This window comes from Hevea brasiliensis, chromosome 12, assembly GCF_030052815.1.
Source record: "Hevea brasiliensis isolate MT/VB/25A 57/8 chromosome 12, ASM3005281v1, whole genome shotgun sequence".
NCBI classification, from domain to species: Eukaryota; Viridiplantae; Streptophyta; class Magnoliopsida; order Malpighiales; family Euphorbiaceae; genus Hevea; species Hevea brasiliensis.
The window spans coordinates 11,790,499-11,895,121 of NC_079504.1; the positions used below are offsets into that span (position 1 = coordinate 11,790,499).

A 104,623-nucleotide genomic window follows, 5' to 3' on the forward strand; every position below is an offset into this window, starting at 1 on the left:
AAATGCGTGTGTAGGGGCAGTGATTTCCAGGCACAATTGTGGCTTCATCCGACATTCGATGAAGGCAATTCAGGTGGCGTTGGAAAGCTTATTCCGAGAGCTTTCTTTTGATACCAATTTTGCAACATTTGGTGGTCAGATAAGTGAGATATGGAAGAGAGAAATTTTGAATTTTTCAAGTTTTTCGATCAGATCTAGGATGATCCGAGGCCACCAATAGACTCAGTGCATCGAGACCTTCGAGATGGGATCGACCCCACTTCAATCGGACACTGTTTGAAAAAGGCGATCATCGGACAGTCCAGATCGCTTGGTGAGATTTTTGACTTTTTGACCCCCAAAAATTAAATATAATTTTATGATAATTATTAATAATTTTTGGGCTTCATTTAGGTGTAATTAGATCGATGATAGCTCACCAGTGCTCGAGACCGAGTTTTCAACCAAATCTGGCTGCCTGGTGGCTCGTCCCTGAACATAGTTAATATTACAGTCGATCCTAACATTTTCAGACGTCCATGACGCTTCTAGATAGCAGAATTTGCAAAGGTAGTCTCGAACTTAAGTTGTGTAATTTTTACTTTAGTTAAGCTAGCTGATAAATCTGTAAAATATTCCTGACTCGATAAAATTAAGTAAAATAATTTTAATTAATATAAGGACGATGAAAAGGACCTCCAGGAATATTTTTATAATTTTTGAATTACTAAAAATAATTAATTTGACTGCAGAGTAGTTAGAGACTCGAGCTGGAGTTTGGAGGATTTGACTTAGATTATGATTCTTGTAGGCCCCGTATGGGCATTATAATTATTGTTGTGGGCCTGAAGCCATGTGTTGTTGTTGTTGGTTGAATTTTCTTGCAGGGTATTAGGTCCAGTTATAGGAAAAAGTCTGCCAAAATTTTGGCAAGATCTTAGAATTTATTTTGATTATATGGTTTAAATTAATTACTTAAGTTTGTCAGCCTTGTGATAGAGCTCAGTGTGTATGTTTAGGTGATCAGTGCTGGCCATTTTCTCCTTTCAGCCAGACCAGCTGCAGTTCAGTTGATCAGTCTATGAGTTGGACATTGATTATTTTTGCAATTTCAATATTAACTATATATCTGGCATGCTTAAGCATTTTATAAATATTTAATTATACACATATATAGTTAATTTATTAGGAGCATTTTGGTTGTTGTATATTTAATTATTGCTATTTATTTGTGATTGTTACCGTGAGGATAATTTAGAGCCGTGTGCATGTGTCGGCGTACATGTGGTATGATATTGGTTATAGATAGGACTCGCTAGGACTCGATCTTTTTTGTGGATAAGTTGGGGTGAGTACGACTTTGAGTTGATCTCGCTGACCTCCGCATTTGGATTATTAAGTGAAAGTCCGGCTTGAGTTGACTTCACTGGCAGGTATTAGATTAAGAGAGCAATACAGGGATTCAACTCCCATATATTTATGTTGATGTGATACACTGGGTATGTGAGTAGCTCAAAATTAACTTCTTGTGCAAATATTGGGTGAATTACTTATTTTACTTGTTGGATGTGCATTTCATGGTAGGATTACATTAGTCTTAGATAGTTATAGAAATTGCATTTATAATCAATATCTATACTCTCTGAGTTAAACGCTCATTCCTATTCAAATATTTTTCTCAAGTTGCATGAGGAGTGTGTTTATTTCTTCGAGTCTAACCTGTATTTTTCCTTCGCAGGTTGTGTTTCTTAGTTTAATAATTTCTTGTGTCTACTTATTTATTTATTTAATTATCTATTTAACAACTGGAACTCTACATGATAGTATCAGGGTTGAGCTGGGCTCCCCTAACTTTAGTTTCTGATAGTTATCGCGTTAGGTTAGCTAGAATAAAAATATAATATTTTGTTTTATTTTATTTGCACGTTGGGCCTTAATTTTGGCCCTTGTTATAGATTTGGGAACAGTAAGGCTCACTACAGGCCTCGGGGGCTTTATGCCAGCTCAGGTCCTAGTGCTAGTTCGACTCAGAAAATGGGTTGTGATAGTTTTGGGCATGGGAAGTGAAGTGAGATGAGAGATAGAATTCACATCCAAAGGAGAGTAGAGAAAATAGTGGAGTGTGAGAGTGTTGTAATCAAGGCATTAGTATAATTCAAAGTATGCTTTGTACTTGCCACATCGATAGATTTTGTACATAAGAAATTATTATACTTTTGCTATTATCTTGTTAAAATTAACAAAAGTTTATTTAGAGTGTGTTTTTTTTTAAAAAAAAAAATCTGCCCAAATTTCCTAACAAGTGGTATCAGAGCAGGAGGTCAGGGACCAGTATATGCCAGAAGAAAGTGCGCAGTCCAGGATTGTGAAGTTGGTGTCAGGGACAAAACTTAATTGGCTTGTTGGGTATAGTTTATATGATATATTGTGCTATTAATTGCATGTCTAGGAAAATTCTGTCTAAGGAGATTGGAATTTAAGTGGGTCACCTCCAATCTTTCCTGGGAATTTTTCTGGTGTAATTTTTTGGTACAATTGTTCATATACTATTTTCGACACTGCCAAGTCACTATGTTAGATCTAGCTAGTTCATCTATTTTGATTGAGATGCTCAACCACAACAACTATAGTACATGGAGTATTCGTATGCAGTACTATTTGTTGGGGCAAGATTTATGGAGTATCGTTAAAGGAAGTGATACTACACCACCAATTGATGATGAGGAGGCTAAAAAGTGGAGAATTAAAGCTAGGAAAGCTATGTACACATTTTCAATCACAGTGGAGAACGAGTTATTGCATCACATTAAAGATGCCAAAGTACCAAAGGAAGCATGGGATACTCCAGCAGAATTGTTCACATGAACAAAAAAACCAAAATTGCAGCGACTTGAGAATGAAATCAGTTCATTCTCACAAGCGAACTTGACAATTAGCCAGTACTTTACTAAGGTAAAGTCCATCTGCATCGATATTTCAAAGCTTGATCCTAAGAATAAGATCGGTGACTTAAGATTAAGAAGAATTATCATTCATGGTCTAAGACCAGAATATGTTACTCTAGTTACTGCCACTCGAGGATGGGCTAAAAAACCAACTTTGACAAAGTTGGACAATTTGTTAGCTAATCAAGAGGCTTTAAACAAACAGATGTCAGGAGTTACAATCAAAGATAAGGAGAAAGCCCTTTTTAGCAACAATAAGAAGAATTTTAAAGAAAAGTTCAAGAATGGAGAAGGTAAGAATTTTAAAGAAAAGTTCAAGAATGGAGAAGGTAAGCAAAGGAAAAAGCAAGGAGATTGGCAAAAAGGTCACAAAAACTGAAGCTCTCAACAAGGGGGAGCAAAATGGGGCGCTCACAATAACAATGAATGGGAAGACAAAAGGAGCTACATAAATAATGATGAATACTACAATTGTGGCAAGAAAGGTCATTTTGCTCAGGATTGTTGGCATAAGTAGGAAGAAGGCAATGTTGCTGCATCAACTTCAAATGGCAGTGAAGTAGAATGGGACCTGCAGACCTCTATTACAGTTGAAAAAGAAGTAGACTTGTGTCAACTATCAGAATCTAAAGAGGAAGTGACTCTTGCAACTCCTTGTAATGAAGTTGTAAACTACAAAGAAGATTGGATTGTTGATTCCGGGTGCTCTAATCATATGACTGGAGACACTGGCAAGCTTTCAAATATGATAGAGTATAAGGGATGTAGAGTTGTGGTGACTACTAACAATTCAAAGTTACCAATTACCCACATCGGTGATATCGTAGTTGTACTTCAGTTTAACTCACACCAAGTAAAACTACAAAATGTTTATCATTAGCCTGGAATGAGGAAGAATCTATTTTCAGTATCACAGTTGACAGCCTCTGGTAGTTTTGTGGTGTTTGGACCAGATAAAGTCAAGGTATACAAAAGTTTGAAAACTACAAGTAAGTCAATCATTGAAGGCAAACGGCTTGAGTCAGTCTGTGTGATGACTGCTTCAACTACATATGTTGATAAGACAAGAAAGAATGAGACAGTTGATTTGTCGCATGCTTGGCTAGGACATGTCAGTTATCAAAAATTGAAAATGATGATGAAGAAGTAATTATTGAAAGGACTTCCCCAACTAAAAGTTCGAGAGGACATTGTGTGTGTTGGATGTCAGTACAGTAAGGCACACCAACTACCATATGAATAGTCCAAATTCAGAGCCAAGGTACCGTTAGAGCTAGTTCACTTAGACGTGTTTGGTCCAATTAAACAATCATCAATAAGTGGTTTTCGGCACATGATAACCTTTATTGATGATTTCTCAAGATATATCTGGGTAGATTTTCTCAAAGAAAAGTCAGAATCTTTGAGCAAATTCAAAGAGTTTAAAGAGAAAGTTGAAAAATAACTAGATCCAAATAGATGATGTTTGCATACAGATAATGGAGGAGAATACACATCAACAAAGTTCGTACAATTCTGGCAACAATACAAAATGAAGAGGTAACTGACTTATCCAAGCACACCACAGCAGAATGGAGTTGCTAAAAGAAAGAATAGGCATTTAGGAGAGATATGCAGGAGCATGTTGCATGCCAAAAATGTGCCACCTCACTTTTGGGTAGAATGTATGAAAATAACAGCCCATGTCATGAATAAACTGCCTCAGGCTACATTAGGGTTTGAATCTCCATTTGAGAAGTTAAGGAAAAAGAAGCTAGTTGTTAGCCACTTTCACTTATTTAGTTACATATGTTACGTTTTCATACTAGACCATCTATGTGGACAGTTTGATAAAAAGGCAATCCAATGCATATTTGTTGGGTATGATGATCAATGTAGAGGTTGGAGATGTTGTGATCCAACAACAAGACGGTGCTATGTGTCAAGAAACAAAGTGTTTGATGAATCATCATCTTGGTGGTCATCACAAGCAGTCTTATTGCCAGACTCTAAGGAGATTGAAGAAAAACTGCAAGAAAGACTGGGAGAGTGGACAACAGATGAAAATGCTCAACCAGATGAAGATATTATTGAATTAGAAAATGATAGCAATGAAGAAAGTCCTTTGTCAAAGATGAAGAGTCCATGGCAAATAGAAGTGTATCAAAAAGAAGAAGAAAGGCCAAGTCAGATGGAAGACTATCACATGGAGGAAATCTCTCAAAGGCCTTTGTGAAGGTCAATTAGACAAAGGAAGCTGACTCCTAGATATGCCAATGCAGCTTTAATAGAAGATGTTGGAATAGTGGAACCATTTACTTATGAAGAGGCATCCAAGAAAAAGGAGTGGAGATTAGCCATGGAAGAAGAAATTCAAGCTCTAGAGAAATATGAAACTTGGGAACTTATGCCAAAACCCAAGAATGTGCAACCTATATCTTGTAAATAAGTGTACAAAGTGAAAACTCAATCAGATGAGTCAATTGAAAGGTACAAAGCAAGGCTTGTAGCTCATGGTGTCACGACCCAAATTATGGGTCGGATCGGTACTAAGACTTGGGTCAGCATAAGGCCCCCAAAAGCCCATAGTAAGAATAACTATTCTAGCTCAACCATGAAGCGCATACTCTAAGTCCTAATTCAAGAAACTAACCAGACAGAGTCTAATCATAACTTAGACTATCAAACGGGGAGTTCTTGACTCACCCGACCTGTAATAACAAAATATATCCATTTGGAGAGCTCAGCTCATCCTCATAATACTCAATATAACAATTTAATTAAATGGGAGCTCAGCTCCCTCATCCAAGACAAATACCTATTCCATATATCCATGCACGCATAAATATTAGGTTTATAATTTCAAAAATAAATAAACTATTATAGTTCCAAACCAATTAAAATACTTCTAATACATGCGGAGTTCTAAATTTGCAATCAATTTTATATAATACTGATATTTGCTGCTAATAGACTTACGAGAAAAGAAGTAGGCTAATCACAAAATGAATTCTCCTGTATCCTGAAAAAAAATGGGGTAAACAGGAGTGAGTGTTCGACTCATAGAATAAGATATTGATTATAAATACAATTTCTATAACTATCTAGGGCAAATGCATCCTTAAGAATGAAATATAGCATATATTAATGCATTTAACTAAGTTCAAACAATATTCGCACAAAGAATAATTTGGAGCACTCACACACCCGTGTCACATCAATCAAATATATATATATATATATATATATATATATGGGAGTTGATCCCCTACACAGCTCTCTTAATTTCAACCTCTGCCAGCGAAATCAACTCGAGCCGAACTTTCTCTTAATAATCCAAATTCGGGGGTCAGCAAGATCAACTCAAAGCCGTACTCACCCTGACTTATCATAAAAAGGACCAGGCCCCAAGCGAGACTAGCTTAAACCGATATGCTCATCCTACCCATATCCAGTACCACACCTCACGTACACCGACACACGCACACAACTCCAAATTACCCTAAGGCGACACTCACATCAATTTTATCAAATAATAATGCAACACAAAGCGTGCCTATAATAGCTATATACATATAATTATAAGTGAATACATGAGCATGTCTTGTATGTATAATAATATTTAAATTATAAATAAAATCAATATCTACTCACAGATCTACCAGATATCACTGTAGTGGCTGGACGGAAGAAGAAGGCTAATTCTGATCACCTAAACAATTATATTAATAAATTTATCAGTATCAACACAAAATAATTATTTAAAAATTTGGGGTGTTACATTCTTCCCCCCTTATAAAAAATTCATTCTCGAATTTTACATAAGGCAGAATAAAAATACATAATTACATATTAAACAAGTACGGATACTTGTTACGCATATCTCGCTCTGACTCCCAGGTGCATTTCTCCACAGATTGGCTCCTCTATAAGACTTTAACCATAGGAATCTGCTTTGACCGAGGCTGTCTCATCTTATAGTCCACTATGGCTACTGGTTGCTCTTCGAAAGTAAAATGCTCATTTAACTCCACTACATCTGATTGCAGCACATGAGAAGAATCGGGAACATGCTTCCTGAGCATGGAAATATGAAATACTGAGTGGACATGAGAAAGATTTGGTGGTAACTCCAACTGATAAGCAACCGCTCTCACTCTGTCTGTATTCTCAAAAGGTCCTATGTAACAGGGTGCCAACTTGCCTTTCTTTCCAAATCTCATAACCCCTTTCATAGGAGAGACTTTTAAGAACACATAGTCACCCATTGTAAATTCTACACCTTTCCTCCTCGGATCTGCATAACTCTTCTACCTGCTGAAAGCTGTCTTTAAACGTTTCCTGATCAAAGGAACCATCTCTGAAGTGTACTGCACTAGATCTAAATCATGTACTTTCGCCTCTCTAACTTCTGTCCAACATAGAGAGGACCTACACTTCCTACCATATAATACCTCATAGGGTGTCATTTCAATACTGGAATGATAGTTGTTATTATAAGCAAACTCCACTAATGGTAGCTGATCATCCCATTGATCTCCAAAATCTATGACACACATGCAAAGTATATCCTCCAATGTCTGAATTGTTCTTTCAGACTGTCCTTCTGTCTGTGGATGAAAAGCCATACTAAAATTCATCTGTGTGCCAAGTGCTTCCTGAAGTTTTCTCTAGAACCAAGAAGTGAACTGGGGCCCTCTATTAGATATTATGGAAATAGGAATCCCATACAATCTAACTATCTCACAGATGTACAACCTTGCATACTAAGCAACAAAATAGGTGGTTCGATAGGCAAAAAGTGAGCTAACTTAGTCAGACGATCCACAATCACCCACATAGAGTCATACCCACGTGTAGTATGAGGCAACTCAGTCACGAAATCCATAGTAATCATTTCCCACTTTCACTCTGAAATGGGAATCTTCTACAATTTCTCTGATGGCCTCTGATGTTCAAACTTTACCTTCTAGCATGTTAAGCACTTGGACACAAAGTCTGCTACATCTCTCTCTATGCCATTCCTCTAGTACCTTACTTTCACATTATGGTACATCTTTGTAGAGCCTGGGTGAACATTATAAGGTGTATGGTGCGCCTCTTGCATGATTTCAGTCCTGAGAATGTCCACATCTGGCACACATACCCTGGAGCCTCACATAAGGGTACCATCTACACCAAACCCAAACTCACGATCTTCTCCCTGCTGTACCCTTTCCACAATTCTCATTAATTGGGAGTCCCTGTGCTAGGAAACCCTTATCCTGTCCCACAGATCTAACCTTACTATGAAATGTGCCAAAAGTGCACCCGAATCATTTATGTCCAAGATCAAACTCTGATCCATCAACTCATGCAACTCCCGAATTAACAGTCTTCTCTCTGCTGACATATGTGCCAAGCTGCCAGAAGATTCCATGCTCAAAGCATCCACTACTACATTTGCTTTACTTGGATGGTATTGGATGGTGTAGTCATAGTCCTTCAGAAGCTCCATCCATTTTCTCTGCCTCAAATTTAAATCCTTGTATTGAAAGATATATTTCAAGCTTTTATGGTCAGTGTATATCTCACACACCTCACCATACAGGTAGTGCCTCCAGATTTTTAGTGCAAAGACAACAGTCACCATTTCTAAATCATGAGTAGGGTAGTTCTGCTCGTGCTTCTTTAACTGTCTTGAAGCATAAACCACCACTTTATCATGTTGCATCAAATCACACCCCAATTCAACTCTAGAAGCACCACAGTATATCGTATACCCTTCTCCACTCATAGCAAAAGTTAACACAAGCTGAAATTAAACGGTCCTTAAGCTTCTGAAAGCTTTTCTCACACTCTTCTAACCAAAAAATAGGACGTTCTTTCTAGTCAACTGTGTCAAAGGAGCTACTACCTGGAGAAGATCTGTACAAAGCGCCTGTAATAACCTACTAGGCTTAGACAACTTCACACTTTGGAAACTGTAGTAGGCCTAAGCCAATTAGTTATTGTTTCAATTTTCTTGAGATCCACTTGAATGCCTTCACTAGAGACCACATGTCATAAGAATGAAATACTTTCCAATCAAAACTCATACTTCGAAAACTTAACATATAGCTGATGCTTTCTCAAGGCCTGTAACACCATCCTTAAATGCCAAGCATGTTCTTCCTCAGTCCAAGAATATACTAAAATGTTATTTATGAAAATAATGACAAAGTAATCCAGGAATGGCCTAAACATCCTGCTCCTTAAATCCATAAACACTGCTGGTGCATTAGTGAGTCCAACGATATCATCAAAAACTCATAATGACCATACTTAGTCCTGAATGCTATTTTTAGCACATTCTCACTCCTTATTCTTGATAGCCCGATGTTATCCCGTCATCCAGTCAGTTATCCAGTCAGTTTCGGGATATAGCAACCATTGTTATGCAGAAACCATCAATGCTGAAATTCAACGCCCTTACACTATTAGTATGGTTGAGCGACTCATGCACGAAATTCACTTTGCTGTTGATCCACATAGCAGCTCCAAGAAGCAGGTCATCATCTAACCCTTTTAATTTTTTTTAATTAACATAACTAATATATGTTAATTGATTATCTTCTAATGAAATTTCATGTTGTTGGCACCCTCCGTAATTCCATGTGAAACTGCTATCAAAAATTTTCACTGTTGTTTTGTAGTTTTGGAATGCACCTATTTTTCTTATGTATTTATTAATGTATGATTTCACTTTTATTAGAGTTATTTGATGCCATGTTATTGAACTATTGTTGCTGGAGTTCAACGTTGTTGTAAACGCTGAACCTGTTCTTTTATTTGATGAGGATAATCCAAAACTCAGATGTGTATCTTGATCAGGCACTAGAAGTCATTCGTCAGCTTCAGAAGTACTTCCCAATAAAGCTATCTCCAATGAGACTGCGATTGACTGTTACTGAACCAAAATTTTCTACTCTTCTGGAAAAGCTAAATACCTGGATTCTACCATTGTTTCAAAGGATGAATCTGGAAGTCAGCTCTCTGTTGTAAGTTTCTGTCTGCCTTGTATAACTCTTATAAGTTTTAATTTTACTTTATAATGTGACCTGTCTTTGTTTATCTGTTTCATTGCCTTTAGCATATCAAGCTTAACCCCAATATTCTCATTCAAATGCTGAAGTAGGATTCTTTTTCTGGCAATATCTTAAACAAGTTGTGTTTGCAACAAATGTATAGACAATGTAAAGGATTATTCTGAATAATTTATTATTTTTCCTTTTCTCCTATTAAAACATATTTATCATATTATTACTCCCGGGCAGAACATATGATTAAGCTAGCTGTTAGCTTTCAACAGACTTTGTTATTTATACTTCTTAGGTTATTTTTCTCTTGATTTTAGTGGACTTAAGTGGATTATGTTTGCATTATGAGTAATTACCCATTCCATTATGTGGGTTGGTTGAGATTCCTTCTTTGACTTGGGATTAATGCCCATCCTTGTAAGAAAGGAGGGAATTATATTTTAAACTCTCACTTATAAGAACACCTACACGTTTAGTTGTTCTATTTTCAATTCCTAGCTTAATTAGATGTAGACATGATAGAAGTATGAAGATACATAAGCTTGTTTACGGTGCAACACCTGCCACAATTTGTAACTTTTATGCACTGTTACCTTTTAACTTGATGTATCTAAAGCCATAGTTGCTAACTAATTTGAGTGCAATCCGTATTGTACTCCATTCTATTCTTCTAGATTAAATAGGTTTTTTTTTTTATTTCTTTTGGAACTTCTCTCAAAGTTTTCACAATCTACTTCAAGTTTCTTCCCTTTTCCCCCTATCTCTCAAGTGATAGTGGAATAGTCTTATAGTGGTTGATATCATCTCAGATGTATCATGAATCTGCTCTTCTTCTGTGCTTCACTTGCATTTTAAATGTTGTGCAGAATTGTGGATTAGACCCAGGTTTCTTTCAGGAGTGTGATGTCCTGGTGAGGAATCTGCAGGGCAGGCTGGAAATTCTTGCAGTGTCTGTGCATTATGAAGGGGACACCAGTGGAGATGATTATGATGATCATGAAGATGTGCGATCAAGCCTACCAAAGGAATCTACTGATTCTGTGGTCCAACTAAGTAAGAAATTGCAAAAGCAGACTGTCTTTGTAGAAAAGAATACTGAGGGGAGGTGAAGCAACACATGCAATGCATTTGTTGGGGATGCCAAGCAGTGCAGGGATCACTTTAAGAGTGAGTGGCACAAACATAATTTGAAGCGCAAGACCAAGCAACTCCCGCCTCTCACAGCAGAAGAGTGCTTAGCAGATGTGGACCTGGATGACTCAAAAGCGTATTTGAAAGATTACACATTTTGAGGTGGCTGGGCTCAGTTTTATCATTATGTGTAGATATGCATCGCCTTATACAATTTTGAGCCATTTTGTATGCCCATACTTCAATCGGCTTGCATCCCAAGTCCCAACTTTGATATATGGAGTAGTCAGGTCAGAACACTCTGCGTTCTAGTTCATTAGCTAGTTTCACACGTTAGTTTTATTCTGTGGTCTTCACAGAATCGTCTGGTTGTTGACTGTGAGTCTGGGATTAACTCCATGTTTTTTTTCCTGGACATTTGAGAGGGGTAACTGGAAGAGAGAAGGCAGCTGTCACAGGATTTTGATACTTCTGTTGGAAATTGGAGAATGAGAAAGATGATGGATTTGAATGAAGAAAACTTTTATTAGGAAGGATTAAATTATAATTTCCAAAAGAACACTCACTGCACACGCACTTATTTTCTCACGCACGCTAATACTCTTACATACACCATTACTCACTTGATTGCACTTTTATACTAACTTAGAGAACCACAACCTAAAAACTAGCCGTTAAGAATAGAGACGTCAAGCTCATATATACCCTATATTAAAATCCCATATTTTTAATGTTTGACACAAGTTTCCTCTTGCAACGGGATCTTAACATTTCACCATACTTCACAATATCGGTGCCCATGCCGATTGGTTTTGCACTAATTTAATTTAGCCCTGAGGAATTCTGATATTCCGGCGTCACCATTCATGCTATACAATTGCAACTAGAAGGGATGGTAGATGGCTCAGATACCATCATATGAATTTAGAAAAATCACACCTCAAAAGTTAGATGTTGAGGTTTGAGAGTTTAAATTCAGATTTTTCATATTGAAATCCCATACTTTTTAATTGTACATGTTCCTTTGCAATGGGATTGACACACATGTGATGGCACCCACACACGCTAGTGTCTCTCAACTCACTGGTGCGTACCAACTGCAGAAATGATAATATTTGAATTACGTATGGAAGATTTTTATTTTTTGTTTTAAAATAGAGGATTTATAGGTCAATGTTGCCGGTGAGATCTTCAATATTCTTGAGGCTTAAGTAATTGGCTTTGTCCTGTGATCTGTTTTTGTGTGGAAAAACTTGATTTAGGGGAAGATGCCTGCTCGGAAAAGAACAAGGTAACAGATACATACAAGAGCACAAAGAAGATTCACAGTTGACAAGTGAAAACTGAATATATCCTGTCAGATCAGTTTCTTTGTTATACTTGGAATTAACAAGATCACATGCCCATTTTGACATAAGGTGATGAACTCAAGTGGAAAAAGAACTTTATAAGAGATCTAATCATCTCTAACAGTACCATACCTAGGATGCCTGCCTTCCATTTGCAGAGAAGGCTTCATCAATAAAATTAGCAATTGCAACTTCTCATACATTTTGGTTTTGAATGAAGGGATGATATAAAAATATATTTTATATTGTAATTTTAAGTTACATAAATATGAAAATTGTTATTTTACTTTCTTAACTAAAATCTAATAATATTTTATAATAATATACACAAAAAAAAATTAATTATTATAAAAATTAAAATAATTAAAATGAAAAGCTCATCTTAGACAAATGAAAAGCTTTCTCCACGTGCATCGATCTGCACCCTTGGATTTTGTTGAATTGGATTTTTTGTGAGTTGAGAGGTTCCTTGATGAAATGTCATCCACATGAAATACAAGGAGACAATCACCGCATAAAATTTGTGAGAATGTCTATCCACTTGCAGGAATATAGAGATCAGAATTAATTCCAAAGGATTAAATGTGGAGAAAATTAAAGAGAAGGGAAAAATAAATAGATAAAAAGAAAATAAAAATCTTGCAAACTCCTCTTATCCAAGAGGGCAAGGCCACATCTTCTTTCTCATCAAATATTATCCTTTCCTAGTACTCCATCAAGAGTAAGAAGAAGATATGGCTATGAAGAATTGTTTTCAAGTGAGTACTACTGTGTGCACTAGTGCTAGAGCTGGAGTAGTTTTTGCTCCTGTAGAGAAGCTTCATTTGCCAACTTCTTGTAAAGGACTGAATCTATCCAATTTATCATTGTCTTCATCATCTTCTTTCTTTGCCCATTCACTCACTCTGAGAGGCAGAAGCCAAAAGTCTCGCATCTTCTGCAAAGCTCGTGAAGCTTTAGATGAAGGTTTGCCAATTAGTTCCTCATTTACAACTCCATTTTTGTTTCTTTATTTAATCCTCTTAACAAGTCTGCTCTTTGTACGCATCATTTTGTAGTTGCTGCTATAGGGCTGGTAGTTATTGAAGTTTTAGCCTCATTTAGATTTTTTTTTTTTATTTCAAAAATTGAATTTGCTGGAAAATAAATGTTAAGAATTACAGAGAAAATATTGGAAAGCATACTTTTACCATTATTTTCATCGAGTATTTATATACAGTATGCTGCATCTAACTTGTGCAAAGAAATCTGCAGTCCAAGTAGTGACAGATTCAAGCTGGGACAATCTTGTGATTGCCAGAGAAACCCCCGTTCTGGTGGAGTTTTGGGCACCCTGGTGTGGACCCTGTCGGATGATAGCGCCGGTTATCGATGAATTGGCAAAAGAATATGCCGGAAAGATTGCGTGTTTCAAGGTAAATACCGACGAGTCTCCAAATATTGCCAACAGGTATGGAATAAGGAGCATTCCAACTGTGCTGTTTTTCAAGAAAGGTGAGAAGAAAGAAAGTGTCATCGGAGCAGTGCCCAAGACTACCTTGACTAGTACCTTGGAGAAATATTTAGATGCTTGAGAAGACAATTTGGACAACTTCAAATTGTACCTGGTTATGGTATATGTTCATTTCATTGACCATATTCAAATGACTTGTACTTAATGTAGATGTCTCTATGAATATAGTTCTCCAAATGATCTGAATTATGAAAGTTTCATACAGCAGATCCATCATTTACCCGCACCCATCAAATATGCCCCAGCTCATTTGGGTTAGACCGCGTTTATTTGATTTGCATCTATTCGTAAGCATGGCTTCAGAAACAGGTCTCCATAACAATAATCAATTTGCTTGAATAATATGGCATTAATTAAAAGTTTTTAGTTGCAAGTAAGCCAGATCTGGCATAGAGATTCAAAAGTCATTTTAGCTTTCCCCAGTTTCTTCCACCAGCCAGATTCAAGACTGCTTATTTTGTTACTTCGAAATGCTACATGGATTTCTTAACAAGTTGACCAAGGCCAGGGGGCAGAGATCACGTTTCCAGTAAAAGGCAAGAAACCATAGTCCAACAATGGAACGGGATATCATTCTAAAATAAAACCGAACATAATTCTACCTTCTTTTCAATGCGAATGTTCTACAAATATACTACTTTCAATCAAGCCATGAATTTACACTCTCAAGGGGGGAAGGATTGGAGAGAGAGAGAGAGAGAGAGAGAGAGAGAGAGAGTATAGCAAATACAAACCCTATATTCACAACTCTGGTAAGTGGAAGGAACTACAGAGGAAAAGAGCCTTCAACCACACATATTTCCTACCTGAATCCATTTCCTAGACTGTTAGGGGGAAAAGAGGCTGTATTGAATCATAAATCGGGAAAACAACTAGAAGAAAATGAAGCAACTCGAAGAGAATTTAACATTTCATTGATAAAACACTATGCTATATGTTTTACTTTTTCCTGAAATTAGTACAAAGTGGGAAATTAGCCCTGAAACTATTCCACCGTGAAATGCCATCTTCACAGGGCTGTAGGAAATTATGCCCACGCTCATGCTGCACAAGCAGCTAAAATCACGAACTGAAACACCAGTATCATTGATAGCGCCTTCAAGGGGAAGGTTTCCAATCATACGGAAGATTATTAAAACCATTAACTGCTCCTAGGCCATTAAGCAGTTGGTTCCCCAAATCTTGTTGATGATTCAGGCTTTGGTCTCGAACCATAGATGGCACACTAACCCGTCCATTTATCAGAGAGTTACTGCCCATTGCAGCTCTAATTCCATTAACCACGGCAGACTGCCCAAGTCCACTGCCCATGGTGCCAAATCCACCACCCCCCATTCCAGAATTATTGACTGTCCCATTCCCTACTAGGCCATTTCCCCCATTGAGAACCGCATTGTTATTTGTTGGCAAAATCCCATTAACATTTTTCATATCATTCCCCAAAGAACCAACCCCAACCATACCACCTGTGCCATTCATTTGGGATGACATCATTATTTCATGTATGATTTTCTGAACAGAGCTTTGAGCATCACCATGGTCAGCCTCACCAGAAAGAGCTGGTTGTTGCAAGGGAATATTTGCTGGTGAGTTTGTAGGACCAATGTGGTTGGGAGCTGTTAAGGCACTATGAGATGCTTGTGTGGGATTATTAGATGAAGAGGGTGTTGGTGATTGGAAAGCAGAAGGATTAGATTGTGCCTGCGGAACCGTGCTAGAGGAACCCGGAGATGGAATCTGAACAGAATTTCCTCCATAGGGACTGCTTGCGTTATTCATTGAATTTTGTTGTCTTGAATTCATAGAATTTTGGTGGAGAAGCCCAGCAATAGCACCGGCAGAAGTAGACACAGATACCGTACTGAGGGAGTTATTTACAGTAGACACGCCATTGCTAGCAGCAATTTGCATTCCAACAGCTTGTACAGAGCTTTGATCACTGTTTGAGTTCTGGGGCATTGTTTGCTGCTGCTGCTGTTGTAGTTGTTCCTCAGGCTGTTGAGCTTGACTATGAAACCCAGATGATACACTTGTCCTCCGAGGGAACTTGGCCAAACTCTCTGACAACAAAGAAATAAGTCAGATGGCGTTTTTCACTTGCAACACCATATCCTGATGCTGACATGGAAACAAAGGATCTGAAGACAAAACTTGTCCAATAGGGTAATGTGATAACTACATTCATGTAAATGCACTAATAATTATGAGAATAAATGTTTCACATGCAACCACACAGAAGAACAAATCATACAAAGATGGCAAAAGAATACAAGGCAAAACAGAGGAGATGGAAGGAAAATAAAGGACAGCCAGAAACAGAAATTTCACCTCTGTGCAAATGCCTTGCTTTGCAATAATACATACGCAACTTTTCCAAGACTGAAATATAGTAAAAGTCACAATCCATTCATTGAAATATTATTTACTTCTTAAGGGTCAAAAAAAAATCCATGGGATATAGGCAAAACTACATTGTGGTCAGTGCACACCAAAAACACACATCCCCCCCCCCCAAAAAAAAAAAAAAGGGCGAGAGAAAAACAAAACAAAAGCAAGCCAAAAAATATATATCTTATACAATACTTGAAATCTTAACATTTCTCCATTATCCTCTCCTTTAGCCCCTTGAAATGTAAACACCCTGACTTGGCTCTCCAAATTTTTCAATTTCCATTGCTACACTTACCTTTGACCCCCTTAAAACCTGAAAATTTTCCATTCCCCCTTTACACAAAGTTTTCCATAGTCACCTTTACTCTCAACCCCTCCAATCTTGAAGTTCTAATTCTGCACCTACATGGGACTCCAGCATACACAACTGCACATTTTTTGCTTTCCCATTATCAAACTACTGATCATCTCAGCTCAATAGTCCTTGAGCAAAAAAGAAAAGGAAATTTATTATAATTCCATATAGTAGACTTTTGTATACCATATGCTACTAAACAATCAAAGGAAACTCCAAAATCCATTTCACTAATCTCAAAATTTCAGGACCTAGATTCAAGTCAAAACTAAATATGTTTTTTCAAGCTCCAGGCAAAAGACACACAGACAAAAAGAGTGAAAAATCCATAAATTAGTCTAACCACTAAATCTGAAACTATGTAAAACCAAACAGGCAAGCACCCAATCTAATCTCTCAAAAGGTTTTCTCCACTGAAACTTTCAAAAAAGTGCACCATTTCTCTGGCACAAACCAAAGTTAGCCATTTGAATAAGCATCATTCTTCCTCATGCTTGCATTTTGATGAGCCCATTTAATTACAGGATAAGGCAATAAACTTCCAAAAACAGTTATCAAGGTGATCCTTTATCCTGCTCCTCCTTACCTTGCCTGAGTGAAGGAAACCTCCGTATGTTTGGACATTTCTGCCTCCATCCAAAATCATGAAGATGGAGAAGGCTTTAAATTAAAAGTAACACTGGATCACTTAGAGAGTAGTTGTGCCAAAGGAAACAGGGTGATATTCCAGCAAACTATTAGATGTTATCTTTTCCATTATCAGATCCCAAAGGAAAGCTAAAAAAATACAAACCCAACATTCAAGCATATAATTCACCTAAATCCGTGCCCAATGACACTCATATACAGTTAGTTTCCAAGCTAGAAATAAACTTATGTACAAATCTTTAATTCAACCAGTTTATTCAAAAAGGAAATAGAACTCGGTATTACCTATGAAACATGTAAGAGTCACCCTACTAAACACCTACAGCATCCCCTCCCCCCCCTTAAAAAAAAAAAAAAACTCTATATTTATTTTTTTTAGCTCTTCTGAGATCAATTTCATTTTCTCCTGTGTTTTTCAATATTTTCCACATCAGTGTGCACTCAAAAGATAAAGACACTGTTCCCCCACAAAGACACTATAATGATATACAACAAAAAGAAATATCACAAGATAGGCAGCCATGCAACATGAGAAGCACCATTATACAATCACATGATTATGCACATGAACAGATTAATCACCCCCCATACAATCAACATCAGCACAGAAATCTGGTCAAGGCACATGGAAAAGTTGTGAGAATTCTCTCACTACCAAGTTGAGTATAAACTTTATTTAGGCAGTTGAAGGCTCTATCTTTATTCAGCCATCAATCTTATTTTGGTCCAAAAATAACAGTAGTTAGAACAACAATATGGTTAGACAATACGACACTGTATATTGAATGTATAGCAATACAACATAGAGAATGCTAATTTTAACAGTCCAAAAAGAAGTTCAAGAACTATATTATCTAAGCAAAAGGAAGATCAAATACTTGAATACTTACCAGCAATACACTCCCATTATATTTGTATGGTGTACTAATGAACTAAAGCAGTGATACAGCAAAAAGTGTAACAGACGTTTTCCCGAATCACTGTGCTAATTACACCTCGAGATTTGCCAAATTTAAAGAATGAAAGGTCAAATCACAAGAAAAACTCATCAAGCTTACCCATAGGCCCAGTCCCTGTTTCACGGCTGTAATCAATCAAGTCTTTCATGCTATTTACCACTTCAGATATCTGCAACAACAATATCGAACCAATTGTCAAAGAAAAAAAAAAAGGGTAGCAATTAACTATAAAAATGCAGCAGTTCATTAATCTAATCAAATGTCATTTCTATAATATTAAAAGAATATGTTATAGTTATTATAAATGTAAAACGAAAAAACTAAAATCATTTGAAAATGTTTGTAATAGCTGGTAATTGCACCCATTAAAACATCAAAAGACTACAGTGAAACAGTGTTCAAAAATGGTTTCAACAATGCAATGAAAATACATAGCCACAACTCATAAGTCAGTGCTTGAGACCTAAAGCAAATTCTCAAGGATTTCAGAACTACTGAGAAAATAGTTTCTTGATTACAAGGGGAAGAACATTTCCAAATAAGATGCAAGAGACTATTAAAAACCTGATTTGGAAGGAACCAAGTGTTGGGCATTAGAATATGCACATGAGAATAAAAGGAATATCTATTTCCCCAAAAGGAATTTCCATTTTCCCAAATGAAAAATCATGAAATCTATCACAATATCATGAATTTGGAGATTTGGACAGCATGATTATCTAATGGAGATTTGAGATTTGCCTTGCTTTTTTTAAGCAATGTTCATATACATTTTGATTTTCATTAAATCCTGCAATAAATTTCATTATGAATGTGGAAAGAGAAAATAATGGTAATAAGTCGTGCAGAGATAACTCCACAAGCAAACAAATATCAGAAATCACAGTTTTTTTTTCTAGGCTGATTTAAAAGGAAAGTAGTGTTTCAGTGAAAGAAAGGCAGTCTAGGAGAAAACATACACATTAAATACCAATAGAACATTTAAAACCTAATCACAAAAGATATATGTTGAAAAAAGACATTGAAGCTTTCTTCATTAAACAGACAGAAAATGGAAGTTTATTGCTTAAAATTTAAAACCATCAAATATGATAGTATCTCAAAGTAAAGGGTATCATTTCTTATCCAAAATTTACATTAATCCCAATAGCAAGGTCAACGAGATACATGCAAAAAATACCCACTATCTTTAACCTTTAACAATTGATGATCAACATGAGATTCATGGAACTACATTGACCACAAAAGGATTTATGACATCACCTGCAGGCACCTCACATATCTCTTTGTATATCCTAAATCATTCACCAATGGCACTTCCAAAGCTTTTGCAAGTTGCCGAGCTGATGCAACAAACCTAAAGAAAGATAGCTCATCAACGACAATAGAAGAGCCCAGGCATTGTACATTATTGTCCAAAAATATCAAATTGTGCACTGGACTTGTGTTTTCCAACAATATAAAAATAAATATACCCAGGTTTAGTAAAAGCATGAAGTTCTGCGAACAGATGGGAAGGGATGGAATACAATTCTTGTCAACTTGTTCCAAACATAACATAAATCCCTTACCTTGCAAGAATCTATGTAATCTCAGAAAAACCCTAGAAACAACTATAAAATTCCCACACACTGTCTTTAAATAACACAAATCAACAGCAGAAACAGTTCTTTAAATGAAAAATCATTAACAGTACAATCTCACACATCTCTTGTACATGCTCAGCAAAATTCAGAAATGCAATATTATCATTCAACTTCACAAAAATAAACCATGCTTGCACATATACCAAGGCCTAATTTCAGCATGCATGCTAACTGCTAAGTCCTATTTAGTGTACAGGAACCATGTTTGCTATGCACTTTTAGTTTGTGTGTGCACACTTTTGGTTTGTGAGTGTGTGTATATATATATATATGCACTGAACCCTCCATTCTACAGGTTCAAAAGCGCAATATGACTATTCTTCAATTTCACAAACACACAACAAGTGCACTATGCACATGGAGCGCGCGCGCTCGCGCGCGTGTGTCAGTGCACCAAGTATACACATGCAAGGGACGTGCAACAGTTTCATCACTATCATTATTGAAAACTTGAAAAAATGACCAACAGAACACAAATAAACACAGCACACTGTAAAGAGATTAACAATTCAGGGCAACAAGGAATAGATCAAGCTTTCAACTTTCAATTTAAGGGATAAAGAAAAAAAAAATACAACAATCAAAACACCACCTAAAGGCTCATATTGCTTGATAACAAAATGTACTTATAAGTGACAAATAACTTACATGTTACAATTATTTTGCAAATCTGGAACGGATAAATTAGATGATGCATTTTGACAAGCAGCCTGGTATTTTTGAGCTGCAGCACCAAGCTGACTGACCTGCAAAATATAAAAAAATATATATATATATTCAAGTATAATATTTGCCAGTAAGAAATATTTAAAAATTCCGGTTGCAATGCCACAGCAGAATTGCAGAAAACTTCCACCTAAACACTACTCAATGTTTGTTTGGTGAAGAACAGAACATTAAAGGGTGCTTTGCATTTTCTGTTAAAAAGAGGTATAAACTAGTCATCATCAATACTGCATCCAATCTAAATAAAATGCACAAAACATAGTCCAGGTTCAACTGAAAGATCATATGGTTTTATTTTATATTGCTTGTACTAGTATTATTATTGGATATCATAAAGTATAACCCTTTTCATATGTAAGAAGAAAAGGAGGAAAACAATGTCAAAGCAACTGAGAATGACATAAAGAAGAATAATATAACTTTTTCATCAAAATAATAAAATTTTACTTGGCAGATAATTGCTTTCCTATTCCTCACTTAGTTTGTGCATGTGTAGGTAACACACAGAGTAATTTAATAGTTATAGATAAAAATCTTTCATTGCCAAGTAAGCATATTTTGATGTCTGGTTTATTTATATGATCCCAATCCAGTAACATGAGCCAACAGATATTTTTTGGCATTGCAATTATGCTACAAAAATAAAACTCCATGTACGTGTTGAGAGACACAAGTACACAACTACCAGTGCATTATGGTGATCAGGTGATGTCAACTGAGCCCACATATAACACATAATCAAACTAACATCAAATGCCATAGAAAATTCAATTAATTTCACTTGCAATTAGCCATTATTTCACATTCATCAAATACTTGAGAGAATTTTCAGAACATTAAAACATGAAAAACCCTAGGCTCATTTAATTAATGATTATTTAGAATTATGAACAAAGAGAATCTAGATTGAGGAAAAGAAATGACAAGAAAAACTGGGTAGATAGAGAATCTCATTCATGTTATAGCAATTAAGATCAAAATATCATTAACTAATATATTCACTAAAAAATTATGCCAAACTTCCTCTAGATAATTGCATCTTATCATAGACACAAAGATACCAATACAGGGATAATGAGTTACTCTTGTTCTATAATTTCTATTGGAGAAATTCCTGCAGTGCAATAACAGTAGTGAGCATGGATTTCAGGACAATTCTAAAACTATTAAATCCATCATCAATTTGAATAAAAACTAACGCCAAAACAAATACAAAATGTCAAATAAGCCAACTGAGTTTTATATGACAGAGGTTCCTCATTCTTAAAACTTTTACTCAGGAACTAATAGTAACAAAGAACTTTTTTGTAGCATTAAGCAAAATGGTTCACTGCTAACCTGTGGTATTAACAATCTTCGAGGGATAAGCTCTTCATGGCGCCGTGCACAAAATTCCCAAGAGCATATCTGGCCAAAACAGTGGGGAAAAAGGGAGAATTTTAGTTCATAATACCTTAAGAATTTAGAAATTATCAACAGCAAGTATCTTATCGTGTACCTTCAAGTCTGGAGAGAAGACTATCCGTAGCTGACCATCCCGAACAACACGAAGTTGCTCAAAAACACTTTCCTGTATTGCTTTTGCATAGTCCAAGACAATTTGACCAGATGAGTTTTGATATTCACGTGGCATATCAACATAAAGAAGTTCTTCCAAGGTACCACTTTCATATTTGATTTTAAAAAGCCTGGGAAGAACCTCAACAGTTGCCTCTAAAAACACAGTAGACCAGAATAAGATACAGTAAAATGTGGGGGTAAAGTATCTAAAACAATGGAGACAACAATTCACAATACCACGAGTTAGTATCATTCATAAACTACAACAAGAACAAATAAAGATCAAACAACATACCAAAGCCACGGCCTGGCTTGCGATTGCAAATTTCACAGTGCCATATGTCCTGTAAAAGGAGAAAGTAAGATGCTAATAATGATTTACATCAATAATTGGCACTACAATAAAGTAAAACAAGTGGTTTATGAAAATAACTGTTAACTTATTAAGGGCATTCTTTTGTCTCGAGGATTCCAAAGAAAGCATTCAAACAAAGAAGTAGTAACACGGTATAAATAAACATGCAGTGATCCTCAAAACAATTGACCAGATTTGTCTAGTCATACCTGACAAACCCACTTAGAAAAGCACTATAGTAAGATTTAGAGGTGAGTCAGCAATTGTTAATGTTGCTAAGTTTTCTCAAGCAACTGACCTGAGGAAAAACTCCAGTTGTTTGCCTGCCACTTCCATACATAGAAACACACCACTTCTTTTTTGCATGTGGAGCAAAAAACTCTGCCACAAATTTTCTCCAGAACTCAATATTGTTGTCCTGCAAGACAATTTGGCACGATTATGAATCAGAAAAGTCAAAACCAAACACTCGACATAGATTCTTAGCCATCAGGAAATCTTACTTCAGGTCTGTGCTGTTGCTGATACATGTAATGTGTGAGTCGACGAGCACACATCCCCGGTTCATACCCTGCTTTCACAGGAGATCTCAGAGGCAAATTCTGCTGTTGAAATTGCTGTGCTAATTGAGGTCGTTGCTGTGGCATTGCTTTCAAGAGTTGCTGTTGATGATGTTGTTGTTGCATCTGCAACAGTCTTTGTTGATGTAAAAGATTAATTGTTGCAGCAGCAGCGGCCTGAGAAGTCTGCCTTGACATCGGAAGGAACTGCTGTTGTTGTTGCTGCTGCTGTTGATGCAGAAACAATGACTGATCTGAATGTTGAGGTTCCAATTTTACTGTTGCTAAACTTCTCATAGACTGAATTTGTTGAGGTTCCAATTTTACTGGACCAAGATTTCTAAATGGCTGCAGTTGCTGTGGCTGTTGCTGCTGTGCTCCATGTTGGTCATTTGTCACCTGAGGTTCCAACTTGACAGGCCCAACACTCCCTATTCCTCCACGAATTGGCTGAAATTGGTGTTGCTGCTGCACCTGGGTATTATGTGGGGCAGGGAACTGTTGCATAGGTTGCTGACTGTGCTGGACACTTTGAGCTTCAAGTTGTTGGGGTTGCTGTTGATCCAGTAACAACTGATTGCCAGAAGGATTTGAAAATTGCTGTCCCTGAACTTGACCAGATGGACCAGGACTTACCATACTTGACGGTACAAATGATGATGAAGGAGCATTGAAACCCATTCCACTACCAACTCCGGAAAGTGGATCTATTTCAGCCCCACCATCAATAGCTCCACGCTGGCTGCTCCCAGGACCAGAAAGCCCTGGATTTGGACCTCCATTTCCAAACGACTGATTAAGGAAGGACATATTGGGGACATTTCCAAGCATATTCATATTATTAAACTGAGTGCGTGGAGACACTAACGAAGGGAATGCAGTCTGAGAAGGCAGAGGACCTCCTTGAGCTCCTAGCATTCCCGAATTTGATCTCAAAAGCGAAGGAGAAACAGACTGGGCACCACCAATTGGCGTCGGTGGCCCCGAGGGTACCATTTTATCAAGAATGACAATCTACAAGCACTTCTCTAAGTATTACAACTATCTAAAACAACATGAATTGAATAAGCCTAACAAATCAGAATGAAGGACACATACAGCTGCACCTACTTAGCATTTCAACTCCTTATCTAAAGCTGCTGACTTCAAGGTCCTTATTGTGAAGTCCTTATTGTGCACCAATTGAAATGAGTAGGTTCCGTGTCCGAGCAGCTGGTGTTGGGTTTTACGACACACAAGCCAAAGACCAAAGCAATCAAAATCAAAAGAACATGTCTTGATTCTGAACATTCTATAGTCCCGCTATCTTCACACGACCAGCAATCTTCCAATGGTCCTCGCATGAATATCTGTACCATAAAAACAGCAGTTTTAGATCCATTTCAACAAAAAAAGTAACTCCATATAAAAGCTAAATGATTCTTCTACCACCAAACACAGCTTAAAAAATTTTCACTATATTTGCACTGTCAACTAAAATCCACAAGAAAATCACCATAAATTAGACTTAATCAAATACTAAAACAAACCCATATCACCAGAACTCAAGAGATGTTGCAGCAAAATTACAGAAAGCCCATGAAAAAATTTCACCATAGCCATAAACTCAAATTCAAATCACAAAACCTGAAAAAATAGAGCTTCAAAATGGCTGCAAAATTAAAACTTGGAATGGAACAAACTAATTGCAACAAAAAATAAATAAATGCTAGGAATGAACATAATAAAAAACCTCGATCGAGCACTAAAAACTGAATAGATCCAAAACAATAAGCAAAACAAAAATAATGGGTTTTGAAAGAAAAGCCAAGTCTGAGCTAAAAAAAATTCTTTGCAAAAATACAGAACTTACCCGCAGTAGAAATTAACGGTAGTGAGAGGGACAACAGTGAACAAGACAGATTTCTCTAATCAAAAGCATATACCACAATCCCAAAAATTCTCTATAATCAACCAAAGAACAAAAAAGAAAAACTCTCTTTGTTGCATAAAGACGAAGAAGGAGCTTATTCAAGTCGGAAGGGTCTCTGAACTCTAGGGTTTTTGTACGCTGAGTTCGCCAAAAATCTACCTTCTTTTTTAAGTTCGCCTTTTTTTTGTTGTTGTTTTCTCTCTCTATCAGTATATGAGTTGTGTGCCCTGCTATCGTCTGCTGTAGAGAAAGAGAGAGACCGTTTAGAGAGAGAAAGGGAAGAGAGAGTGTGGGTGTCCTTGCGGACGTCAAAATTGTATTCGATCGGATTGAATTTTCTCCATCTTCATTCTGTTTTCTTTTTATTTTCTTCTTTTCTCTCTCTAAGAAAATGAAGTCAAATGTTATTCTTTCTCTTCTCATCTCTTCCTCCTCCACCTCTCCTTCTATGGTATGTTATGTCTATGCATAGGCTACATCCATATATACATACATACATCCATCCATCTCACAAGCTGTTATCGGATTTTAGAGCAGACACAAGCGAAATTAGCCGCACAATAATAAAAATATTTTACAAAATTTAATTGATTAATAATAAAAATAAAATAATTAATAAATAAAAATTTTGTATTTATCTATTTTATAAAAATATACTTTTTTATTCTTCTTCAAATATAATTCACTTTCATTTTAAAAATAATTAATTTATTAATTTTAGTATATTACATATTTAATATATATATTATTAATAAACATATTATTAATCAATTATAAGTAAAATAATTAATATCAGTCATTAAATATTAATAGAATATATATTTAAAAAGATAAAATTTATTACTTTCATATATTAAAATTTTATTTGTCATTGTGGTTACAGTTAAAAATTTACTTTTTAAAAAATATATTTAAATTCTATTTAACTTACAACTTAAAAAATTTTAAAAAAATTGCTAATGATTAAGGAAAAAAAAAACAAAAATGTTGTAGTTATTATTAAATTAAAAAAATAAGAAAAAAAAAACTTGAATAATAAAAGATATTTGGGAGGAGTGGACAGCTTGAGAGAGTGGCACTCTTATAAAAAAGAGAACAAATTTAAAATTTTATAAAAAAAAAAAAGTCAAATCCATATTTTCCAAATTTTTGAATTTTTTATTAAATACATATTGTTTTACAATTTTTTAAATTTAAAATTATTAGAATTTCAACCATTTTTTTTTAACAGATAAATATTCTTAAGGAGCCGATATGCTACATGGCATACTTCATAGTCTTGCCACATAAATTCTCATAAAAATTTACATTGTTTGGTAATTATTATATTTTTATATTAAATTAAATTTTTTTATTTTTCTTTAAAATATAACTATTATTATCATTGCATCTTAATTTTTATAATAAATTTATTTTTTTATTTTTTTAAGTAATATTTATTTTAATTTAAATGACTATTTTCTTTAATAATTAATTGCCAAAACTCAAAGTTTTTTATTTAATTTATCATTTATAAATTAATATATTATTTTTTGTAATCAAAGATAATACATATGATTATGAAACTATGTTAAATAGCAATTTATTTATAAAATATAATTTATTTTTTTATTAATTAGTTATTTAATTACTTTAAATTATAATTAAGTTATTAAATCTCTAATTTTATATATATACAAGTTACTAATTATTTTATAGGCACTCTCTTAAAATCATAATAAATAGTCATTATTATAAGATAAGCTATAATACATTAACATATATCTATTACACCTACATATAATTATATATAGTACATATATAATTTTATTTTCTTTTTTTTTCTTCCTTTTGCTATATATATTTATTATTCTTCATATCATTAATATTACTTTTAAGAATAACATTAATATTAATAAATAAAGATAATATTTAAATATATTACATTTATTCAATATATTAATGGATATATAAAATTTTAACATTTAAAATGGTGGAAATAATCATGTGATTGAATCAACTTCAAATAATTTCATATATTTAATAAATATTCCTATTATCTTATTATTTTTTATTATTTTTATTATAAAACCTTCATTAAATTTTATTTTATAATAAAAGATAATATAAAATTATTTAAATCAAAATAATTATTATATTTTATATAAATGATTTATTTTAAATTTTTTTTTATGTAAAATTTTAGTAGTGTAAAATTTTGTGCATCAATACATCTACTTAACGAAAGCTCTTCTTTTTTTTTTTAAGTGAACTTTTAATAATAATTAAATAAATTTAATTAACTAATTGTACATCAAATATACAACACAAGAAAAATTAAAATTTTATGAGTTAAACTCAATTTTATATTCATGTAGGGAATAAAATTTATAAAATGTCATATATATTAACATTATTTTTTAAAAAAATTATAAAATCATTTTTTGTGAGAGTTATCATTAAACTTAATAAAATTAATTTTTAAAATTTTAATGGATTTTTTTAAAAGGAAAAATTTTAATGGATTAAGTAACATATTATCAAAAAATAATAAATAATTTTTTTAAGCGATCTTAAAAAGTTAATAAAATGACATCCACCAGGTGGCTTGAATATGCAGCTTCTTGTGCTAATAAAATGCCATTAGATTGGCTGTTATTTACTGGATTGTCCGATTGGGTTTGATGCTGGAAACTTTTGTGTGTTCTCACTTAGAATATATTTTGCAACTTTATGGTTCTTTTATTTGCCATGTGTCCTTGTGCTTCATCTTCCCATTCATGGGAATAATATACATGGGCATTTTTTTAATAAAACCATTAAATGAATTTTACCACCATAAATAGTTTTTTTATATATATTATATCTCTAATTTAATAAATTAAAATTAATTATGTTCATGCTAAGTCAGCACATTAAAATATAAAGCGTTCTCAATAAATATTTTCTTCATATACGAGAATCAAATACTCGAATTAAATACTAAAATTTGTTTAGAAGATAAGTGTGTCAAACTATTCATATCAAATTTTCGTTAGTTAATTTTTTTATTCCCATTAATCTCTCATAAGTTTTAATAAAAAATATATTTTTTAATTTGATTAATTGTTTATCAATTGTAAAGATATAATTTAAATATTGATAATTTATATAAAAATATAATTTGTATATTGTTAATAAAAATCACAATTCAAAGCTAAGTTGAACTCATTCAAAGCAAAGTTAAATTAAATTAAATTTATTTTTTAGAATAATTAATTTTAATTAAATTTATATAAAATACCTTAAAATTGTTAGATTAATTGATATAGAGTCATTAAATAATAATTTAATAATTGGAAGTTTAATAAATTATATAAAATATTTAATATCTAAAATTTTGATAATTTCTTTATTAAAAAATTGAACCTAAAAAAGCCATGTTGTGTAACACTATTGGCTAATGAGATATGGCAGAAATATTTTAAAAAATATATATAGAGAAAGGATTTATTTGACTTATTATTAAAATTATATTTTTAAATATATTAATTATAAAATATTAAAATTTATTTAAAATTAAAGTTGATAAATTTTATTTATAAAATTAATAGTTGCATAACGGAGCTACTAACGGAAAGCACTTCAATTAATATTGCATTGGATCAATAAAACGCACACTTTTTATTCGTTTGAGGGTCTCAATCATGGCCGTTGAAGCGTCATATGCCCACTTCACTATTTTTAGCCCTCTTCAGTTTGGAAAATTGTAGCATTCGCCCGAGCATTGAAACACAGCGCTTTCCATAAATTTATAATTATAGTTATTTTTTTAAATTAAGTAGTGGTTCTGTGGTGGCTGTTTTTGTTCTTGATTTGCAACTGTGAGCATCACTTAACTGGGAAAATTACAGTTACAGGGATGCCAATGGGCATGGATGCAAGCTCACTTCTCTCATTTCACCTTGTAGAGAAATTTTCTTTTTTTTTAATTTTTTATTTTAGACTTTATTTATTTTATAGAAAATATTTTTTTGAAAAATATTTTTTAAACTTTTTAACATTTAAGACACTAAAAATACATTTTATTAATTAATAATATATATCATATGGTTTTATGATACATACATTGCACATGGTTTTAATATTTTTAAAGTTTTTCTATTTTATTTTAAAAACAAGATAATTTTATTTTGATTTTCTGATAAATTAAGATAAATTCTAATGTGAAGGTTAAATATTAATAAATAATATTTTTTCATAAATAATTAAATTTTTAAAATTTTTTTTTCTATAAATTTATTACATTAAAAGAAGCAATGAAATTGCCCATTCCATAATATATTAACTTCTAATTAATTAATGAGCTAATTGCCAAGCCATTTTTGTATTTTATTTATCTTCTTTTTGGTCTATTTATTTAATTTTCTTGAGTTTAACTCTATAAACACAATGTAAACGAGAAACATAAATGATGAATGAAAAGTGAAAAGGAGTTGTGAATTTTAAATTTAGGTTTTCGTAATCAGATAAGATTCTATTTATTAAGTATTCATGTTTTGCTTTGATAAAAAGAAAATAAGTGGTCACGTGTTTTGTCTGTATAAATAAATTATTATATAGATAAGTTAAAATATATGAAAATTACAATAAAATTATAGATAAAATAAAATGTTTTGGTGATGGCCAAGTATATGTCTATAAAACCAACGGAAATTATGCTAAAAAATACAAAATTCTTTAATTTGTGAGATTTTTTTATAATTATTTTATAATATATATTTTTGTAAATATAATTTAAAGTCAGAAATATATTAAATATTTTCAAATGTGCTGGTTTTAGTGTACTCGTACTTCCATATTTTTAAGAGTGTGAGTTTCATCTCATTGTGAGAAAGAGAGCTTGCATGTGCTGTAAGAGTACTTAATAAAGTCTTCCTTTAAAATCATGTCCTTTATAATCAGTTTACAAGTTCGCTAATTGGCTTGTAAAAGCAAGAGATTCTTCTTCCTAAAGGACCTTCCCTCAGCTACCATTTCCATAAGCTTCGTTGTAGTTCCTTTTCTACTTTCCCTATTCACTTCTTTCCTTCCTGCCTCTCCAACAGCTCAAAGTCTTTTTTTTTTTTCCCCCACTCATTGATTCCTACAATCACATGTAATTGGTGATGATGCTTAAACATTGATGGGGCACGGTGATGATGAAGACGATGGGTGTCCTGCGAGGGTGAGAGTGACTGTGTTGCTTTTCATATGGTAATGGGAATGAGTGGTGATGAGGTTTGGTGCTAGAGATCTAATGGGCATGTGATGGGCATTGAAGCTCAATAGGCTTATGTGAGAGGCATTGGAGATTTGGTGACGCTTGGAGGAAAAAGAACTCAAAAGTGGAGCGTCGCGCAAATGTGTTATTGCAGGTGGACGTAGGGACAAGAAATAGGTCTTTGTGCAAGCGTGCAGAGCTCGGTAGTTACTCTGGGTATCGTGAGAAACTCGGGAATGCAAGAATGGAGTAGGGGAGAGTTCATCTCCCTCACGCTGTCAACCCAGAACTTGATAATTCTATATTCAACAACTATATGGTTAAAGGCGAAAATAGATTCCATGATTGATTCTGGTTATGGAAAGGAGTGTATCAAAGCTCTCTATCATCCTGGAATTGAGAATTGCAATTCTCACAAATTCAAAAGATGGATTTGGAGGTACTGGAATTGACAATCAGAAGTTGGTTAAATGCAATGAAGAGGCCAATTATTTATTCTCTTTTGATTAAATAAGGTTAATTAGGTTCAGCGATTATTAGGATCATAATTTAATATTGGGACAAGAGGTGATTAAATGTTATAAAATGTGATTTTGGATGTTAATGTGGCATAAATTATTAACTTTAACAGCTCTCACTAATAGTAGTGTAATTAATTCAATTTTTAAAAGACAGAGTGTAATTATTAAAAAAAAATAAAGTGTGAGATAAAATTATAAAAAAATGTGAAATGTTGGAATTTTTTTTTTTTGGTGATTTTCACTTAGTTAGATGGTTTAATATTAATTGTAATTTAAAATCAGGGACTTTTAAAGAGAAGTGGCCTAATTAAGTGGGGTAAGTTATAAAATCATAAAAATAAGGAGTAAGCAAAAGCCACGTGTGAGTATATAGACACAATAAAACCCCACCGTAGTAGATGACAGAAACATGCAAACGCGAACTAGGGATTTGCTAATCCCACCGGCCCTTCACCCTTCAGCATACCCACTATTTACACCGTGAAAATAATAATAATAATAATAATAATAATAATAATAATAATAATAAGAATTGTCCCCTTTGAAATTACCATTTTGCCAAGTACTCAGCCATTATTATTATTTATTTATTTTTTCTATAATAATAATCGAGTGATGTATCAATTGAAATCATTTCCAATGATGGTGAATGTAGCCCACATTGCACATATTCCCTTGTCTTTTTGCTCCTTCTATTCCTCATTACAAAACTTTCTTCAATTAATTAAAAATTATCAAAAATTGACTCTCTGCTGCTAATATTTAATTTTTAATTACAATTAACTCAAATAGTTAAATAAAATTATTATTTTTAAAATTTTAATTTTTTAAATAAAAAAATTTTCACTTTCTAAAATTTAACTAAATTTTAAGTTTTTTTTCATTATTTTTATTTATAACACAAGTTATGATTTTCAATTGTTTTTTTAAATAAAAAATAAAAATTTATCTAAAAGTCTCATACTGTATATTTGTATACTTGTATTCATATTCAGTGTCGCTTTTCACTATTTGATATTATATATTATATATTTTAAAATTAAGAAAAAATATAATTTAATATCCTGCATTTTGAAATTTTTAACATCGAGATGTGTACTTTAACAATATTTGTATCTACCTTTTTCTTTATTTTTTTATCTACTTTTAAAATTAAAATATTTAAATATAGTTATTAATTTTTAAAAATAATTAATATTTTTGTTTAATATTTAAAAATAAGTAAAAAAATTATTTTTTATTATTAATAAGTAAATGCATTTTCATATTTTTTATAAAAATAAATTAAATTTAAAAAATATATATATTTTTTCACTAGTAAATATGTCCGAAATTGCTCAATATTCGAAAAAGGAGCTCTAAATGGCCACCGTGCATTGCGCAGGGCAATCGCAGACTGCGAAGTGTGAACAGCTCATCTTTTTTTAACTATAAGGTCGGCCCTTCATTTCATTGGGTCAATAAAATAAAATAAATAGCACGTGTCAAAGGGAAAGGCGAATTGGCCTTGAGTAAAAATTAATTAAAGGAGGATTAGAGAATAATCAAGTCTTTTAGGGTTTGCTTAATTTGATTAATTCTTTGCTTCTTTATGAGTTTGGTTGTTGGCTGTGTGTTCCGAATTTTGACTGCAACTGATTTGTATATTGCAGTATTTGTGATTTTTTTTTGGCAATCCCATTATAAAATTGGAATATGACTTCAAATTTTCTAAGCGTGGAATTGTCATTTCACATATTGAAATGTTCTTAATTACCGTTCAATTTCTGGAATCAACAACTAAAAGAAAATTATTAAATAAACTTGATTTATTAAGAAAAAATCAATTGATGTTGGAATTGGCCATCTACATGAATAACCTTAAAATCTCATGTTGAATGGCTTCTTTTTGTAGAAAAAGTTGAAGAATGGAAAGTGAATGAAATTTTAAAGAAAGTTAACTATATATTAAGTGAGTATTATGCTTTCAGTTAATAAACTAAACTAGACTAATTTATATGAAAATATTATGAAAACAAGTTTTTGAGAAGGTGGGTTAGTCCGCTAATGTAATCTTAAGAAAAAAGTTAATTTATGAAAAAATTATTGAAATGCTAATCTAAATCTAAATTGCCAAATGGTATTGTCCCTCTTCCTTGTCATGATTACAATTAAGGCCATATTTTTTAGAACTAAAAAAGCATTATTCTCTGCCCCATATTTGTGAAAGTGAACCATCACAGCTCCAATGGAGAATGTCTCTCTCGAAATCAAATACTCCACATTATCCCCACACTTCTACTTTTTATGTGCAGCAAAAATTAGATTGATCTAAAGAATTTTGAACCATCTGATTTACTGAACTTTTTGGCACTCCATTTCCGTCACAAAAGATCTCACCAACCCACTATAAGACAATCAGTCTAAGTGAATACGGTGTGTAAGTTGTGTCTGTGTAGGTTTTATGAGCTAGTACTTTAACATTTTATATCGTCTATGAAATATGCTTGTGTGAGATTTATATAGAAATAAAAATTTTATTAAAATTATTATAATTTTAATAATGATTAATATTTATTACTAAATTTTATGGATATTTTCTTATTTAAGATAAAAAAAATTTATATTAAATTTATTTATATTAATATTTAATTAGAAAATTGATTATTGTGTAAAAATTAAGAAATTTTGTATTTTATTTTTGAGTTGAGAGAGAATTTATTTCGGGCTCGCGTGCCGTACCAGATCATAGTTATTTCTACTTATAGAAAGTTTTCTACTCGCAGTAAGATAAAAAAAAAAAATCCCCTCCAATCACTGTTTGCCATGTGAGATAACGGAGTCCTAATTTACAAAAATACGGTCACAGTATGAAAGCGTAGGTCTTGATTTGTTGGTCAAAAAGAAGATTTTGTCATCAAGAGAAGAAGAGTTCGCATCGCATGCCATGGCCTTTTCGTCTACATACGGAAAGGGCAAAACTGGAATGCAAAAGGGTAGAATTGTAATAAAAAAAAAGAGTTTCCTAAATTCGACGCAAGTGATGACAGCTGGACAAGACTCTAAGAAATCCCAACCCTGTGGGATAATTAAGAAAGGAAGTTTTATAAATTCGCTCTTAAATTTTATTGAAAAAATTTTATGTACTCTAAATTAAATAACATGATATAATTTAATTTTTGTAAAAATTTTATAATATATTTTAATTTTTATAAAAATAAAAATAAAATATTTTTTAAATTATAATTAATAAATTATTAAATCAGAGAGATTTAAATTCTCATAAAATTTTAAAAATATCTTAATTTTATTTTAAAATAATTAAAATATAGGTTTTAAAAATTTGAGTGCTATGGAATTTAGTATGAAATAGTGTTCGTCTAAAAACACTGATTAAACCTCCTGTCACTTTATCATCACCTCCATGCACGCGTGCATGTATGTGTTACATAACATGCATACGCATGACATGGCATGTATGATGTTAGATGTATGGTGGTGATGATCTGGTGTGACGAATTGCGTGGAATTTGACGGAAAGACGGAGCGCCGTTAGAGCGTTATTACGGGGAGGAAAAGGCGAGTTCTCTTGTGATAAGGTGTTGATAAATCTATTTATTATATTTATAATTTATTGTTAAGAAAAATATTTTCCTAACATATATTAATTAAAAAAGAAAGAATAAATTTAACGTATTATAATTATAATAATATTTTTAATATCAATTAAATAATACTTTTTTAAAAAATAATTTTTATCCAGAATTTAAAATAAACATATTTTATAATTTTTATAATTATAATTTATTAAATTTAATTATAAATTATTTTAATATCTAGTATTTATTATAATTAAATATGAAATCTTTTATCAACCAGAAAAAAAATGAATTTATATTTATATGAATTAAAAACACTTTCTTAAGTTTATAACGTCAACGGGCGTTTAAAGATAATTATATGAGAGAAGCATGACAGTTGGAGCCTGACCCTTAAGTTGTTTAAAGGGAGATTCTCTCTCTTCTTCTCTTTTCTTTTTTTTTTTTTTTAAATGTAAAATAAATATTATATATAAATATATATAATTTTTGAGGTCCGATTCTGTGTGTTCGAATTTACCAACTTAAATTGCATTGCTTAAATATCTAAGCCACTTTCATTAACAACTTGTTGCATTCTTTATGTTATTATTTTTCATTATTTTAATTTAAGATCGAGTTATAAAAGATAAATCTTTCTGTTACTGGCTGTGGATTTTTTTAATTTTTTAATCAAATTAAAAATATTAAAATAGAAAATAGACATTAAAATTAAAATAATTTTTAATTATTTTGTATAATTCTAATTTTTTATAATAATATAATTAAATTTTGTATCAAATTAAAAATTAAAATCAAAATATTAATGTTAGAGTCCTACATTGAATAATATATATATATATATATATAAAATAAGAGAGACAAATTAAATTAGTTGAAGCCATACAATTTCAAACTTAACAAGCAAACCACACTGACAATTTTAAATACTCTTTCGGTCAAACAAAATTTTACGATTAATAATAAATAAATATGATAGGGAAGGATGGATTGTATAAATATTATTATTGTTCTATTTTTTTTACAGTAATATAAATTTAAATATTAAAAAAATATAGTTAAATCATATAAAATTAAGGATTCAAATTTTAAAATATTAATTATTAAATAAATTTTATCTAAATATTATTTTTGATTTAAATATATAAAAACTACATACTTAAAATTAAAAAAGAAAATAAAAAGAAAAGATTCATGGGTAGGTGGAACAAGTACATTATTGGCAAGGCAATGTATATTTGCATATCTATTGTTTCATAAATATGCCTAAAAAGAAAACAAGAAATTTAGGAAGGGACAAATTTTGGACACTATTAATTAAAATTCAACAGATTGTAAAGTTGGTCAAAGTCACTAAAACTGAAATAAATTTAAATTATTTATTTTGTATACAAATAAACATATTGTATTTATTCAACTTAAATAAATAATATAATTTAAAAATCTTATCCGAATATTATATTTAATATATTGTAATTAAAAAAAGTTATTTTTAGCAAAATTATATTTTTTAATACAGCTTTTCACTATAATTATCATAGTGTTTTCATATATTAATTAAGTTTATTTGACAAAATCGATCAATGATAATGGTCCGTTTGTTTGATCAATGCATTTGTTTCATAAAAAATATTTATCTTAAAAAGTATTTTTTATATTTTTTAATATTTAAGATATTTAAAAAATTTAGTCAATAAAAATATTTTTTACTCAATAAAAAATTAAGTTTTTTTTTAAATATTTTTTTTAAAGAGAAAGTTATTTTTTATTTTTGAAACTTTAATAATATTATTAAAATATAAATACTTATATATACATAAAATAAACACATATTATTAATTTAATATTACAATCGAATAATAAAAAATATTTTTTTATAAAAAATATTTTTTATATATAAATTATTTTTCATAAAACAAACAAAATCAAAACTCAAAATCAGCAAATACTTAAAAAAAAAATATTAATAATAAGAATAATATATACATATCATTTGATATTTACATATTTCTAAAATTTTTCTGGCTGAAAAAAGTTTTTATGCTTGGTGGATTTTTCATATAACTAATATTAATTACTTGACATTAGATATGATAATGAGTGAATAATAATGATGATTAATTTTATTAATCCAATAATAATAATAATAATAATAATAATAATAATTTAGGAAACCAATTTACCATTTTATGTTTTGATGAAAGTCATTGTAAGCTTGAGTCACACGAGCCAAACCGTAAGTGAAGTACAACATAAAAGATAAAACCTTCGAGTGGCTTGCATCCTTACTAATTATTTAAAATACAATTTTATTTTACTACATTTTATTTTGTCCTTTTGTTTCAAAAAAATTCTCTCATAGCCAAAAGAGATTACGACATCTAATTAACTTTTTTCTTTAATAAGGACGTCTAATTAAATCAATATAGATTCATAAGTAAAATTCATATAAAACATTTTTTTTAAGAAATTGTATAAAACTTACAGTGATTTAGAATAAAGTGTTTTTATTATATATTATATTTGAAAAATATTTTCTTTTTGAATTAATTTTTAAGACAGAATTAGATCTAATTTATTTTCTCTATATGCTCTTAGAATTTACTCTGTTTATTTAAAATAAAAAAAAAAATATTAATTTCATTCTAAACCTAAGGTTAATATTCATTCAATCTTCCCCTCAAATAGAGGGAATTTAGTATGGGCCTAATTAAATTCTAACAAAGCTGGCCCATATGTTCTACAAAGAAAATGGCAATTTGCAGGTTCAACTCCACTCCCATGACTTATTTTTTTTAATATAGAATTAAGTCAGATAATAAAATTAATTAAAATATTACTGTTTTCTATTATGACTAAAAAGTAAAAAGTTTTCGGATCACCATTTAAGACTAATTTTTTTTTAAATACATTTTTCTTTTTAAAATTAATATTCTTATGATAGTTGTGTTAGTATTTGGAAATATAAATTTCTGCTTTTATTTTTTTATAAATATAAAAGTTATACATACAAATTTTATTTGAAAGAGATAAAAATTAATAACTTATAAAGAGATTATACTTGAATTATCATTAATGACACACGTGGAATCTAAAAAAATTATTTATGAGAGAATAAAAATTAAAAATAAGAAATATAGTTGCTTAGCTATTGAGCAAATGAAATAAAAAATATTAATAAGAAATTGAAGAAAATTGAATTTTTATCCTCTCACTTTCTCAATTTCAATAAATTTATACCCTTTTTTTTTTAATATTTTCAAGGCTGATGCCAGCTTCTGTTTGAGTGTAATGCTTTTTTCTTTTGAAAAAATTTATTTATTTCTTATTTTAAATTTAGAGAATATATATTTTTTTAATTTATAAACATATAAATTCTAAAAATAAATTTATTTATTTATAAAATAAAAGAAATAAGCAGATGAAATTAATTTTTCTTATAAGTTATAAAAGAAATAAGTCGATGAGATTAATTTTTCTTTTTATTTTGATTTTATAAATACTATACTTAGTAATAATTAAGTTATCATGTCACTTTATTTAATTTTTTAAATTTCATTATATATTTTATTTAATATTTTTTAATTATTTTAATAATAAATATAATCATAAGTTATTTTTTTACTAAACACATCAATTATTTATCCATTATTTATATGCACTATGCTTATCAATGTAATCAAAATAAATAAAAATAAATAAAAAAGAGTAAATTTAAGAAAAAATATTATTAAAAAAATAAAATAAAATTGGAATGATGCATGTGCTTAAGAAAAAAAAAAATATTAAGGACATGAAACTTGAAAGGCCAATGGTGATTTTCTATAGAAGATGAGAGCTAGCTAGGGTTTTCTTTAAAACGAAGGAAAAAAAAAAAAAAAGGTGAGAGGAACCGCAACAGAAGCCACCAACTCAGGTTGCACATAGTCTAAATCAGGTCCAAGGGAGAGAATTATGGAATTAAAAATCCTCTATGGCTTTTACTGCATCGTCGTTTCGAGGGAGGGACGAACGATAAGACTTTTCGAACAGTATAAATTCTCTTTATACTGTTTGTTTGGTTCAATATACATCTTGCTAGCTTATTTATTTGTTTACCAAGTATTATTTTCTTCTTGTTATATATGTTTGCTCATAATTCAGAATCATGTATAGGTAATTTTCAGAAAACCAAAAAGAACAAGTTAAAAGAGGGGATTTTTTTTTTAATCTTCCACTACTCCAAACAACCCCCCCTCGCCCCGTCTGAATAGATGAATATTGATCTCCTCAATGGCGGTGTGGATTCAGATGAAATTGGGAGAATATGATTGCTCATCAATTATCCCACTTGAACGAAAAATCTTATCTACACCAAGTCATCTAAACTTCAGTTGAAAATTTTGAATTTATGTTGCAAAATCTTTTTTTGTTTCCCTTGTTCTATTAAGAATAGGATATATATGAGTCTGGGTGTGTCTAATTTTCGCACTTCATTCAATATCAACAATGCTTCAGGATCTTGATGCCAGTAATATTTCTTAGGTGATCTCTGCCCTTACTGCATCTCTGAGGTTTGATGGTACCCCAAATGTGGACGTAACTGAATTCCAGACTAACTTGGTGCCATACCCCAGCATTCACTTCATGCTTCATCTTGTGCTCCTGTAATTTCTGCTGAGAAGGCCACCACGGACGGCTTTCGGTTGCAGAGATCATCAACAGTGCTTTTGAGCCTTCTTCCATGATGGCCAAGTGTGATCCTCGCCATGGCAAATACATGGCCTGCTGCTTGATGTACAGAGGTGATGTGTTGCCTAAGGATGTCAATGCAGCGGTGGCAACCATCAAGACTAAGCGCACCATCCAATTTGTTGACTGGTGCCCAACTGGCTTTAAGTGTGTTTTCAACTTCCAGCCACCAACTGTTGTTCCTGGTGGTGATCTTGCCAAACTGCAGAGGGCTGTGTGCATGATCTCAAATTCCACCAGTGTTGCTGAGGTCTTCCTTAGAATTGACCACAAGTTTGACCTCCTGTATGCAAAGAGGGCATTTGTGCATTGGTATGTCGGTGAGGGTATGAAGGAAGGTGAGTTCTCTGAAGCTCATGAAGATCTCGCTGCCCTTGAGAAGGATTATGAGGAGTTTGGAGCTGAATCTGCTGAGGGTGAAGATGGTGAGGACGAGGAGTACTGAGGGAGTGAGGGGAGATCAACTGTTAGTTTGCTTGATAGTTCTCTCTTTCTCTATTATTGTTGTTATAATTTTTAATACTGCTTTTACCTGTTATTTTCCTAAAGCTCTTCACCTATATTTGATGGTTGCATCTTGCAATAGCCATGGACCATGGGTTATGTTTTGAATTTAGTGAAGAAGGGGCAAAACTTTTTATCACACACACACACACATATATATAAATACATCAATTATGCCACATGCATATGATATACATTGTAATGTCTCTTCCCCTTTTTTTGGTGCATTGTCCTTTCTTTTTCTCTTCCTAAATCTATTCATTGATTATCAATCTAATGCATTATAATTAATGGTTTCTAATTTTGTTATATTATGTTAGACTTAAATTTTTTAACGAACACTTTTATTATATTATGTCAAAATCAAACGATATCTATCATAATCGAAAGTTGTGATAATAATATTTTTTATTGTATTATGTTAGAATCAAAATTTTTATTAAATACTTTCATTATATTGCATCGAAATTAAATGATGTTTGTCATAATCGAAAGTTGTAATAATAATTTTTTTATTGTATTATATTAAAATCAAATTTTTAATAGATTAAAATTAAATGATTTTTATTATAATCGATTAACAAATGTACTTTTCTATAACAATAATAGCAGCTGCCAGTAAATACATGCCTTGCATATTTATTTAAATCATACATTTATATGTTAATTAACAAGCATGTACAAGCATTTTCTTTTTAGTAATACCCTTTATCATTGTAGTACTTGTGGTTGCTTATATTGCATTTCCTGAAATTCAAGTAAATTAGAACTATTTCAATGTTTACATTGCATCAGCGTTTCATGATCCAAACTAATCTCTGTCGTCACAGGGTATGAGGCCTGTTAAGATTGCTGTGAAGCCGGAATGGGACCTGCAGGCTTTGGATGTTGATGAATATTGCAAGGCTAGCTAATTTAATTAATTAACACAGTTCTCGGCAATAGATCATTTGCAGACTCCATTGTGGTGTTGATCTTCTAGTTTAGGCACTTCCTGTATGGCTAGCCTTTGGCCGGCGGTGCTGCCATATATATGTTACCTATGATCAGTCTTTGTATGCCTCCCTTGAACAATGATGGTTAATAATCCTAAGTAAAATTAAGACTTTGAACAGTAATCAGGATAATAACTTACATTTCCAAAATAATCGTTGCTGGTTTTGAAACGAAAGGGATAGAAGAACTAGAGCTGTTTTCACATATACCATGTATGTATGCCTTGGTTGACATGGAAGCTTAGCGAAGTAGCACCTTGGAGGAAGTTTTGATGGTTGACATTGTATCTGGGCCAAATCCTGAGCAAGATTTTCAAGTTAAAAAGCCTAATTTCGAACTCAATTTTAATAGACCGGATAGGATACTGCTACTATATAAATTCAAATTTATATGAAAATGAGTTTAAAAATCATATTATATTTAAATTCATACACTATTTTTACACATTTTAATTAATTCTGTATATATATATCTCATTATAAATATTTAATTTAAAGATTATAATTTCGTTATATTAGATGCACTAGATTGGATAAACATATAATTAAGAGGGTAATTAATTACAATTGTTAATATAATTACTTATAAAAGACCAAAACTGTTACAATGGAGACAAAGTGTGGTTGCCAAATGTGCAAATCTTGGTTTCCATGGCTTGCCACATTGATTCTTGCTTCATACTTTCTTCCTCTGGAATTCTCGCTCTCTCTCACAAGTCATAACCATCATATATAGACAAATAGGCATCCACCTAACGCATATGTGTTGCGAGCAGAGTACACACAGTCCCTTGCTTTCTTCTCTTTCTCTCTCGCTTTGTACCTCGCTGGCCAGCCCCTCTTTTTCTCAGACAAGGGAAAGGCGGCAGCAGCCTCAGCCTAAAACCCCTGATGAGAAGCTATCCCTGTACCTTGAAAAATTCGAGACCAAAACCCTCACAAGGAAGCAACTCGAACGTCTAAGGGTAATAATCAATATTGTTCATTTCTTCTATTAATTTTCTCTTTAATATTACTAAATTATATATTTTCATCTCTATGCGTTTGTGTGTGAGTATACCGGCTGTAGCTGCCATGCAAGCAGCATTCGTGAAAGAAATGAACACTGAGATGGCTGTAAGTTCTTCTTTGTGTTTGTCTATAAAATATTAGCATCAAGAAGAGGTTTTCGTGTCAAAGATTTAACAAGAAATTTATCATCTTTTTCTTTAAATTTTAGTTTCAACAATATCATTCTCTTGCAATTTGTCTTACCATTCACGGTGTGAAAATGCCCCATGGATACTCAGGCTCAAAAGGAGGTGAAGGTGGCAGTGATATGAAGTTCTCTGCTTGATCAAAAAGGGTCTCTAAACTCTAGAGCTAGGTGTCTTGCACAGTCTTCTCGATTGGTTATGTACATGCATGTCGTTTACTGGCATGCAAAATAAAAAGATAGGAGCTAGCTAGCTAGCTACTGTTATGCTTTGCAATGGTTATCTATGTTTATAAACTCCATTACTGGGTATTCGGTTTCGCTCTCTCTCTCTCTCTCTCTAAACTCCATAGTTAAATATGATCTTCTCGACTACGCTCCAAAAGCACTTTGATCCCTGTAATGGTTTTGCATGGTTAATTTCGTTAGAAATTCATGGGCACCTATTAGTATCAGATCAAATAACTTACATACTAGTGTCATCAATCATCAAAGCGTGTATAACCTTGGCACCTTTAGTTGGAAACGCGTACTCGATATTTATTGGTGACATTGATTAACTTCATCCTTGACATCCTCCTCTCCTTTCCTATTTATTGGATATGAATCAAATAAAGGAGGATTATACGTCAGAGATGAATGGGAGTCTAATAAGGGTCATAACCTAATTTGGCTCTCATTTTATTAAAAATAAAAATATTAATTATATAAATGATATTGGCGTAGTCCCATTCTAAATTAATTGCATCAAAAGATGGAATTAAAATGATAATTGGTTATAAATTCAGTCCAAAAAGAAAGGCAATAAATTTTCGTACCTGAAGGTAGCAAAGAATTGGAACTCACTTTGTAGCGCTAATAAAAAAATTCAAGTGTGTAGTGAAGTGAACACCTCCCAAGTTGAGCCCAGATATTATTTAGAACACTGGAGCAGTCATCATTTTGCTGGGCCAAAGCCATGGAAGCCTTCTTCAAACTATTCTTTCAAATCCCTAGCCTATTAATGATACTGAAAATTTTAAATGCATTTTTTTTTCTTCTGAATTTGAATGGTTTCATTTGAAAAAAAAAGCAATTTAAGAAAAAAATTCTTTTAAGAAAAAATTTTAATTTAATTTTTATATAATTATATTATTATTGATATGATTTTTATTTTTCTTTTAAAAATAATATTTTTAATTAAAAAATTAAATACTTTCCAAATATAAAAATTAACCAAAAAAAGAAATTAAACTCTTATAAATTTTGGTTTCTAAATAAAGAATATTCCTATCATCTCTAATTAACAAAATTTAGTGCAATATGATAAATAATTTATTTCAATTAAATTGAAAAATAAATTTAGCATAATATATAAAAATTTATAAATAATTGTTGGATGTCCTACATTAATAAAAAAATAAAAAGAGTTTAAAAGGAAAGGAGAGCCATTTAGGTTTTTAAAAAATAAAATTGGAATGATGTAAGATTCATGTGCTTCAGAAAAAAAAAAAATTAAGAACACGAAACTTGAAAGGCCAACTGTGGTTTCTGTAGAAGATGAGAGCTAGCTAGCTAGCTAGGGTTTTCTTTAAAGCGAAGGAAAAAAAAAAAAAACATAAGGTGAGAAGAACCGCCACAGAAACCACCAACTCACTGTCGCACAGAGTCTAAATCAGGTCCAGAGGAGAGAATCATGGAATTATAAATCCTCTTTGGCTTTTACTGCGTCGTCTTTTCGAGGCAGGGACGAACGGTTAGACTTTTCGAACCTTTTCTGCTGCCATGTGTACTCTACATTTTCTTCTACTCCTGTGCCATGGCTGCCACGTTGTTATGTGATCCCTTAGCTACAGCTGGGATCATTCTTTCTTTCTTTTTCTTATTTATTTTCCTTAAATGAAATAAACCCATCATTTCTTTTAGCCTTTTTGAGTATGTGTTTTCACAGATTGAACAATGAAATCGCCACCACCTTCTACGCTTCAGAGGCAACCATCGATAGAGACTGAACCAAAAACACTGTTTGATGTGGATATGAACTCTGCCAGGGTTTGTAAACGTGAAAATTATATGCGCTTTTTGGCTCACTTAAAGCTTTCTTTCTTTCTTTGGCTGGAATTGCTAACAGTAATTGCATGCAGGAGGCTGCCTTGGAAGTGATTCAGACGCATACCAAAGAGGAAGCTTTAAGGATCTTTCTGGAGGTATCTTTATACTGCTTGTTTGGTTCAATATATCTCTTGCTAGCTTATTCATTTGTTTACCAAGTATTATTTTCTTCTTGTTATATATGTTTGCTTCATAATTCAGAATCATGTATAGAAACTAATTTTCAGAAAGCCAAAAAGAACAAGATAAAAGAGGAATTTTTTCTTTTGAATCTTCCAATACTGCAAACAACGCCCGCCCCTACCCCGCCCTCCCCTCAATGGTGGTGTGGGTTCAGATGAAATTGTGAGAATATGATTGTTCATCAATTATAAAAATTTTATCTACACTAAGTCATCTAAACTTCAACTGAAAATTTTGAATTTATGTTATAGTTGTAAAATCTTTTTTTTTTTCTTCAATACAAACAAAATTTTTTTTCCCATGTTCTATTAAGAATAGAATATATATGTGAGTCTGGGTATGTCTAATTTTCCCACTTCATTCAATATCACAATGCTTCAGGATCTTGATGCCAATACAGCCCATACATCAATTATGTCACATGCATATAATATATATTGTAATGTCTCTTCCCCTCCTTCGGGTGATTTGTCCTTTTTAATATCTGTCCACAGATAAAACTTTATTTGTGATTTTGTGTCATCTTAATTGTAGTCTAAACTAGTTAGTTACAAGACATCATACAAAAAGTTTATTCTTTTCTCTTCCTAAATCTATTCATTGTTATCAATCTAATTTGTCATAATTAACGGTTTCTAATTTTGTCGTATTATATTAGAACCAAATTTTTTAATGAATATTTTTATCTTACTATGTCGAAATCAAATGATTTTTGTCATAATCAAAAGTTGTTATAAGGTATCTGATTAACATGTCATTTTCTATAATCCTTTCAATAATAACAGCAAATAATAAATACAAGCCATACATATTCATTTAAAACACATATTTCTGTTAATTAACAAGCATGTTCATTTTTAGCAATACCCATTATCATTGTAGTAGTTGTAGTTGCTTATATTGCACTTCCTGAAATTCAAGTAAATTAGAGTTATTTCAATGTTTATATTGCATCAGTGTTTCACGATTTGAACTAATTTTTGTCACAGGGTTTGAGGCCTGTTAAAATTGCTGTGAAACCAGACTGGGGCCTGCGGGCCTTGGATGTTGATGAATATTGCAAGGCTAGCTAATTTAACTAATTAACAATTCTCGGCCATTGATCATTTGCAGAATCCATTATGGCGTTGAACTTCTAGTTTTAGGCACTTCCCATATAGTCTTTGGCCGGGGGTGCTACTATATGTTATCTATGATCAGTCTTGTATTCCTCCCCTGAATAATGATGGTTAGTTAATAATCCAAAGTAAAGTTAAAGTTTTCTGACATTGAACAACAATCAGGATAATAACTTGTATTTCCAAAATAATCGATGCTGGTTTTGAAAAGAAAGGGATAGAAGAACTAGAGCTGTTTTCTAAAAATGTCAAATAAAGTCCAAGAAAATGATGAGAATTCTTTCACATATACCATGTATGGTATGCTTTAGTTAACATGAAAGTTTAGCAAGTAGCACCTGGGAGGAAGTTTCGATGGTTGACATGGGCCAAATTCTGAACAAGATTTTCGAGTTAAAAAAGCCCAATTCCCAACTCAATTTTAATAGAATGGATAAGCATAGGAAGTGATATAATCAAGTGGGTAATTAATTACAGTTGTTAATGTAATTACTTATAAAGGATCAAAACTGTTACAATAGAGACAAAGTGTGATTGCCAAATGTACAAATCTTGGTTTCCATCCCTTGCCACATTGATTCTTGCTTCACTCTTTTTTCCTCTGGAATTCTCGCTCTCTCTCACAAGTCATAACCATCATATATAGACAAATAGGCATTCACCTAACACATATGTGTAGCAAGCAGAGGACACCCCAGTCTCTTGCTTTCTTCTCTCTCTCTTGCTTTGTATTTCGCTAGCCAGCCCCTCTTTTTCTCAGACAATGGAAAGGCAGCAGCAGCAGCAGCCTCAGCCTAAAACCCCTGATGAGAAGCTATCCCTGTACCTTGAAAAATTCGAGACCAAAACCCTTACAAAGTAGCAACTGAACGTCTAAGGGAAATGATCAATATTGTTTATTTCTTCCATTAATTTTCTCTTTAATAATACTAAATCATATATTTTCATATTTATGCGTGTGTGTGAGTATACAGGCTGCAGCTGCCATGCAAGCAGCATTCATGAAAGCAACGAACGCTGAGATGGCTGAGAGTGCTTCGTTGTGTTTGTCTATGAAATAGCATCAAGAAGAGGTTTTCGTGTCAAAGATTTAACAAGAAATTTCCCATTCTTTAAAAAACTTTTAGTTTCAACAATTTCATTCTCTTACAATTTGTCTTACCATTCAGGGTGTGAAAAGGCATCATGGATATTCAGGCTCAAAAGAAGGTGAAGGTGGCAGTGATGTGAAGTTCTCGGCTTGATCAAAAAAGGTCTCCAGACTCTAGATCTAGGTGTCTTGCACAGTTCTCGACTGGTTATGTACTTGCATGTCTTTTACTGGCATGGGAAATAAAAAGACAAGAACTAGCTAGCTAGCTACTCTTATGCTTGGTAATGGTTATCTATGTTTATAAACTCCATTACTGGGTATGTCGTTTTTCTCTCTCTCTAAACTCCATAGTTAAATATGATCATCTCCACTACGCTCCAAAATCACTTTGATCACTGTAACGGTTTTGGATGGGTAATTTCTTTAGAAATTCATGCACATCCATTAGGATCAGATGAAATAACATAAATAGTAGTGTCATCAATTATCAAAGCGTGTGTAACCTTAGCACTTTTAGTTGGAAACGCGTACTCGATATCTATTGGAGACACTGAATCTGTTTTTAAATCTCTAGCGTACTCGATAATAACAATGAGTTGTAACTTCATAGGGAAAATTTTTGTTTTTTCAACTCAATTATATTGAAATTATTTTTATTGTTGTAAAGTTAATGAAAAAAAAATCATATATAGTTCTATTCACAAATTTGAGAATTTGAAATAGATGTAACATTTTAATTAAATAACAAAATTAATTCACCTTAAATATTAAATTTTCAGTGGAAAAAAAATACTAGGGGAGTGAAAATTAACAAAAATAAAAAATATCAAAAAATAAAAATTAAATTAACATATTCTACTATATATAGTATTGAAAATGACCCCAGTATTTCAAAAAAAAAAAAAAACTCCATTACTATTAAATTAAAAATAATTTGATTAACTTTATCCTTGACATCCTCCTCTCCTCTCCTATTTATTGGACATTAATCAAACCAAGAGGCCATAACCTAACTTAGCTCTCATTTTATTAAAATAAAAATATTAATTATATATAAATAGTATTGAACTGATCTTTAGAATCGTGAAATTTTGAGTTTGAATTTCATTTTAAAATATGAAAAAAAAAATTAAGTACATACATATGATAGATGGAATTAAAACGATAATTGGCGATAAATTCAGTCCAAAAAGAAAGGCAATAAATTCATGTATGTGGAAGTGAAAGCAGCAAAAGGATTGGAACTCACTTAACTTGTGGATCTAATAAAGAATTCTAGTGTGTGGTGAACATCTCCCAAGTGGAGCTCAAATATTATTTGGAGCACTGAGCAGTCATCATTTTGCTGGGCCAAGGCCATGCAAACCTTCTTCATAGTTTTCTTTCAAATCCATAGCCTATTAATGATATTGAAACTTTTAAATGTTTTTTTTCTTGTTTTTTTCTTTTTCTTTTTTTGAAAAAAATGTTATTTATAAAAAAAATTAATTAAATTCTCACACAATTATATTATATTATTTTTTACTTGATTTAATTTCAAATAGTATCTAAAAAAGAATTTCTAGGGCTATATAATAAATAATTTTATTTCAATTAAATTGAAAAATAAACTTAGTATAATATATAAAATTTTATCAATAATTGTGAATGAAAGAAAGAGTTTAAAAGAAAAGGAGAGTCTTTAGGTTTTAAGTGGGGTGTGCCATTTAGAGTTGAGTTGATCCAAGTAATCTAGGATTTGGGTTAAATTTTTTCGTGCTTGTCTTAAATTCGTGTCAACCCATTTATGAAGCGAGTATAATCATGTCATGTCACGGGTTAACCCGCTAATCCGATTTGACATCTTTATGATATGATTTAATATTCGTGTCATATGTTGACCCATAACTCATTAAACCATTTGGCTCATTATGATATATGAACTCATTTATATAATATGTTAAATGGGTTAAGTCATGTCAAATTATGTTAAATGAGTTATTTCGCATTAAATAAGTCATATCATATTGAATACACATAATAAATCATATAAAAAATTTCAATCTTAATTGTGTTCTTAATCGTATTCTTAATCATGGTGTTTATGTTCACACCACAAACACATCCACTAACTCTAATATAGACGGATGGACCTTGTTCATCCACCGCCCAAGAGTCAAGACACCAAAAGAATAAAGGTCTTTTCCCACCGACATCTCATTGAAATAGTGCACTCTCATTTATGCCAAATATTTGGACCATTCTGTAAGTTCCATCCGTGAAGATAGAAAGTGACAAAAAAGGTGGTCACAACGCAAACCCACATGAAAAATACTCCTTTACCATCTACTTTGTTTGTACACAATCATCACCTAACTTCGCGTTTTCATTGGTAGTAAATCCAAAATTAGAAAAATAAACAATAACACTTTGTATCAAACACTTCCACCCCCGATTCAAATTGATGCTATGGGGGCGATTGGTCTGCAGCCTTATGAGCACCTAGTACAAGCTGTTTGTGCTGTTTAAACTTGCTCGTCCAGTGACCCATTTGCCACCATTTGTTTCTCTTGCTGGGGCTTTCCAGAACCCATCTCCACAGATTGAGATGTGGGTTTCTTGGCAGGTTCTGCACCTTTGTTGTTGCGATAGATGAAGTATAGGATCAGTTGTATTGCCCCTAGACCACACCCAAATCCATTGGGGACCTGCAATAATAATAATAATAATAATAATTATTATTATTATTATTATTATTTTTCATCAGAATACAGCAAAAGTTTCTTCAAGAAATGGATATAGTTAATGGTGGAGAAACTTACAGCTATAAAAGGATCATGGCCAAGTAGGCCATAGATGAACCAGGAAGTGCCACACAGGAACACAAAAAGTGACAAGAAAAATGGCATGAACTCTACACTCTTAGTTTTAATCACCAACCTCTGCTTATATGAACCCAAAAAAGAAAAAAAAGATCTCATTAGTATCTAAATATTATTGGGTAAAAAAAAAGGGGAAGAAATTGGGAAAATGAGGGATTTGACTTACCATGATGGACAGAGGTGAGCCATACATGATAATAGAGAAAATGGTGGCAGCGAGGCCACAGAAGAGCTTCCTGGTGTTGCCGTGCAGGGCAAACAGGGACACAAAGGCCACAATGGCAAAAATACTGAGCACCAGCGTAAGGAGGCCTAGGATTTTGCCCTTCTCCTTCCTTGGTGCATAGATAATGAAGATCAACACATATACGGCTTCAATTGCTGCCCCTGTCCCATTAATTGTTGACACCAGAAGATTGTTCTTTGACACAAATGGCAGACCATACCTGTCAAAATAAATAAATAAACCGGTGATTGTTTAGGAAAAAAAACTTGTGGGTCAAATGAAAAGTAACAAAATATTTAGAGAATAAACATTTTTTTTCATGGACAACTGAAAATGGGCAAAAGAACAGAAACAGGATAAACCAAGAACACTATCCCAACCCTGAACACTAATTTTATCTTCTCGGATGTTCTTGAAAAGTTGTTCTATGTGGATGGATAGCGAAATTAGGCAAGGGATGATTATGCTTTTTGGGCCATTGGTGATTGAAAAAAAAAAACTCATAATATTAGCAGTGAATTTCAAAGAACAATATCATTACAAGAATACCCTCTTCAAGATGGCCAAAAGACGGTAAAGAGAAGCTTAAAGTGGCAAACATTGGAGGACAGAAAGATAAAATAAAGTGAAAAAGCAGTAGTCATACTCAATCTGGTGTCGACTTTGATATCATATTTGATAAAATGAATCGAATGTAACTCTAAATTGCCTAAATTATATAAAAAGCACTTTTATTGGATATCCGCAGACGTGGGACTTTAACAAACATACCAGGCGGAAAGGAGACAGTTGAGCATTGTCATCACGTATGGGATGCCTGAAAACTGTTCTGTGTACTTGCTTCTTATGATTCTCCTGAATGTAATCCTGTCAAGGAATTGTAATCCATAACTATAGCTTTAGTTTTCAAAAATCGGCAATTCAAGAAAAAAAAATCTGTACAAACACTTAACAGTGTCGGAAATTGAAAGGAAAAACAAGAAACATCAGATACAGAGAAAGGGAAAGCTCTTTACGTTGGAGCCAAGAAGAGGAACAAGGCAGTGGCATTTCCTGCGACAGATTACAAGCAAGAGAGAACCCATTAACTCCAAAATCAAGAAACAGAATTATAAAAGAAGAAAGCAGGTGAAAAACTCACCAAAAACACCAAACAAGAAGTGGAGAACATCCATTGTCAGCAAGATTGAAAGAAAAAATTCTTCAAAAGGAAGAGAGAGAAGGCAAAGACAATTAACAAAAATTTTCTTATAAGAAGAACCAAAGTGCAAGTGCAGAGGTTGGTTCACAAATGGAGATGCGATGAGTGGAAGAAGGAAGAGGGAAATTGCAATGGGTTATATAGAAGAAAAAAGGAAAATAACCGATGAATTTTAATTTGCTTGTTATTCAATTGCTTTGGTAATTCGGGCGAGGTCTGTGAATTGTGGGCTAACAGACATGAATAGGCACGACGTCTTGAGGTGAAAGTGATGCTTCTTTATCCAAAACTAGTGATAAAATCTTTAAATTATATCCAAAATCATATCCTACTTGTTTGAAATTTGTTTTTATTAGTATTCAAATCAATATTTAACTATCATTAAACATCCTGTATCCTTTGAAAAAAAAAAAATCTCTTTTATTCAGATAAAATTTTCACTTTTATATACATTCATAAGTATCCTAACAATATAGATTTAAGATGATTCTATGGATTGAATTCACCAATATAGATAAGCCATCACATCAAAAAGTCAGTTATTGAGTTCAAATAGAAGATCTTTTTTAACTGAATAAATCTCACTTATCAACAGAATCAACTCCTAAAGAGCATCCTCTATCTTTTTTAAGAATATATATATCAATCAAATATGAATTTTAATTTAATTAAATTAAAATTATTTCAATTATATATATATATATATTTAACTATACAGTAATTACACCTCTTATTTAATCATCAGCCATTTTGAACACCAAATTAAAACATATTATAAAAATGTTTTGAATTAGGATATATAATTTTTTTAATTCATTTTTCTCTAATTTTATTATAAATAATTGTATATCTTAATTTATAATATTTTAAAATATTTATTAATTTCTTTAAGGGTGTTCAAGAAGTGTGATAAATTAAAAGGTCTAGTTACCGTATAGTTACACCTAAATCCAACTACACCAGAATCCGCGGAATGAAGAATTAGTTTAAAAATAAGGCTTTTGTGATATTCTTGATTTAGGTATTATTATTAATTAAGTTTTTTTTTTTTTTTAACAGTTTAGAGACAAAGAATTTAGCATAACTGCGAGGATTGTATAGGATGCGTGCAAGAACAATTCACTCATTTGAAATTTGGTGTTCAGTTCATAAACACTTTTTTTTTTTAATAAAGTGTAGAGTTTTCATTAATAAAAACAGAATATAAATTTAAATTACAAAATTTCATAATATTCTAATATTACATTAAAAAATATAAGATAAATCACTTATATAAAATATAACAACAAATTTGAGTTGACCGTTCAATGAAAAGTACATTCCACTTAATAGCAATATAACACTTCATTCAGTGGTAATTTTAGAAATAATCAAATTTTGATAATTTCATTAGAGAAAATTTTGTACTTCTTATCATTACACTTTTACCTAAATAACAAAATAAAACACCTAACAACTACATGATAAACAAAAAAAAAAGATCATCACAAATAGAAGAGAGGACAACAAATCCTCCCTAAGGAGGAGAACACAAAACTCAGTTCGATTAACAAAAATAGACTGAATACAAATACTATCAGTTTTAAAAGTATACAAATATGGATATTATTGGTAGAAATTCAAAATAAATATTAAAAATACAAAAAGAAAAAGGAGAATGGTAACTACCGATCAAAATATTCATTGATGACAAACCCAAAGAGCTCACAAAAGGAGAGAGAGAGAGAGAGAGAGAGAGATAGAGAGAGAGAGAGAGTAAGAGTGAGTAGATTTCGGTTCAAACCGAAAAATCGAACATAATCGATTCAATTCGGTTCAATCGGTTTGGTTTTAAAATTTAATTGGTTCGGTTCGATTTTATTTTAAAAATTTTTTTGTTATTTCGGTTCAGTTCAGTTTTAAAGAGAAAAAATCGATTAAACCAAACAAAATAGTAATTTATATATTCAAATTGAATAAAATCAAATCGAATTGATTTTTGAATTGATTTAATTTCAGGGAGAATTTATGAATTATATTTAATTATATATATATAAATTATTTAATTTCATTGATTAATATTTATTAGGTTCAAACCAAAGTTAAAATTAGACCAAATAACTTAAAAATCAAGTCTAAATTAAAAAATCAATCAAAAATCAAAATCGATCGGTTTGAATGAAACCAAACAGAAATAGAATGGTTCGATTCGATTTTTCATCTATTTTGATTTGATTCAATTTTGAAAATAAGTAATTCAATTTTCATAATTTAATTCGGTTCGGTTTAAACCGAATACTCACCCCTAAGAGAGAGAGAGAGAGAGAGAGAGAGAGAGAGAGAGAGAGAGAGAGTTCAGAGAGAGTAGTTAAGTTGGGTTAAAATAATAGTTCAAAAACACTTATTGTTACTTTTGTGAGTGATTTTAATTAAATGGTGCTAAAATTATCTCTGAAAAATTGTAAGTTTTTTTTTTCTTTATTATTTAATGGAGGCCCAATAAACAATACTATATATGAGAGATTTCTTTTTGTAACACCCTAAATTTTTAAATTTATTATTTTATGAGTAATATTAATATTTTATTTTATTTAAATTTTAGGAAATTATTTGAAATTTTTCGGATTTTTGAAAATGGGTTTGATTTCCCAAAAATATAAAACTTTGATGATTTTTAAAAATTAATTTAAAGACCACGTGGCAAAACTAAAAATATATTTGGACTCTACGAATTTTTCTGGGTTTTCTAGAATTTTTTTCGAAATTTTTGGGCATCGTTTTCGGTCCCTAGGCAGAGTAAAAATTCAAAATTTTGTATCTTGAATTGGATCGATCGAATCGAACCGGACCGGATCGGACCGATCGAATCGGACTAGTTCTTTTCTTTTTCTTCTTCTTTCTCCCTTGCGCGCCCAACGTCCCTCCTTCCCCTCCCGTTTTCTCTCTCCTCCCTCCTCCTCAGGCCGCGCCGCTGCCACCCAGCTTTCCCCACCTCGCCGCATCGCCCCAGCTCCTCCCCACGGCAGGCCGACCCTCCAAGAGGCCGGAAAACGCGCGCAAAGACCCATCTGCTCGCACGCGCCGTTTCAACTTCCAAGTCGAAAGCCGGCTGATCTGGCCACCGATTAGGCCGGGTCTTGTGTCAAACACCATCTACACCTCGAGAGCTTTTCATAGACACCAAGAACACCAAAATCCATCAAGCGGTTTGCCCAATTTTTTTCCAGGAAGTTTTAGCCCATTTCGATTTTTGGGCTAGATTTCTCACAAACCGTGAACCCCATGAAAAAATCGAGAGTACCAGAGCGCTCCACTCGTCGAGAGCTTCGCGGCAATATAAATTTCAAAATTTTTCGACACCATTTTTCAATGAGTCCCACAAAATTTCATAGTATTTTTTCGAGCATTAAATGAGCTTATAAAATTTTGTAAAAATTATATACTAACCCCCGTATTGTGGGCTTCGTCTAGGTACCTTTAATTCGTTGAAATTCGACGATTGCCCAGGTCTATGAAATTTCGGCCAGACAGACCGACTACCGAAAAAGTCTTGGAATTGGATCGAGGTTTTAGCTACCCCACCATTGTCAGACATCCCGAGCGCGTTTCCAAGATCGGAATAGGAATAGGTAAACTCGAACTTTGCTTTTTCTTAATTTTCTAGTGCTTGAATGGGATTAAAAATCCATAAAATATTTGTGGTAGCTCAGAAAATTATGATTCTTTTTGCATTAGCTTAGTAATATTGCTAAGAACTGCGGGGTAAAGTTTTAGAATTTTTAGAACTCATTTGGATAGTTTTTGCAAGACAGTTAAACTATGAGGACTAAACTGTAAGTTTACATGATGTGATTGATGACTGTTTGGATGGGCCCAGGAGGGGCTGTGTGATGTGATTGAGATGTGGATATAGAAGTGTGTTTTAAGCCTTTTTGCAGGTTGGGTAGGTCCTAGATATAGGGGAGACTCTGCCGGATTTTCGGCACGACTTAGGACATATTTGGTCTTTTCTTAGTTTGTATTGAGTCAATTGTATTAAATAATTATAATAAAATTGTCAGGTGAGCCGGGACAGCCTTCCTCCTCCGCCCAGCCGCTATAGTGACTTCTGTTGAGTCTATGAGTAAAATATTAATTTTAATTGTAATTTCGGTATTATTATATATTTAAGCATGCCCATGCATCATTTATAAATATGTATCTATATAGTTAAACACTAGGCACGTTTTATGTTGCATTCATAATTATTAAAGTGCCATGGATGTTGTTGTGGTAATTTGGAGCAGTGTGCGTGAGTTGGCGTGCGTGTAGTGTGGTGTTGGCTATGGACAGGACGGGTAGACAAGGCTTGAGATCTTCACTGGGACCCAGTCCTTCGAGGTAGACACGGCTTGAGTTCTTCTCTGGGACCCCGATTTAGTTTATTAAGTGGAAGTCCGAGCTTGAGTTCTTCGCTGGCACAATTTGGATTAAGAGAGCTGTATAAGGGATCAACTCCCATATATGTATTGTTTGACATTATCAGGTGTGTGAGTGCTCCAAATTACCTTTTTGCTGTTATGATGTGAAAATATTGCCGATGTTGCATTTCACTCTACAGGGTGCATTAGCTTTAGATAGTTATAGAGATTATGGTTAAAATTGATATTTTACTCTCTGAGTCGAACGCTCACTCCTGTTCATTATTTTTCCTGGCTACAGGAGGATTATTATTGTGGTTAACCTGCTTTTCTTCTTCGCAGGTCATTTATTTATGTTTGTGTAATTTTGTTAACTCCTAGAATTTTCGCATGTATTAGAAATATTTATTTGATTTGGGTCTGTAATATAATTTACCATGTTGGACCTGTAAACTTATTATATGCATGTATGTTGGACTGGATGAGGGAGCTGAGCTCCCATTTATTTTTTATGACATTTGAGTATGTGGAGGGTGAGCTGAGCTCCCCAATTGATTATATATTGTGTTTATAGGTCAGGTGAGTCAAAAACTCCCCGTTGAAAGGTCTATTTTATGGCCGGACTCTGTCCAGTTGAATTCTTGAAATTGGGCCCAAATGGGCCTTAGAGTTGGGTCGAGGAATAGTTAGGCTTACTACGGGCCTCAGGGGCTTTAGGCTGGCCCAGGTCCTAGTGCCAGTCCGGCCCATAGGTTGAGTCGTGACAAATGTGGTATCAGAGCCTAGGCTCTAGATTCATAGGGAAAAATTTGTTTAAAGTGTTGGAAAGAGTCTAATAGGAGTCACATGAGGAAAATAAGGTCCACATTCGTCTTGCATTGTCTTCTTTGCTTCTTGTTTCTGCTTTATATAATTGTGTGTAAATATGAGTCTATAGAGCTGTGTAATATGCAGTTTTGAAATTTTGTGGGCTAATGCTGCTGAATTTCAGGAAAATGCGTAGAAGGTGAGAGCCGCCATCGCACTGTAAACCAGATATGCCTGACGAGATGTCGGCACAGGATGAGGCGCCTACCCCGAGGAGGTGGGGTAGGAGGCCTAGAGTTGCTCAAGTAGAAGAGCAGCTGCCACTAGTTTAGGATCAGTCTTTTATGGCACAGGGTCCCATGGACCTAACGGCAACTACTCTAGCTGGTTTGCAGAGAACCATCGATATGATAGCACAGTATATGATACACCCTCCCCAACAGCAGCAGTCCACCGCACCAAGGGGGGAACCTTACAAATAGATAATTAATTTCAAGAAGTTGGTGCCTGGTACTTATGATGTGTCAGATGATGCTTATCGATTTTTGGATTCCTGCAAACAGGCAGGGATGGAGTTGCAGTTGACTGATAGGAGGCTCATAGAGTGTGTGCAGCATGTTATGGGGCCTATGCCTAGACAATGGATGAATGACTACATATTACCTCGGATGGAAGGTTTGTCATGGACCCAGTTTGTGGAACTATTTATCAACCGGTTTGTACCAAAAAGTTTCAGAGATCAAAAGCAGTGGGCCTTTGAGGCCTTAAGACAGAATGGCAGGTTTGTAGATGAATATGCTACAGAATTTCTGGAATTAAGCAGATATGCCCCTACAGCAGTGGCTACTGAAAGTATGAAGGTGAAAAGGTTCCTAAAGGGGCTGGACAGGAGGTATGCAAACCTGGCCATGATGTTTGATCAGTCTTTTGATGTGGTAATTGATCGAGCCCAACAGATTGAGATTAGCTACACCGGAGATGACAGTGGAAGAGCAAAAAAAAAAATAGAGCAGAGGGTTCTTTAGGTGTTCCCCATATGGGTGCTCCGGATAGCGGAGGCCAGAGTATTTATAGAGGAAGAAGTAGGGACAAGAGGAGTGGTTTTAGACACAAATCTCGAGGATTCAGACCCGAGTACGGATCCAACAGTGGTCGGGATACAGCAGTTCTGGGTCTGGTGCAGGATCCTCCTTGGCACCTTGTGCACAGTATGGAAGAGGACATTCAGGACCTTGTATGATGGGTTCAGGAGTATGTTTCAGGTGTGGCCAGCCAGGTCACTTTGCTAGGGAATGCCCCGTGTTCAGCGAGCCACTGATGGGGTCACAAGGTTCTGTTGCAAATGTTCCTCATCAGTTGTATCCTAGTGCTTCCAGCATGGCAGGCAGACAGTTCAGTGGCCAATAGGGCCGAGGACAAGAGGGACGTAGATTTGGAGGCAGATCAGGAGGTAGAAGTCAGTATTAGGGTTTTGCCACCTAGGGTAGGGGTCAAGCTCGAGTTTTCACCCTGACCCACCAGGATGCTCAGGCTTCCAATACAGTCGCGGTAGGTTTTCTTCTAGTCTATTCCTATGAGGCTCGTGTTTTAATAGATCCGGGTGCTATGCACTCATTTGTCTTCCTAGTGTTTGCCATGAGATTGGGTAGAAACCTTACAATTTTAGAATGTCCTTTGTCTGTAGCTACCTCACTTAGTGACAACATAGATGTATACATGATTTTTTCGGGTAGCCTAGTAGTAATGGATGGAAAGATCGACTTGGTTCCTCTGCCAGTAATGGATTTCGATGTAATTCTGAGAATGGATTGGTTGGCAACTCATTATGCTACTTTAGACTGCAGGAACAAAAATGTGTATTTCCACATACCTGGTGTGGAAGAGTTTAGCTTTGATGGTAACAGGAGCGTGGCTCCATATAATTTAGTGTCCGCAATTAGTGCTAGAAAAATGTTGAGGCGTGGATGTCAAGAGTATTTGGTATTGGTGAGAGATACATCTATAGAAGGTGTCAATATGAAAAATATTCTTGTTGTTAGAGAATTCATGGATGTCTTTCCTAAGGAGCTTCTAGGGTTGCTACTAGGAAGGGAAATAGAGTTTTGCATTGATGTTCTGCCAGGTACAAACCCCATATTAATGTCGCCTTACAGGATGGCACCAGCAGAATTGAAAGAGCTAAAGGAGCAACTACAGGAGCTTTTGGACAAGGGTTTCATACGTCCGAGCACTTCACCCTGGGGTGCTCCTGTTCTATTCATGAGAAAGAAAGATGGGTCATTGAGGTTGTGTATTGATTATAGACAGCTGAACAAGGTGACTGTGAAGAACAAGTATCCACTTTCTCGGATCAATGATCTGTTTGATTAACTCCAAGGGCCTAGATTCTTTTCCAAGATAGACCTACAATTAGGCTACCATTAGTTGAGAATCAGGAATGAGGATGTGTCCAAAACAACATTCAGGACAAGATATGGTCATTATGAGTTCTTAGTGATGTCTTTGGGACTCACTAATGCACCAGCAGCCTTTATGGACTTGATGAATAGAGTGTTCAGGCCATTCCTGGACCGTTTTGTCATCGTATTCATAGATGACATTTTGGTATACTCTCGGATCGAAGAAGAACATGTGTGGCACTTGAGGATGGAGTTGCAGACTTTGAGGGAGCACCAGCTATATGCTAAATTTTCAAAATGTGAATTTTGACTAGGAAGCATCTCATTCTTGGGACACGTGATTTCTAGTGAAGGCATTCAAGTGGATTCCAAAAAAATTGAGGCTGTAACTGATTGGCTTAGGCCTATAACCGTCACTGAGGTGCGAAGTTTTCTGAGCCTAGCTGGCTACTGTAGGCGTTTTGTGCAGGATTTTTCCAGGATAGCAGCTCTCCTAACTAAGTTAACTCGGAAGAATGTTCCATTCATTTGGACAGATGATTGTGAGGAGAGTTTCCAGAAGCTTGAGAAGTGTCTAACCACTGCCCTTGTGTTGACACTACCGATGAGTGGTGAAGGATATATCGTGTACTGTGACGCCTCCAGAGTTGGCTTAAGGTGTGTTTTGATGAAAAATGGAAAAGTTGTGGCTTATGCTTCAAGGCAGCTGAAGAGGCATGAGCAGAATTACCCCACCCATGATTTAAAAATGGCGGTTGTAGTATTTGCACTAAAGATCTGGAGACACTACCTGTATGGTGAAGTGTGCGAGATATACACTGATCACAAGAGTTTGAAGTACGTCTTCCAACAGAGAGATTTAAACTTGAGACAGAGGAGATGGATGGAGCTTCTGAAGGACTATGATTGCACCATCAGTACCACCCTGGGAAGGCCAATGTAGTAGCAGATGCTTTGAGCAGAAAATCTTCTGGCAGCTTAGCTCACATATTAGCGGAGAAGAGATCGTTGATTTAGGAAGTACATGAGTTGATGGATCAAGGTCTGATCTTAGATCTTTCAGATGAGGGGGTATTGTTGGCTCATTTTTCAGTGAGACAAGACCTGCGAGACAGAGTTAGAGTTTCCCAGCACAGAGACCAACAATTAATGAAGATCATAGAAAGAGTACACCAGGGTGAAGGTGGTGAGTTTGGATTTGCCAGTGATGGCGCCCTTATGCAAGGTTCCAGGATATGTGTGCCCGATGTGGACAATCTCAGAAATGAAATCATGCGAGAGGCACACTATACACTGTACAATGTTCACCCAGGCTCCACCAAGATGTACCATGATGTGAAAGATAGTTATTGGTGGAATGGCATGAAGAGAGACATAGCAGACTTCATGTCCAAGTGCTTGACTTGTCAAAAGGTGAAGTTTGAACACTAGAGGCCATCAGGGAAGCTGCAAGAGCTCCCTATCCCAGAATGGAAGTGGGAGATGATTACTATAGATTTTGTGACTGGGTTAACTCGTACCACGCGAGGATATGATTCGATATGGGTAATTGTAGACCGCCTAACTAAATCAGCTCATTTCTTACCTGTGAAGACTACATATTCTATGGCACAGTATGCCCAGCTCTATATTCAAGAAATAGTCAGATTGCATGGAGTTCTGACTTCCATAATATCTGACAGAGGGCCTCAGTTCACTTCTCAGTGTTGGAGAAAGTTACAGGAGGCACTTGGCATGCAGTTGAACTTTAGTACCGCTTTCCACCCTCAGACAGACGAACAGTTCAAAAGGACAATCCAAACACTGGAAGACATGCTTCGCATGAGTGTTTTGGATTTTGGAGGTCAATGGGATGATCAGCTATTTTTGGTGGAGTTTGCCTACAACAAAAGTTATCATTCCAGCATAGGGATGGCACCCTATGAGGCATTATATGGCAGAAAGTGTAGGTCTCCTTTGTGTTGAATGGAAATGGGAGAAGCGAAGGTGCATGATGTAGACCTAGTGCAATACACTTCAGAAATGGTTCCTTTAATCAGAGAACGATTGAAAACGGCTTCAGTAGGCAGAAGAGTTATGCTGATCCTAGACGGAGGGATGTAGAGTTTGCAGTAGGCGATTACGTATTCCTGAAGGTTTCTCTAATGAAAGGAGTCATGAGATTTGGGAAGAAGGGCAAGTTGGCACCCCGGTATATTGGACCTTTTGAGGTTACTGATAGAGTTGGAGTAGTTGCCTACCGGTTAGAGTTACCACCCAATCTTTCTCATGTTCATCCTGTTTTTCACATCTCCATGCTCAGGAAATACATTCTTGATCCTTCTCATGTGCTATAGCCGGATGTAATAGAACTGAAAGAAAACCTGACATTTGAGGAGCAACCTGTAGTCATAGTGGACTACCAAGTGAGGCAGCTAAGATCAAAACAGATCCCTATGGTTAAGGTTTTGTGGAGGAGTCAGTCAGTGAAACAGTGCACGTGGGAGTCAAAGCGGGACATGTGTAGCAAGTACTCTTATCTATTCAATGTATAATTCTGTACTTTATTCTGCCTTGTGTAAAATTCGAAGACAAATTTCTGTAAGGGGAGAAGAATGTAACACCCTAAATTTTTAAATTTATTATTTTGTGAGTAATATTAATATTTTATTTTATTTAAATTTTAGGAAATTATTTGAAATTTTTTGGATTTTCGAAATCGGGTTTGATTTCCTGAAAATATAAAACTTTGATGATTTTTAAAAATTAATTTAAAGACCACGTGGCAAAACTAAAAATATATTTGGACTCTACGAATTTTTCTGGATTTTCTAGAATTTTTTTGGAATTTTTGGGCCTCGTTTTCGGTCCCAAGGCAGAGTAAAAATTTAAAATTTTGTATCTTGAATCGAATCGGACTGGAATGGACCGGTTGAATCGGATCGACCCTTTTCCTTTTCTTCTTCTTTCTCCCTCGCGCGCCCGACGTCCCTCCTTCCCCTCCCGTTTTCTCTCTCCTCCCTCCTCCCTAGGCGGCGCTGCCGCCACCTAGCTTTCCCCACCTCATCGGCCACCGCCCCAGCGCCTCCCCACGGCCGGCCGACGCTCCAGGTGGCTGGAAAACGCGTGCGAAGACTCACCTGTGCGTGCTCGCTGTTTTGGCTTCCTGACAGAAATCCAGCCGATCCGGCCACCGATTGGGACGGATTTTATGTTAAACACCATCTACACCTGAAGAGCTTTTCATAGACACCAAGAACACCAAAATCCATTGAGCGGTTTGCCCAATTTTTGTCCGAGAAGTTTTAGCCCATTTCAACTTTTGGGCTAGGTTTCTCGCAAACTGTGAAACCCACTAGAAAACCGAGAGTACCAGAGGCTCCACTCGTCGAGAACTTCGCGACAATATAAATTTCAAAATTTTCTGACACAATTTTTCGGTGAGTCCCATGAAATTTCGTAGTGTTTTTCCGAGCATTAAATGAGCTTAGAAAATTCCGTAAAAATTATATACTAACCCCCGTATTGTGGGCTTCGTGTAGGTACCTTCAATTCGCGGAAATTCGATGGTTGCCCAGGTCTGTGAAATTCCTGCCAGATAGACCGGCTATCGAAAAAGTCTTGAAATTGGATCGAGATTTTGGCTACCCCACCGTTGTCAGATGTCCCGAGCGCATTTTCGAGATCGGAATCAGAATAGGTAAACTTGAACTTTGCTTTTTCTTAATTTTCTAGTGCTTGAATGGGATTAAAAATCCATAAAATATTCGTGGTAGCTCAGAAAATTATGATTCTTTTTGCATTAGCTTAGTAATGTTGCTAAAGACTGCGGGGTAAAGTTTTAGAATTTTTAGAACTCATTTGGGTAGTTTTTGCAAGACGGTTAAACTATGAGGACTAAACTGTAAGTTTACATGATGTGATTGATGACTGTTTGGATGGGTCCAGGAGGGGCTGTGTGATGTAATTGAGATGTGGATATATGGTTTGTGGATATAGAAGTGTGTTTTAAGCCTTTTTGCAGGTTGGGTAGGTCCTAGGTATAGGGGAGACTCTGCCGGATTTTCAGCACGACTTAGGACATATTTGGTCTTTTCTTGGTTTGTATTGAGTCAATTGTATTAAATAATTGTAATAAAATTGTCAGGTGAGCCGGGACAGCCTTCCTCCTCCGCCCAGCCGCCACAGTGACTTCGGTTGAGTCTGTGAGTAAAATATTAATTTTAATTGTAATTTCGATATTATTATATGTTCAAGCATGCCCATGCATCACTTATAAATATGTATCTATGTAGTTAAACACTAGGCACGCTTTATGTTTCATTCATAATTGTTAAAGTGCCATGGATGTTATTGTGGTAATTTGGAGCAGTTTAAGTGAGTTGGTGTGCGTGTGGTGTGGTGTTAGCTATGGACAGGACTGGTAGACATTGCTTGAGATCTTCACTGGGACCCGGTCCTTCGGGGTAGACACGGCTTGAGTTTTTCACTAGGTCCCCGATTTGGTTTATTAAGTGGAAGTTTGAGCTTGAGTTCTTCGCTGGCACAGTTTGGATTAAGAGAGCTGTATAGGGGATCAACTCCCATATATGTATTGTTTGACATTATCGGGTGTGTGAGTGCTCCAAATTACCTTTTTGCTGTTATGATATGAAAATATTGCCGATGTTGCATTTCACTCTACAAGGTGCATTAGCTTTAGATAGTTATAGAGATTATGGTTAAAATTGATATTTTACTCTCTGAGTCGAACACTCACTCCTATTCATTATTTTTCCAGGCTACAGCAGGATTATTGTTGTGGTTAACCTAGTTTTCTTCTTCGTAGGTCGTTTATTGATATTTGTGTAATTTTGTTAACTCCTAGAATTTCCGCATGTGTTAGAAATATTTATTTGATTTGGGTCTGTAATATAATTTACCATGTTAGACCTGTAAACTTATTATATGCATGTATGTTGGACTGGATGAGGGAGCTAAGCTCTCATTTATTTTTTATGATATTTGAATATGTGGAGGGTAAGCTGAGCTCCCCAATTGATTATATATTGTGTTTACATGTTGGGTGAGTCAAAAACTCCCCGTTGAAAGTTTCATTTTGTGGCCGGACTCTGTCCGGTTGAATTCTTGAAAATGTGCCAAATGGGCCTTAGAGTTGGGTCGAGGAATAGTTAGGCTTACTACGGGCCTCGGGGGCTTTAGGCTGGCCCAGGTCCTAGTGCCGGTCCGGCCCATAGGTTGGGTCGTGACACTTTTTCTCATAAAAAAAGTAAATTATTTTAAAATAGGTAGATAAAAAAACTCAAACTCGATATCTCTCTACTATCTACATCTTAAATGTGAAAAAAGACCAATCAAATTACCTCTAATTGGAAAAAAAATTTTGAATTTAAATCTAAAAATAAGTTTTTTTTTTCTGCAAAATGATGTATTTTGAATTAAAATTACTTCATTTTATATTCATTTTGAACTTGATAAATATATTTTTTTAGGACTCAATTACCAGAACATGGAGATGATCCATACCTCTCGTGTGCTGTTTGTTTAGCTGAAAAAACCTAGCTACTAATTGATCATTGAGTTGCAGTCAATAATTGACATCTAACTTACAAGTGCCTAACCATTTTTACTAATTTTAGAAACACTGTAATTGAATGCTAATCTTACCTTTATCATCATGCATTACAAATAGTAAGATAATGCATGTGCAAGATTTTTATATTATTTATATACAGATATTTTATCTATCCATCGTTCTAAAAGTTTTTATCAATTACAATTGGTGTGTATATATCAGTTTTAATTTCTTAATCAAAGTTATTATTCAATGCGAAACTGAATCAATCTCTTATATGCTCTAGATGTCAGTTTTTATGAGATTAAGCATATGATAATTGAAAATTAATTATAAGGATTATTCTAAGCTAGCTTTGGCCATGTAATGTGGCATTATTCCAGCCACTTTCTTAGTTTCTTGTGGTGAAGTTATGTAATCTGTGCCGGCTGCTAAAATCCCTTAAATACTAAGCAACTTGCACACATGAAGTAATCAAAATTAAAGCACATACAATAGATATATAAAAGAATCAAATGAGTTTTAAATTAGTGGTGTTAGAGTCATTTTCAAGACTATGAAGTTTTGAGTGTAAATCTAAATCAAAACAAGAAAATTAACAATCAATAATCTTCACAATTTCCATCATATCTATCATTTGAGTAGCTTTATTATTATTATTATTTTTTTTTTTTGATTCCTATGCACTTATAAATTGCTTGACTAGCTATATAAAATGCTTGAACGACATATAATTACTTGGACCCATTTTCAACACAATTTGGACTACAAATAGAGACTTAAAATTTTTCTTTCTTTCAAACAAAGGAAACGTGTTAATGGAATACACGAATGAAATGGGTATTTTAAGTCAAAGAAAATGATATATATTCACAAAGGAAAATACTTATGTAAACTTAATTTATCATATAGCCGTTGACAATGTAATGATTTTCTTTCCAGTCATTCACAATTCAATAACAATTATAAATAGGCCTATTCATAAAAAAAGACCAAACCTTATCTGTTTTTACAATTTTATCCTTTCTTTTTTATTTTTAGTAAAATTGGTCAAATTTCTAAAACCTTAAAATTTTATCCCGTTTTTAATGAACTCTATTTTTCAATTTTTTTTTTATAACTATCATTAAAAAATATAACATTGTCACGTTTATTAGCTCTTTCATAATTTCATTTTGATAACCATTAAGTATTAGATAGTGCTGAGATTTAGTAATAATAAAAAAAGAGACCGTGTTATTAAAACCATCTAATTTAATTAAATTAATAAGAATTTTGATGTACTAGAAATATCAAAATGATATTGAGAAGTAGTTAATGGTAGTGATAAGATTGGATAGCTATAAAATGAAGGGATAGAATTTGTAAAAAAACAAATGGATAAAATTGTAACAAATTTTCAAAATTTTGAAAAATATATATAAAATTTTTTATATATTTTAAATTTTAACCGTTTCTGTCTACAATAAAAAAATAGGATAAAATTATCTAACCGCAATAAAATTTGACTTTTATTTGTCAATAGGCATTATAAATAATTGATAAATTTATCAATCAATATTCTTACGTCGCATGATATTATTGATATAATTTATAAATGACATAATAAACTAAGTTTACCAAAAAATTTCTCATTCACAAATTCTTATATAATAACTAGTTGAAATACATTTTGCTAATTTGATAACATTCATTGCATGTCATGATTATGGTACTTAATTAATTGGATAGAGATTATCTTGTAATACTCTCCCTTTTGTACCAAGGAACCTCTTCAAAACTAATGCATGCATTTTATATTATCATTTATGTATAATTTTTGCACATAATTTATCCTTATTCATAATTATTATTATAAATATTAGCATATATTTAGTCAATTTTACAATATTACACTTCTTAGTTTAATTTTTGGAATTTATTTATTTTGTAGGTTAAATTTAGAGAAATTTGGTGTATTTTGATCAAAGCAGTCATTTGAAAGAAATTAGAGTTGAATTGCAAAAATTTTGAAGTTATAAGTGTTAATGGCATATGTATAAATCACAAATATAACTTATCAATTATGTACTGGCTCCAATAAAGCCTTGCAGAAATTAAAAGTGTGGCTTACTAATTTTTTTCCTGTTTGAAAATTAAAATTTTATAAAATTTAATTTAAATTGTATAAATTTTAATACATCACTTTCTCTAGAATCTTTAAAATATTTATGATATGAACCATATAAAAACTCCTTTATCTCTTTCTTTCCATAAGGAGAAAGGAAGAGAGATTTTGCAAGAAAGAAGGAGAGGAAGAGGAGCTCGTGAAGTTTGGTTTTGCAGCAGCAGCAGCGAAGCCATTTTCTGCAACTCTCCAGCAGCAAAATCTTCATCATTTTATTGGGTTTTTCTATTCCTTAGCTTAGATTTTCATTATTTCTTCATTTCTATACTTGGGTTTGTCTTGAAACCATGATTTGTGAGTAGATCTTTGAGATTCTAGAGATGAGTTTGTAAATATTGCTTGGTATTGTGGTTTTTGAACTGATTTGTCATTTAAATAAGATTTGCTGCATTTTGATTTATTGCTTGTGAGCTTGTTGCCTTGCTTGATGAATGGGCCCTTATTAAGTTAAGTTTTAATCCTTGACAGATGGACTGAAAGGTGAATGTTTGGGATAGATAATCTTGCAATAAACTTAGTTTTCTTGGTGTTAGAGATAAGCTAAGAGGATTAAGGGGACTTTCCAAAATCAATAAGAGCTTTAATTGGGTTTTTGTTAGATTTGAAATACCGTGAAAATATGGTTTGATTTAATGAATACCAACTTTGAAATGCTTGAAAAAGGTTTCAAAGAACTAAGAATTGATTTCCCTTAAAATTGCAATTCTCATGTGTTTGGCTAAATTGGGGATAAACCACATGCAAACAAAAATCCTATCTCTAGAATCACTTTAATTTTTATTGAATTTAGATTTAATTCTTTCTAATTTCATAAATAGAACTTTCAAATTAAATTTTGGTAATTTAGTCTAATTAATTTAATTAATTATTTAATTTAGTTTAAATTCCTCAAATACCAATATTAAATTTTAAATTTCACATTTTTTATATCTTTAAATTTTACCATTCTAATTAGCTTATCTTTTTATTTCTAATTTAAGCACAATTCTCTGTGGGAATGATATTATTTATAGAGATTATCTTGTAATACTCTCCCTTTTGTACCAAGGAACTTCTTCAAAACCTATCAATTTTCATATTCGTGTTATTAAGTTATACGCTTGACATCATATTCTATATGGGGGATAAGCAAAATAAAAGTTGATATGAATATCTAGTTAAAGTCCTGCCCCATTCATTCAATCATCATTAGGCCGGTGGCAACCCTATTGACTTTTTTTTTTTTTTTTCTTTTCAATCAATGGAAATATAAGTAAAAAGTTATATATATATATATATATATATATATATATATATATATATATATATATAATTTTAAATATTTTAAAATCAATTTATATATATCAAAACTCAATTTATGTATATAAATTAATTCTAATCCAATATTTTGATTATAAGTGTTAATGGCATATGTATAAATCACAAATATAACTTATCAATTATGTACTGGCTCCAATAAAGCCTTGCAGAAATTAAAAGTGTGGCTGACTAATTTTTTTCCTGTTTGAAAATTAAAATTTTATAAAATTTAATTTAAATTGTATAAATTTTAATAATATTTAAATTAAAATTTAAAATATTTATGATATAAATTAAATTTGAGAAGCGATAACTAATGAATTTTAGTTCAGTGATACTGAAATAGTTTTCAAAATTGTGAGATTATGAATTGTCTTAAATTCATAAATATAGAATATTTCATGTATTGAGTTACTCTTTTTCTATAATTCATAGAAAAATTTCTCGAAAATGTAAGAAGAGGAGATTCTTTTTATCGTTGGTTCACTCTGGGTATCTCACTATCAAGAAAGAAAGTTTTAATCTTGCTAGCTAGTCACAGCCTTTGAATGCCAAAGATATATGAGACATGTCCTATCTACTCACATGAACTGAACATGTAAAGCCCCCTCTGGAAATGGCAACCTGTGTTTTTCACAATTTGTTGTCTCTTTGTCTTTGTGCATACAGCTCCTTAAATTATCACAGCTTCATACCAACACCGAGTTTGTTTCGCAGTGAACAACAATCAAATTATTCTTACTGAATAAAAAATTTAAAATTTACGCTATTTTGATTTAAAATTAATATGATGCTATTAAATAATTGAAAATTTATTAAAGTCTAGCACTATAATGAATAGCAACAAATGGTGGGCGGCTTAATGGGTGTCCCAAGAATCAAGTTGCGTACAAACTTGAAATTCAGACCCTAGTGCTTTTGTGAAGGAACTAAAGGCAGAAGTCAGTTGGAGACAGCAGGAAGTGATTCTTAAAACTTGGGCAAAACAACAATTTCATGACTCAACTGCTAAATTAAATCAGACGAAATCTGTCCTATTTCATTCTTTTTACCCAAGTCTTCATAATTCATATAGTGGTAGCTTCTAAGCTCTCATGGAATGTCTTGAATTCTTAACTTACTTTGTTTTTTAGATGGTATTTAGTTTAATTATTTATTTTTAATTTTTAATTTAAAATATATTTTTTAATTTATAAATTCAATCAACTTATAAGTGAGATGATTGACTTATAAATTAAACTAAAAGCATATGAGTTCTGAATATTATGACCTATATGTTTTGGCTTGTATGTATTGCAAACATATAGGCTTCTTGAAAAGATTAAGGAACTAAATTAATTATTATTCAGTAGCTTCTTCTGCTAGCTAGCCAAGTCTTTGGCTTTAAGGCATTTGACAAATGGGGTTATATAATTGGTCTTAAAGATCAGTAGCATTAATTATAGTGTTTACACTATTACTAGTATCATGTGGTATGATTACAAGTACTTCCAGTCAAAATTAAGCCAAAGCAAGGCATTTCAGTCATTGTACTTTATCTTACAGAACCATAAAGATCACCCTTTCTCCCCTCAATTAATTATTACAAATTAATTTATTTTGATGCGATTGTGAAAATATATAATCAATAAAAGGAAAAATAAAGAAAATACAATACAAATAATATTTAATGTGGTCTGTTCTCTCACTATAAATTTATATTTATGAACATATTATTTTTTATTATCAATCAAAATATAAAGATACATCATTAAATTTAAAATTATCTATTAAACTCATCAATCTAATTACACACAAGACAATATTCAAATAGAAATAACTCTAAAATATGAATAATTATTTATGTAAAAATTAATTTTTCATCCAATTGAGGAATTTTTTTATATTTAAATTATAAAAAAAATTCTAAATTTCAGTTATACCTAACATTAATTTATTAATTATTAATAATAGTACCCTACTTCATAAATTATTAGTGGCTTAATTAAATTCTTGATGTCAATAATTCAAGGCAAGGGTATGCGTATATGTCAAGGCAGGTGCTTGCAGGTAGGAACCTGCAGGTGTATCCAATTGGCTTAATAGGTGTTGGGGTGTTTATAAAGTAATAAGAACCCTTCAATCGATATTCAAGAATTTTTACACTTCAATCGATATTCAAGAATTTTTACACTGTTATTCATATGCAAAGAAATTATTATAATTATTTATTTTGTTTTTATATCCCATTTATAGCAAGTAAAATTTCTACTTTTTTTTTAAGTAGAGAAGCTAGAGGAGTGAGATGACTCTGCCAAATTACCATGTTTATCACGTTGAATCACAAAGGCCAAATGAAGTGGCCATCCTAACTCAAAGTTGTTTCATTGGCTGCAACTTTTTTTTCTTTAACCTTTTATAAAAAAATTAAAAAAAAGTATATTTGAATATAAAAAATCCTTTTTTAAAAGTAAAAGGAAACACTTTGCATATGGAAAAATGTAAAAGTCTCAATATATCATTAGATTTCGAGATGACATGACACCAATCATGGAAAGTTCTTGTATGAACGTGATCCACCCGACCTGTATCACCATTAATTTTGTAATAACACACACACACACACACACACACACACACACACACACACACACACACATATATATATATATATATATATATATATATATATATATATATCATTATTTTCATATGGGACCAGTTTAATTATCATGAGAATAAGACTAGGGCCCATAATAATAAGTTAGGAGGAGATTTGGGGTTTGAAGGCTTTGAATGTGAATTGCCCTAAAAGAAAGGGATCTTACCTAAGCAGTACATAGAGGTTGAAGCTGGACCAGTTGTGTACCTATGGGTATCTAGCAAAGGCTTGGCCACATGTCCAGCTTCCAAGCATTTATCATGGATCTAATAGAACCCAATTCTTTTTCTTCTTCTTCTTGTACTCTGTAGTCTAATTAAATAAATAAATAAAGTAGTGGACGCAAATTCACCTGTTTATGAGGATTTCCTTCTCTCCTTTGATTCTTTAGTTTTTGGCCAACTTTTAGTGCCCTATCAGATAGGTTAAGTCAGCATGAAAGCATGAAACACGTAGCCAACCATGCTTTTTACGCCTGCTAGGAAAGTCATTGCTCTTGTAAAGTCATGTTTTCTAATACATTATAGACATTTTTTTTTTCTTATTTGCAGTCTCAAATCATTATTTATTTTATTAATTTATTTTTTAAAACGAATTTAAGAGTATATTTCTTCATGTTTAAACCTGTATATTGAGAAACAAATCGAGTTAGCAGTCAGACTAACCTGGTGGATTGCATATATAAATTAAAAAATAAAAGATTGTTATTGTTTTTCTACATCCAATTTATAGTTCATCTAGATAGATCACTTCTTATTTATTTATTTATCATTTTCATAATTGGGTTGGTGAGATTAAGACCCAGCAAGAGTTTTGGCTTTGAAATTGTTTGTCTTCTTGCCATATTGAATGCACAATTTGGAAGAATTCAAATCTCATAATTAATTTATTTGCAAAACGTCTATATATATTTTGGAAAAGGAAATATATATATATATAAACTTTCAAAGCATTAATTAAGTTATCTAACCCATTTTCTTAATGGTTTAATGTTTAAATTTGGAATTTAAATTAAAAAAATATAACTTAATCAAATCTTAAAGTTTTTTTAGTTATTTAATTCTCCTCTTCCCTTCAAAAATTTTTAATAAAGAGAAATTTATTTTAACATGAATAATTTTGGTTTAAAAAAGAGAGAATCATTTAAAAATAAAAATGGAACAAAAAAGGAAGTCAGTAGCCAGTAGGTGGGTTGGTGGGGTAAAAAAAAAATTATTGTAACTCTTTTCAGTTAATACGGATTGGTTTGAGCTTCTCCTTTTGAAAATTTTTATTGGCATTTTTACTATTAAGATTAAGATTTCTTTTTTGGTTTTTAAAACTTAACTCTCAAATCGTGTCATGGTCATTCGATTGTATCTATGACGAGAAAGATATTATTAAGTTAATTAAACTTAAAAAAATTGATATTAAAAATTAAAAAAAATTATAATTATTGTGTGATTATTTCAGAAGGATTAATCAATCTAAAGATTTTTTTTTCTTAAAAATTATTTAATTAATTAGGTGGGGTGAAGTTGACAGATAAAAATCTTGGATCAATGATCTATCCATAACAAAACGGAAATTATTGGCAGGAGGAGGACTGAAAAATGCCTACCTCAATTATGTAATTATATATTATAATTAAAAAGAAAAAGCTAATTATGTTTTATGAGGTCACTCTTCTAGATTGTTTAATTTGGTAATTTAAAATATGTAAAATACATAACATCCTTTTTACACATTTTAATTCCTATAAATTTTATTAAAAAAAATCCTCGCAGTATTTTAAACTTTCAAAATATTTTATGGTATATTTTAACTCATATAAACTTCTCATAACACATTTTAACTTTTGTAAATTTTTCATGATATACCTTAATTTTTATAAAAATAAAATTAAGATATATTTCAGATTCTAGTCAGTAAATTACCATATCAACGCAATTAGAATTCACGCTTTTTAGTTTGAAAATCTTAAGAGTATATTAATTCCACTTTATAAGAGTTAGAAATGTGTAATAATACATTTTAAAAATTTAAGTTGTAACTAAATTTTCTTTTGGTAAAATTCAGGTTTAAAATGGTGTATTCTTTATATATGTATATATATAACATAAATGATTCTTGGCTCAAGTTGATCACATTAAATGCAGATCAATAGATTTTCAGCCACATAAAAAGTCTTCAATTCCCTTTTTTATTTTGGAGGCAATTAGTTAAATTTTTTTCCCTTCAATTGACTTTATTACTTTTTGATTTATGTGCAAAGAACAATAAATTCATTTTTATTTCCAATAAATCTCTTCAATGAGTTGTTTTAAACATAAAAAAATGAATATTCTTAGCATACTATAATTATATATTATATAGACATATGACATGTTAATATTTTGATTTTTTTTGAGTAATTGCTAATATTTAATTTTTAATTATATAAAAATGTAAAAGTTTATTTAAAATTTTAAAAATTTGAATTTTTAATATATTCTTCTATGTGAATATATTATTATTTTTTTTTATAACGAAGTTATTATTCCTCCCATTGTATTCAATAACTCTGTCCTAATGAAATTGAAATAATTTATACAAGCCGTACGATTGTAATTTAAAAAAGAAAAAAAAAAGAATGAAGAGTTCAATTTATTATTCTAACAATTTCAATTAAGCACATTTACAACAATTAGTCCGTAGAATACAATGCTAAACAAGACTTATTTTTAATTAATACATTCTATACACTTAGAGTCATCATTCTAGCATGGAATTGCTGGTATTATTAAATTTTAATTTTTTTAGAATAATTTTAATATTAATATAAGTGTGATACTATTTTTTCAAATGTGCATAGATGTAATATTCTCTATTAAGTTAGCAAAACTCAATCAACACTCCCATTAACTAAGAGTTCAAGTTTTATCGATTGTTCCTTCTGGTGATCAATTTATAAATTTTACTCTAGTACTATGGTGGTATGCCCAAAACTCGGAAGGTAGAGCCCCTTCACTTGAATTTTTTATTATCAAAAGGGTAGTTTGCAATTAAATCTTTGAAATAATAAAATTCACAAATTAATCTCTAATGTGTTTTTAAGTAATAATTTGATTCTTAAATTTTAATTCTGTTACTAAATTAGTTGTTGTCGTCTAAATTGAAAATTAATTACTTTTCAATTTAAAATAATTTGGTCTTTAAAATTTTTTTTTATTAAAAAAACAGTCTTTGAAATTTTGCTAATAAAATAAAATTTCAAGAACTAAATTACAAGCAGCAAATGACATGAACTTATTCATTAAAAAAGTGAATTTGAGAACCAAATTGTTATTCAAAAATATACCAGGGACTAATCTGTGAGTTTTACTATGTCTTTGGAACTCAAATGCAAATTACCCTTACCAAAAAAGGAAACTAAATCATTGTCTTCTTTTCAATAATAGAGATTATTTAGTACACCTGGTATACATACACCCTCTCTTTAGATATATGGATTTCATTTTTCTAAAATTAAGGAAATTTTTTTTTCCTTCGTAAAGGAATACTATTTTTTAGTGCTCCGATATATTTAATAATTCTCCTTTCAACAATACATGCATGTGAATTCTAAATGATACAATTATACTAGTTTGGTAAGAGATATAGACCCGTTTGATTAAAAAAAAATGATTTAGAAATGAAAATGATTTCTTTTGTGGATGTTTGAAAACTCTATTTTTTTTTTATTTATATCTCTATAAATTAGGGAATTCGATTCCTACAATTAAAGGAATATTTCCTTCTCAACCTGAGAATTAAAACATAAGAATAGGAATGATTATCTTACTAAAAGCTAAATACTCAATTTTATTCTTGTGCATATTGTGCTTAATTTTTATATTTCTATATTATTTATTATAATAAAAATATAAAAAATAACATTTTTATATTTCAAATAATTAATTAAAATAAAAATATAATAATTATAATAATCAAAATAATTGTAATTATAATTAAAATAATTATAGTAATTATAATATTTTTATATTTCAAATAATTATTTAAAAATAAAAATTATAATTATAATAATTAAAATCGTTAATTAAAATAAAAATAGAAATCAAAATCGAAATAATTATAATAATCATACTTAAAATATAAAATTTTTATGTTTATATTTTCATATAAATAATTAAAATTAAAAGTTATAGTTATAATTAATTATAGTTAATTAGAATTTTTTTTCAAAACTATACGTAATTAGAATGAAAGTAGTAAAAGTATAATTTTTATATTTTCATATAATTAATCAAAATACAAAAATTTGAATATAATTAACTTTAATTATTTAAATTAAAAAGATAAAATATATTATTTTTTTTGTTTTTACTTATAATTAAATAAAATTATAATTAAATTAATTAAAATATAAAAAATATTATTTTTATATTCTCATACAAAAATTAAAATCAAAAGGTAAAAATATAAAAAAAAATTATTTTAAGTTGATTTTCATATAAGTGCAAAGCAAGTTTGATTCTGTAACTTATACATGCAAATTAAACACATTAAAAAGAAATTTAACTCTAATTTTATAATAAATTAAACATGAATAAATATTTATCATTTTATTTTTTATTCTGCTAGATTTTAATTCTAATATCGATTTTGATTTTGGTATGCGAACCAATCGTCCCGTAAAATGAAGATAATAATGCTATGACATTGACAAAGCTGCCAACCTTTACCTGCAAAAACTTTTTTTTTTCCTTTGCCTTTTTCTGATTCCACATTCCTTTGTCACCGAAAGTGAGGCAGGTTGGTATGAATTCTAATCACACATCAAGCTAGAGAATTTATTCAAGAAACAAACTTCTTTACGAGTGTGTAACCTTCCTTACCAAAACAAGTATCTATACACATTTCCAATTTCCTGGAGGATTGCCATCGTTGGCACCTTATAAAAATCTCACCTGTTGCCCCCTACAGTCCTACTGCTGATAGCGACCTGAACAACTAGGAACGTTCCATTTGCATTGGAAAAATAATAATAACAGAATGTATGCTTTTCTACAGGCTAGACATTGAATACCTATCAGAAAACTCATATCCCTGATAAATTCCCTACCAAAATTTAATCCATTAAATGGATTTGCTTACAAGAAGTAACCTTCCCTTTGTCTCTCTGATCATGGGCTACTGTCCTTATCATTGGCAAGTTGAAAATCAGCAGGTTTGATTGCTCTTTGATCTATGCTTTCTCATCATTTATCACAATACATTTGATTCTTCAAGTACAATTTTGATTGATTTAGTTAGTATTCAAAGAACAAAAGAACTGGGGAAGGAAAAATCACAGTGCATGCAAAATACAAAAGAATGTAATCTTTAAACTGTAACGTGGGACCATGATTACATCTCCTTCCACTATGTAAAAGCTAAAGCAAACAAATCAATTGAAACACCAGCCATTTTTTTTTTCCATTTTGGCAACCTCACACTCACACCACCTCTCTCATTATTTTTTGACAATTGCAGATTCCCATGCCGCTTGTCACTTCACCTTTGGGTTGAGAAAAAACATCTTCTTGCACACCTGCTGTAATTTTCTCCTCATCTAACAACAGTCAAAGAATCATTGCTTTATAACTTTTTTGGTTTTAATAATTTAGACTCAAATTCGAGACCTCATACCACTGGTTGCATTGCCTTAAAACTTCACAAAGCAGAGAGCATCATATCATAGTCTCAGTTGAAAATATCCAGGGACAGATTAGTATTTCGATTTAGAAGATGCATATAGGTAAAAATATGAAAACCAGCAAATGACAAGCAATCCACCATTAGGTTCTTTTCCTCATCCCGTTACCAACAGGAATTTCGATATCTTCCAGAAATATGTGGACAACATTTGTTGATTAGTTAAGAATCTTATTTATCAACCACAAAAGATTAATTTCATACAATTGTGCTCATTTCAATTCCAATTCTGAATTAATTTTAGACATTCACTGTCGAAACAGAACCAAAATACTAAGAGAAGACATAAGAATGACACCAAGATGATTGGTAAGTGGGAATCCACTTTAAGAAAAGTTCATAGTTTTGTTTAATGGCAGTTGAAATCAAGACCTGGCAGCTTAGCATTCGTTTTTTGCAAATTTCACTGAACCCATTTGCCTGAGTTCCTGGGCAGAAATGGATAGGCAATGACAAGCCACTCTATGCCATCATTTTGATTTGATATTGAAAGACTGTTCAATTGTGCTCTATCCCTTTCATCCATGAATTGAGTCAAACTTTCCTGCATCAAAATGGAGTACCCCAATTGCAGGCTTAAAAATGAAACTTGGCTTCGTAAATTGCCGAAAGCCGTTGTAGGCCATGTTGCACCTAACTCAATCAGAGCCCAAATGTATATACATTTAAGGCAGATCATCACAACTATGAACGATTACCCATCGTGAGATTTGATACTCAATACAGTAAACAATCAACAATGAATAAGATAACAATTCCAGTAAGAAATATGAAACCTGATTTCCATATTGATATAATAATGTTCATGTAGAATTTAGCGGGCGCAAGGGCTTACGAGCACAAAACGGGCCAGCCTACTACAATTGGGCTGACCTTGGCACATTTCCACCAAAATATCTAACCCATTTTAGTTTAATCGTTTAAAACTTTACATTACATGGCTCTTCAATTTTTAAACTTGCTGATGTCGATTGTCCACATTCTAAAGTTCAACATGAAAAGGAGTAATAATAAACTGAAACAAAATGTTGTCTGAAGGCGGCAACATTCTGGCAAGAAAATGTAAACCTAGATCATGGAATTAAAAAGAAAATATGCCTTCAATAATCTTTGATTTATTGATACTAGAATTTGTCTGCTATGAGATATTAAGTTGAAGTTTCAGTTCTATTTGGAGTCAAATTAAAAAAAGAAAAAAAAGCCTCCAATACCATATTTCAATTTGAAACAAAAGTGCAGATATGGGCGGCTCTGAATTGATACTCATGAATCGTATTCATACATTTTCCTGCGTTACTTGAACTTGCAACATCAGCATATTGGAAAGAGGGGATTTTGTTTTGTCAGAATTTAGGGTAGTAGACAAAGGTCTGTCTTGGACTCCTGATGTATGATGAAATGATGCTGCCACACCTGGGAATCATACTAGAGATTGGCTTGAAGTGGACATCGCAGGATGCCTAACCTATAAACCCATGGAGCAACATAACTCTTAATGTAGTAGAATAATGAAACTAACAAGGTTGTCCCAGAATAACTCACAACAGAACCCCAACAATAAATGTCAAAACCTGAGCAACCCCAATCAGAAATTCACCAAAAAAGACTCTCGCTCTTGCCACGCTAATGCACTCCAGCCAAATTGGTATTTCCTTATAAGGAAATGCATCAATCAAGGATCACAAAGAGAAGCCTTAGTTTTATATAATCAAATTCGCTGTAAAAGAACTTACATACTGGGTTTAGTCCCTTTAATTTTGAAGGCTTGCGCTTCTGTCTCTATGATAAAAAATGGAAAATGTTTGCATGCAGAGGCAGTCAAGAATGGGGTGGATTTTGATGTAGTGATTGGAACTTCGTTGGTTGACATGTATGCGAAATCCGGGGATATGTTTTATTCCCGTTAAATGTTTGATTGTATGCCTGCGAGAAATGTTGTAACGTGGAATGCAATGATTGGTGGATACGTTAGAAATGGAGATATGAAATCCGCGTCAGTTTTATTTGAGAAAATGTCCTCAAGAACTGCTGTGACTTGGATTGAGATGATCGATGGTTTCGCGAGGAGTGGAGATTTGGTTACTGCTAGGTGTATTTTCGATCAGGTACCTCCTCAGTTGAAGGATGTGGTTACATGGACTGTGATGGTAGATGGATATACAAGCAAAGGACAAATGGTAGATTCAAGGGTACTTTTCGAAGAGATGCCAGAGAGGAATTTCTTCGCATGGTCTTCAATGATATCTGGGTATTGCAAGATAGGTCATGTTAAGGAGGCCAGGGCTATTTTTGATCTAGTTCCAATCAGGAACTTGGTAAATTGGAATTCTTTGATTTGTGGGTATGCGCAAAATAGGTTTTGTGAGGAAGCCTTGAAAGCATTTAGAAAGATGCAAGCCGATGGCTTTGAACCTGATGAAGTCACAGTTGTGAGTATTTTATCTGCTATTGCTCAGCTGGGTCTATTGGATGTGGGTAAAGATGTTCACCAACTGGTATATGATAAAGGGATAAAGCTTAATCAGTTTGTTATGAATGCATCAGTTGACATGTATGCAAAATGTGACATGTATGCGAAATGTAGGGATTTAACTAATGCGAGATTAATTTTGAAGGGATGACCAGTAAAAACAGTGCCTGCTGGAATGCTATGATAACAGGTTGTGCCATTCACGGGCAATGCAAAGAAGCTCTTGATTTTTTCAGGAGGATGGAAAAGTCCATTGAGAAACCTGATGAGATAACATTTCTCTCTGTCCTCTCAGCTTGTGCACATGGGGGATTTATAGAGAAGCGTGGATTAGCAACAAGCATTATGCATTATGGCTGTGTGGTTGATCTTCTTGGGCGTGCAGGAAGACTACAAGATGCTTATGATTCATTAAGAGAATGCCAATAAAACCAAATGATGCAGTTTGGGGTGCTTTGGTTGGAGCATGTCGAGTTCATTTCGATATGGATATGGTGAAACGAGTAATGGAAGATGTTAACAGACAAGATCGTGGAGTAGATTCTGGCAATGATCCACATTATGTTCTGCTATCAAATATATATGTTGCTTCTGATTGTTGGGGGAAGGCTGAAAGGATGAGGATGCTTATGGTGAATCAAGGGCTTCTCAAAACACCAGGACGCAGTTCAGTTATGCTTGTAAATACAGAGGAATAGTTTCATGCGTGTACCAAGTTAATTGCCAACGAGAAGCGTACCATTATCCATTTTGTTTCCGGTGAAAGGTCTCTATAAACTGAAAGACCCGGGTAAAAGATGTGATTCAGCATCTAGGCGAAGGTTCCAGTAATATTGTTGCACCACTTCTTGTAAACACGTTCAATGATATGGTACAAAACTGCAGAAGAAAGTGTAGAAATCCCAGAAACCAAAACTGACTTTTCTTCGAAAACCCACGGGACTTCTCATTTTCTCCCTCATGAATCAAACTTTCTCTTGGTTCTGCTGTTGCTTTAGGTCTTTGACATCCCGGTTTCTTGTGAAGAATAAGCAAGCAAATGGCTGTAAGCTACTACATAATGGTAATGACATCTCCAAGGAAAGATACAACTAGTGAACAAGATACTAACCATTTTCTCTCGAACTTGGAACACTGTTAGAGTTGAGAAATAAGAAAATCAATTTTAGTGCTCTTTCTAGCAGATCAAAGAACAGATATATTCGCGGGTCACAAGAACTCCATATGCTTAATTTTCTTGTGGTCCTGAAAAAGATGAGAGTAGCCAGCCACACTTGGTCCTTAAGCTTGAAAGAATTGTGAAGAAATTAAGGCATGAGCTGGAAAAATTATACAATGTCCTAAGTCTTACCTACACTTAGAGAATTATTCTATGCAATCTAAGCGTTTATACATCGGATCAAACTTACCATAATTTTTTTTTTGAAATAACTTACCATATTTTAATTAATTAATATATTATTTGTAGACTGATTTATATACATCCAGAAGTCTTAACACGTAGCATATTTATGTCATACTTTCGAATTGATAAGTAAAATTCCTTCATTAGCCTAATTGACCACTATTTTAATTTTAATAATTAATAATAAAATAGATATAGAATTTAAATCCCACTCTTTAAAAAAATATATTTAAATAATTTATACCCCAAATAAATTCACAGCCCCTTCCTCAACCCTTCGACCCTGCTTATAAATAAAATTGTTTTGAGTATTTTTATTATACTCTTTAATTTCAATTTCCTTTTACTAAGGTGTAATTTTGAACATGTTTTTGCTAAAAAGGGTCTTCAACTTTTAACTGTCCCGATAAAACACGGAAAATAAATTTGTGTTGAATACATTTTGATGCTTATTTTCCAATTTTCCATGGAAAAGATAACCGGAAATAGAGACGAGAAGTGGAAAGGAAAAACACAACAGTTTTCTAAATCCAAACACGGCCAGACATCTCAGAAACTGAGCAAAATTGAGATATATTCCAACCAAATACCAAATCTAAGAAAATACAAGATGAATGAGTGATGAACCAAATACATAATAAACTTCACAAAGAGACTACTCAATGGGATGAATCTGCAACTGTATAATTTGGCAAAAATACAACCACCAGTGTGATCATTAACAATTTCTCGGAGTTGTAACCAGACTGGATGCCTATACATGACTTACAAATTAAATTCCTATAAAAATTAAGAAACTTGTTCTACAAACTGTGAATTAGTGGCACTAGACAGGCATTAATTAAGCTTACAGCCAAAATAAAAAAATTGAAGATGCAAAGCACCCAGATATACAGGCAAGCACAAGTATTTCCAAGAAAAATCATGGCAAATGCATGGGAGGTTTCCAACTAGAAAATTCAACCAAGTTTAGGTTCACAATAGTTCGATTGTGCAACCAGAATGTCTCAGCTGATTGGTGGAATTGCCTTACTTTTCTCTGCAGTTCCCACATTATTCCTTGCATTGCAGAACAAAACTCAGTTTCTGGGGCATATACCCATAAACACCTTATTTGTCTCCCTCTGGCGATCATCTTTTCTACATCTTCATCTGAAACACAAAAACAAAGTTCAATTGATTGCATGATCTGGTTTAGTATGGTAATGACACAAGTATGTTAAGTTTGACCTGGTATCGATTCTAGGTAATCCAAAAGCTCAGGACCTATTCGAGCAGATGGCCACTTGATTGAAAAAAAGGTGTAGTCAATTACATTTTGAAAAGGTAACTCTGCTTGATCTGATAATATGACTGGGACACACTCCTGTTTTACAAAAAATATAACATCATTTCAATTGGCCGCTGTGTTAGTGTGTGTGTGATAGAAAGAAAGAGAAAGAGAGAGACCACAAAAAAGGACTCATAAAAGCGAAGTGTCCAAGAAGACTCTCCACGAGGAGCAAGGCAGAATTTGGCATTCCTCAGGTGTTGAAAATATTCCATCCTTCCAAGCTTGTCAGGGCCACTAAACTTCAACTCTGGAGATTCCAACTGCTCACAATGTCATGTCATGGTGCATATGTTATATTACTTATACAATTAATAATGTAACTGTCATTGCATGCAAAACTGCAATGTTGCAAGTCTATAACAGTAACTGCACTTGGCCCAACAACACATGAACATCAAAGACCAGCGTTGCCTGCCTATGCAAGGAACACATAAGCACAAACAATATGCAGGACTTGCCAGTTAAATCACAGATTAATGTCACTGCCAATGCATTCAAAACAAAAGCACACGATGAAGAAATACGATATGGATTTAATATAACATGTGTAAGCAAAAATATGTTCGTCAAAAAGAATTCAAACCAAAGAAAGCATCACTATCCATTAAATAAACATAATAATAATAATTATATATAAACTTTACTTTTGACTAGTTAGGTGAACTTAAACATGTCTAAAAGTATGCATCATAGTCCATTTCCAAATGGGGAAATAAATGATGAAAACCAAAGCTTATTCATAACAAAGAATGTGTTCTTCAATTTAAATCCATATTGACACCTCAACTAAATCAACCAACATTTCTGCACATGGAGATAATCATTCTGATAATCAGAAAGTCACTTATAGAAGAACACACCTTATCTGGATATTGCTTTGCAAGCTCTATTAACTTAAGACGGCCAATTTTCCCTTGTGCACGACCTAAATAATTTGCCAAATATTTCCTCTTTGACAATGGCAAAGGTTGAACCATCGATGCTCCTCTTTTGGTCATACCATCTTCAACATTGCCAGGAATGATGATATCTTTCCATGTATTGAAAGCACTTGTATCTCTCTTATCAGTCCGATCCCCCTACACTAACACACAAGCAGCATGTTTTAAAGTCAAACAATTAGCTTGGAAATAGAGTATAAGGAGACTAAATATATGGACAGGCAACCAAATGAAACTCAATTGAAGTATTCACGAATAGTTGTAGCAAGATTAACGAATGTGCTTTTAAGATTCATCAATGAAACATAAAGGTAACAACAGGAACAAACTACAAATGCAACATAAACACAACTAATTTGCCATGCATGATCGAGAAAGAGAGAGACAGAGACAGGTAAGGACCCAGAAATGGAACACAGGATCATAAAACTACCGAAAGAACTATAAACAATAGGATGTTACACATGATTTTACCATTTGAAAGTAAACTAAGTACCATGCGAGAAAAGTTTGAAAAATTAATAACCGAGCCAATTGTGTGAAAAGACTATAGAGTATCATTTTCTGATTTAATCCAAAAACAAATATAATGTGTATTTCATCTAAGAGAATTAAATAATTTGACACTAGTTCTAAAAGTTAATCCAAGGCCTCAAATTGAATCCATGCTAAGATTTCTGACATTGGAGGCTTATTTTGTTCCTAATAACAATAACATATGTGAATTTCTAAACCTCCTCTTTACTTCCCCCCCAAAGCCTCTTCTCAATCCCAACCCAAAAAACATGGAAAAGGAAATGATTTCACTTAATTAAGCATCTTCAGACGTATGACTGATACCTCAGGAGTAAGAATTATGGAACGATTTATGTATGTTGCCCATGATCTAAATAAGTGAGCTCCTGCACCACTGCAACCAAGCAAAAACAGGCACGTATGCATTAGTAGCAAGAAAAACTAGTAAATTTTGTGTAAAATCATATGCAGGAAACAAAACTCGCCTGCAAAAGTTTATTAATTATCAATCAGTTTAGAATTCTCATTCACACATGAGAATGACAAATCACTAAGAAACCATCTACTTCCCTGTTTTTGTCTGATGTAACTATCTAACAGAAGTTCTCTCTCCACTCTTCTTCTTCTTCCCTCCCTTTGCAAGGAAAATCTAAAGCACAGTGGCAGTTGTGCTGATGAAGAATCAGTACAAACTTGAACTTAATCTTTTCAATGGGCAAAATCTTTCACATTTTTCACTAAATAAAACTTGCAGAAGAAAAGAAAAGGTAAAATAAAAAAAAAATAGAAAAAAAGGACATTTATCATGAGTGATGAGTCTCCTACAAACTCCACCTAAGTAGTTTGCGCTTAGCCGGTCCCAAGCCCGGATAAGGGAGGAGGGTTGCGGTAGGTGACAACCAGCGTAAAAATTTCGTTACACCTTATGATATGGATTCAAATAATATAAACGTTGGGGCGTCATCTACTTATGACGCGCTACATCGAAACCCGGGTGTAATGAGAAATATGCAAGGGTATAGGGCGTTCACCAAAAAGCGACGAAACATGCCGGCTCCCGGGTGTGGTGTTAAATGAGCAAGGGTTCCCACATCATGGACGTGTGTGGGTAAAGAAGTTAGTCCGTAGGACAAATAGTAGAACAGATAGTGGAACAGAACACAAGATAGGCATAGAGAACAATAGAAGATATCACAGAAGGAGATCAATTAGGAAGGAAACAGAATAGAAGGAAAATCAGGGTTGATACTTGGAATGTTGGATCACTTACAGGAAAATTAATAGATCCTGTGGATACCTTGAAAAGGAGAAAGATGAATGTTGCTTGCATTCAAGAGACTAAATGGGTAGGAGAGAAAAGCAAGGAAGTGGGTAATTCAGGGTACAAACTGTGATTTACCGGAAAGGAGAGAAACAAGAACGAAGTGGGCATAATCATAGACAGGACATTGAAAGATGCTGTAATAGTTGTGAAAAGAATAGGAGATAAAATTATATTAGTAAAGCTAGTACTAGAAGGATAAACAATAAATGTAGTTAGTGCTAATGTTCTACAAATATGACTAGATAGTGAAAGTAAACAAAAGTTCTGGGAAGATATGGATGATCTAATGCAAAGCATACCGAATGAAGAGAATGTTTTCATTGGTGGAGATTTGAATGGACATGTAGGAAGTGATAGGCAATGTTATGAGAATGTTCATGGAGGTTTTGGTTTTGGCAACCGAAATGAGGAGGGAAAAAGTATACTAGATTTTGTTATAACATACGACCTAATACTAGCAAATACCTACTTTATAAAAAGAGAGTTACATTTAGTGACTTTCAAAAGTGGGTAACATAGAAGCCAAATTGACTTCCTCTTAACCAGGAAGACAAATAGACCTCTATGCAAGGATTGCAAGGTCATTCCAGGAGAGGCTTTAACAAGTCAACATCGGTTAGTGGTCTTGGATGTCAAGTTTAGGAATAATTCAAGTAAGGTTAGAAGAAATAGTGTAGCTCGAACAAAGTGGTGTGAGTTCAAAGGAGTAAAGCAAGTGAAGTTTAAAAATAAGCTTTTCGAGTCCGAAATATGGAAGCTGGATATGGAGGCCAATGGTATGTGGATACAGATGGCATCAAAGATTAGAGAAGTAGCTAGAAAAGTACTTCGAGAGCCTAAAGGACATGGACCACCCTCAAAAGAGAGATGGTGGTGGAATGAGGAAGTACAAAAGAAAGTAAAGAGAAAGAGAAAGAGAAAATGGTATAAGAAATTACCTAAGTTTGATAATAATAAAGCATATGAATAGTACAAGATAGCAAAGAAAGAGGCAAAAAAGGCAGTTAGTAAAGCAAGGGCGCAGGCCTTTGAAAAGTTATATGAGGAACTTGAAACTAAAGAAGAGGAGAAAGACATTTATAGATTAGCAAGGAAGAGAGAAAAGAAATGTCAAGATCTCAATCAAGTTAGATGCATTAAGGATAAAGAAGGAAAAGTGTTGGTGAAAGATGAGGACATTAAAGAAAGATAGAGAAATTATTTTGATGATCTCTTTAATAATAGTCAAAATGGTAATAGCGTGAATATAGACTACAAAGCAATAGAAAAGAAAGTGAATTATACTAGAAGGATTAGATCTTTAGAAGTAAAGAAAGCACTTAAGAGAATGAAAGTGGGTAAAGCCTGTAGACCCGATGGAATACCAATTGAAGTGTGAAAGTGTTTGGGAGATATGAGAGTGACATGGTTAACTAAATTGTTTAATAAGATTCTAAATTCAAAAAAAATGCCTAATAAATAGAGGAGTATTTTAGTACCTATTTTTAAAAATAAGGGAGATATACAGAGTTGCTCAAACTATAGGGGAATTACACTCATGAGCCATACTATGAAGTTGTGGGAGAGAGTTGTAGAACATCGACTAAGTCATGATACTTCTATCTCTCCCAATCAATTTGGCTTCTTGCCCGGTCGTTCAACCATAGAAGCGATCTTTCTCATTAGAAGCTTGATGGAGAAATATAGAGATGTGAAGAAAGATCTACAAATGGTTTTTATCGATTTGGAGAAGCTTATGATAGTGTTCCGAGAGATGTCTTATAGAGAGTGTTAGAACAAAAGAGGATATCCATTAGGTACATACAAGTGTTGAAAGATATGTATGAAGGAGCAACTACTATTGTGCGCACAGTGGAAGAGGACACAAGAGATTTTCCTATCTCAGGTGGATTACACCAAGGTTCAGCTATAAGCCCTTACCTTTTTACATTAGTTTTAGATGAACTGACGAAACATATACAAGAAAGTATTCCTTGGTGCATGATGTTTGCGGATGATATAATTCTGATAGATGAGACGCGAGAAGGAATCAATAGAAAGCTAGGGTTTTGAAGAAGTACTCTAGAGTCAAAGAGCTTTAAGTTAAGTAGAACGAAGACAAAATACATGCATTGCAAGTTCAGTGAGGGCCGAATTGGTGATAGGGAATAAGTTAGTTTGAATGGAATGGTATTGTCCTAAAGTAATTACTTTAAATATCTCAGCTCAGTCCTTCAAGTAGATGGGGGATGTGAGGAGGATGTTAGTCATAGGATTAAAGAAGGATGGTTGAAGTGGAGACGTGCCACGGGAATTTTATGTGATCGCAAGATTCTCAATAAGTTAAAAGGAAATTTTAACGTACTGCCATACGACCAGCCATATTATTTGGTAGTAAGTGTTGGGCACTGAAAGAGTCGTATGTGTCTAAGATAAGAGTTGCGGAGATGAGAATGTTAAGGTGGATGAGTGGCCATACTAGACTAAATAAAGTCCGTAATGAGAGTATTAGAGAAAAGGTAGGAGTGGTGCTAATTGAGGATAAGTTGAGAGAAGGGAGATTGAGGTGGTTTGGTCATGTGAAGCGTAGACATAAGGAGGCTCCAGTTAAACAATTAGAGCACATTAGGTTAGAGGATAGAAAGAAAAGAAGGGGTAGACCTAAACTGACTTGGAGGAGAGTGGTACAACATGACCTGACCTTTAAGTATTATACATTTCCGAGGATTTAACCCAAAATCATTTAGAATGGAGAAAGATAATTCATATAGTCGACCTCAAATTTTTTGGATAAAAGTTGAGTTGAGATGAGTCGATGAGTCTCCTACACCACTAAAAATCACAACTTTTCCTCACTTAAAGAAGCCAACTACAATATGTGTTTTCGTTCAATCATGTTACAAAACAACACTGAATAATAACTGTTTCCAATCAAGAATCATTTCATAACTCAAAGAAATTGAATCTTAGCCAAGTCATTTATTTCCAAAAACAAAAAGGTGAAAGACTTAATTTTATACTGCATGTTTGTGAAGGCAAGCACTTGTACTTCATAATCTCCATTCAATCAGCCGTTTATAAGTTTCAAACAACACTAAAGAAGATTAATCCATACCTAGGGAAGACAAGAACATGGTCGCGGCCTCCAGATCGCCTAAAATATGGCATTTGACTTAAAACCTAAAATTAACAACATTTAGGAAAAAGGAAGAAGAAAAAAACGAATAATGCTATGAAAAAGTGATGAAAAAGAAGTGACATATGTAAAGTTTTACCTTAACATAAGTCTGGTTAATTTCTTTATCATGAAGACCCCCCATCATTCGAACACATTTAACATAAGCGGGCACAAAGAATAAATCAGCTTCCTCTTTCTTTCTAGTTCTGAATCTTGATCTTAGAAGCAGCCTATGAATTTTAACCTAAAATGGTAATGTACTTAACCTAGCTTTAGCAGCTGCTAATTCAAATTATATGCATCAATCCAAAGCCAATTTCCAAATTTTTGCTTCGGAATCATATAACACAGTGATATGCAGGAGAAATACCTGAGTGCCCCACTGCCCCTTAACGCAAGCATCAGCAGAGATTTTTCCCTCTCTGCCGCGAAGGAGCTCCTTCAATCCGTCAATCTCGTACTCTTCGTAGACGTATATCTTCAGAGACAGGTAGGTCCCGTAGCCTCGCTGAGGCCAGAAGAGAGATCCGGCGTCGGTAACATGGACAAGGCTCTGCGATTGGGGTGTGAGGTGGTGGTTGAAGGAGGAGGGAATGCGGGTATGAAATGACTGGTCAAATAGGCGAGTGAAGAAGAAGGTGGCGGCGACTAGGAGGATGGCGCCGATCTGTTGGGTACGATTGCAAGATGCAGCTTGGTGGTGAGATGTAAAGATTCTAGGTCCGTTGTTGTTTAAGCTTCCCATGAGGAGCAAAGATTGGTTTCCAGTGAACTGAACTTAACTTTCGCTGTGCATAACAGATGGTGCAAATGTGGAACAATAGATTACAATATTTCACAAGTTTTATTTAATTAATACTTTTCAATTCGATTTTTAAATAAAAGTTTATATTAAAAATATTTTTATTAATTAAAATTAACATAATTATTTTAAATCAAGTCAAATAAATATATGTATTTAAATATATAATTTTATATTTTAAAGTTTTACATTTTTATCTAATTAGCAATTATTTTAAAATAAAATTATTTTATTACAAAAAATAAGATTTAAAATTTTTTTTAACTGATATTTATTTCTGTAAAATTATTAATCATGAAAATTTTATTAACTTAATTATAAAGTTAATTATTTTTAATTTTAAAATTAAAATAGAAAATAAAAAATAACTAAAATTAAATTTAAAATGAATTTAAAAATGAGAAAAAAAAGTCTAAATTAATAAATCAAAACCTATTAAATCAAGCTGATGCAATTCTATTTATTCAGGTTTTTGTAAAATTTATTTTATTCTTTTTTAAATAACAAATTCAATCTAATCAATGCTCACCTTTATTTGCTAAGAAAGCAAAAAAAAAATGATAAAACTTATAATATTAAAATATTTATAAAAAATAAAAATATTTTTTATTCATTTATTTTTATCATAATTCAAAATTTTACAATTCACACGGACTTTAATACTAAATCTATTTTACTTCAAAACTTAAAATATTATTAGTTTTATTAAAATAAATTTAGCATTAAAATCGTATAAATTGTAAAATTTTGAATTTTAATAAAAATAAATAAATAAAAAACGTTTTCATTTTTTATAAATATTTTAATATTATAAGTTTTATCAAATTTTTTTTTGCTTTCTTAGCAAATAAAGGTTAACATTGATTAGATTAATTTTTTTTTTTAATAAGAATAAATTGAAATTCATATTAGACTAAGCCAAACTAAATAAAAAAAAACTGAATAAATAGAAATGCATCAGCTTGATTTAATAGGTTTTGATTTATTAATTTAGACTTCATTAATAAAAAATGACTTGTTAAAAAATATCTCATTTTCTTTAAAAATAATTTAATTTTTCTTTGATAAAAAAATATTTTTTATTAGCCTATTTTCAAGAATGTCCCAAAAAATTTTTTTTGAAAAATAAATTATTATTATTTCTTTTTTATAATTTTAACAAAATAATTATTAAATATCAGGGAGCTCAAAGTATATAGGGATAATCTTTATTGATGAGTCTTATAAAAAAATATATTTATAAACTCAAAATCATATTTAACTCAAAATTTTATGACAATAAGTTATAAATTATTTTTATTTATGTATATTTCACTCATTTCTTTTTTTTTTTCCGATGCTTGCGAATTCCCAGCAATGATAATGTTGTTCAGATTAGATTAAGATATTAAATTGTTAAGTCAGCAAGTGAAAATTATTTGATTGTAACAATTTGAGTCTTTAATTATCTTTATAGTGTTTTTTTTTTTTTTTTTCTCTTGGCGATTATAATGAAACTTAGTATATAATTGAACGAGTACGACTAAACTTAGTATATTAGATCCCCTTATCTAATATCCTATTAATTTAAGGGAAAGATAAATAACTCTTTATTTAATTAAAATTAATTATTAAAATAATTAATCTGAATGCCCAACGCCCTATCCCTATCCCCCGCCGCCACTCGCCTCTCTTGTCTTTCCCAACCCATAAATGCTTATGTCCAAGTATTTTTGCTCCAAGGATTTGCAATGGGTTATCCACGAACAATGGGTTATGTAGAATGTGTCAACGGCTTGGGTTCTTCTCATAGACGATTCACTGCTTATCAATGGCCGTTGGATTGCTGAGGGCGATGGACTTTGCAATTTAGTTGTTGCGTTGCTAAGGGTGATGGGTTATTCTGGTGAGGACAATGACAAGGTCGAACACTTTTCAGTTTCACGGTGGTTTAGATGGTTCAGATATGATTACCTTCACCCGATTGTGGTTTATAAGCTCTTTTTATTTTTGGAAGGGTAGGGTAGTATATTAGGTAGATGGAGATGGAGATGCAGAAACCCTCCTAGGTTGGTTTTAATTTGGATATTGTTTATTCCACTACTTCTCTTCAGTGCTTCTATTGTGATTGAGATGAAGAATAGGGGAGAGAGAGAGAGCGTAAGGGAGAGAAAGGGTAATTTAGGTATTTAAATTTTTTTTCTCTCTCTCAGAATCATTAAAATTAATAGGATTAACGGTTAGACTAAACATAGCGATTTTGAGTTTTAAGTTCTTAATGAAATTAAAAATGAGAAATTAAATTGTTTAATTTTTAAAATTAAAAAATTATTTCGTTATTAATTATAAAACTGCAAAACTAATTAATAAATTTCACTTTAAATATCATATTACTATAGTTTTTATGTAAACAAATTAAATACAAATAACTTATAATTTTATGTTAGTAAATTCAACATCCATCGTTTATCGAATCGAATAAAAATAATCCAGACGTCTCGGTGGACGATGTATGGTAACTCTTGCAGACCCCACAGGAGTACTCACATAAAATTTGAACATTTACTCTGTTTTCCCGAATAGTACAATTAAACGACAATTCGAGTGCCGTATATACTCTTTTTATACGGTCCCGTTACGCCGAATGTCCCAAAGCAACGACACCGTATCATAAGCAATTTTCTTCACCTTTTGTCGGCTTCATACAGCACACGTGGACACAGAAGGCCCAGAGGCAGAAGACTAACCCATATTTGCATTGCAAGTCCCGAACGCCTGCGTCTTCGCCGTTTATCTACAGTCTCTCCGTCTGGGGTTATTATAAAAAAATAGGATTTCATAAAACCCCCAAATCAGACCGGACCCTGTCTACAAATTCGTACATCTCCAAGATACACCCCAACGCTTTATAGAGCGATATTGAGAGAGTGGAATTTTGATCCCCGAAACGAAGCTATGCCTCGTCGTAGGGACGAAGACGACGAGGAGCTCGATGCAGATGATGAGGAATACGATGACCAGGAGCAGCAGGTGATGGACGACGAAGAAGAAGAGGAAGAGGAAGAAGATAGGGGAGGCTCCAGTAGGAAGAGGCGGAGATCAGATTTTATAGACGACGTTGCTGAGGAGGACGATGAAGAGGAAGATGAGGACGATGGGGATGATGAGTATGGCAGTGGAGGTGGCCGGAGGCAGAAGGCAAAGAGGAGGTCGGGGACTCAGTTTTTTGATCTCGAAGCTGCGGTCGATAGCGATGAAGAAGAGGAAGAGGACGAGGATGCTGAGGACGGTACGTGGTGTTTGGGTTTTTTGTTTCTTTGGTGATTGGATAGGATGCGGCGCATTTGCTTGTGTATTGTGAAATTAGGGTTAAAAGATGAATACTGGTACTTCAATTCACGAATGATTGACATTTTGATTTTTTGAGGTTTTGAGTGAAATTGGTTTTCATTGGAACTCTGATTCGGAAGTCTAGTAGAAATAGTAGTTGGCTTGTGAATATGGGCGAAATTAGAGCTGAGTGTGTTTGATTCACGTTTAGAAAAGAAAAAGACTTTGTTTTTATTTTTTTTTCCTTTTTGCGTTTTGTGTATGTATAGACAGATACACAAACACTTGCGCGCTAACACATAGAGTTAGGTAGTGAATTCTAATTGCGAACCAGTTTAGAGGATAGGGATTACTTGGTTTTCTTATGGGCTGGAATATTAGAATTCGATAGAAATACTAATTGACTTGTCAACTTGATTGAAACTGGGGGTTGAGGTTATATAAAAGTCTGATAGTATGCACATTCTTGTTTCTATGTGTTGGTACTTAATCATATGAAGATATTGTGCAGTCTGGCAGCTTGGAAAATAAATACTGAAATTGAACTCACAAGAATATAAATCAAAATATAAGATGTAGCAATATGGTGGATGTGTCTATATTCACTTGTCTGCTGAGTTTTTCTTTTGTGCAAACACAACTATGTGGAGTTAATCTTATTGTCAGTAATAGATAAATAGGCTGTCTAAGATCTCTTTTTGTATTGATGAGATCCAAATGTTGAGGTTAAACCATTTTACTTTCTCTTGCCTCTTCTAAACTATTAAGTCATGTGGTGTGCTATTGCATTAATAACACCTATATATGTATATAGTGAAAGATACCCAGAAGTATTTTGATGCATGACTAAATAGTCACTCTTCAGGTTCTCTTTAGATTTTGGACATGTGGTGAAGCTCCTTCTTAGTTGAGTTTTGTTGAGTTGGTGAAGCTCCTTCTAGGCAGCTCTCTAAAAATTGAAGAAATATTCTTTTAAATGCTATTCGATTCATATTTTATTGTAGGAATCACTGTAGTCTTTTGTAATCTCAATGCGAAACACATAGAAGTGATACTTGAGGACTAAAAAGTAGACTTGGTGAAGGTACCTATTGATGATTTAAAACAAGCATTATGGATTATGGGAGTCAAACATCCCTTTTCATTTGAAAATTACTATTCATAAATCCGGGGATTATTGAGTGTTTATGCATTTAATTTTGTAAGTATTTATTTATTAAACACTGCGTAGCTAATGAAGACATTACCTAATTGAAAATGGTGAGACAAGTCTTGTGGATCTTATGGGAATGAGGATATTTTTTGGAAAAAAGATCAAATAAGCTTACTTTCAGTCGAGGGTCAAACAAGTCCAAAATTGAATTTTGGGCTAAATAAGCACCTATACTTTTAAGTAAGGCCAAATAAGTCCTCACTTAATAAAATAGTATTTTTCCAATAATAAAATATTATTTTTCCTAATTTTAAATATTAAAAATTATTTATTATTTTTAATTAAAATAAAATTAAAAAAAAAGAAATTGAAGAACACGATGAACAAAAATTATTTAATATTAAAATTATTATTTTTAACATCTTATCATTAAAAAATGGAGAAAATAATATTTTATTATTAGAAAATAATATTTTATTAGGTAATGACTTATGTGACCTTAATTAGAAAGTACAAGGGGCTTATTTGGTCAAAAACTTATTTGGAGCTTATTTGGCCCTCGACTGAAAGTATAGGGGCTTATTTGATCCTTTTTCCATATCTTTTTGGTTCATGGATTACTATCTTACTAGCCTGATCTTTTAGTTCTATGAAAGATTTGTTTGTAAATTTATCTTTCTAAAATTATTTTTACATCAGTATCTTTCTGTTTTGAAGGAAATAAAACCAAAATTAAAAAAGAACTCACACAATTGAGACTATGAAAGAGGATGGTAGTGATTGAATAAAAGACCTTTCAAATTTAAATATTGTTCTTAATCATTGACCTAACAAATGCTAATATTTAAAATTTGCATTTAATCACATATATAATAAAAAAATTTTAAACCTTAAAAATAGTTTTACATATCAATGAAAATAATTAATATATTTTGTCATACATATATTTATATCATATAAAAACTTTTTTTTACTACATATTTTTCTAAGAAAAAAAATCATAAAATTTCCTCCAGAAGGCAAAAGAAGGAACTAAAAAAAAAGGAACTCGCTTAAACCAAGACTTCAACTAGAGTCTTCAAGTAAAACTAAGGCCATGCTACCACCTGACTACAAACATATTTAGATTTTTCCTCAATATTTAATAATTGAAAAGTGGGATGTGGGACCCCCTCCTCATTAAGTAAATTTAAGATGGCATCAAGCCATCACGTGGCCCATATAGGCCCTGTAAGTTTTTAAAATTTTAAATAAAATTTTGATTTGATATAAGTGAGTTGTCGAGCTTGAGATTGGCTCATTAATATTATAAATGAGTTTGAGATAAGCCAAGCTTCAAATTAATACATTTCAAACGAGCCGAGCTTGAGCTTCTAAAAAAAATGATGAGCCAAGCCTGAGCTATGCAAAGCTCGGGTTTGCTCATTTGCAACTGTTCATGTGCTTACAAGTTTCCAATATTAATTCCATTTCTTCTTTTAACTATTATAGTCAAGTCGAATTTTGTATAATCTCTGTGTATGACTATGACCATGTGTATGACTATGACCAACATTTAACTACTCTGATAGTATCATGGGACTTCCCCCTTGAGACTTCTATTCTAGATTTTTGGCTTTGTATAGGGAAGACTGAGGTTGGTATATACATGCAGATTTTATAGTTGATAATGGAGCTGAGCTACCTGAGGAAGATGATAGTAGAAGGGTTCATCGTAGGCCGTTGCTTCCTCGGGAAGATGACCAAGAAGATGTTGAAGCTCTTGAGAGAAGCATTCAAGCGAGGTATGCCAGGTCAAGTCACACAGAATATGATGAAGAGACTACAGATGTTGAGCAACAAGCTCTTCTGCCATCTGTTCGGGATCCAAAGTTATGGATGGTGAAATGTGCGGTATGATTTACAGTTCTTTTGTTATTCTCTGACACAGTTGTCCATTATAGTTTATTTCGTGTTCAAGATATTTATCAAGCTGTGTATAATGTTTGTCAGATTGGTCGTGAACGAGAAACAGCTGTTTGCCTAATGCAAAAGTATATTGATAAAGGATCTGAGTTGCAAATCAGGTCTGCTATTGCTCTTGATCATCTCAAAAACTATATTTATATTGAAGCTGACAAGGAAGCCCATGTGAGAGAGGTATGTCATCGATCAAGCTTAGCACTTTTTTATGGAGTTCATTTCAGCTCTTGATGTTTGCAAATAGCATATAGCTTTAAAATTGACGAATTAATTTGTGCTGCTTCAGGCTTGTAAAGGTCTCCGCAATATATATGCCCAGAAAATAATGCTTGTCCCAATCAAAGAAATGACTGATGTTCTTTCAGTTGAAAGTAAAGCAATAGATCTTTCAAGGGATACCTGGGTCAGAATGAAGATTGGTACTTACAAAGGGGACCTTGCCAAAGTATGTTCTATAATTTTCTTTACCTACTGTATTGTTTCTTAGTTTTTCTTGGCTAATATTTTCTTAGTTTTTCTTAGCTAATATTTCTTACTCTTTTTTTCTGGTTCTTTTTTCCAAGGTAGTAGATGTAGATAATGTGCGGCAGAGAGTTACAGTGAAGTTAATTCCAAGGATTGACTTGCAGGCTCTTGCAAATAAACTGGTATATAGATTCTTGCTATTTGATCATCGTAGACTTTCGGGACAGAATTTTTTTTTTTTTTTTATCTACACTATATATGAAGCTGTCTAATCATGTTATTTAAATTCAGTAATTTACTTCCCAGTTCCCATTTTATCATCATCGTAAATATTTTGCTTGAGAGATTTAATAGGATGATCTTCTCAATGTTCTTTCATAGTGATAAGTTATTCTAGGTTTTCTTTTGCTTGTATTTTTTTTTTCATAGGAGGGCAGAGAGGTTGTAAAAAAGAAGGCATTTGTCCCCCCGCCACGTTTTATGAATGTTGATGAAGCTAGGTAATTCTGAAATTATACTCTCTCTTTCCATTATAATTCTAAGGAACTATATACTGATAAATTGAATCTTTATTCTTTTGGGTTCTTATAATGCTTTGTCATCAGAGAACTGCACATTCGGGTAGAGCGAAGAAGGGATCCTATGACTGGTGATTATTTTGAGAACATTGGTGGCATGTTGTTTAAAGATGGGTTCTTGTATAAAACAGTGTCAATGAAGTCAATTAGTGCTCAGAACATTAAGCCAACTTTTGATGAACTTGAGAAGTTCCGAAAACCTGGAGAGAATGGGGATGGTGATATGGTCAGTTTGTCAACCTTATTTGAAAATAGAAAGAAGGGCCACTTTGTGAAGGGTGATGCTGTTATTATTGTCAAGGGAGATTTGAAAAACCTTAAGGGATGGGTTGAGAAAGTTGATGAAGAAAATGTTCACATCAAGCCTGAAATGAAGGACCTTCCAGTGAGTATTATTTGAGGAGATATTTAATAGTCATCCTTCTCTCGTGTGTTGGTTTCCTTTTATTGATCTGCTATTTATTTTTGGCAGAGAACTATTGCGGTGAATGAAAAGGAGCTGTGCAAGTATTTTGAACCAGGTAATCATGTCAAGGTTGTAACTGGTACCCAGGAAGGTGCAACTGGTATGGTTGTTAAGGTGGAGCAGCATGTGGTTATCATTCTTTCTGATACAACTAAGGAACATGTGAGTGATAAATTTATTGTACGGCAATTGAGCTCTTATGGAATACTTTTGTGATGGGACAACCAGTGTGTGGAAATGATGTGATTATCTGTTGGCTTCAGGTTCGTGTTTTTGCTGATGATATTGTGGAAAGCTCTGAGGTAACTACTGGTGTTACCAAAATTGGAGAATATGAGCTCCATGATCTTGTGCTACTGGAGTAAGCTCTATTTCACGAAGAATCATTTTTTGTTTTTCCTGTTTCTTCATTTGAAGTTTTATATATTTGTTCATGTGATGCAGTAATATGAGCTTTGGTGTAATTATACGTGTAGAAAGTGAAGCCTTTCAGGTGAGTAGTCACTCGAGTGCCCAAGTGTGTGTTAGCCTATCCCTTGTTAAATCTCCTGACTTGTCGTAACTAACTTCAGGTTCTTAAGGGGGTCCCAGAAAGATCTGAGGTTGCTCTTGTTAGATTGAGAGAGATCAAATGCAAGATTGAAAAGAAATTTAACGTGCAAGATCGGTACAAGAATACTATATCGGCAAAGGATGTTGTTAGAATCATTGATGGTCCTTGCAAAGTGAGATTCTTAATTGCTGTTTGATTTGTGATATAATCACATATGTGTAGTTTACTAATTATCCTTATCTTGTTAGGGGAAACAAGGTCCCGTAGAGCACATATACAGAGGAATCTTGTTTATCTATGATCGTCATCACCTTGAACATGCTGGATTTATCTGTGTTAAATCCCATTCTTGCGTTGTTGTGGGAGGAAGTCGAGCCCATGGTGATAGAAATGTAAGTCCTTGTTGTGTTTATTTTTTATTTTTTTTATGACAAAAACTCATTAAGTACTTACAGTTGTGAGCTCTCCATTAATTATTTGCCCCTTGTAGGGGCTGAATGATTTGGATATTTTTGGTATTCATTTGTGATTATATGAAATCCAATTTTTAATTACTTGTTCAAATTGCAGTTAATCTTGTTTATTTTCATCCTTTATCATCATAGTTTTTTTAATTTATTACCTAAAATACCGCAAATTGCAATATATTGAGTAATTGATTAAATTGTCTTTCTGTTGAAATATTTTGAAATCATTAAGTTTATGTTGATTAACCTAAACATGAATTCTTCAAATTGAAAACTAGCTAAATCAATTTAGTGATTAAATCTACAAAAATAAACTTGACCAAGCTGATGCTTAGCTCGCTCATGTACTAATTCAGGGTGATTCCTATTCAAGATTTGGTAGTTTGAAAACTCCCCCTCGTGTACCCGCATCACCAAGGAGATTTCCAAGAGGAGGTCCTCCATTTGAGTGTAAGTTACTGATGGTCAATATTGTCCTGCTTGAACAAAATTGGTTCATCATCGACTCTATTGACTCTGCTTTAACATTCACCCTGCCAAAAGTTTTTTATGTTGTAATATCATCGATATGTTGGTTAAGAATTCTGTGTGCTTCTAATTCAATGCCACAGCTGGAGGAAGGAATAGAGGTGGAAGAGGAGGGCATGATGCTCTGGTTGGTACCACAGTAAAGATACGCCAGGGTCCTTTCAAAGGCTATCGTGGGCGGGTTGTAGAAATCAAAGGCCAATTTGTTCGAGTTGAGCTGGAGTCCCAAATGAAAGTTATTTTAGGTATCTTTACCAATAGATGCTATATAGTTGGTTCCCTTATTTTTTGTATTTTCCATGTGGAGTGTAATTGCTGTTGTATTTGCAGTTGATCGCAATAATATTTCCGACAATGTAGTTGTATCCACCCCATACCGGTAATTGAAATTCTACCTAAAACATTGTTAATTAGTTTTTATAGTTCATTCTTTGTGATTGTATTTGTTGATATTTATTTAACAGTGATTCATCTCGGTATGGTATGGGAAGTGAAACTCCCATGCATCCTTCTCGGACTCCACTGCACCCATATATGACTCCAATGAGAGATGCTGGAGGTACATTCTTTAGAAGCCTGGATGCTTTCATTTATTGTCAAATAAATTATTGTTATGCTAATGTTTCCTTATTCTCTTTTGTTCTGCTCTTACATTTGCAGCAACACCTATTCATGATGGCATGAGGACGCCTATGCGTGACCGAGCATGGAACCCTTACTCACCAATGAGTCCTCCTAGGTTCGACCATGAAATGCTGCTACCAATTCATATTCCTATTCTTTTACTCTTCATGATGTCCTTTGATGAGATAGGCCCTGAATATTACTTGATGAGAATATTTCTGTGATTTCTGGGGTGATTAATGTATCTTTGCTTTGCAAGCTGTGCATATTGTGATTAACGGTGTTGTTTTAAAACAATTGGTTTCAGGACTGGATGCATGATTGGATTTTTGCTTTACAAGCTTTGATTGTCTTAAATTTTTGGTGGCACTTGAAAAATGTAGATTTATCTGCTGCTTTTTCATTGTCTATTCTGAGCAAACAACAAAAATGAGCAATCACAACCTTATGTGCCGCTTTTCCCATATTTTAAATTGCTTTCTGTCTTTGCAGTCAAGTTAATTCTTTATAAATGACTTTAAACAATTGGAGGTCTAAGGTCTTGCCATTGCTTTTTACAATTTCTTGTTCCAAAATGTTCTGCTGTTTTAGAAAAATACATTTTGTTGTTATTAGGGTCAAGCGGAGACACTATGTTTATCTTTACTGATCTGGTTTGGCCCCTTTTTTGTCCTTACTCTTGCAAAGTTGTTTTTCATTTTAGTTCTCCATTAGCATGTGTAAGTGTTGCATTAAAGTTCTACATAGAGCATTGTGAATACCCTGTTGTCTAGTGAAATCAATTTCCTGCGCTTTACTATGGATTATTGATTCTTTTGTGCTAGCATCATTCATCAAGCATATCGAAAACCTTTAATCATGTCAGATTTAGAATATTCCTGAAGAATGTTTCAATTTGTTGAAACCTAAGAATGATTCTTGGACTCGTGATGTCAATATAGGGATAATTGGGAGGATGGGAATCCTGCTTCTTGGGGAGCTAGTCCACAATATCAAGTGAGTACTTGACATTGGCTTTGTAAACCTTGCAAATTATTATGTCCTGTTGTGTATTTGTAAAATTAATATATTGTTCTTTACCCTCCTTTTCCAGCCTGGAAGTCCCCCTTCTCGGGCATACGAAGCTCCAACTCCTGGTTCAGGGTGGGCTAGCACTCCTGGTGGTAGTTACAGTGATGCTGGAACGCCAAGGGATAACAGTTCTGGCTATGGTAGTTTACCGTCTCATTTTGGATTACAATTTCATGGTAATTTCCATATTGTAACCAACTGTATGTATTTGTAGCGAATGCTCCAAGCCCATATTTGCCATCAACTCCTGGTGGGCAGCCTATGACTCCTGGCACTGCAGCCTACCTTCCTGGCACTCCTGGGGGGCAGCCGATGACACCCGGAACTGGTGGCCTCGATGTCATGTCTCCTGTTATAGGTTTGATTTGTGCTTTTCAGTCTTTGATATTTTAGTCATAATGGTGTGAAGGATCGATTAATTTTGATACATAATATTTCTAGAATATTCTTTCCCAATTTCCAAGTTTTTGTTGAAATATTGTTAGGCTACATGTGGTATGCGAAGGAAGTTTTAGTATTGCAACTAGACAATTTGGGGTTAAATCATGATATTGCTTTACTGAGGAGCTTGTGATGTCTTCTGAAAATGAAAATGATTCTCTCTTCTGGAATTGAGTGCACATATGCATGGTTCCAACCTTGGTGCCTTGATTCCAGAAATGGAAAGGTGTTTAGTATGATTAAATCTGCTTGAAATTCTATGATGTTCTGAATCCAATCTTTTGTGTGCTTTTATGGAATACTAAATCGATTCTATTCTTCTTGCCATAAAACTGCAAAGATGCTAAATGATAAATTTTACAGTATGAATTGGATTTTAGTTGTCTTTCTGCAAAACCTTTCTTGTCCGCCGGATCCATGAAGAGTGATTTGTCATGCTTCAACATCAATTTGAATTATTTTTAGCAAATTTACAAGTTGACATCCGTTCAATTGCAGGAGGGGACAATGAAGGACTATGGTTCATGCCAGACATTCTAGTTAATGTACGGAAGGCTGCTGATGAATCTTCTGTTGGCGTTGTCAGGGAGGTGCTTCCGGTATGTCCTAGTAGGCTTTATTTTTTTCTTTTTTTTTCTTTTTATAAATAGTCTTTACTCACTTTAAATCTTTGTGTAGAATATTAGGCGTGATGTTTAGCCCCAGTAAAAAATTAGGATTTCATTCAAGTAATGTTTGGTGCACCATAATGTAATGTAATGAATTCAAATTTTCTATTGAGATTCAATAGAAAATTTGATTACATTACGGTCTACTAAATGTAGCGTTAATTCCTACATAAATTCTGGCTAGTAAGGGAGTGCCTACTTAGCTTGCTTAGTTTCCATTGTTTATTCCCAAATAAGTTTGTCCTTTAAGATCTTCGTAACTTTTTCAATACTACATTACAGCCCAAACTGTGTTCATGTGGGTGGCACCTCACATATGTTCTCTTTCCTTGGAATTCCTGCACTCGTTGGATTCTTGAACTATTCATGTAATGAATTAATTAATGCTGGTATTGTATATTTCAGGATGGATCCTGTAGGGTAGTCCTAGGGGCTAATGGCAATGGGGAAACGATCACAGCTCTTCCAAATGAAATTGACATAATGGTACCGAGGAAATCAGATAAGATCAAGATCATGGGTGGTGCACATCGTGGTGCCACTGGTAAGCTAATTGGTGTAGATGGATCTGACGGAATTGTAAAAGTTGATGACACTCTTGACGTTAAGATTTTAGACATGGTTATACTGGCAAAACTAGCACAACCATGATTGTTATGGTAATAAATGAATGAAATTATATTTGTTCTATCATTGAGGATTTCATGTGGCTGTGTCTTTACTCTCCCTCCCTCAGCAACTGCCATCTAGAATTCTTTTGTGCTTTTATTTCAATATTGAGCTATTGAAATTCACTCCATCCTACAGAGGGCATAGTTTAGTATTAGCAAAGACCATTTATTTATTTATTTATTTTTTTCAAGTGTTTGAAACCCTTGGTTGGTTGCTTGCATCCACAATCATTTTGTATGACGGCGAATAGTGCACAAGTATATAAACGTGGCATGAAATCTAATCTTATTACTCTTGTTGATTATTCCTGGAATTTTGCAGTATAACTGATGGACTTAACTGTTCTTGCACATTTTATTTCATTCGTTTTAGTAGACTGACGAACATGAGACAATCAAGCCTCTGTAAAAATAGACTTGTTTGGTTTGTAAAGTTGATTTGTAGCTTCAGATTCGAAACGTCAGGACAGCCCAAAGCATTCACGATTCACCAGAATGTTGAAATGTTGGGTATGGATTATTTATATCTTTATTTATTTATGAGAGCCCAACGCCAGCGGGCAATTTTTAGTACAGTCATGTACATTCTCGTAATACAAATTTTATGATCCTGAGAAGGGCAGCTGTGGTGGGAGCAACGGTACTCTATTTCCATCCCCACAAATGGGTATAACGAAAAACACACAGACATTATGAGATACAACGACTTCTACTCTAGTTTCATTTGGTAGATGACGGTTGTTTCTATCCCTCCATACGGATGATGCAGCGAAGGCTTTCCCCTTTAAGCATCAACTCAAATGCCTTATTGATCTGAGAGAAAGGGACTGAATGGGTGATAAACTTTTCAAGTTCAAGCTCCTGTGTAACATTAGATAACTTTTTTAGTTGGAAAAAGTTCTATTGTTGGCAAGTTCTCATGTTCAAAAAAATTGGGAACAGAGCTTACCTTGTTCATGTATTTTTCCACAACCGAAGGAAGGTCAGTGCGAGGCTTGTAGTTTCCAAAGAAGGTACCTTTGAGAGTCCTTTCATTCAAAACATTCATTGGGTGGGTCTTGAAAACTGCTTCTTTGTGTGGCACTCCAACCAGTACAGCAATTCCCCAACCCTGGCATTAAAGTTTGGGTTTATTTAATAAAATGCCGTATTGGAATTGATGTGGTAAGAATATAGAACATGAAAGAATTTGGATTCTACAATGAAATGCAGGGGGTCAGGAAACCTACATCATGTACACATTCAAATGCAGAAATCATAGCATCAATGTTTCCTGTACACTCTACGCTTCTGTCCACTCCTCCATCAGTCATCTCAGCAATCACCTGAAATGCATTCAATGATCGAAATGTTAATGTTAGCTTCAATAAAAGACCCATAATTTCGTTGTAAACAAGTCCTTGTTCTAATGACAAACCTCCTGAACTGGTTTCCTGTGATGTTTTGGGTTCACAAATTCAGTGACTCCAAACTTCTTTGCTGTAAGCAAACAAGAGAAATGAACTTAGCAAGATCGCACAGGTAGTGATAGATGATGATCCTTCTTCTGGGAGATGGAAGACTTACCATCTTCAAACCTATTTGAATTCAGATCAACACCAATGATTCTTGAAGCCCCAGCAATCCTAGCCCCTTCAGCAGCCTAATCACATGGAAGCACCATATGCATTAGGATGTTAAGAAGTAACCTTAAATTGAGAAAAAGAAATGCAAGAACAATCAGTATGGGATGCTCACAGCAAGGCCTACAGCTCCCAATCCAAAGATAGCCACTGTTGAACCCTTTGGAGGCTTAGCAACATTCAGAGTGGCACCAAGACCTAAAAAATAAGTTTATCCATAAATATACAAAGAAAAGAAAGAATCAGAAAAGGGTTTTGGATTAAGGTTTTTAATAGTTCTGTACCTGTGGAGATTCCACAACTTAGGACACAGACTTTGTCTAGAGGAGCCAAGGGATTGATCTTGGCAAGACAGCCAACATGAATCACAGTGTACTCACTAAAGGTAGATGTCCCAACAAAGTGGTAAATAGGCTTTCCTTTGATTGAGAATCTTGATTTTCCATCATGAAGCATCACTCCCCTATCTGTGTTTATCCTGAGGAGGCTACACATGTTGCTCTCTTCAGATTTGCAGTGAGAACATTCCTTACATTCCCCAGTGAACACAGGGAGGACATGATCGCCTGGTTTGAGATCAGTCACCCCTTCACCAACACTCTCCACAATCCTAGTTAACAACAGGGGAAAAAAAAAAAAAACTAAGGATTCCCATTTTTCGCTATGCATCAGAGATCATCACTCAAAAGAAGACAGCATAACTGTGAATAATCTAGTATATATTTACTCACCCTCCTGCCTCATGACCATAAATTCTAGGAAATAATGGATTCTGACCCTGCAGAGTAGAAAACAAATGTCGAATATGGTTCAGCAGAAATTAGAAATAATAATAAATCATTCTTTTTTTTTTTTTTTTTCTGAACCTTTAGTTTACCTTGGCTTCCCAGAAGTAAACATCAGTGTGACATAAAGAAGTGAAGAGGATCTTCAAACGAACTTCATTGGCCTGAGGAGGAGCCACATCCACTTCTTCGATCACCAGTGGCTTCCCAGCCTCCCATGCCACAGCAGCTATACATATGCAAAAGAACATAATGCATTAGTTACAGCAGAAAGAAAAAATTGGCACAAGTCCTGGTTAATTAGCTTCTTAATTTTCTGTTAATTACCTTTGCAACGAATGACCTTTCCAGCAGTGCCTGCCATCTTTCCTTTTCTTCTCTGCTTCAGAAATGAAAACTCAGAAATTAAGCTTCCGCTACAAAAAAGTCTACGACAGAATTATAACAGTTGGTTTTGAGTTTTGTCCTTGATGTTGAATATGGCGCCAATTAAGATGTATTTATAGCTACAAGTTAAGTGAGAGATTTAGTTTAATTAATAATATGTCAAGTGTTAATTAAAATTAATTAATACTTGAAAATTACAGCATAAATACAAGAGGCTGTGCCAAAACCATTCCCAGATTTTTTAGTTCATAGGAAATTTGTCCCTGGTTTTACTGTTTTAAAATAGCCAAGTCAAGAAGGTTTTTCCTCCAGGATTGTCAAAAGCCTGTGTAATTGGACCCACCAATGATTATATATATATATATACATATTTTTTTTCCTTCTTTTTTTCTAGTCAACCACCAATCAGATTATTTAAATCAATTAATTCTGATAGAATTTGAAAATAAATAAAAAAAAAATTCAAATATGACTTGTGAGTTTTATCAGCTTGGCAACTTGCTGCATATAAATTATATAGAATCCAAAACTGTGGCTGCAAGGTGGACTTGGGCATTGGAGCCTGGTTTTGGGCATTGGAATGTTGCACTTTTTTCTTTTTTTAATTTTTATTTTTAAAATCTATTTGTTATTCTTCTAACCATTTCAGAATTTGCCAGTGAGTCAGAAAAAGTTAAGGGATGAGATTTTGACAACTCAAGTCTCTCACTTTACTATTCCATTGATATTTTGTTGTTTATTTGAAGTTTTCTTTTATCCAATTTCCTTTTTTGTTGCAAAGAACATAAAATTACTAAACTGCCACCATTGGATTAACGGAGGTAACAATTTGTTAATTTTTAATAGCGAGATTAGCAGCAGGATATAATTACATTGTTATCAACAATTTAAATTGTAATTATAAAATGAATAAAGTTTGGGAATTTTTTTTCTCATTATCTTTTTTTTTTTAATTTTAAATAAATTTAAGTCATTAAAACCCTTAATTATTTTTCATAAAATTATACATTTTAATTCTACCTTCAAAAGTTAAAACATTTTAATTGATTTAAATCACATAATTAAAGACTTCAATTGTCTTTATTAAATTGTAACAATCAAGTCAAGTCTCAATTTTTAATTTTTATATTTATTTAAGACAATTTATTTTCTATTTTCAACTTTTAATTAAGATATATCTCCTAAAATTAAGTTAATTTTCTAATTATATATTTTAATTAATTTCTATTAAAACGGTAATGAGTAAGATATTGTGAAAATCATAATACCTGAATTCAAATTGATTAATATTATAAAAAATTAAATTTGTTCTAAACCCGACCTTAACTACTCGAATTCGTTTCAAACCCAATTATTATTATCTAAAAAAAAACCAAATCC

The 104,623-nt window shown here is 33.1% G+C and overlaps 6 protein-coding genes, 1 long non-coding RNA gene and 3 pseudogenes across 9 annotated transcripts; 6 read left to right on the forward strand and 4 right to left on the reverse strand.

Moving 5' to 3' along the window:
- Positions 1-8,544: 8,544 nt before the first annotated feature.
- Positions 8,545-11,690, forward strand: LOC110632551 (uncharacterized; annotated as a pseudogene).
- Positions 11,691-13,035: 1,345 nt separating this feature from the next.
- Positions 13,036-14,212, forward strand: LOC110632562 (uncharacterized). The gene is made up of 2 exons (XM_058131124.1): positions 13,036-13,407; positions 13,696-14,212. Exons 1-2 carry the CDS (start codon positions 13,176-13,178, stop codon positions 14,013-14,015), a joined length of 552 nt encoding a protein of 183 aa, XP_057987107.1. The 5' UTR covers positions 13,036-13,175; the 3' UTR covers positions 14,016-14,212.
- A 625-nt stretch (positions 14,213-14,837) lies between these two features.
- Positions 14,838-25,494, reverse strand: LOC110632561 (transcriptional corepressor SEUSS-like). 2 transcript variants are annotated; one of them, XM_058131123.1, is made up of 10 exons: positions 25,226-25,494; positions 23,098-24,503; positions 22,893-23,012; positions 22,535-22,583; positions 22,178-22,392; positions 22,018-22,086; positions 20,602-20,699; positions 19,571-19,664; positions 18,407-18,476; positions 14,838-16,014 (listed from the first exon to the last, which is right to left on the reverse strand). In XM_058131123.1, the coding sequence occupies exons 2-10, from the start codon at positions 24,148-24,150 to the stop codon at positions 15,053-15,055; spliced, it is 2,730 nt and encodes a 909-aa protein (XP_057987106.1). In that variant the 5' UTR covers positions 24,151-24,503; positions 25,226-25,494; the 3' UTR covers positions 14,838-15,052. The 2 variants fall into 2 exon arrangements, with proteins under 2 accessions (XP_057987106.1, XP_021636517.2); XM_021780825.2 differs by having other exon boundaries at positions 25,007-25,494.
- A 13,053-nt stretch (positions 25,495-38,547) lies between these two features.
- LOC110649916 (tubulin alpha-2 chain-like) lies at positions 38,548-40,724 on the forward strand (annotated as a pseudogene).
- Positions 40,725-41,393: 669 nt separating this feature from the next.
- Positions 41,394-42,136, forward strand: LOC131171330 (uncharacterized). Its single transcript, XR_009141986.1, has 2 exons — positions 41,394-41,581; positions 41,906-42,136. It is a non-coding gene; the product is annotated as an uncharacterized LOC131171330 (long non-coding RNA).
- Positions 42,137-48,490: 6,354 nt separating this feature from the next.
- LOC110649919 (bidirectional sugar transporter SWEET1) lies at positions 48,491-50,830 on the reverse strand. The gene is made up of 6 exons (XM_021804666.2): positions 50,525-50,830; positions 50,400-50,436; positions 50,155-50,250; positions 49,324-49,603; positions 49,098-49,217; positions 48,491-48,983 (listed from the first exon to the last, which is right to left on the reverse strand). The coding sequence occupies exons 1-6, from the start codon at positions 50,556-50,558 to the stop codon at positions 48,801-48,803; spliced, it is 750 nt and encodes a 249-aa protein (XP_021660358.1). The 5' UTR covers positions 50,559-50,830; the 3' UTR covers positions 48,491-48,800.
- A 25,706-nt stretch (positions 50,831-76,536) lies between these two features.
- LOC110649917 (pentatricopeptide repeat-containing protein At3g21470-like) lies at positions 76,537-78,906 on the forward strand (annotated as a pseudogene).
- A 1,177-nt stretch (positions 78,907-80,083) lies between these two features.
- On the reverse strand, positions 80,084-87,518 carry LOC110649920 (probable glycosyltransferase At5g25310). 2 transcript variants are annotated; one of them, XM_058131125.1, is made up of 8 exons: positions 87,062-87,518; positions 86,789-86,935; positions 86,629-86,693; positions 82,535-82,604; positions 81,614-81,832; positions 80,870-81,013; positions 80,651-80,786; positions 80,084-80,572 (listed from the first exon to the last, which is right to left on the reverse strand). In XM_058131125.1, exons 1-8 carry the CDS (start codon positions 87,434-87,436, stop codon positions 80,343-80,345), a joined length of 1,386 nt encoding a protein of 461 aa, XP_057987108.1. In that variant the 5' UTR covers positions 87,437-87,518; the 3' UTR covers positions 80,084-80,342. The 2 variants fall into 2 exon arrangements, with proteins under 2 accessions (XP_057987108.1, XP_057987109.1); XM_058131126.1 differs by lacking the exon at positions 86,789-86,935.
- Positions 87,519-90,194: 2,676 nt separating this feature from the next.
- LOC110651207 (putative transcription elongation factor SPT5 homolog 1) lies at positions 90,195-100,471 on the forward strand. Its single transcript, XM_021806466.2, has 22 exons — positions 90,195-90,761; positions 93,610-93,848; positions 93,948-94,094; positions 94,204-94,362; positions 94,481-94,564; positions 94,812-94,882; positions 94,988-95,345; positions 95,433-95,588; positions 95,690-95,787; positions 95,871-95,919; positions 95,999-96,151; positions 96,228-96,371; positions 96,803-96,896; positions 97,058-97,219; positions 97,305-97,353; positions 97,439-97,533; positions 97,635-97,713; positions 98,540-98,594; positions 98,692-98,809; positions 98,884-99,027; positions 99,609-99,709; positions 100,184-100,471. The coding sequence occupies exons 1-22, from the start codon at positions 90,428-90,430 to the stop codon at positions 100,427-100,429; spliced, it is 3,135 nt and encodes a 1,044-aa protein (XP_021662158.2). The 5' UTR covers positions 90,195-90,427; the 3' UTR covers positions 100,430-100,471.
- A 474-nt stretch (positions 100,472-100,945) lies between these two features.
- Positions 100,946-103,342, reverse strand: LOC110651206 (alcohol dehydrogenase). The gene is made up of 10 exons (XM_021806465.2): positions 103,184-103,342; positions 102,949-103,085; positions 102,803-102,849; positions 102,356-102,681; positions 102,187-102,269; positions 102,016-102,091; positions 101,867-101,928; positions 101,679-101,774; positions 101,399-101,560; positions 100,946-101,310 (listed from the first exon to the last, which is right to left on the reverse strand). The coding sequence occupies exons 1-10, from the start codon at positions 103,218-103,220 to the stop codon at positions 101,194-101,196; spliced, it is 1,143 nt and encodes a 380-aa protein (XP_021662157.1). The 5' UTR covers positions 103,221-103,342; the 3' UTR covers positions 100,946-101,193.
- Positions 103,343-104,623: the final 1,281 nt, after the last annotated feature.

What these genes read in the sequence shown, in the direction of transcription:
- LOC110632562 (XM_058131124.1), top strand. Translation starts at nt 13,176, where the DNA reads ATGGCTATGAAGAATTGTTTTCAAGTGAGTACTACTGTGTGCACTAGT. An exon ending in TCGTGAAGCTTTAGATGAAG is followed by an intron (nt 13,408 to 13,695) that starts GTTTGCCAATTA and finishes AGAAATCTGCAG; the next exon opens with TCCAAGTAGTGACAGATTCA.
- LOC110632561 (XM_058131123.1), bottom strand. Translation starts at nt 24,150, where the DNA reads ATGGTACCCTCGGGGCCACCGACGCCAATTGGTGGTGCCCAGTCTGTT. An exon ending in CAAGCCAGGCCGTGGCTTTG is followed by an intron (nt 22,393 to 22,534) that starts GTATGTTGTTTG and finishes CTGTGTTTTTAG; the next exon opens with AGGCAACTGTTGAGGTTCTT. An exon ending in GATATGTGAGGTGCCTGCAG is followed by an intron (nt 18,477 to 19,570) that starts GTGATGTCATAA and finishes TTGTTGTTGCAG; the next exon opens with ATATCTGAAGTGGTAAATAG.
- LOC110649919 (XM_021804666.2), bottom strand. Translation starts at nt 50,558, where the DNA reads ATGGATGTTCTCCACTTCTTGTTTGGTGTTTTTG. An exon ending in TTCCTCTTCTTGGCTCCAAC is followed by an intron (nt 50,251 to 50,399) that starts GTAAAGAGCTTT and finishes ATTCCTTGACAG; the next exon opens with GATTACATTCAGGAGAATCA. An exon ending in GCCATGATCCTTTTATAGCT is followed by an intron (nt 48,984 to 49,097) that starts GTAAGTTTCTCC and finishes TTATTATTGCAG; the next exon opens with GTCCCCAATGGATTTGGGTG.
- LOC110649920 (XM_058131125.1), bottom strand. Translation starts at nt 87,436, where the DNA reads ATGGGAAGCTTAAACAACAACGGACCTAGAATCTTTACATCTCACCAC. An exon ending in AGGGGCAGTGGGGCACTCAG is followed by an intron (nt 86,936 to 87,061) that starts GTATTTCTCCTG and finishes TTACCATTTTAG; the next exon opens with GTTAAAATTCATAGGCTGCT. An exon ending in CATGTTCTTGTCTTCCCTAG is followed by an intron (nt 82,605 to 86,628) that starts GTATGGATTAAT and finishes GCTTGGTTGCAG; the next exon opens with TGGTGCAGGAGCTCACTTAT.
- LOC110651207 (XM_021806466.2), top strand. Translation starts at nt 90,428, where the DNA reads ATGCCTCGTCGTAGGGACGAAGACGACGAGGAGCTCGATGCAGATGAT. An exon ending in AGGAAGCCCATGTGAGAGAG is followed by an intron (nt 94,095 to 94,203) that starts GTATGTCATCGA and finishes GTGCTGCTTCAG; the next exon opens with GCTTGTAAAGGTCTCCGCAA. An exon ending in TTGTCAGGGAGGTGCTTCCG is followed by an intron (nt 99,710 to 100,183) that starts GTATGTCCTAGT and finishes TGTATATTTCAG; the next exon opens with GATGGATCCTGTAGGGTAGT.
- LOC110651206 (XM_021806465.2), bottom strand. Translation starts at nt 103,220, where the DNA reads ATGGCAGGCACTGCTGGAAAGGTCATTCGTTGCAAAG. An exon ending in TGGGAGCTGTAGGCCTTGCT is followed by an intron (nt 102,092 to 102,186) that starts GTGAGCATCCCA and finishes CCATGTGATTAG; the next exon opens with GCTGCTGAAGGGGCTAGGAT. An exon ending in ACAGGAAACCAGTTCAGGAG is followed by an intron (nt 101,775 to 101,866) that starts GTTTGTCATTAG and finishes AATGCATTTCAG; the next exon opens with GTGATTGCTGAGATGACTGA.